This window comes from Gracilinanus agilis, chromosome 4, assembly GCF_016433145.1.
Source record: "Gracilinanus agilis isolate LMUSP501 chromosome 4, AgileGrace, whole genome shotgun sequence".
Taxonomy (NCBI): domain Eukaryota; kingdom Metazoa; phylum Chordata; class Mammalia; order Didelphimorphia; family Didelphidae; genus Gracilinanus; species Gracilinanus agilis.
The window spans coordinates 417,069,233-417,213,411 of NC_058133.1; the positions used below are offsets into that span (position 1 = coordinate 417,069,233).

The window sequence follows — 144,179 nt, forward strand, 5'->3', positions numbered from 1 at the left end:
AACCAGACTCCTAATTAAATATCAAGCTCATTCAAAAAGTTGTTTTTCTTAGGATAATTGTTTTGTCTTTTATAGCATAGAGTATATGAGCAGTGGTAGCTCAGTTTACCTAACAAAGTTAATAAATTTAAGACTTTATTCTGGCATTACAGATATCTCCCTATGTAAGGTAGAGTCTCTGTCAACTTTGATTATGTTTCCCTGATGAGATACTAATGAGTACTCATTCCTGGGTGCTGTTGACACTGAGGATGATTAATTGAATCAGGACTATTGTGAGTCTAAGTTTTACAAGTGTACTTACTAAAAAGAGGCAGAAAGAGCACAGTGGAGACCTTAGAGACTAGAGTTGACAGAGAGGCTATACACAAAGATAGAATCTGGGTCCCCGAGGGGCCAACACCTGGGTAAGCTTAGGTTCCAGAGAAAACCCTTAACCCAAAGATGAAAGTTTATTCTAGGAGAATAACCTCTTTCTCAGTTTTTATCTCTGTTTGTGCTAAATTTTACTTCTCTATGCACCAGAGTCTAAATTTCCATTTATAATATTTCTGGGGTCGATGGATTGCATAAATCAATGAGATGCTTCCTTCATTCAGCTTTCAATTTCTCATAGCTATGTTCTACCTAAACCCATTTCTCTTGGCTCTGTTTTTGGGGAGCTTTTCTTCCCTTATCTGTCTGTTTCTATTTAAAAGTCATGTTCATTGGTTTGACTTATATCTACAATTGCCCAAGATTCATTGATCATCATTACTCTGGTATCAGCGAGCAAACATCAGGGAAAGAGTATTCACTTACACCCCTCTGAGGAAAAGCAAAGTCCAAAGACTAGGTTCATTCTTCAACACAGCCAGATTGACTAACTCAGTAGTTGCCAAACTTTTTTGGTCATGTACTCCACCAGTAAAAATATTTTGAGCATGCATCCAAATAAATTTACTTATTTGTAATATATATACATATATATACTATATCAGTAACTATATGTATTTCAAAACCCACATGAAAAAGACATTTTAAAAGAATAACATAAGGATGAAATAAAATCTGATCCTAGAGAAAAGGAAGGGAATAAGTTTATGCTGCCCATTATATGGTAGGCACTGTGCTAAGCACTTTACAAGTTATTAACTCTATAGTATAGGAAACTTAGGAAAATAATGGTTAAATGACTTGTGCAGGGTTGCATAGCTAGTCTCTGAAATTGGATCTAATCTCATGTCTTTCTGGCTCCAGGGCCAGTGTTCTATCTCCTACAACTATAGCTTCCTCCTACAGTCATAAGAAGTCCCTGGAATTTATTAGTAGGGGAATGACACGGTCACACCTTTACTTCAGAAAAATTACTTGGCAGTGGTATAGAAGATGGATTTGAGATAGGAAAAAGAATAAGATGTTATCGCAATAATTCAGGCTAGAGATAGTCAAGTAGGGTATTAGTTAAATGGATAGAAAGGAGCATGTATCAGAGATTTAGAGATAGACTCAATAAGATTTGGCAAGTGATTAGATATAAGGATGCTTATATGTGGATGTGAGGGAAAGTAAAGAATGGACAGGTGAAAACCTGAGAATCTCTTGAAAAACCAGTCAGATGAGTGAGCAAGGGAAGGAGGATCGGGGTTTGAGCCCAGAATATACCCAATGGCATATCCATAGCTTCTGTGAATAGTGGTTAGTCAATAACTGCCATGTTGGGCTGACAACTCAGAAGGGAAGGGGTAAGGAGAAACTAGAAGATGGTACAGCTGAAAGAAAGGGCAAATTTAGAGTGGGAGAGTATTGGAAGAAAAGTTGAAACAAGCCCATTGTTTTGGCTACCAAAGCAAGGGTGAAATCTGGTCTGTCCTTTCACCAAGACCATTTCTGATTATTCCTTTTTATACTAGATAATGCAAAACCATCATAATTCTGTGGGGTAGTGGATTTGGAGTTTAAAAGGCCTGTGTTTTGAATTCCATCTCAAAAACTAAGAGTCTATAAAACCTTGTGCAAGTCTCTTAATCTCTCAGGCCTTAGTTTCCATAACTCTAAAATGAAGGGTTAGACTCAGTAGCTTCTTAGGTATTGTATCTATGATCCTATTATTTGAATAGAATGGGACTTATATGTCTCTTGTTCTCTTGTCACCTTTTTTCTTTATATTGCTATTTTTCACTCTTTTTCTTCAATTTTGCAACACTTTCTCCATTTCTTTGTTTCATTATTAACATGGAGGTTTTCAACAGAATATTGAAGTTTTCTGGGACTCAATACAATCTAAAAACAAAAATATTTAGATAACTTCCTGAAATCAGAAAATGGGATGTAGATGTAACATGAAATAAGAGCACAGAATTTGAGGGCAAAATATTGAGGCTTGAATTCTATCTCTTCTACTTACCCTCTCCCTAGAAATATTGAATAAATTAATTATGCTCCCCACTGCCTATTTCTCCATTGGTCAAAAAAGGAAAATTGAATAGATGAACTCTAAGGTGTCCTTTAGATCAAATTCCTCTAATCTACATGAACTTTCATTTCAATATCCTAGGTTCCCTTTCATGAGGAGAGAGACAAACAGACAGAGACAAAGAGAGAGATGAGGTCATTTACTAAGTTTATTATATGTTGGACTTGATATGGTCAAACATGACCACTTGTTGGAGATATCACAGAGGGCATTTATTCATGGCGACGGTTTAAACTAGGTAACTCTCTAAATTCTCTCTAAAATGGAAGTTTGGGGGAGTATCTTATATTTTAGAAGAACTCACTTTTTTGCTGTAATTTAAACCTCAAAGTTTAACAGTAGAAAAAATGGGAACATCTGAGAAAGGTTAAAAAAAATAAAGGAATCATTGAGAAATGTGCAATGAAGAGTTTATGGTAGAAATATGTTGTCAAACCTAAGGAATGCTAGGAACAATTTCCAAGATTCTTGCAACATTTGAAAACATGCAAAATTTGAAAAGACAGCAGAAAGTTCATTAAAGCTTTATTTGCAGAACAATATGTTAACATGCACCAACAGAATGTGAAACCCAGTGATTATGTGGGCGCCCTTCTGGTTTTTTCAGCTTAGTAGGAAGCTCACTTCATATCCACAAGAGGTCACTCTAACCTTTGTAGAAGAAAAATCCAGTAAAAGGAGGCAGCCCAGAGCTTGATATTTTTCCCCCTACACAGAGCAGCAAAGGGAAGTAGATGAACAATAAGCGTTGTTTTGAGAAATTTCTTGCCATTCCTTCTGTGTCGCTTTATTAAAAGTATTTTCTTTTGTTCAACATTTTAAAAAGACATTTGGCGATGCGATTTAAAAGCCCAAGATGATGCTTCCTATATTTTATTTCAGATCCGGCAACATGAGAGTACCAAGTATTTCTAGTAACAAGTTGGAACAATCAGAAAATAGAGTTAAGACACCCCAGCCATGTGCTTCTACATATCACATTGCCCACCTAACAAGGACTTCAAGACATGAAGTGATATCGTCTTAGCTTACATCACAGGATGCTTGAAAAATAATTCTCCATAGAGACATGTCTCTATATTTTAGGTGCAATCAGCCTGGAACAGCTTAGTTCTCCTTTTCACAACAAATGAAGTTGCAAAGTATGAGTGAAGATCACTTGCTAGGCTGTTCATGTGTGTGAAAGATACCTATTTACACTGAAGACAGGAAAGCCACTTCCTGCCTTGCAACAAGAAAGAAAACCCACAGCGTCTCACCATCTTCCATAGCTGAATCTCATTTGTAGAAACCTACAGGTTGTTGGGTTTTGTTGTTTTTTGGTTTTTTTTTTTTTTTTTACAGCGATGCCTGTGGCTGGACAATCTACTATAAGAATTATTTCACTGACTGGACCTAAAGGAGAAGTCTGGCTCTCCGGCAGAATAACATTGTTTCTCTGAGCTGTAATTCTAAATCATTGTTTTAGAGTGTTAGAACTGAGAGAGATCTCAGAGATCCCTTGCTTTTTAGAGGAAGCCAAGCCCTCGAATAGGTATATGACTTGCACCAAATGACATAATTAGGAGCAAAGCTGGGAATAGAATCTAGGTCTCTCGATTCCCAGTCTAGTGTTCCTTCCTCCTCTCTTGTATGCTACTAAAAGCACGTCACCTTTTTTTACCTTACTGAAAATCAGTTTCCTCACTTTGAAATGAGAACAGGACACTTTGGCTGTATTGATGGATGGGTAAGACATACATGGATAAGAAAGCCCAATTTGAATTAATTGAATCCAATAAGCTTTTACGAAGCACCAATTGTGTTAGTCCTGAAAAGAATACAAAGATTGAAGACACAGTCCCTGGCCTCATGGAGCTTACAGACTAGAAGTCTGTAAGAGTTCAGTCAGAGAAAGAGTACACCTAGCACTTCATTTAGCCTTCTGGCTATTTTAGTGTAGTGATAATTTGATCTTTGTTGCCTTGAATTGTAATATGGACCTATATCTTATGCAAGTATTTCTGTGAAGGGGAGTATATTTTATAGAGAAATTTACTGATATTGAGTATGGGATTTGATTATATTTAATCCCTTGAGAATATATAGCACCTATTGAAGTTCAAAGGCTTATTAAACATCTGATTGTCATACATTTTTATAACATCCCTATGAGATATATGGGAATAAGAGAACAACAGTGCTCATTTTCCTATGGAGAAACTGAGTTTAGGAGTTTGGGCCAAAGCATGTAGTTATTTCCAAATCCCTCTTCACAGAAAAAGTAGGATGCTATCAATTTTTTTAATATGTCTATTTTATTCAAAGATCTTTAAACACCTAATAAATGGTATAATTTGTCTTCACTAAATGAGGGAAACACACTAGAAAGATAAATGTTTGTCCCTGATTCATATAATTACTAGGATTGTGAAGGGAAGAGAGAAGGGAAGAAGGAATTCCCACTATACTTGAAAGATGGCTTTCTCTACCTTTACAGATAAAAGAGAATAACTCTGAGGACAGAACTGTAAGCAATGAAAAGTCACAAAGAGGCAAATTTAGAACCTATGTTAGGAAAAGCTTCTTAACAATTAGAACTGCCTTCAAAAATGGAAGGGAGTGCCCCAAGAGGTGACAGGTTTCTCATCATTTGGAGGGAAAAGTTCAACAGATTAGATGGCCACTTGTTGTTATAGTAGAAATATGTGGATATATGGGTTGGACAAGATGGACGCCAAGAATTTCTATCCTCAAATTTTTGATTCTGTGACTTGACCACTATGACTTTCAATATATTTAAAATTTATATAGATAAAAGCTCTTTTGTTCTTTAGTTTCTGCTTTTCACATCAATTTTACATCTAAATTTTGTTCCAAATATCAATACATCCTAAGGCTTCTTAGAACCTTTAGAAATGGCTCTCTAGAGCCAGGCCTAAAGACAGGATCCTAGGTTCAAATCTGAGCTCAGATAATTCCTAGTTGTGTGACCCTGGGCAAATCACTTAACTCCCATTGACTAGCGCTTGCCACTCTTCAGCCTTAGGACCAATATTATTAATTCTAAATTGGAAGGTTAAGAGTTTTAAAAAAATTAATGGCTCTGGGTATTTCAATGTTCTTTGAATCTTTCATATTCCAAGGTCTGGTTTTCTATGACACATGTAAGAAAAAGGTCTTGTGGATGACCCAGAGGGTAATTTTGAAGGGTTCGTTTCAAATGTCACCAAAAAAACACACTTTTCTGCATGTTTTAGCACTTACTCCAGTATACAATACACTGTTTGAGTTGTAGGATGTTGGGGAAAAGGAGCAAAACACCCTTAAAAGTCACCCTCCGTCTTCTAAGATAACTTCTCCTTCATTATGTCTAGATTAAGGTGTCCCCAAGAGGTTACCTCTTTTGACTTCAGCCACCAAGGAAAGTTCAATACCATGATCCTTCTGAATCACCAACTCTTAATGGAGAGGTTAGATGAAACCAGTTTTCTAGATCATCTGAGTGGCTCTGGCTAGTCATAGGGTACATAAGGAGCTAACCTCTAAAAATGAGCTTAAATTGATAGTCTTTCATTTATCCTTTAGACCCACAATGATCTACATGAAACAAAACACTCCTAAAAGAAACTGGTCCATTGATGGTACAACCTCAGCATCATAGTTTTTGAAGAACCATAAAAATATCCACCCCTACCAGATTTCTTTTACATCATAATGAGGACATTTCCATACCTTCCATAGGAAACTATTTGGTGAACCAGAAATAAGACTATTACAATGACTCTTCTATATCAGTAATGTAAAATCCCCATTAACTCGGACAGGATGAGGTCTTCAATTTAGATCTATTTCAAACTTTACATAGACTTCAAAACAGAGGGGACAATAGTACCCTGGCTTTTATCCAACTCCAATGCATCTGTAATTTTACTAATTCAGGCATTCTCTTCAATTTATGCCCAACCACCCTATAGGTATCCTTATCTATGTCCTCCCCTAAAGGCACTGCAGGAGATCCAACTTCTGTGCCGAGGATCTTCCTTTCATCCCTCCAATATCAGAAGTTATGAGTGGGAGTACCTGGGTTATCCATTAGTCATTATTTGATGACTACTTTTTAAATTATCAGATGCATAAACTAAAGTTTCCACTGGAACATATCAGTGTAAAGAGTAATGGCTATGGAACAACTCCATTTTACAACAGAAGCTTCTAAACATTAGTAAAGAACTGATGTCCATTGGTAGTACTACTAAGAATTATAACTAATGGCACTGAGTTGACTGCTTGGGTCCAGATCCACATCTTTTCCTAATCACCACCACCCCAGTCTACTTAGAGACAAGAGCAGGTTTAATATGTGGGACTTCAATTTGGAGGTGGGATACTGATATGACCATCTTGACCCCAATGGAGAATACCAAAATTCTTTATAAAACTGGGTCACAGATGACTTCTTTGAAAGGTCTGACTGAATAAACTAATGACCCTTTTCTTCTCTTCAGTTTCTATGGTGGCATAAGGTTTTACACCACAAGGTCAATGGGATAGCCTCATAGCACTTGTAAAGAGGTCACACAGAGACGTGGAAATTTATCTACATTACAGAATAAGCATTTCTCATCCTGGTATCATTTCTATTTCCATAACTTCTTTTCAGAAGTGTTTTTCTTAAGATTGCTTCATCCTTAGAGCAGATAGTATTAAACCCCTAGAACTTGGAGCTGATTTTAATTAATTGAATATCTGTGCTTAACTAATAGGTGCAGTTTAGGGGCTTCCTTACAGTTTATTGTTAAACTAAATGTTTAGGGTATGAAATAGAATATGCCATTTCAGTGTTTGCTTGATATAAGACCAAAGTGAGCTATGGTTATTCTCCTGGTGAGAAGTGCTCATGATAATTTCTAAGTGAAGTAGCTTCTTTCTTCATCTTGTTCCTCAAATAATTCAAGTTCATCTTTAAAAAGGAGTACTAGAATTCCTAACATATCTAATCAGAATGCTCTTCCAGAATGTTTTTATCTATTTGGCATTCAACTTTGTTTTTATATACTTAAAAATATATAATTGCCTATATATATAATCATATATAATTGTAAAAAAGTAGAATTATGTATGATATATATTCATAGTTTAATTATATATACAAATACATAGTCATAATCATTGCAATGAGAGAGAGCCTGACTGAAGTAAGAGGTTCCTTAAAATGAAGAAAATTTCAGGTTTCCTTTTTTTTTTTTTGAATGACAAAGTTATATGAAAATATAATGAACTCTAAGAACTCTCTGGCCAAAATTTCCCAATTTAAATAATTGTAAACTAAATTTTGATTTCTTTTACAGTACTAGACAGCTCTCTTCAAATATGTGAAGGGCTGTCAAATGGATGAGGTATTAAGAATTTTTCTATTTGGTCCCTGAAGTCAAAACCAGGAGAAATAAATGGAAATTAAAAAGAGATGGACAGCCTGGTGAAAAAGAAAATTTCCTGATGACTAGAAGAACTTATTGGCCATATTATACAAGAATACTTGTTCAGATATGGGTTTGGACTAGGGCTTCTCTGAGGTCCCTTCTAATCATAAAGTTCAATGATTCTATGAATGCCACTACAGGTATAAATGGGGAAAGATAATCAAAGAATATTGAAACTAGAAGGGACTTAAGAGATTATCTAGTCCACTAATTCCTGGCTCCATTCTATAGATGGGCTGAGGCTAAGTAAAAACAAGTAATTTGGCCAAAATCCTAAGCCTAAAAAATGTCAGAGCCATATCCTGAATCCAGATCTCGATTCCCACTACAGTGTGCTTTCCATTTTACTATGATGCTATAATGAAGGAAGGAGGAACCAAACAATATATTTAGCATGTTCCCATATATATCCTACAGATTTCCTGAAAATACCTCAGACTTCACAGTTGGTGCAATAGAATGATTGAAAACAACTCACTGTAATCCCCACTTTTTTTCTCAAATTAAAAACAAGTCTACTTAGAACATGTAAGCTATTCAATGAGGGAAAAATAGCATGATCTTATTAACACTGGTAATCTAGACTTCTATAAATAGACTTAAATAACAAACATATACATATTTCTATGTACATAGCTATATATTCACATAGGTCATAAAGTGACAGATAACCTTACAAAAATAAAAGCAACTATGAATTAGCTCAAATTTCTTTTCATTCCTTTGAATAAAGAAATTGAAAAACTTCAGGTGCCAAAAATATCCTCTCTCTGTGGGAACCCAGGGCACTTGGACACAAATACAAATCCTGTGGTTGAACCACAGTCAGTTCTACAGAGAGCAGACACAGCTTTCTCAATGCATGGGTAAGTCCTGTAGTTGATGAAAAAAGTCAGAAAACAGATGTCCCCAAGTCACACAAGCAACATCTCTCCACGTGCTGTAGGATTCCCCCAACCAGTGTGAAATTCAAAAATGTCAAGTAGTCCTTTGAGTCCACAAATGATAGAACATTTCTCCAATGGATAGCTCTCTTCTGAGTCTTTCTCTCTTTTTTTTTAAATGCCAATGTATTCTCTTTAAGTGGATGTTGAAATGAGATTGGCAATCTGCATCCCCAAAGACAAGATTCTGAATTAAACAACAGCAACAACAAAAGCATTTATATTGTATTCCTCCCATCTATAAGTGACATAGGGAAGATGGCGACCCAGCCAGATATAGATCATGTGTAATTAATTTTTTTGTTTACATTTTCTTCCTCTGTGTTACCAAGGGATTGAATCATGAAACTATGAAAATCACTTCTGAGTGAATCCCTTCTCTATTCCACACTTCTTACCTCTTATAGCACCTCATATATAACAAGTCCTCAATATGTATATACCTGAATTAAACTGTTTGACTCATCAAATGGATATACTGTCATTTGAACTAGGGATTTCATGCATTAGCTAATTTGTTTCCACTGAAGTCACCTTATCAGGCCAGATCTGAGGCTCTGGGGAGTAGTTTTTAGGTATCCTTTTAAGGAAAAAATGTAAGACTTTGTAGCAGCTTAAAGGGTTGCTTGGGATAAAATAAGGTAGGGAGAGAGTTCTGGCTTGATGTCAAATAGAACTTTCCACACGAGTAAAGGAAAGCTGTCCCTCTGGTTCCAGATAAAGCCCTTCAGTGGCAATCTTTGCACTCTGCTGCTGATAGATCTCCTGAACCAATAAGCTGTTTGTGCTCTTCCATTCTCTATACTTCTTTGCCGTCAACTTTGGATCCTCCAGCAACTGGTTAATCATCGCTAAATCATGTTCTTTACACTGGCAAAAGAGAAAACAATTAAAAATGTAATATGAATAACATAATTATATATATAATATATTAGAATACAATATTAAAAATTAAAAACAATTAAAAATGGAAATTAAAATATCTCCATGTGATCCAAAGAGTCAATATTAGTCCTTTGAAAAATAATATTACTCTTTTCAGTCAGTCAACTAGCATTGATTAAGCACTTACTTTGTGCCAAATACTGTGCTAGTGCTAAGTGCTAAGGATAAAGTGAAAAGGCAAAAATAGTCCCTGCCCTCGAAGAACTCACATTCTAATTGGGGAGGAAACATGAAGAAAACTGAATATATATAAAAAATATATACAGAGTAGGGGCAAGTAGGTGGCTCAGTGGATAGCGAACTAAGCTTCAAGATGGGAGATCCTGGGTTCAAATCTCACCTCATACACTTTCTAGCTGTGTGACCTTAGGCATCTCTCAACTCCAATTACCCAGCCCTTACCACTCTTATTCTGCCTTGGAACTGATAATATTTATTGAATCTAAGAGAAAAGGTAAGAGTTGTTTATTTGTTTGTTTGTTTTAAGATATATACATATATATATATATATATATATATATATATATATATATATATATATATATATATATATATATACAGAGTAGCTGGAAATTCATCTCAGAGTTCAAGGCATTAACATCTGGGAACCTGGGAAAGGCCTCATTCAGAAAGTAGAATTTGAACTAAGTCTTAAAGGGAGTCAGGGAAATTAAAGACAAATATGAGGAGGGATAGCCAAGGCAAACTCATGGAGAAAGGAGATAGAGTATTTACTTGTAAAGAATAGACTTGTCTAGCCCTTGACACTCTTCTGCCTTGAAACCAATACACAGTATTGATTCTAAGAAGGAAAAGTAAGGGTTTAAAAAAAAGGAAGAAAAATGTTGGGTTGGGGGGTTGTCTTGGTCATTTCCCATGTTCTAGTCTGCAGATTCTTTCATTTAATCTTTATGTCTTCTCTAGGGATCTGGGAACAATAGTAGTGGAGGATCTGTAAAGAGAAGGAATCTTAGAGATTATTATATCTACTTCCCTTATTTACAGATTAGGAAATTGGGTCCCAAAGGTGACTGCCCTCCCTATCCCCAATATTATAAACTTTGTACATGTTTTTTATTTGCCTATTTATATGTATGTTGTCTCCCACATAAGACTGGGAAATCTTTAACATCAGGGTTAGATTCCTCACTGCCTTTTTATCCACAGCTCAGAATGCAGTGCCTGATTAATTCCTTAATAATTTTATATTGGTTAACTGATTGACTAATTACATAACTAGCCTAAATTCATATGAGTAGGATGCAGTACAACTTAACTCACGGCTTAAACCTAAGATTCAGAAATGGAAAGACCATTGTACCACAATATTCCCCAATAAATGTTCACTGAATTAAACCAAATTGTGTTTCTGGGATCTAGATTTTAAACTTAAAAGAACTTTCCTTCCATTAACATTAACAGTGCATTCTAGTCTCACTATGATACCAATAAATCAATAAAATATATTAAATGCCTACTATGTGCCAGGCACTGTCAAGCACTTATACATTTCTATTGCTTAGTGAATTTAATGCTTTATTTATTCTTCAAATATCTAGCAATTGCAATGAAATTTTCAAAAAAAACATTGCTTTTATTTTTTAAAGAATTCAACTCAACCCTAAATACAACTACTGAATTGGGGAAAGGGACTGAATTCTTTTCTGTTGAGTTCAAAACTCACCCTCGTATTTCCTTAAACAAGTTCTACCACATTTGTCTCATTTCTGGGTTTCCTCTTTTATAAGCAGAAAGGGAAAGGGGTAAGAATTAAAGAAGTGACTGAAAATAGTATTTGGGGGCTCCCCTCCTTTAATGGTTGATAGTATTTATGGAATGACTGTGTGAATATATAATATTAAGCTCAAGATGGTTGAATAAATGTGTTGCAATTTTTTTTATCACTACTCTGAATGTTGTGTCTGATTTTCTTGCAAACAGGAACTTTAGTAATGTGTTCAGAGGTAAGGAGAAGAAATGTTTGATTTTTCTTTTGGAGGACATATATTCAATCTCTAACTGGACTTAAGATCTAAGTTTTTCTACTATTGAATACTGTCAAGAATCCTTTATTTCCTGATAAATATTGATTTAATCTTTAAATAAATAAATGGGTGGTCATGCTGCTAGTGAGGGTTTCAATAAGTCCTGCAATGATTCCATTGACTAATTGGTGAGTTTAAAACTAAATAAGCCTTCATCAAAATTTAGCAAACATGGAATTGATCTCTAAGAATGCCTGAGGATTTATATTTGGCATCTCACAGAAATATATTTAAGTTCTTCCAACTTCCTGGAAGAACTTACTTTAAGAGCTTATTTTCCAGTTTGTATTCAACACAGGGATTTGTTTTTATTTCTGGAATGTGCTGATAGGTAATAATGAACTATTGCTTTAAGCATTCTCTTTGTTTCTTCAAGAAACCCTTTGCTGTGTTTGCCTTGTCCACACCCAAATTGCAAATTCTGAAGACTATAACAATTATCTACTTCATAGAGTCTTTCTGCATTACTTAGTGGATTATTATGCCAAAAAATGTATTTTCGAATAATGTTATACTTCTGGTGATAAGCCCATACTTACAGTGGCAATCTGAACCTCCTCTTCCCACTGCAGAGGAAATCTGCTATGGAGAGTTCTATATTCTATCACAGAAGCCTTTCTAGCTCAGTGGAAATGTACACTATCGGCATTGCCTAAGAGAACTAAGTCACCTGCCACCACAAAGAGGTAGTAGAAGAGGAATTCCTTCTTCACTGATATAAAGCAATGAAAACTAAAGTCTATCTTGTGCTATAAGTCTTTGTAATCCATTATGCTTTTAGTTTTGTGTAGTCAGTTTCAAAACTTCCATAAGCCCTCTTGCCTAATGAATAAGAATAAGAGGGCTAGCATCTATCCAGTTGTACTCAAGCAAACCCAGCTACATACATTCTTCTTTCCTTTATTGCCTGTGGCAGCTTTGGAAATAGCCTCACATATACTCTTGTAGAATGGGGGATGGATGCACTGAGTCAAAAGAAAAGACTCATTACAGAATGGGAGGGAGTGGAAGCAGAGGCAATAATAGAGTATGGATTGCTAAATAATTTGAATGTCTTTTTCAACCTAGTCTTCTGATTACCAGGATTGGACCTTTAGAGGACTAAAGAAGATAGTAATCTACAGGAGATAATCTCAATAGAGGAGACAATGACCATATTGTCACACTCCAGAAACAGTTCTGAAGGAAGGAAAAGTTTCCATGAAGCAGAGAAGAGAGCATATTTTAGGCATGGAAGATGGATAGCATATAGATAAGGAAACAAGTGAGAGTACCATGTATAAAGAACAGAGATAAAGCTAATTTGGCTGAATCAGAAAGATTAGAAGGAGGAAAATTGAATAATGAGGCAGCAAACATAGGTTGGAGTCAGATTGTGAAGGGTTTTAAAAACCAGAAAAATACGCACTTAGACCTAATGCAATAGGAAAGCACTAGAGCTGAATGAGTAAGGAAGTGACAGGAACAGATCTGTATGTAAGGAAAATTACTTTGGCATTTATAGAATAAAGTTGAGGGAAAATTTCAGCCAGGGTAAAGTTCAAAAGCCATTACAATAATCTAGATGAGAAATAATAAGAACTTGAATTATGGCGGTGGCAAGGGTTTGCTGGAGTCTACTAATATAAGCTCATTACTGTTAAATTTTCAGTGTAAGAGGTTACATTTTACAAACTGGTAAAAACTATAAATTATGGTTTGATTTGTTATTTTACTGATTCTAATCTTAAGAAAGTGTTTGATAATCCAGATTAAATTTAAATGTATGTCATCCATATTGGTTTTAGCAGAACAGCAATAGATGGTAGATAAATGAATGAAAAAAAGAAGATATACCAAGAGAAATTGCAGAGATAAAAACACCAAAATTTGTCAACTGATTAGTCACGTGGGATGAAGGTGATTGAGGAGATCAAAATAATACTCAAGTAGTCATTTCTGGGAGATTGGGAGTTATGGCCTCAACAAAAATTGATAAGTTCAGAAGAAAGATGGGTTTTAAGAAAAGATTTAACAGTTCTGTTTTGGACATGTTGAGTTTGCTCTGGGACATCCAGTATGAAATGGCCAATAGGCCGTTAGTGATATAGGGGAGTTGTGGTGGAATATATAGATCTGAGAATCACCTGCAGAGAAATGATAACCCAACCCATGAAAGCTGATGAAGTCACCATGGCTAATATTCAAAGTGACGGAAAGGCATAACATGGATAATAAGTGAGCAAAGAAGTGATGACACAAGTAGGAGGAGGAAAAGAAAAAATGCCATGAAAGCCCATACAGAAGACAATATCCAGTAGGAAAGTGTCAAATGCAACAGACAGGTCAGAAGGAATGAGAATTGAGAAAAGGCTATTAGATTTGGCAACTAAGAAATTATTTGTTAACTTTGGACAGAACAACTTCAGTTGAGCCAAAAGTTCAGAAGCCAAATTACAAAGGAATGAGGAGAGAATAAAAGAAAAGGAAGCAGAATTAATGAATACAGACAGTTGTTTTCTTGCAGTTGCAGATAACAGAAGGAAATATATATAGAATAATAACTTGAGGAGATGGATAAGAGCTAATGATGGGTTTTTTGTTTGTTTTTTAAGGATGGGAGAGTCCCAGGAATATTTAATAGCAGTAAGGAAGGAACTAGGAGATAAGAAAATATTGAATATTGAGGAAGGATATGTTTTGGGTTGTGGAATATGCTAGTGAAGACTAAAGGAGATGAAATCTAGGACACATGTCAAAGTGTTGACCTTGGGGAAAAGTGCCACTTAATATTAATTTTATTTATTTTAATTAATAATAATTAACTTCATTGCATCCTATGCATTGTTAGCATATCATGAAAACATCTGCTTCTTCATGATCACACAAGTACACTTTCACTATCCTGCTTTACTTCAGATCCCCAGCTTTAAGCAACTTCAATTGCAAGTACTTAAGTTGTGCCACTTAATTACTGAAGATGGAATAAAGGAGAAGAAATGGGGTATGAAGTCAAATGAGTTTAGGCAACAAGAAGAGAAATGGTAAATGGCCTCAATTGTCTCAATAAAATAAGAGATGAGAGCTTTATATGAGAGAGAAAACAAGGAAAAGGGGTAGAAGTTTTGGAGATAAAAAGAAGGTTTAGAATAGCTTCTTTGGAAAGTGAGATAGGGAATCAATTAAGTAGGAATAAAAAATTCTCCTGCTTCCATGAGCACTCATTTGAGGCTGTGGGTACCCAGTTGAGGCTGGAGAACATAAATTTACAGTACACTCAGTCAGTAGTGTTGTGTCACTTCTTACATGTCAACAAGAGTAAAGAAAGCAAAAAGGTAAGAGTAACCTAGGGCATAGTTTAGCAAGGGGTGAACCATTCTCTCATTTTAGAGAAAATGAATATCAAGCCCTTAATCTTTACAATACCCCACCCCACCTCAAAGCTACCTTCTTTCCTACTCTCACTACAAAGGGAAAAGATTCCAAATAAATGTTGGGAGATGATTTAATCTTTTGTTGATTAACATGGAAAGGCTGTTTAAAATCCATTGAGCCCCTCACTCCGCTGTTTCATGTCATCCTACTGCTGTAATATTTCCTGGTAGCCCACTCATGATGCATGATGCTAAAACAGGTTGAAAAATAGAAATAAACAAGCTGATCTATCAAAGCTTTCCAGAATCGAAATGTTTTCTTTCACTCCAGGGAGTGTTTTCCAAGACTCCTGTCCATGGTATTATGCTGATGTTAGAAGCAGGATGTCATTGCTATTAAGAACCATTTTAGTTACAGAAGAGCCCAAAATAACTTCAGTACATCCTGTACATTGTTAGCATATCATGAAAACATCTGCTTCTACATGATCACACAAGTACACGACGTTTCACAACCGGCTTTCATTCAGATCCCCAGTTTTAAGCAACTTCAATTGGAAGTCACTTAGTTTGCAAATCCCTTAACAGAAAAGGCACCAATTTGGTAACTATGGCCAGAACATAGCAGATATACAGGTTCAGTCACTTTCCTTAGGTTTTTTCCCCCCCCTACTGACATGTGAAATAATCAACATGGCATCCTTTGGTTGAACAGTCAATCTCCCATAGACTCTATCCCATTCATTTTTGTTTGGTTTTGCTTTTTTTTGGATTAAACCTGTGATATCATAGGCATAAAGAACCCACAGAGGAACTTCCCGTAGCAATAGAAATCAGAATCTTCTCTACAACTTAGAATTTGAGACAGTTGCCTGGGTCCTAGGGAAGTTAAGTGATTTGCTAAGGGGGACCCAGTCAATATGTATCAGGGACATTTCTCTGTCCATTACACCATGCTGCCAGTCAATTTATTTACAAATCTAATGTTATTCTTTATATTACTAGAAAGGAGGTAGCTAGATGGCTCAATGCATATAGCACAGGGCCTGGAGTCAGGAAGTTTAAATCTGGCCTCAGACACTTACTAGTTGTATGACACCCTGAGCAAGTCACTTAACTTCTATCTTCCTTAATCCATTGGAGAAGTAAATGGCAAACTACTCCATAATCTTTGCCAAGAAAACTTTATGGACAGTATGGTCCACAAAGTCAAGAAGAATTGGATATTACTGAACCAAAAAAATGCTTATTACAACAAGTGAATGTGAGGGACTAATGAAAGAGATTAGGATTTTTCTATCAAAATGACTATATAAAGCAAGGACTATTGAAAAGGGAATACTTTTCTACCTACAATATAAATATTACATTTATATTGTATATATATATGCAATATATATGTAACATACATAATTTGTACATATATAATCTATGTATAACTTATACATATATGTTTTATATAGCATTCATATGTCTTTCATGTTTGCAAATATATTTTACATGTGACCTTTTACATGTGGCCTTTTAAACAACCCTGCAGGTGCTATTATTATCCCCATTTTATAGATAAGGAAATGGAGGTTCAAAGAGTTAAATATATTTCCGAGAATCACAGATATAGTAAGTATCTGAGGCTGGATTCAAACTCTGGTCTTTCTGATTCCAGACCCAGTTCTCTATTCACTGCATCAATTAGCTATCTCACGTACAAGAACTTACAAAACACTCAGGATTAGATAATCCTATGAGGACTTTAAGTTTCAACTCCCCATACCATTAGAAGGACTTCCCCCCAGAGCTAACCACCCTGTCAGCTTATCTTAATATCAGGAACTTTACCTTTAATGTGCTATTCAACGTCCGGATTTTGTGGAGTTTCTCATTGATGGATGGATTTTTGCTCCGCTTAACAAAAGACTTCCTCAACTCCTTTTTGGTTGAAGGTCGCCTATCCCCAATAGGAGATAAACTAGCTTGTTCTAGAGATTTGTAAAGCTTTTCCATTTCATCATCTTCAAGACCTTTTGTCTGTTCTATAAAGAAAAATAATAATCACACAGAATCACTCATTTGGAAAGTGGGAAGAGACATGTCAGAGATCATATCATTCACCACTATAACAAACCCAAAAGGTGCTTGTCTAGTCTCTCCTTGAAGACTTCCAAGGTGGAAGAACCAATCACCTCGAGAGCCCATTTCACCTAGAAGTTGTTAAGAAGCTTTTCCTGATGTTAAACCTAAATTGAACTCTGCAACTTTCACCCCTTTCTCTTGGTTCTAACCTCTAAGGCTATGCAGGGGGAAAAAAATCAATCCTTCCTCATCATGACAGCCTTTTGAATACTTGAAGATAGCTATCATATCCCTCTTAAGTCTTCTTTTCTCCAAGCTAAACACCAATTCCTTCAATGAATTACCATAATAAAGGGGAAGGAGGAGAGAGAATCATTTATAAAGCATCTTGAACATGCCAGGCACTTTGCTAAGTTCTTTACAAATAATGTCCCATTTGATCCTCACTTTTAAGGTAGGTGCTATTATTATCCTCATTTTATAGCTGGGAAAAGTGAGACAAACAGGTTAATTGATTGCCTGGAGTCATGCACGGATATTAAGTGTCTAAATCCAGATTTGAACTCAGTTCTTCCTAACTGCATGCCCAGCACTCTATCCAATTCTATCTACCTAACTGTCTAGGATTAATCAATCAGTCACACTGACAAAATAGCAAGCCTTTTAAAGTAGTGAAAAAAGAATGAACAAAATTGCTGTGCATTAAAATCTCTTAGAAATAGAGGTTGTACAATAACTTTCTTTAGGGGGGCTCATAAAAATAGGAAAAAGTGCTGGGTACACAGTAGACATACCATATATATTTTCTGACTGATTCTCATCATCTTGAGATGATCTTGTAAGGTCCCTTCCGATGGGAGCTGGCCTCACAAATCATGAAGCCACCAAACATGTTAAGATTTTCAGGGCTATCCTCAAAATATCTGCCTTGCCTAATAATGCCTTACATTTCACCACATAACTTCCTTAACTTATGATACTAATTGCCAGTAAAGTGCAAATATTTGTGAACAGTGCTACCTCTGTATAAATGTGTCATATCCTTTTATAATAGCAGGCTTCAGGGTGGGCAGAGGATGAGGACACAGTGCCCCCACAGAGAAATGGGAGGAGGCTTCATCAAGGGGAAGAAAAAGAGAAGTCTGAAGGCACTAGAGAGAGAGGTAATTTCCCTATTTATAAACTTTGTTAAGGCTAGCTCTTCTTCCAGGCCTTTAATTCTATGAATTTTTATTCCAAAACAAAAATTTTTCAAGAAAAATGCTTTCCTTAAGAAGATTAATAGCAAGTGTTCACATCATTTCCTTTTAAAAAGAGAAAATAGATACTGTTCAGCATTACAATGGCCCTTAATTCTCTAGATGAAGCTTAATTGTTAAGAGCACTGACTGGCCCTGACATTTTTGTTCTCTTTCTTAACAGTTTTTTAAGAACAATGACAATAAAACTACATTCAAAGGCACATGTGGGCACAATTAGTCTTCCTGGCTCAGCCATGCACATGCAACATGAGGGAGTTTTTCTGTGACTGTCATCACAATGGATGAGATCAGCGAGGCAGAAGTAGTAAGTCACGGCAACCACGTTGGAGTTAGGCTAAGAATTTAAGTGTTACAATCACAGCCTTTCTAAGCTGGAAAGAAAATCAGAAGCTGCATGATACAGTATGTAGCTAAACAGATATCCTCTCTGCAATTTGCATGGCAACTAGTCATCTGGCCTTTGCTTGAGGTCATTCCATTTCACTTTTGGATAGCTATATCCTAGACAGCAAGGCCTAGAACTCTGGGCCCAGCACTAGGGTTTTCAGATATTCTAGTGGGAAAGGAGATATTTTGGCAGACAAGCATTTATTAAGCATCTCATATGTGTTAGACACCTTTCTATACGCTTTACAAGTCTAACCTCAGTTGATCCTCACAAAAAACGTAAGAAGTAGGCAATATTACAGTCCTATTTTACAGTTGAGGAAACTGAGGCAGACCTGTCCGAAGTCACACAGATAGTGTCTGAGGTGGGATCTGAAGTGAGGTTTTTCTAATTCCAGGCCCAGTGTTTTATTTACAATGTTCTATCCACCTAGCTGCTCCCTAAGACATTTATCACTTGATAATCTCATCATTTCCTTTTTGGAATCATCACCATTACATTAAACTATGATGACAATCATGTCTATGTTGTCATCTCTATTTAGATGGTTCCCAGAACTCCTTATAAATCAAGGTCTGCTCTCTGTCCTGAGATTCAGGACCATATCACCAACTATTTTGAACTAGATTCCCATAGGCATCTCAAATTCAACAAGTTCAAACAACTCATTATTTTTCCTGCAAAACCACCCCCTCTTTGCAACTTTTCTTTTACTAGCAAGAGTATGATCATCCAGCCAACCAGACTCAACCTCATTGTCATCCAGTAAACTCTTATTTGCACTCATCCCATTTATCAAATTCGTTGCCAAATCTTATCCTTTTCACAATATCTCTCGTATACATATCCCTCTGACCATTCATACAAGCAATACTCCATTTCAGGTTGTACTCGCCTTTCTCTATTATAATAGACTTATAATTGGTCTCCCTGCCTCACGTTTCTTCCCACTCCAATCCTTTTTCCACTCAGTTGCCAAGTACAATGCTTTATTCTGGGCAATGTAACTACTAATAAAGTTTAAGATTATATTAGCTTTTGGAATTGACTGAGCATATTTACATTGAACATGAGATCATGAACTGCTCACAAGCACATCTTGCCAATCATTTGCAATTGATTCCTTTTACAATCCAAATATATAATTTTTATTTGTTCTTATTATATTTCCTCTTAATAGCTTCAAGTATTAATCTTCTAGTCCACCATCATCTTTGGATCCAAGATCATCATTGCATTAGCTATCCAAGCTGAACATTTAATACATTAGTTATCCCTCCTGCTCTATCTAAACCTACTGAACATACATCTATGCCTTTATTCACATCACTGCTAAAATGACCAAACAGAATGAGATGGAAGCATTTCATTTGTGTCAGTGCTCTCCCCTGATTTTTCTTATACATATCTGACCTCTCTTTGTTACTGGATCTTTTTCCAGATCATACTCACTAAGCAATGGATCTGACCTGGGTTACTCTATTTCTGACCACTTTCTTGGTTGATGCTGGTCCTCTGTTGTACAGTTTCTATACTCTTCAACAACTTCTGAATTCACTGAATTGAATTATCCAGTCCACATATATTTCACAAATTCACCCTAACGAATTTAGTCAAATGTTTTGCTGACCTCATTGCACTCCATTTCTATATATTCTATTAATCTAGAAACCCTTTTATCCAATAAGTCTCTACTACTAAGCATAGCAGAAAAAGAAACTGTTCTTGGCTCATGATAGAATTAAAGATGTCTATCCTGTATCAAGTTTTGGGAAATAACAACAGTTTTTTATTCATTTTTAATTACAAAAGCTTTATTATGAATTTATTTTTATAAATTATTGTGTCAAAATTAAATTTTTTCTCTCCCTCTCATCACCCTACTTGAAAAGTAGAAAAGAAAAACAAAATGCACAACATGAAACAACTTGATAGAGGCAAAAGTCTCATGTTACATTCCGCAGAGAAATACTGGACAAGAACTCTTAGAGTTGGTCCAAAGCAGTGAAAATAACTGTTTATAACTTTTTTGATTTCCATTTCCCAAAATAATAAATTTATATTAATAAAACCATGTGTCTTCCCTTATCACTCTCTTCACCCATTTTGAAATCATGGGGAATTCAGGGGTTTTTTTATGTTTAGATCTCCCAACTCAGTTTTGCAAAATCAGAGCTTCTAAGAATTCTGTATCAATAGAGCATATCCAATTTATTGTATATTTCCAGAAATGGGCAGGGGCCATACGGATATTAAACTATTAGAATTATAGAAAGGTTATCAAATTCCAAATGACATTATTTAGTATTTTCAAAGGAATAAGCATTCATGACTTGGAATTTTCTAAAATATTAATATAGATTTTGGAAGACCAGGACCTACTCAAATAAAATGGAAAGTAACTTTAAGAAGTAAATTTATTCAACTTTTGAAATGTTAAAATTTTAATTAATGGTTTAATCTCTTTTCTCTCCCTCTCATCACCCTACTTGAAAAGTAGAAAAGAAAAACAAAACACACAACATTCATAACCAAACAAAGCATATTCCCACATTAATTATGTTCAAAAAATATGCGTCCCAATCTTTGCCCTGAATCTATTACCTCTTTATCAGGAGGTGTCATAATTTAGTTAACATATATCAGGGAGCAGGGAAGCAACAAATGAGGCAAAGTCACCAAAAAAAGCACCTATTACTTTACCCTTGGTGATTTCCAACTTGGATTTCATCAAAAGAAACTTAAAACCAGAAAGAACAACAACCAGAGACAAGTGGCATCCATGAACAAGCAGGTGGTGCAGTACAATCAGGAAGATACATTTTCCTTTGAATCTGTCCTTAGACACTGACCCCAGGCAAGTCATTTAACCCTGTTTGTCTCAGTTTCCCCATCTGCAAAAATGATCTGGAGAATAAAATGGCAAATCACTCTAGTATCTTTGTCAAGGAAACCCAAAATGGGGGTCACAAAGAATCAAACATAACTGAAAAATGACTGAAAAACAACAGTGCCACCCGCAAACTATGAAGACAATATAATCTTATTGGAATATTTGTGTAGAAACACAACGACAAAACTCTACATTGAATAGTATAAAGAACACTAAACACAAAGCCAAAGATGATATGGATTCATATCATTGCCTTGCCACCTATTAACAATGGGATCTTGGGCAAGAAATTTCTATCCTTGAAGCCTTGTTTTTTTCATCTGATAGATGAGGGTTTTATTAGTGCCACATAGTATTAATGTGAGGATTTGGTTGGGGGTGGTTAGGAGGAGGAAGTTGACATCTGTGAATTCACTGATAATAGGAATTGTGATGAGAAATTTCCCTCCATCAATCCAGATCCATTAGTTGGAATACCTGGGGGCACTAAAAGAATCAGTTACTTAAGTAGGATCTCACAGATAATATAAAAAAGAGGTAAAACTCAAGGTCAGGTCTTGACCCAGAAGTCAGATCTCTCTCCTCTATTCCATACTGTCTCTCTCCCAATCTCCTAAGAGCTTTCTTCTATATGTCTTAACAATGTGTGTACACTAATGGAGCTCATCAAACAGTCTGTAAATTACCCTCCCTCTAGCTACATGACCCAATCATCTTCTTTCTCAGTCACATATTTCTCTAAGAATAAAATGGGAATCTCTTGGTAAACTTCAATGTGCTATGTAGCTGTCTAAAATTAAAAAAAAAACTTTTGGTTTTTCATATCATGGTGTCAAAAATATACTATAAACACAGGTGACAAACCAGTGTTATAAGTAAAGGCAGAGTCCACCTCTTACTATGTGCTAGCCACTGTGGTTTAATATAACATTTTATATTTGGAATTTTAATTGTGTATATATATATATATGTACATATATATATATATAGTTTTACTTTTTATACTTTTACACAGAATATTTCCAATGGCAGATGTTTAGGTCTCCACCAGCCAGGAAGTTAAGAGTATCATAATAAAGAAAGCTGGTAACATGGTAACATGGGACATGAAAGTCTACAGTACAAATATATAGACACACACTGCACCAAAGGGCCTTCCTTCTAGTAAACAAGCATTTATTAAGCACCTGTTATGTGTCAGCCATTGTTCTAAATATAGGGGATACATAGAAAGTTTTTTGTTTAAGTCTCCTCTTTTAAAGGGAGAGACACAATGCAAGTAACTATGTATAAACAAGATATGTTCAGGGTAAATTGAAGGCAATCTCAGAAAGAAGACACTAACATTAAGGAATACCAGGAAAGGTTTCTAGCATGAGATGCTTTAATGAGATTTGGAAGAAGCCAAGGAAAGCAGGAGATAGAGATGAAAAGGGAGAAAGTTCCAGATCCAGATGACAATCAGTAAAAATCCCCAGAATCAGGACATGGAATGTCATGTGTTAGGAACAAGAAGGCAATGTCAGGAATGCAGAGTATGATGATGGTGGGGAGAGGGTGGAAGGGAGTAATAAGAATACTGGAAAGGTAGGTATGGGCCAGCTTCATGAGGGGCTTTTTTTCATGTATAAATAAACATGAGTTTATGATAAGCCTTTTTGGTAAGTGGATATTTCAAGGGAAGTGTTTTCTAGTTGATTGAACAGTCCCAATGCAAAATGCTTAAAAAGATTATTTTACTTAACAAACTTGTTTTGAAAGATAGTAAGAGGGAAGAATTAATATATCACCCAAATTATATGAGGGGTTTTAAAAATATATTTTGTTGTTTCTTTGCTACATTAAAATTCCAAGGTAGCTCCCTCCCTCTTCTCCACTAGAGTAGGCATCATTTGCTTATTTCATTATTTCAGTTCTTTCTGTGGAGTACACAAGCACAAGACATTCTTCAAACAATATTTCTGTTGCTATATATAATGTTTTCTTAGTTCTGATCATTTTATTCTTCATAATTTCATGCAGTTCTTCCACACTTTTTAAAACTAACCTGTTCATCATTTCTTATGGCGGAGTAGTATTCCATCACAATTCATGCCACAATTTGGTTAGCCTCTCCTCAATTGATAGGCATCCCCTCAATTTCTAGTTCTTTGCTAACACAAAGAGAACTGCTCTAAGTATTTTGGAACATCTAGGTTCTTTTCCTTTTTCCCTCATTACTTTAGAAAATAAACCTAAGAGTGGTATTGCTGAGTCAAAAGGTATACACATTTTATAAGTCTTTGAGCATAATTCCAGACTGCTCAATGAAGGGTTTTAAAAAGTAAACAGCATTTTATAGTTTCCTAGAGGCAACAGGGCTCCACTGGACTTGATGGAATGTAGAATAGAGACAGGGTGGGTGTGGACATGGGGTCAAAATTATACTATAAGAAAATGAGTCTGACAGCTGAGTGAAAGATGGAATGGAGTGGGACAAGACTTGAGACAGGGAGATCAAATAGCAGGCCTTAAAAATAGACCAAGAATAAGGTGATGAGGGCCTAAAACAGGTTGGTGGCAGTGTCAGAGGAATCTCTTAATCCCTAATCCCTAAACAGGGGGCTTGTAAATCCTAGATTCTTATACGATTACAACACTTGATAAGTCCATCAATAGTTATGCCTTTATGTATTTCTTCTAGATATCTCCTTTAAAACATAGGATCATAGACTCAAATCTAGATACTATCTAGTCACAAATTCTAATTTTATTGATGGAAGAACTGAGGCCTAGAGTCAATGACTTGTCCAAGATCATATTGATAGTCATAACAGAACTAGGGTTTATACCTAGATCCCTGACTCTAAAGTTGGTATTCTTTCCACTTCTGTACCATGAACCTACCATTTTCCTGAATCATTTCAGTTTTCAATTTTTTATGTTACTTTTTTCCATTTCATAAAATTAGGAACACATATCTCATTGTATCTCATCATCTTAAAATGACTGAGAAAACAAAACTGGCAGGGAAATCACTTCCTCTCTCTCTCCCATTTGAAATAGAAGCCATGTTAATTATTTCCACCGCTCTTAGCTTTCTCAAGTCAGATAAATGGATTTTGTCTGAAATCCAAGTGTTTCAATTGCAACTGCTACCCTTACTCATCAAGCCCATATTCTTGTTCTTTGACATGACAATAATTCTGCTTTGATTTCCACGGACATAGAAGATACTTATAGTCAAATTCTCATTCATCTTCATAGGCCCTTTGTGAAGCAGGTTAAAGGACTGTCATTTTGTAGGTGGAGAAATGAAAGTATGGAAAATGATTCTATGAAAGCAAATAAGCAAAGGAAAGAAGAAAATCTCAATTGCTTCATCCTCAAAAGTCTTCTGTAATAGATTAGGGATTTCAAATACAAAATGCATGTCTGTTTTTAATACAGACCATTTACTTATTTGTACTTCTTCCATTATCTCACTAGTGGGGTTAATTTCCCTACTGATGCTTTCCTGTCCTGAGTAACTAACTCATGACACCATAAGACCATAACATTAGAGCCAAAGGAACCTTAGAGTCCAAATCCTTCATATTGTCATGTCACTGAGGTTCAAAGACGTTAAGTGAAGGTTTGGGGGCATGTCCTCCCATAAAATCTCCACTGGCAGAGCCCACAACATGCTGAGGGCATTCTATGAAACATGAAACAAATGGAATACATCTTGCTAACTTCATGTTAGGCACTATTTCGACTGCACAATAAATCTGCTTCATTTGTTCAGAAACAAAAAAATAATAAGATTTGGCAACTGATTGTATATATTAGCTGAATGAGAGTATGGAGCTGAAGTAGAGCCAGAACTTTCAAACCTGGCTGCCTGGAAGAATGAAGGTGCCCTTGATCATGATAGGAAATTTTGAAAAATATATGGGTTTGGGAGGAAAGATAATGCGTTCTGTTTAGATATGGTGAGTTTCAGATTCACTAGAGGATATCCCATTTGAGATATCTGATAAACAGAGTTCAAGAGAAAAATGAGAGCTGGATATATAGATTGAGGAATCATTAGCAGAGATTAATAATTGAATCCAAGTGTGCTAATAAAGTCTCCAAAAAAAGAATGTAGGTGAGAGAAAGAATAGAGCCCATAGAAGAGGTCTTTCTTTCCTTTTTAACTCTCTTCTATTTTTTCTCCATGTCCTCTGCTTTTTCCTCTCTTTTATTCCTTTTCTTTGTATTATGCATATTTTCACTTACATATTTACCCCTTTCTTCCTAGGCCACAATTTAAATCTTAGAGACATTCTCCAATATTCTTAGCTCTGTTTATATTACTCAGGGTTAAAGAGAATTCTGACCCCTGTTCTAAATATTGAATGCCAACTTGTGCCCAAGTGTAACAAAAGAAGTGGAATCTCCATTTTGGGGTATCTCAGACCCAGAGGATCCAAGACATTTCTGAGGGACTTATGAGAAAGAACACCATCCGCACCCAGAGAAAGAACTGTGGGAGTAGAAACACAGAAGAAAAATAACTGCTTGATCACGTGGGTTGATGAGGATATGACTGGGAATGTAGACTCTTAAACAAGCACCCTACTACAAATATCAAAAAATATGGAAATAGGTCTTGAACAATGACACATGTAAAACCCAGTGGTATTGCACATTGGTGGGAGGAGGAGAGAGAAAGAACATGAATCATGTAACCATGGAAAATTTTTCTTAATAAATTAAATAAAATTTTAAAAAAAGAATCAAAATCAGACTCAGAGGACAGAAAGGAATATGAAAATGTGATCCTAGTCCATTCTCCTAACCTCAAGTGGGACTATGATCTTAAGCTTTAGGTCCACGGAAGGGAAGATTTTAAAATCTTTCTGATTTCTACTTTTCTTTGTTTTCTATTTGGTAAAATGGTGATCAGAATACTTTTGAACTGGCAACTTCTTGTGGATCGTTTTAAGGAACAAATAATTTATGCAATGCACTAACCCTAGAGAGCTTTATAAAATTCAACTACTATCTTACTATACAATGTAATGGTAATGATAATAATAGGAAATGTCAAGGGTTGAAGGCTAAAATACACTGTTTTTTATGGTCTTTGAATGTCATCAGCAATGATGACAAAATAACAATTCTAGCATACAGTTGGCAGTCACCCTGTGCCAAGTTCATGTTAGTTTATCAACTCATGTGAAGGTGCTGCTCATTCCTCTTCCTCCTACATGCTCCAAGCTATTGTCTTCCTCTGACAAGGCAATGGAATACTAACAGGCCCTGCATTTGGCTGTGGTAAACACTGTATAGAGATGATCTCTAACTTTGCCTCCCCCACTATCTTATTTTTGGCTAAGTTTTCCCTTGTGCTCACTGGAACAGGGCTGTTTGTTTTCCACTTTGAATATAAATGTTGCCTTTGGGAGACAGGAAGGGAATTCATCTGCCATTTTTCACTTCACAATTCAAAAGAAGCCCTTTTGAGATTGTAGAAGTTTAATGATGTCCCATAGAAGATAATTATAGCCCCTAAAGAACAAAGGAAACTTGGAAAGAGTTGGCGAGAAAAAGAAAATAAGATTACTACTTGGTATGCAAAGCTGTAGCCATTGGAGGAAAAGGAAATGAGAGAAGAGGAAGGAAAGTATGGCCATGAAAAGCTATTGGGCTTCTGGTCACTTGTATCTATAAGAATTTAAAAACAAAGATTAGTACAAATGGCTTTTATGGACAGAAGTCATTTTACAGCCCATTTCTAATTAGGCCTTTGTTATTTCTAGCCAGATGCTGCTTATCTGAGGAGAGACATGAAAAGAATGCTAAAGATGGCATCAGGAAAGACCTACTTCCATATCCTGGTTCTATCCCTTAATAATATGTGTAATCTTGTGCAAGTCACTTTACTTCTCTGTGCCTCAGCTTCCTCATCAATAAAATAGGGCTATAAAAACTTTGCACACTCCCTACCTCACAGGGTTGTTATAAAGGAAATGTTTTGTATGCTTTAAGGTGCTGTTATTGAGAACTGTTGGATACTTTTTTAAAAAATTTCATTCCTGTGATTTCATCAATAGGAGAAGCTCCTGGCAATGTGCTTGTTCTCTCCTAATGCAGACCTTCTATTCTACCTTCTCTGCAATTTAGAGTTTTGAAGAGGTTACCATGGTTACAAACGCAGCCATCATGTACCAGAGATAGAACATGAACTCAGCCCTTCTAACTCTGACACTAGCTCTACTCATTAGACGACACCACCTCTCATTACCTGGCTCAAAAAGGACAGACTGATCACAGGATTGTAAAAGTTGTTCTTTTTTTTTTTTTTTTTTTTTTTGGCCAGGCCTTCATTTCATCTTCAATGTTTCCTGTGAGGCAGGAACCACTAGAATTTATTCTCTGTTAGTATCCCTACCTGCAATCCAGGGTCCCCCACACATAATAAAGAGGTTCTAGAGGAGGATTTTTGTGGAAGGTGGTGGTATTTTTGACATTATTAAGAAGGCTGCTATTTCTAGAATTTATGAATGGTTGAATCTAAAACTGTAAGGAAAGAAATCGCAATTTCTGCATTAAAATATTACTCAAAAACTTTTAAATAAGTAACCAACTCTCAGTTGGCTCTACTGCAAACCATAGAGATGTAGTTATTTTTCCTACTGATTATTCCTGTCTATCTCTTCCATTCTAGTCCTCAGCTATCAGGTAATATTCTGAATTTGTTGATTTACACCTCTATTCAATAAGTTTTAGTGGCCTACTATTAGCCTCCAGAATCAAATACAGAGAATATCTATAAAAAAAAAATCTTAAGTAAAGGCCTGAAACATCATGCCTATAACATTTTGGGCCTTAACTTTAGGATTCTACTGTGTATAATTCTTATTAGTTTCAACTATCTTTTTAGCCTGTTAATAACCCATTTTTTTAAAAACCCTTACCTTCCGTCTTGGAGTCAAAACTGTGTATTGGCAAGAAGAGTGGTAAGGGTAGGCAATGGGGGTCAAGTGACTTGCTCAGGGTCACACAGCTGGGAAGTGGCTGAGGTCAGGTTTGAACCTAGGACCTCCCATCTCTAGGCCTGGCTCTCAATCCACTGAGCTACCCAGTTGCCCCCTTAACAACCTATTTAAAAAAAAAATTTTTTTGTATCTGATACTCCCTAATTCCTTCTCCTCACCCCCAATTCTTAGGACAGTTCTTAAATCCTAATAGGTACCATAATATATACAGAAAGAGGAAAGGATGGATAGAAAAGGAGAGTTATTTTGAAAACTGAATGGAAAAACTGGTTTGTGGAAATTATGGAAAATTTTTCTTCCATCGACAGTATTCTATATTACTAATAGTAATGTCAATTCTTTAGCAAGAATAATATTTTCTAGGGAACTTTTTGCTGACAGGAATTTAATAGCCTTTGGTGTAAAGCAGTGATGGGCAAACTACAGCCCATGGGCCAGATGCAGGCCTGTGAAATGTTCTATCTGGCCATGGGACATTATTCCTAATCTGATGAATACAATGAGTAGAATACAATACAATGAAACTTCGAAAGAGTTGCCTTAGAAACAGACTGATAAATGAGCATTTCGTTTCCTTTGGCCCCCTCTTTAAAAAGTTTGCCCATCATTGGTCTAAAGAAACTAATTCAAAACCTCACATCCTTCTTTCTACACCAAACCCAAAAAAGATGCTATAAACAAAACCACACATCCACAAATAAGAATAAAAAACACCAAAAACTTCCTCTATCAATAACTTCTACCAATCATTCATAAAATATATGCTATTGAATCTAAATGCTGTTTCCTGTTAGACAAAACTGAATAAGTTATGCAACACTAGACCAAACTGTAATAATAGGTTTGAGATAGCAGATGCTTTCCCATTTTATTTAAAGATACATAACAATAAATATTAATTACCAAAAAAAAAAAACATCTTGTCCAGTCCCTTCACTTTGCAGATAAACTGAATCACAAAGAGAAACAATGACTTCATAAAGGTCACATAGGTACTAAGGAGAAGAACTTGATCTAAATCAACGTCTACCCATTCCAAATCTAGTGCTCTTCAGATTACATGTGGTTCCTTTAAATGTGGGGATTTTAGAAACTTGCCATAACCCTAGGATATTTATTCCTCAACAATAAACTACTATAATGCATTCAGTTAATAAAACACTAAGATTGCAGTCATAAGTTAAGACTCAATTGATTTGAAATATAAAAGTTTAATTAAAGCTTCTCATAAAGTACACCATCTCTCACACATATGGTGAAAAGTAAAGAATAGTCTAAGACATAATCAGGAACTGACATTTTCCAACAATCTGCCTAGTGGTAACATGAGGCAAGGTGTAAAAGAGAGGGGAATGTGTAGAACTATGGTGTCTGCATTAAAATGGAAGATGTTTCATGCAGAGTCCAAGTAGAAAAAGGATTCCTATGGATGGACAGCATCCTAGTACTCTTTATTCAAAAATTATCTTATTGGTTAATTTGATCCCAAAAACACAATAAAAATACTTTAATAAAATCCATAATGATTAAAAAAGAATTAGCCTATCCATCTACATGCAAAAAAAATCATGGATAAAACATTCATAGGGCCATACATATAATAGCCTGTTGGTATGGACAACTCATTGAGTTAGTCCATCAGTGTTATATATCTCGGATGGGTTCTCCAGATACTATATATTGTGAATCTGAAATAATGAAAAAGCAACTGGGGACAAAATGAGCCAATAAAGAGGTTTATATGAGACTTAACTGAGCCAAATTATCAACAGAATCAGAACAAAAGGTATTTGAAAAGAGTAATTGTAAAGAGCATGGTAGATATTAGTAGGTTAGAGCAGTAGCATCAAAATCAAATTGAAATGGGGAACAACCAATCCCAATATTATACAAACTATTTGACATAATAAGCAAAGAAGGAGTTCTATCAAATTCCTTTCATGTCACAAATGTGGTATTGTTTCCAAAGCCAACCAGGTCAAAAACAGAGAAAGAAAACTACAGACCAATCTCCTTAATGAACATAGATACAAAAATCTTAAACAGAATACTAGCAAAAAGACTCCAGCAAGTGATCACAAGGGTTATTCACTATGATCAGGTGGGATTTATTTCAGGCATGCAAGGATGGTTCAATATTAGGAAAACCATTCACAAAATTGACCATATCAACAAGCAAACCAACAAAAATCACATGTTTATCTCAATAGATGCAAAAAAGCCTTTGACAAAATGCAACACTAATTCCTATTGAAAACACTAGGAAGCATAGGAATAGAAGAGCCTTTCCTAAAAATAATAAACAGTATATATCTAAAGCCATCAGCAAGCATCATCTGTAACAGGGATAAATTAGAAGTTTCCCAATAAGATCAGGAGTGAAACAAGGATGCCCATTATCACCTCTATTATTTAACATGGTACTAGAAACACTAGCAGTAGCAATCAAATTGAAATGGGGACCACTAAGCCATACATTAGGATCCATGTGGGCTCCATATTGACTTAGAAAACCACATATTAACACTATCTATGTTCTCTTGTATTTTTTATGAAATAGGTCCCAGTTACATTTAAATCTGTTTCAGCTTATGCTAAGAATGTGGCAGACAGCAACATGCTTGACATCTCTGGGCTAGAACATTATACCAAAAGTGATGTACATAAGAGAAATTATAAGGGATATTTCACCATAGACTTTTATGTCCTAAAAGGGAAGCAGTTTAGTTCTAAATCCTATGATCCCAATTAATGGCAATAAGAGATTATGAGTGTACATCCTAGAACTGTGTTATAGGGAATTAGCAGATGAAGGTGATTGACAGAGAGGGAAAAATGGTTCCAGAACTTTGAGCAGGTAGGTGGCAAGGAAAGTCAGTTGCTCTTTGAAATTCCCTTTGGATGGAGAGAGCTGCATTTCCTCTCTGTGGATCCTGCTTTGACTGAAACCCATCATCTATCAAGACACCATTGGTGGGAGTTTGGTTGAGTTTAGGTGAGGCATTCAGGGGTGGACTCTGATGTCAAAATTTTACTCCCTCTCCTAGCTTGGATTATAGTAGCAGTATCATCTGGACTTCTGTGGACACAGCTTTGTGGACATACACATGATACCCTACCTTACTCAGCTGGACCTGTTCACCTTCCCAGTTTTCCTTAATTATTATATCTCAAGAGGAACTCTGGATAGGTTAGATATAGTCTGATAGTGTAGAGTTACCCTTTTGGACTTTGGGGAGGGGACCCAAGTATTTTAAGATAGATTACCCACTCCCTTCCCTTCCTGACCCAGTTGTTAAAAAACCTTTTGTTATATATCTCAGACTCTCCTAGATAAGTTCCTTTCCCAAATCTGGTGATGTGACACTTCACCAACAATAAGGACCCATTGTGTTAACCCAGCTAGATACCCTGGAGTTAACCCATTTAACAGCATTCATACCCATCTAACCCAACCCTGTTTATTTACTTTCTTCATTTGGTACAAAAAAAAAACAATTAAAAGATCCAGTGAAAGACTTTTTTCATGTTGGTTGGATCCTTTATGGAAAATGTAGAGAAAAACTTTTTTTGTTTTACTGTTTTTTATATTGGGGGAAAAAGGAGAATCTAAGAAGTGATAGGACCATCAGTCAGGATACATAGGATGGTGAGAATAGATAATAGAGACAAGGTAGAATTAGGAAGTTGTTTTGTTTTTATTTTCTCTTCTTGACTGGAGTGAACAGAAAAGTCTTGCTTTAAATAGGCAGATAATATGAGTTGTGATAAGATCAAGTTCAAGTACAAGTTAAATTATAGCGCAACGAAGCTGAAAGAATTGCTAGATGTGATGTCTGGAATGCCCTCACTTTCAGCTTCTGTTTTGGAGGATTTAGACTGCAAATTTTATATACAAGTGAATAATTTGATATCACAGCCAAAAAAAAAGCTGATGCTAATAAGTTGGAGATAATAAAGAGGATAAGCTGTATACTTGAAGACTTTGAAATCATGGTACCTGGGTATCAGTTGCAGGAACTGAGTACATTTAGTATGCTATCATTAGCGTGTTTTTCAGTTGTGTCCAACTTCATGATCCCATTTGGTGTTTTTATTGTTAAAGGCATTGAAATGATTTGCAATTTCCTTCTCCAGTTCATTTTCCAGATGAGGAAAGTGAAGCAAATAGGGTTAAGTGACTTGTCCAGGGTCACAAGCTAAGAAGTATCTGATGTGAGATTTGAACTCAGGAAGATGAGTTTTCCTGACTTCAGGTCTAGCATTCTATCCACTGTGCCACCTATCTCATGCTCAAAATAGAGAAGAGAAAATTTAGAGCACAGGTAAGACTATAGTTAATGAAGTCTCTGATGGCTTATAAGGTAAAAGATGAACTAGACTTGATCTACCTGACTCCAAGAGGAAAACTATAAGCAATGATGAAATTGCTGAGCCACACTCCCAATTAATATAAGGAAAAATCTTTAAAATGTTATCTCAAAGTAGAACAGAATACCTTGGGAGGTAGCTGATTCATTCTCAAAAGGGACCAAAAGTAGCCTGAGTAACCACTTTCATTCATTCATTCAATAAACATTCATTAAATGTCCACTTTGTGCCAGGCATTGTGCTAAGCACTGGGAATACAAAAAGAGACAAAAGACAATTTCTGCCTTCAAGGAATTTGCAACCTGATGGGGGAGACCTACAAATAAATATTTATAAAGTATGGTTTATACAGGCTAAGTAAGAAGTAATTAACAGAGGGAATGCTCTAAAATTAAGAGGGGTTAGAAAAGGCTTCCTATGGGAGATGAGATTTTAGTTGGAACCTAAAACGAAACCAGGGAAAGGTCAGTAGTCAGAGTAGAAGAGGGAGGGTATTCCAGTCATGGCGGGTAGCCAAAGAGAAAGACTGAAGCCATGAGACGAAGTGTCTTAGTCATGGAATAGGGTAGCTAGGCCCAGTGGATAGAGTGCTGGGCCTGGAATCAGAATACTCATTTTCCCCGAGTTCAAATCCAGCCTCAGACTCTTACTAGCTATGAGGCCATAGGCAAGTTATTTAATCCTGTTTGCCTCAGTTTCCTATAAAATAAGCTAGAGAAGGAAATGGTAAACCACTCCTGTATCTTTGCCAAGAAAATGCCAAATGGTATCACAAGAAGTTTTCCTCCCTGAATATTTTCTAAACCAATGGTTCCCAAACTTTTTTGGCCTACCGCCCCCTTTCCAGAAAAAAAATATTACTTAGGCCCCTGGAAATTAATTTTTTTAATTTTAACAGCAATTAATAGGAAATATAAATGCACCTGTGGCCATCACCATCCCCTGGATCGCTGCAGCACCCACCAGGGGGCAGTGGCACCCACTTTGGGAATCACTACTCTAAACCAATGAAATCACATGTCCGGACTCCCTGAAAAAATATAACAACATTTTGTTATGCTTTATGCTAATTTTAAAGTTCTAAATTCATTTATGTACATATATATTTGATTCCCAACTAGACTGGACTCTTGCTGATTTTTTTCCTTCCTTTTATTTTTTATTCTTAGATCCAAGGGATGGTAGAAGAGAAATGTTCTTGAAAATAAAGATGATATAAAAATGAAAGCTGTCAGAAGAAAATTTTTCCCATAAAAAAGGGAATATCTACTGATTGGCACTTTGTAAAATCATCCGTACAGTAGAACTAAAGGAAATTTGGGAAATTTTGTTATTTTGTTCATGTCTATCCTAGGCTAAATATGTCATTCTCTAACCAAACTTAAGAGAGAAAGTTAACAGCATTGAGCTCTGGACACCATTCTTTTGGTTCCACCATCTGGAACCAAAGTTCTGATAAGGAACACATGGGTATCTCAGTAATTGTCTTGAAAACTAAACATGAAAATTTCTTAGACATTTCTGAACTCTTCTAGATGGCAGTATAATAACAAGGTTCTCAAAAATGATAGAAATGAAATGCTTCCCTCTGGCCTGACCTACCCTTTCCCTCTTCCACAAGAAATGCAGACACAACTCTAAAAAGACTGGGAGACACAAAGTATGTAATTTGATTCCTCAATAGTAAGTGCACGTGACCAAATGATTGGGTTACAGTTTCCATAGTGATCACTTCACTTGGTTTAGCTATTTTGAGATTTTGACAAAAACCTATAGACAGCAGGGGATCATCAGCAACAGAAAAAAAAAAGAAGAAAAAGAAAAATCTACAACATATGGTAATTGTGGCAACACAACAAGGGGAGAAACACTTTTGTTTTCTCTCTTATTTTTCTCCACAGGAATGCTTTTCTCCAAGCAGTTTAAACAAGTGCATGGAGATTACAGACAACACTGTTCTTCAAAGCCCCCCATATTCCAGGATTTCCTTTTCCTCCTTTCATTAAAATATCTTGATGAAAAAGACTCCTGATACATAGCCCAACCTTGTCCTGTGAACCCTCCTGAAGTGATCTGGATGTAAGAACAGCAGGAGCCTTCCCGTGACCTTTCTGTTGTGCAGCACTTAAGAGCAGCTGTCCCCAAAAGCCCTTCCTAGGGCCACAAAGGGCTATCTTGTGAAAAACAATGCGAAAGATAGGTTGACGCATTTATCACATTTCTCTTCAGTAAAGGACTGTGACCTTGTGGATTGTTTGGGACTTTGGAAAGCCAATATTATTTCTCCAAGGGTGGGGAAATGATTAATTTTTCTTTTCCAGAAAGTAAGGTAAACTTTGTTACTGTTTTACAATGGTGTCTTACTCTTCATGACCCCATTTGAGGTTTTCTTGGCCAAAGATACTGAAGTAGTCTGCTTTTTCTCCAGCTCATTTTACAGATAAGGAACTGAAGCAAACAAGGTTAAATGACTTGCCCAGGGTCACACAACTAGGAAATGTCTGAGTCCTCATTTGAACACAAGAAGATGAATTTTCCTGACTTCAAGCCCTACACTCTCTCCACTGCACCATCAAGTTGGAAGTGGGCATTTATTAAATACTTTTTGGTTGTCACTATGAGATGCTTAAAGGTTTTCTTGGCAGAATATAACACAGCCTCCTGCCATAACATTGTGCCAACCTAGCTGCTCTACCAGATAAACTAGACTCAAATTTATTTGACACACTGCAATTTCATAATTTTGTAACCATTAATGACTATGATGATAAGGAATGTTAAAAGTTCACCTGTGAAAAAGATCCTGAGGCTAAATTTTCAATCAACTATTTAATTCACCTGTGTGACAATTCCTTATCACTTTTTCTTACTGCACCTCAGTTTATTTATCTGTAAATTGAGAGATTTAAGACTAACCTCTAAAACCCCTTTGCACTCTAGATTAATGGCCCTGTAATCTATGGTCTTTCATATTGCTAGAGAACACCATCCTTTAGGCCAAGAGACAATTAGGCATTTTCTCATCTCCTCAATTTCTCAGTTTGGAGAAAGAGATTAATAGAAACTGGAAGCTCTGTATAGCACGTTGACATTACAGTAATTTGGGCAGAGCCTTTTCATTCAAAGGAGCCCTATCAAAGGTCATAGAAATCCAAATTCAACGTATCTGTATCTTAAGTCATTGAGATTTGATTTTTTTGGATAAAACAGAAACATCAGCAAGTTTTAAAAGTGAAGTTATTCCTGCTTCAAACATGAAGACGACTAACTAGAGTGAAAGAGCAAATAGCACTAATATATGTATATGGAAAATAAACTCATTCACAAAGATATAATAAGTAATATGAGGATGCATTTACTGATTCATCATTAGCTTAGACCTTAGGTGCTGCACATGCAACAGTGTCAATGAATTTGGTAGGGGAAAAAAAGTGTTTCATTTTTTCTTTCAGTGCCCAGTCCGATGCCTACCAGACAACAGGTGCTTAATAAAAGTGTGTTGAATGATTGCTTTACAGCTAACAACTGTCATTTTCCTATGTAACAGAGAATATATTTGTGAAATGACTTTCTAAAACACATCTAGTGTGTGTAACCTCAGAACAAAGTGGAACTAAATGGTCTAGGGGACACTCAACTTACTTAGTTGATCCTGGACTAGCTACTTCTTTCTGGAGCTCTGTTTCCTTTTCTGTAAAATGAGGCAGCCGGACTAGGTAATTATATTTTCAGTTCTATATCTTCTGATTCTACAACTTTATATCATGAAGATAAGGAAGCAAAGAAAGGAGGGAGGAAAGAAGGGGGGGGGGAAGGAAAGAAACGAAGAAATTAAAAAAAAAACCACAGCAATCTGGAACTAGCCAGCCACAAATGGCAGAATATACACAGCATGACAAATCTGCTTACCTGTGTGGCTTGTAGACATCAGAATCATTCCCTTAAATTACAACTCATGTATTTAAAAAGCATTTATCAAATTAAAATAATTCATCAACAAGCTTTGTTCATCTAGGATCTTAAAAAATACTCGGTTATGCATTATACAAGTCTTAACTTCATCAAGTATACACCGGATTAAAAAAGTTAACATGGGTTTGAAGCAACTCGACAAGCTTGTTATTCAGTCATAATAATCAGAGTTTAGAAAGTTCTAAATTCACATTTCTATATCATTATAATTAAAACTATCAGGTCCACAAATATGTACTAAGCACTTACTATCATGTCTGGCACTGGGCTATTCTTCTACAAAGAAATATTGGGGTTTTTTGCTTTTTAAAAAGAAAATGTGTGTGTGCATAAATGAGACAATTTTTCAATTTAATTACCTCTATCTGGTGTCTTGAGTCCTATCGTGTCGTCAGGAACAGAGAGATGATCTAAACTGCTGTTGAGTGAGGACGTCTCCTCACTAGACAAAGAGTTCAGAAACCCACTGTCAGATTTGACAAGTCCATTTTCTGAGGCCTCTGCTTGGAGGGCAGGTGAGTGGATCTGAACCATTATGGATTGTCCCACATCTATAGAAGTAGAGGAATTGTTAACAATGTCGAGCCAAGACTGCCTTTCTGGGTAGCTTGTTTTAGATGTGGAAGAAGAAGAACTGCTGGGTGACTTGACTGAACTCTCCAGGGAAGAAAAAGAGCAGGATGGTTCACTCAATACAAGTGAAGATGAAGATGCTTCCTGTGGACCCTGTTATTCAAAAGTTAAAAAAAAATTAGCCCATCAGCCTAAAAAAAACTAAACATATGGGGTTTTTAAAAAATTTTTAAACCTCTTCTCCTGATTTAGAATCAATAACTAATTATCAGTCCCAAGGCATAAAAGTGGTAAGGGGTAAACAATTGGGGTTAAGTGACTTGCCCAGGGTCACACAGCTAGGAAATAACTTGGGCCATATTTGAACTCAGATCCTCCTCTCTCCAGTCCTGGCTTCCTATCTACTGAGCCATGTAGCTCTCCCCTAAATCTCTTTGACCATAATTAATTGTCTATACTCTTTAATAGAACATTTAGTCTGTTTGTTTTTAAAGTTCTCTTTAAAGAGAAAATTACCTCACTTTTGAAAAGCAGAAATATTTTTGCTACTTCAGTTAAAATTTATTTTTGCTTGAGTTTCCCTAGAGTTTTCTTTTTTTCTTTTAAATACTTACTTTCTGCCTTAGAATCCAGAGTAAATATCAGTTCCAAGGCAGAAGAGCAGTAAAGGTTAGACATGTCCAGGGTCACACAGCTAGGAAGTATCTTAGGTCACATTTGAACCCAGATCTTCTTGTTTTCAGGCCTGGCTTTTTTTTTTTAATTTGTTGAGCTACCTAGCTGCTTCCAAAAACTTTGTAAAAGTAAAAAGTTTTATTGCTCTTTTTTATACCACCAAGATTGCCTACTGTCACTATATCCCAATCTCTCTCAAAATGCCACCCCTTAAAAGAATGAAGGGGAAAAGATACAAAGGAAAAGCCAGTAGAGTTGACCAAAATATCAAAAAAGCCCGATGGTATGTTCAGTTTTCCACATAGATGGTCCCCCATCTGTACAAAGAAATGTTTTTTGGAGGGTTCAATATGTCTGCTTTGGTGCCAAGGATGGACAGTATAATTTCACAGCATGCAGTTTAGATTATTTTTCCAATATAACCTTATAATGGGCATTTCTCCTTGTATTCCAAAAGTCAAATGAATGAGTCACTTAACCTCTGGTCTGCCTCAGTTTCTTTATCTGTATATATACATATATAAAATGGAGATAATAGTAGCACCAACTATACTATATTGTTCTAATTATATAATAATATATTTTATTATCTTATAGAATATGTCATTTTATAATAGCTAACATTTACATAGCAGCTACTACTTGCCAAGCACTATGCTAAGCACTTTAGAAACATTGTATTATATATTCCTCCCCAAAACCCCTGTGGTGAAAACTATTATCCCTATTTTTCAGATGAGTAAACTGAGACAAACAGTTTAAATTAGTTAAATTTAAAATAGTTAAAGTTTAAATGATGTGCCCAAGGAGACATAGTTAGTAAGTATCTGAGTCTAGATCTGAACTCAATTCTTCCTGATGATAGACCCAGCAATCTATACTACTTAGCTGCCTCCAATTGGAAATCATATTTCAATGTGATTGGTTTCTTTTGTAATCCTACGTATTTTCTTTTACACATTTAACAACCTCATTCTTAAGAAAGGCTTCTAGGGGTTCATAAGTCTTCCAGAAAAGTCCAAGACACAAAAATGGTCATGAAAACCTGATCTAGAACCTTTTTTCAAGGAGTTGAAAAATGACAAATAATGGAAGCATTTAGTTAGGATCCTAAATTGTCTCATCTTCCTCAAAAAAATAAGTTTGTGTAGATAAGAAAACTTCATTCTCTGAGTACCTTAGTGAGACAGAGGGGGAAGTGTTATCAGTTGGTTTAGAATCCCTTAGTGACAAAGATAAGCAATTAATTAAAGGATTCCATAAGGATATGCAGGAGTTAATTCATGCCAAGTGGAATGTTCAAATAATACTCCAAGAATAGTTTATCACTGGCAGGATCAAGAAAGATAAATATCAGCAAATATGAAACTAAACTTCATTCTAGCTCAATCCAGTGGCATGTGGTCCTGCTGCAAGTTATTTCAGTAGCGTGCTGCGGCTACGCGTTCTACTTCCTATTCTAAATAGAGATCAGGAAAAAGCTTTTCCTGTGGCTCCTGCTGCTACTTTTCTCATGTGGTGAAAGCAAAGCTTGCTATGGTTCCAGGTTTACAAGTATTTTCGACAACACTCCTCAAAAGTACATTAATAATAGCTAGCTTTTATATAAAGTTTGCAGAGAGCTTTAGAATGGTAATCGCATTTGATTTTCACAGCAACCCTGTGGGATAGATGCTATTATTATTATCTTCATTTTATAGATGAGGTTGAATGACTAGGCCAATCAGGGTCACCTCTTCCCCAAGTATCTGAATTTACATTTGAGTTCAAGCCTTCCTGACTCCCACTGCAATGCTCTAACCAAAATTCTACCTGGCTGTCCTAGCACAGTCAGAATCAGGAAATCCTGCTTTAAAAACAAAACAAAACAAAAGAAAAGAAAAAAAACAGAGAATTTGGGTTACATGTCTATAATTTCACTATACAGTATTTATGAAAGAGGGGTAGAAATGAAAAGGTACTGGATTAGGAAATGGAATATGTGGGTTCAAATTCTGGTTCTACCCACTTCTACCTGTGTGACCTTGGAAAATTATTTAACTTCTCTTGAGCCTCAATTTCCAAGGGACTGAACTAGATGATCTCCAAGTTTCCTTCTGGCTCAGTATCTATTATGCTATAAGTACTTTCCTGTTGGTGACATTTTACAGAGGACTTAATCTCTTTGGAAATTACTTTCTTCACCTGGAAAATAGAAATAGTATTTGCATTACCCGATTCAAGGACTGCAGTAAGGATTAAACTAGATGCTTATAAACTAATTTGCAAACTTCAAGGTATTTGCTAAGTATAAACTTCAATTATTGATAGTACACGGACATGATATTAAAGGTTAGCATTCAATTTAGTTCAAGACTTGTGAGATCATTTGCACATGTTACAAAGAAGAGGAAGGAAGGAAGGAAGGAAGGAAGGAAGGAAGGAAGGAAGGAAGGAAGGAAGGAAGGAAGGAAGGAAGGAAGGAAGGAGAAGNGTTTTATAAAGTACTTTACATTATTATCTCATAAGTGCTTTATATTATTAACTGATTTGATTCTCACAGTATTTATGTGAGGCAGGTGTTATCTCTATTTAACAGAAGAAGAAACAGAGGTTCAGAGGATAAATTGCCTAGGGCTACATAGCTAGGAAGTATATGTGATAGGATTCAAATGTGAGTCTTTCTAATTCCAAATCCACCTTTGAATCCACTATGCCAATGCTATGTCCCAACTTAACTTTCTCAAAAATGAGAGAGTTTTACTCAATGCTCACTGGATTTCTTTCTATCACCAAATGCTTTCTGATTCTAAGGAGGAGCTGTCCTTACTCTGATGGTAGAAGGAAGGAAGGAAGGAAGGAAGGAAGGAAGGAAGGAAGGAAGGTAGGTAGGTAGGGAAAGAAGAAAGCAATGAAGGAACGAAGGAAGGAGGAAAGAAAGGAAGGAAGGAAGGAAAAGAAGGAGGAAAAGAAGAAAGGAAAGGAAAGAGGAGGTAACAGAGTCAGAGAGAAAGAAAGTAATAGAAGGAAAACAAGAGACCAACTTTGCCAAGAATAAGTGTCTATTCCATGTAGATCTTTTGAAAGAGCATCAGAGAAACATTTACAAAATACAAATTAAACTGGGGCTTGAAGCTTTATAGCTACCAGGTGCCCAGACAGCTTTTAGCTAAATGCCCTTTCTCCAGCAGGAATTCACTATGATTTATTCATTCTAAGTATCATAAACACTTCAGTGCAAAATTTATAAGTTATAAGAGAATCTATGACTCAGCAGAGAAGAGACTAGACATCTGGATTCCTTATAAAATACCTTTATCAAAGGTCAATGAGGCACCTTTTGGATGCCCACTCACTTACTGAATTATTATAACCTTCTCCATTGACAAGAGAAATAGACAAATCAATCTTGGACTTGCACAGGTATGATTCTCATATTGTCTTGAAAAACATTATATCCAATCCTCATTTTTTTACAGAGTGGGAAACTGAGTTGCCCAAGATGATTTCTTCTTTCTCTTAGCTCATCTACATTACAAACCACAGAAGATATGTGAATGTCCCCTGCCCACAAGAGGCTTTGCAACTTAATATGGTCTGAGTGTTTGTGGCAATTCCCACTTCTAACCCCTGTGTCTCAGGAATTTTAATTCTCACATCATTCCAAATCAGTCCCCTATAATTTCTTCCAGATGCTCAAGAAACCGAAACAAATTTTAAGTATAGACTTAGGGTCATGTATGGACAATTAAATCTAAAGTAATCCTATTTTTTCCTCATGAAAACATTAGCAAAATTAAAAAAATATGTTTTAGAAAGCATGCCATTTTTTTATTTAGCCAATGCTATTTAAAGCCAAATTAGACAAAACTTCTTTCTCCTCATATTCTCTTGTTTTCAAAACATTCTTTTTTATTCACAAGTAAATGATACTTCTGTTTATTTAAGAAATTTTGTTCAACCCCCAGCTAAAGGCAAGTTCTTTCCCTGTGAGCTATTTTGAAAACATGAAATTGATCTTGTGAAAACTAATCAAACAGAAGCACTGTGAACCTGCAATCAGGAAGGCATGAGTCAACAGACAAACTGTAGGAGAAATTAGTCAAAGCCAACATAAAGAAGAAAAACACAGTAAGAAGAGACTAAACATAACGAAATGACAAAGGGTAGGAGGCAACACATTTTCTTTCACTGATTTTTGGTCAAATCAATGAAAATAAGACTAGTTAATAACTACTTCTAACTGGACAGAATGATGCTCATTTGTTTCCTGAACAGGAAAAGAATGTTAGAAAAGGAATGAGAAGGACTTGATTCTAGTATTAGTTCTGCAACTAAATTCCCATGTGTCCTCAGGAGGGCTCCTTAATCTCACATACTCTGCAATCCAGAGGAACTAGTCTCTATGTGGTTTCTTGAAGAAGACACCTCATCTCTTGCCTCCAAGCATTTTCACTAGCTGTTGTTTCATTGTTCTCCATTCCTAGAATGTTCTCCATTCTCATCTCTTCCTCCAGCTTCCCAGCCTTGTTTCAAGTATTAGCTGAAGTCCTACCCCATGTAAGAAAGGCTTTCCCTCATTTTAGTGACTTCCCTAGGAGACAATCCCCAATTTATGTTGATTTTACATAATTGTTTGTATGTTGTCTTCTCCACTAGAACATGAGTTCATTGAAAGCATGGGCTGGTTTTTGCCCTTTTGCTTTGGCTTGGTTTTTTTAGTAACCCCAGCATAGCAATAATAGGCTGGCATACAGTCAGTGCTTAAAATGTTAGCTGACTACAATTAGATTTCTGTGTCCTTTGATATGTTGGGATCTCAGTACCCTTTCTCATAAAATGAACATCATAATTCTTGACCAACCAATAAGAAAAGCAATGTTTTAGAGGGCAAATGAGGCAATGCATATAAAGGTTCTCTGAAAAAATGTTACTACTGATTAATTAAATTAATTAAATTAATTAAATAGAGATGACTGTGTTTATATCTGCATAATGCCATAACAATTATTCATTTATCCATTCAATAAATATTTATCACAAGCATGCTTTGTTCAAGGATTAAAAGATGACTAAGCATGGAAAGCTTACCTTCCAGCTGAAAAATATAATGGATATGTAATAGGTATAGGCTTTAAAAGTAGGAAAGCAGACAGACTAGAAGGGAAAATGGGTCTCTCACAAATCATGTCTTCTTCAGCTCCTCTTGATGGCACAGGAAATGGGTCCATAGAATGGTAAATCCAGGAGATGCTAATCAAGGAGCTTGTCTCAGACTGGGATTTCCACCACCCCAGCTTGATTTTCTTGCTCACTTGATCTTCCCTGGCAGGTCTTCCTTCACAATGGCAACTCCACTCTCCTTGGGCTCCTCACTGGGCAGGTAAAGGCATCCACACCCTCTCCCTTTCCCACTTTGACCAGAGTCCTCAAGGGCAAACAGTTTTTCCCTTCATTCTATTTAGAATGTCCCTGGCTGACAGCCAAGGCTTTTTCCCTTAGTCTGTCTGCTAAGTCTGCTTTCCTACTTTTAAAGCCTATACCTATTACATATCTGATAAATTCCAAGTTCAATCAGATGATTTAGAGACCCTAAAATTAGTTTCATCATTTCCTCCAACCTAAATTTATTCAAGTGACAAACTAGTTTAGCATTATGGAAATATAATCAGGGAATATGGGCCCAGGGCTTTATTTTTATGGTTTCTATTCATTCTACATGGAATGTGAGGCAATTCTTTGTGTTGAATTCGATAAGCCTCTTGGCTAAAAGGTACCCGACATACAGAAACATTAAAGAGTAACCAAGTTCATTTTCATGTATCTGCATGTGATTCTAAAATAATAACGTAAAATTCAAGCTAACATATGAGGCCAAAAGCAACTTGGCTACAATTATACATAGGAAAGTAAACATTTTTACTAAAAGTATAATTCTAACCCAGTGAATTATATTTCATCCATCCATTAACTTATTTTTTCATTCACAAATGTACTGAGTACCAACTGTATTCAAGGCACTGTACCACAATGGCATAGAAATGTAAAATGTGTTAAAATGAAAAGAAATAAAACATAAAAATGAGTAAAGTACAATCCCTGAACACAAGGAGTCCCTAATATAGAATGAAAAAGATAAGGGATATGAATACGTACAATTTAAAGAAGAATATGTTGAGTGGTAAAAGATAACATGGGATTTGATCATGGACAAATCACAACTTCTCGGTACTTTGGGCCAACCTAGTAAGACTAGAGACTCTAAATTGTCAATCTGCATCAACAGAAAGAGTTTTCACACTGGTGGCTACCTACTGATGTAAAGTACATATCTGGTTACTGTATCATTTTACTACCCATGGTCTTTTCAACTATTTATTTGTGTTCTATCAACAGCACAGCATTAGACATGATTCTTAAATTTTTTTCAGTGATTGATCCCTTTAGGATCAACATTTCCGCAGGACCTTTTATAATATCTTCTAAAATTATTATTTTAATACTAAATATCAAATATTAAACTCATTTTTAAAAACTGGGATATTTTATGATTCTGGGAGCACCATTTGATAAGCATTCCTTTAGGGTAAAATAGCATTTTTCTTGCAAAATAATTTAGCTATTGACTGCAGGTCACAACACAAAAATCAGGATAGAATGCCCACAAAAAACAGTGCTATCAAATCAGAACCGAGTCATCTAATTTAATCCAGTGAGTACCCAGGTGTACTAGTACCAGGTGGCTAGGTGGTACAGTGGATAGAGTGCCAAGCCTGGAATCAAGAAGACAGTTCTCTTCCCAAATTCAAATCTAACCTTAGACACTTACTGGCTGTATTTCCCTGGACAAATCATTTAACCATGTCTGCCTCAGTTTACTCACTTGCAAAATGAGAAGGGAATGGTAAACCATAAAGATGGACACAACTGAACAAAAAAGACCCAAGTATTTAACTTTTCAAAAAACAAATAACAAGGGGGCAACTGGGTAGCTCAGTGGATTGAGAGCTAGGCCTAGAGACGGGAGGTCCTGGGTTCAAGTCTGGTCTCAGACACTTCTCAGCTGTGTGACCCGGGGCAAGTCACTTGACCCCCATTGCCTACCCTTACCACTCTTCTGCCTTGGAGTCAATATTGACTCAGTATTGACTCCAAGACAGAAGGTAAGGGTTTAAATAAAAAAACAAAAAACAAATAACAAATCCCATCAACTCAAGAGTAAGATGAACTATAACTTATTGTTCATAAAAGAAAACTAGACTACAAGCCAGATCGTCTTACTATTTATCACAAACCTCCATATTCACAAGGAGAACAAATCACATTTTTAGTTTTGATGGAATATGATAGCCCTAACTAGACACAAAGTCAGGATAATCTTAATAAAACCCTTTATTGTTGGCATTAGTCATTTAGCCGCAGATAAACTACTTGTTGGCTCACTGATTAAACAGTTGACTTTTTAGCATATGTGAGTATTGTGAGCCTGAATTCTTATTTTCATTGCACATGCAAATCACTTAAGACATTAGTGAATGAAGAAAAAGATATCTAATACTACAGATGATTTTACTTTAAAATTTCCAGTTAAAATGAATTTTTGTAAATGTCTGGTGGGAATGAGACCCAGTGGGAAAATATAAGCTTCTTGCTCTAAGCATTTTATTCCTAGTTTCCCCTCGAAAATAACTATGTGAAGTTTTCAGGAAAAAAATCCTTTGGGAAAATGTATCCCTTTTTTGCTTTCTTTCTCTGCTCACCTTGGCCTCTGTATCTTGCTTAAGTTAGAGCTGACCCACAAAAGATTGAGCCAAGTTCTTACTAGTTTAGCTCTCTGACTCAGAGCTAATTACATTTTATAAATTTCATTTGTTCAAACAAAAAACTTAATATTATTTCAACTCAGTGCCTTCCATGTGTGTTATTCATAAACAGGAGAAAATGAAAACAAAATCTGGCTGGGAAATATGGAAGATGGAAGATGGTGTTCTTTTGAAAAAGCAAAACAAAACTGTTTGAACATTTATCTAATTGATCCAACTATTTCTTTGGAAGCTCCATAGCCTGCAGAAGAAATCTCCACAGAGGCTCTTTCTACAAAGTAGATGCTACTGCTAATTCACGGATGTCTTGGGATTGGAATCCCTTAGGGTAATGTGACTGAAATCATCTAATAATATTGCATCACTAAAATCGCAGTGGTCATTATACACTTGGCAATATCTATCATATAGGCTTGTTGAGAGTATGAAGGAGATGTGTGTGAAAATGCTGCATGAAATATTCATTTTAATATAGTAAATGATTATTTCAAACCCCAAATCTTATTCTATATTTTTAATCTTTTGGATTAGTATTGTAATACTCCAGTAGATTTTAGATCTCAATGATATGGATAATTCTATCTTTTGTAGCTTGCTTATTTGTGTGTGTGTGTGTGTGTGTGTGTGTGTGTGTGTGTGTGTGTGTGTGTGTGTGTTTCAAGAGATTGTCTTATTACTATCTCACCTTGGCTGGAAGTGCAGTAGGCACCCAAGGTCCAATCCCCCTACTGATCACTGATCAGCATGAAAGCTTTAACCTGTTCCATTTTTCTAAACTGTACCAGTTCATACCTCTTTATAGGTAGCCTTATGGCTCTATGTTCCCAAAGGACCGCCATATTAGTACCAGACAGTGCAAACTTTCCAGCAGTCTTAGCCCTAATGCAGCTCAGAATTTCTCGACTCACTTAGCCCAGCAGACTCAGGTTCACTAATAGCATGGATTATAGGTGTGTATCCTAAATCTAATGCCATATATTCTTCCCACCTCTTATGTTGTGTGATTCTTATCCATGATATCCCGTTATATGTGCAAAAGAAAATCTTTCGATATGCTGGGAGTCTTCCAGGTTTTTCTTCTTCTTCTTTCTTTTTTTTTTTTAAACCCTTGTACTTCGGTGTATTGTCTCATAGGTGGAAGATTGGTAAGGGTGGGCAATGGGGGTCAAGTGACTTGCCCAGGGTCACACAGCTGGGAAGTGGCTGAGGCCAGGTTTGAACCTAGGACTTCCCGTCTCTAGGCCTGACTCTCACTCCACTGAGCTACCCAGCTGCCCCCTCTTCCAGGTTTTTCAAAATATATTGTGGGCACTAATGTAACACAAGCTTTCCATAAATCTGTTTCTTTCTCTCCCCCCCATCCTCCCCCGTCCCTCTTTTTTTCTCTCTCTCTTTCCCTCTCCTTCCTTTCCCCCCTTATCTTGCTCTCTCACCAGATATCTTTTTCTAATCATATATTTCATTTTCTAGGTGATATTTTTATACTGCTTCTATTACATAGATTAGAAATAGGCTATAGACCAGTGGTGTCAAACTCAAACAGAAATAGAGCCATTAAAACACACATAAAGAACCTTGAAGGCAACACATTAACTTGGAAAACCATATACTAACATAACTAATCTTATAGTGTATTATTTTGTTAAGTATTTCCCAATTATATTTTTTTTTGTTTCTTTTTTTTTTTTAATTTTAAACCCTTAACTTCTGTGTATTGACTTATAGTTGGAAGATTGGTAAGGGTAGGCAATGGGGGTCAAGTGACTTGCCCAGGGTCACACAGCTGGGAAGTGTCTGGGGCCGGATTTGAACCTAGGACCTCCTGTCTCTAGGCCTGGCTCTCAATCCACTGAGCTACCCAGCTGCCCCCTCCCAATTATATTTTAATAAATGGTTTGACTGCACTTAGGAACATCCACGAGTTTGGCACCTTTGTGGTAGACTACTTATATCCATCATGCAGCTCTCTCTCCATTGACATTTTGGTCACCCACTATTTGCATTTTGTGAAGATTGTGCTGTTCCAGCTGTATTGTCCATATGTGTTCTATGATATGTGAATTGAAGCACTTATGTCAGTATGTCATAGTCTAACAATAAATATTTTTCAATCATTTAATTTTCAATGTAGGGTTAACCAGCTTCTTCTGCATAACTAGGTATCTCATTGAATAACAAGGACAACAGATCACTTGATTTAAATCTCTACTCTTAGCCCCATGAGGACTAATTAGGAGGACAGGTACATTGCCATTATCCTCTGGATTAAAAGTCAATAAAAGGAAGCCACACCTTACACTGAAAAAAATTGTTTCTTCTCTTCTGCAGAAGGCTGCATCCACTGCAGACAGAAATGTATCTTCCTCTTGTATTTAAAAACATTACTGTACTATTTTTCTTTAAAATACAGTAATTATGTGTTCCTGTGAGTAAAACATAACCCCTGATATAGAAATATAATTTTTATGCTTTAATCAGATGGCTCTCAACATCTTGTACAATTAAAGAGTTGTTCTGGACTTCTTTTATGTGTGTTTGTGTATATATACATATATGCATATCTATACATATGTACATGTGATAAATATAGTTATATATCATGTTTCCAGAAGCCTACTAAAAAATTTAGTATCATAGAGTCAAAAAAATCTTTGTTTGAATCACTCACAAAGAAAACATATAATCTGGTTTCCTTTTCTCATTTTAGAGATAAAGAAACTGAGATCCTAAGAGGTTGCATGGCTTACCTCAATCAAATGGTAAAGAGTAGAGCCAGAATTAGAATAAAACATTACCTGCTCCACACCCACTAGTTTAGGGTTTTTAGGGGCATCATTCTGTTTCCTTTCATATTTACTTTTGCCATGAGCCAATAAGATATATTCATTAATGCAGATTGATATTCTATATAGGAATACTTCAAATCATTTTGAGCAATAGATGGCCAAACATGACATTTATCTTTTGATATCCAAATTTCTTTTTCATTTGATGTCTTCCCAGTGTCCTAGTGACCCCTTGACAAAATGGTTCTCACTTCAGTCTCCAGAACTTGATTAAAATCCTTAGGATGAATAAATTGACCCCATGCTAATACATTCATGGCTTAAAATAAAGCAATCTCTCTTCCCAACTCATGTACTACTGCCAATGGTCCAATTACATAAGTTTTAAAATCAGTCAATCATCCTCCCATTCAAAAAATACTAAATTCTTAAAATGTAAGATTTAATATCTCAGTTCCCAGAATATTATGATCATAATTGAGGGTTTGGATAAGATGGGAATAACAGAAAGCAATAAGAGAGCTCACCAAAATCTTAATGTTTTTTTCAAACCATACCTTCTACATGTTATGTTCTACTACAGTAAAATCTATATTGAATCAAATAAGTAACATATTTACTGAGCCTCTATTATATGTAAGACATTGTGAAGAATATGAAGAAATATAATGTGAAATATTATACCAGAAAAATCACTGAAGTCAAATTAAAAGCTCCTATCGTTCTTGCCTTTACATTCAGATTTGCTGGAGGTAGAATGGGAAAATATCTCTCATATCGACCCATTTATTTTCTTTCCATTCCCAATTCTACCATTTAGGTTTTTATGTTTGCACACTTGGATATTTTCAGCACTACCATAACTGTCTTCAGCTTCCTCCTCTATAAAATGAGGATAATGACACTTGTATGCTCTTCCTTACTTTCTACACAACTACTTTAAACAGCAAGACAATATAAATCTGAGTTATCATTATCATTATAATAAAATTCCTTAGTAAGTGCCATCAAATATTTTTCAGCCTATAATCCTCATGAAAGAAAGCAGCAAAATCCTAAGACAATGAGGGCCTATTCATTCAGTTCAGTCCCTTGTTTTTAAAGATTCCTGTTTAACTAGAAGTAAAGGGAGAAAGTTGAAGAGGAGCAGATATCAGCTTCATATAAGGAAAAACCTCCTACCAGAGTTATCCAAAAGTGAGCCTGGCTCCATCAAGAGATAGTGAATTTTCCTTCACTGGAAATTTTTAGAGGGGAGTACAGTACAAATGACTGGAGCAGCTAGGTGTCAAGGTGGATAGAATGCCAGAACTGGAAGCAGGAATAAAGTTCAAGCTTTAGACACTGAATAGCTGTGTTACTCTGGAAAAATCACTTCATCATGTTTGCCTCAGTTTCCTCATCTGTCAAATGAGCTGGAGAAGGAAATGGTAAGCCACTCTAGCTTTTATGCCCCCCAAAAAACCCCAAATGGGGTCACAAAGGCAGACATGACTGAAAACAGCCAAACAATATTGATGACTATTTTTCAGAGAAGTCATAAAAGGGGAGCCAAGATGGTGAAGTAGAGCAGAGAAATTCAAAGTCACCATAAGAATCTTCTCTAACTAATATTAAAATATTGCCACAAAATGAATACAGTAGTAAAAGAACCAATCAGGAAAGAGAGTGAAACAACTTTCAAAAAAAGAAGTCATAGAAGGTATTCTTGGTCAAATAAGAATTTGGATGAGCTGGCCTCAAGGATCCTGGGAAACTATAGACATCCTTATCCTTCCAAATAAATGTGATATCCTTTTTTTTTTTAAACCCTTGTACTTCTGTGTATTGTCTCATAGGTGGAAGATTGGTAAGGGTGGGCAATGGGGGTCAAGTGACTTGCCCAGGGTCACACAGCTGGGAAGTGGCTGAGGCCGGGTTTGAACCTAGGACCTCCTGTCTCTAGGCCTGACTCTCACTCCACTGAGCTACCCAGCTGCCCTGTGATATCCTTTTTTTTAAAAAAAAAACCATTAAAAATGGTATTAACCTTTACTGTCAAAACGTTCCTTAAATGCCACATCTAGAGTCAAAAAGTCCTGAATTTTAATCATGTCTCAAACCTCTAATACTTTAGTGACCCTGGACATGTCATTTAACTTCACCCTCAGTTTCCTCACATGTTAATGAGTATAATAATAGCACCCAAATCATAAAGTTGATATAAGGATTAAAGAAGGTAACATATGTAAACTTTAAAAGTATTAAATAAATATTACTTATTATTATAGTTGCTAAAAGCATAAAGTTCAGTGAAAGAAAATGCTGAATATAATATCAAAGAAAATTTTTATGAAGTGCTTAATATATTTCTCAATTTCTTTTTCCTTTGTTACAAAGGATTCTGTGATTATTTTAAAGCATCCTTTCTGTTTCTCAGGCAAATCTGTCAAAGAGCCTCCTAAAACTGTAAATGACAATCATCAGATGAAAGGAAACAGAAGGAAATAGGGAAAATTGGAAAGGGAACAAAGGGAAAAATAAAGAAAAAGAAAAATGACAAATGATTGGAATGAAAGAAAAATCTAGGTCTTATACTTCTAGAAGTAAAGAAATGCTGAGTCTTCCTTTCATGTAGCTTCTTCTAATCCCAGGTAAAGCAAAAGAACAGAAATGTGAGCAGAAGCAAGGGTGGAAGAAAGAAAGCTAAAAAAAAAATCAAAAAATGTCTTCCTAAAAAGTCATAGGATGATAATTCTAATGAGATATAAGCTAAAAGACAAACTATGAAAGAAAAAATAGGGACTGAGTTAATTAGGTAGATTCTAAGGGAGAATCCACTACAAAACTGCTACAGATTTTCAAAGTGCTAAAAGGCTCAGATTAGGCACCAGTAGGAGTCAGGTAAGAAATGATACCTATTATCAAAAAAAAATTTCCTATGTATCATAAATTATTCTAAAGAATCACATTATTTAAACATTGGTTGTTGAATAAATTTAACTGAAAAGAGAGGTGTTTGTCTATCCCTTCTTAAAACTGGTCACCTAAGCCTTTCCTTTAAGGTTAACTTCTTTCTTTGTAGCTTTCATGAATAAAAGTAGTTTCTTTGGTGAGTTTTTTTTTAGCATCCTATCTCAAATTAGAAAGTAAACGCCCTGAGAGCAGAGATTATTTTTGTTTCTTTTTTTGTATCATTAGAGTTTAGTATGGTACTTAGCATATAATTGATACTAAAAAAATGTTCACTGATTGATTAAAACAAAAAAGTGAAATTTCCTGCTCTCAGCAGTTGAAGAATACCAAATTAACCACCTAGCCATGATTTGGTCAAGTCACTTAAAACTATTTCAGCTTAAGTGTCCCAACCTTTGAAATAAGGATTTGGAAGGTCCTTTATAGTTCTACATCTATGACCTTAGACTGCCTATTGTCTCTTTGTGATAAACTATGAAAATTACAGGTATTACTGCTAAAGAAGAAAATTTCAACCCTTAAATAAGAAGCTGCAAGGCAGCTGCCCCAGAGGGAACAGGCTTATTACAGCAATATTGAAAATGACCAAGATAAGTACCCTATGTGCCCAGAGTCTAAAAAAACTTTGGGGGTCCAAGTGAACTTGGGGATTGACTCCAAATGAAATCGAACCATTTTTCCTGTCCTTATTTCTTTATACTGAGTGCACATAAAAGCTTATCTGTGATGGATTCCAAAAGTATATGGTTTTTTATATAAAACTCCATTTTCTTAGATAAGTAATATAGGTAGGAGTCTTGGAAGCAAGTAAGGAAAAAAATGATTTGACAAGAACAGAGGGGCAACTGAAAATACACTTAAGGTTGTTTTAATGTAAACCTACATCTGCTAAATACTTACAGAGCAATGTAAACAATGCAAAAGCAAAAGATCAATAAAAAGACTATTTTTAAAATACTTGTTGAGGCCCTAACTTAAGAGTCTGGCACTTTATTGTCACCCAAATAAACACTTATTACCCTCCCTTCTATATGTGTTACAAGAGTGATTCAGATAAGAAGAAAATCTTCAGCGCTGGGAGCTCTTCATTAACAATCTATATTGGTTAGGAATTGCTAACCTGGAAGCTTTTAATATTCTAATCCAAGTCCTCTCCACTCTCCTTTCAGAAATAATGACATGTCTGAGGTAATTCACTTATACACCCAGATGCCAAATTTGTCATATGAGTGTGTTGCCATGGAGAAGGCTGCAAAGGCAGCATCCAGGAGCACCAGAGGGTTATAAATTACTAAATAAATATCCGCCCATTCAGTAGACACACTAAGTTACTGCATCACTTAGAAGTTATTAGTCATCAATACACTGTACAAAAAGGGTGGAATGACGTGAATGCCACTGTAGCAATGACAAGCAGGCTAATTACTATTACACACACCAAATGCGATGGAGGCTCAGCAGAGTAGGGAGGGGGTGGCGTCTCCACAGCTATTTCAGGATCCTCATGCTCACTTTCACTGTAGCATTCTGCAATGACAATGAAAGTGCTCAATTGTTTTTTAAACCACTGTTGCTTATTCTACAGAGCATCAGCTAAGATATTTTTCTGGCAGTTTTCTTGCAGAGGTCAAAACACACACACACACACACACACACACACACACACACACACACACACACACACACACACACACACATCATTTCTCCTGCAGAAAATATGCCTAGGGTTCTGCCTACTTTGAGGAAAGAGAGACAAAAATGAGAGCGAGTGGGCTGGTTTCATTGTGTTCGGTTTCTTTATATGGTTTTAAGATCAGGTTGCAATAGGTAGCTGCAGAAAATGGATGAGTGGGAGAATCTTTCCATTTCTAAGTTAACAATTTCTATGGCCTTTTCATTAAAAAGTTTAAATTTTGTTCTGGATTCCTCCTTGTGCAGGGCTTCTTAAAAACTCTTTGAACCTTAATTCAGTCCCTTTGGGACTTTAGGAGTTAGGAGAAGCCTACAGACCCCTTTTTAGAATGTTATTTAAATTCATAAAATTAAAGAATATTACAAAAGAAATTAATTACATGAAAATACAACTACATTTTTTAATTGTTCCACAGTGCCCAGGTTAAGAACTAGAATCCAATGATTACATGGAAATGAATAGAGAATCTTAAGTCTTTTTAAGTATAAAAGTCCTAAGCAAACCCATATGATACGACCTCCTACTAGCACTATTTTAGGTCCTGGCATCTTTTTATTAGTCCATTCTTTCAGGAATTAACAGAATACCCACCTAGCACATATGCTAAGACACCAGAGAGGAAACTGTAGGATGGAATGTTGTCACGCTGAGAGCATGACTGGATCAGTAAAAGGGGTGTCTGTCTGAGTCTGAGCTGTCATAACTACAGAAGTGGGGAATAAAACATTTATACTGGCAATTGTTTGGAGTGCCAATAAAACTTACATCTATTATGTAGGGGAAGTGAGGGTAATAACATACTTATAGCCAGTACAAACTGGCATAGCACATCTATCTACTCCTCTTCTTTAGCTCTTCATCTTTATTCTTCCCTCCCTCTTTTCCTTTATTCTTTTAGTCTCTCTCTCTTTCTTTCTAATTTTTAGAGAACTTCAAGTTCAAATGTTTTACATTCATTTTATCTATATCAGTTCCATTCTATTTCTATCACCTAATCATTTCCAACTATAAATACCCAGAGGTTTAAAATAAAGCATACCTTCATCTTTTCCTGTGGTTGCAAGACGGATTACAGCTAACCCAAGCTTATTTAACCACCTAAAATTCAAAATAGAAATTAAAAATTGGATATGAAAAACTTTAAGAATCACAGAGAAGTCCAAATGCTCCCACACGAAAAGGGCACCCAAGACTCAAACCCCTCACTGATTTTTCTTCCCTAAATATCTGCAGAAAGAGTCTTCGTACTTAAGTGAATTACAATTTCTACCCAGTATCTGCATGGGAATAGAAAAAGGCAATAATTCAAGAGGATTGTTTTTCCAGAAAAGGCTAGTAGTTCATTGAGGTAGATATTCAACCTTTATATAAATGTCAGCATAAGGCTTTTTCATAACTATTGTATTTAGGCCATCCTTGGTTAAAAGCAACTGGAAAATTTGGTTCACAGAAGCAACTAAGCTGATAACTTTCTAGGGCATTCTAAGTACTAAAACCAAATATAACTTTCTTTGAAAGTGCTCATTCTAAATATTTTGTCATGATTTTAAGTTCTAAATACTTAATTTAGTTGATCATCAAAGTTACTTCTCCTTGACTACAACAGACTAGATAGTTCTGTCTGGGAAGAATTGAGGTAAACAAAATACTTTTTATAAAGGTATTTATTTCCACTTTTAATTATTAAAATATGGCTGTGACTATATAGTTACCGCTTAATTTATGAAAGATGCAGTTTTTAAATATAAATATAATGCAAACATTTGAAGATTCTGTTACCCATTTTTAAGTATTATTTTGTTCCTAGAGGAAAAATTCCTCACTTGTCTCATTTTAAGAATTTCAGCTAAGAAACAAAATTGGCACTCTCAGAAGAGATGATCTGGATTAAAACCCCAGCCCTGTTGCTTATTACCTGTATAATAAATTCACTTAATTTCACATCATCATTTTCATTTCAATAAGAAGAGATTAGACTACATGATCTTAAATTTTCCATCAAGCTCTAAAATCTATGATTCTATGATAATGCTAGAAATAGAATTATATTTATTATCATTTACATCAGTGGTTCCCAAACATTTTTGCCCTACCACCCCCTTTCCAGAAAAAATATTACTTAGCCCCCTGGAAATTATTTTTTAAAATTTTAATAGCAATTAATAGAAAAGATAAATACACCTGTGGCCATCACCACTGTCCTAGATCACTGCAGCACCCACCAGGGGGCAGTGGCGCCTACCTTGGGAATCACTGATTTACAGCAACACATTACATTGAGAAAAATCAAATCATCTTTTTAAAAAATGAAAAGAAACCAAGAGTTTCTACATCATGACAAGTAATCTCTATCTTCCACATATTATTTTTAGCAAACCCTAGATCATTCCAGCAACAGGGTAAAGGTAACCATGAAGGGGTCCCTAGACCGTAGCAATCAATCAACAAGCATTTATTAGGAACTTACCATGCACGAGACACTGTGCCTAGAGCTCTGTACATACAAATACAAAAAATGAAACAATTTCTACTTGTTCAAAGTTTATGTTCTCATAAGAGTAATCAATCTGATGGACTTTTTACAAGAAAAGCAATGCCAATACCAACAGGGTGATATGGGAGCTGGATCATTTTCTACTTGGGAGGAAAGAGCAACTAGGTAGCACAGTGGAGAGACTTCTAGGCCTGGAGTCAGGAAGATGAGTTCAAATCCGACCTCAGAAACTTATAACTGTGTGACACTGGGCAAGTCATTTGACCCTGTTTGTCTCAGCTTCCTCAGTTATAAAATGTGGTGGAGAAGGAAATGGCAAACCATTCCAGTATCTTTGCCAAGAAAACACAATAGGGCCATAAAGAATTGATCAGGAATGATAAAGTAACATGTAATTAGCCTATTTTGAAACTCCATAATGGAAAAATTTGAGCTTACTGATAATGTGAGAGATGTATTTCATTCACTACAGATCAGGCAATGAAAAATTGAAATAGTTTAAAAAAAAAACTAAAGGTTTGAGATTAGAGTTAACAGGAAGAGGTTTCCTAAGCCAGTTCATAACTTACAGAAGTATAATAATTTATCAGAGCTTCAACAGAAAAATAAAAAATACCTTATTTAGCATCCAACACCAGTTTACACAAAACTGTAACTGGTTATAAAAAAATTGGGATCTTTCGACTATCAAATTTCTAAAACTCACTAACTTAGATCATTCCATTCACCAAGGATTTTTTTTAATATTAAGGCTATGAGAAAGCATCCATTTGTGGTTAAGTGGTTATACAAAGGGACATCCAATTATGGAGTAAGAACAGATGTTTCCTGAGTGTTTGTTGTATATTCACTTGATGTAAATGTGTGTGCTAGCATAACACTCATGTTGAGCCATAAATATACAAAATCATTATTTCAGACACTGGCAGAAAAGACTGCAGCTCCCCTCAAACTGGGTTTAGAAGCGGACTCTTGCCATTGAAATTACTTCCCTTTTTAGCTTTAAAAGTGAGGGTAAGTGCAAAACACAAGAGGTTTCTATTAACCATGAGGATTTTTCACTCTAGTCTTTATGACAGATATGTAGCTGCTAAACCAAAGCTGTTTCCCATGGAGACAAAATTCTAAAAATGGAAACGACATATTAAAGTGGTCTCTCTCTCTTGTTAGGCATGTCTGCTCTGATTCTAAGAGACATAATGACATTACTTCTTCTGCATCCATATTTTAAAGAGCTGTGACTTGGACAACATGGCTCTCCACTCCACTATTACAAAGTGCAAATCCGCTGCGATCTGGTGAACCTTGAGAACAGTGGGAGCTAAAAAGATGCATCACCCCATGGCCAGTTGAGTGATGAGTTTCTCTTCAGTGCATAGCTAACACAGGGGTCAGACAGCACACCACTGTCATTGGTCAGTTATTAAAATCTTTGAACTTAGATGGTACCTTCTAGGTTTGAGCTTCATTTGCACAGCATGCAAGAAGCCAAAGTCAACTCTGCACCCTGATGCTACACATTCTGATGAGATTCTAGAGAACTTGAGTGAAGGGTTTTATCAACTGTCTGTTCATAAAAATCAGTGCAGTACAAAAGTGAGCTAGAATCTCTTCACTTTCAGAATTATCACATCAGAGACAAGAGTATGAGAAGTATAGGATTATATTGTTATTATATGGACCACGTAGGTCTGTGATCTCAGGCTGCTTTACTACTTTAAAGCCATCCTAGAATTTAAAAAATACCTTAACCAGACTTCTCAGAGTGAAAGCACACCTGCAGCCTCAGTAACCTTCAGGGTTACCTTTCTGACTTTTGTAAATAAATATAAACAGGAAAATTATTTTGCTGTGACAGTGAAAATAGATTTGCAAACTGCTTCTGATGTTTGGACAAATTTACGTGGCATGTTTTTGTTTGTTTCCCCTTGCAATCCTAACAACATTTCTAATATGGTTACAAAAGATTCAGCAAGATCACTCCCCCATTTAAAGCAAATGCCAGACAGTGTATGAACCTGATTATAAATCCAGACATTTCTCAGATGAAATGTGATTTCATTCACACATGACAATTGCTCTTTATAATATATGTTAGATATTTTTACATTAGATATTTATATTACATATATACGCAAAATTAGAGATCAATAGCTTCATGTACGTTACTCTTCTGTTCTGCTATGTACATCAAAATGCCCATTTTATTTGATGTTTCTCATGGTTAGAGTAAAAATAAGTTGGAAAAAAGAAAACCAGTGGTTGCTAAAGTTTACAGTGTTGGAGCCAAAATTAAGTCCTTAGTTCATAACAAGCAGATGTTGGGTGTTTTTTTAAATCGTTAAAATGTGCTTGCTTCTTCATATTTTTTAATTTGGCAAACATGAGGAAAAGCAATATTTTTCAAAAAAGTCATTAACTTACATTCCTCCAGTTATTTTTTAATTTGGTCAATGTGAAGGAATGTAGCATTTTTCTTTGCTTCAGATCAAATGCATTATGGAAGAAATATGATCATTTTTAATGGCACATATAATTTCTACTGGCCACTTTAGACTTTGATCTAATGTGGTCTCCTTGGGGCACTTTTGCTCTTCTAATGAATAAACATCTCATGCTTCAGATCTTGCTTAAGCATTGCTAGGGATTTGTTTATCTGATTGGCCAACCATTAGCCACTGTCACATGGAAGAGAGATTTCTTGAAGGAATAAGATAGCACAGGTCAGTTTGGAAGTGGAGAAAAGGAAGTTGAGGACGTAGATCTCAGTCCAGAAGATGAAAATAACCACTAATACATGCAGAATGTTTCATTGCTCCCAAATCCTTTACAGGCCTTATCTCAGGGAGCTCGAAACAATTCTGTGAGAGAAGGGTAGTTATTATTATTCCAATATGGACAATGTTGTCAAGTTGGAGGATCACAGAGACCTTATGGACACTGAGGACCAGAGCTAGTGGCAACACAAGGCAAATTTCATCAATTTTATCACTTTGTCTAGGGCTGGCCCTCACTATTACAGAATGTCTTCTTTCTTCAAACACACAAAATAGGTTCCTTATGGAGCAGAATCTAGCTGATAGACATAACAACTAAAATGTAAACAGCAAAAACAATTTTTTAAAAATTGAATGCTACATAACTATCATCAAGGTTGAATACAGAGAAGGTCAAGAAAATAAACTTCTCTCCTTTTACTATAGAGGTGGGAAAACTATGGAAGTGACAGAATCAATTTACTGTCAAATATAAACAATGAGTTGATCAGTTTTGCTGAATTGCTTTTATTTTATTTTTTAGTCTTTGTTACAAGTTAAGACTTTTTATAAGCAAAGAGGCATCTTTTTAAAAACAAGACCATCCATAAATTTGTTTAATTTTAAAAACTTTGTCCTGTTTTTTTTTTAAAGTACTGTGCTTTGGCTTTTGGCTAAATTAAGCACATGAATTTGTCATTTTCTTAAAGCATTATATGCTTTCTTTTGTTGTTGTTGTTCAGTTATTTTCAGTCACGTCCAACTCTTCATGACCCCATTTGGGGTTTTCTTGGCAAAGATACTAGAGTGGTTTGCCATTCCCTTCTCCAACTCCTTTCCCAGATGAGAACCTGAGGCAAACAAAGTTAAGTGTCTTGCCCAGGGTACAGAGCTAGTAAGTGTCTGGGGCCAGATTTGAATTCAGGAAGATGAATCTTCCTGACTCCAGATCTAGCACTCTATTCACTCTGCCACCTAGTTGTCCTTTAATGTTTGCTAAGCAAAGCCAAACCAAAAAAAAACAAAAAAAAAAAACACCTGGGAGCACTCTGTCCTCTACCAGACAAGATGAAAGAATTGTTGATTTGGAGGAGGAAGAAATCTTAGAGCTTATCAGTATAACCACTCCAACTCACTGTGTAGGAAAAGAAACTTGATTCTCAGAAAAGCTGTTACTTACCCAAAGTCAAAGGGAAGTAAGTAGCCAAGTTGGGATTTAATTCTAAACTTGGCTATTTATCTCTAGCTGTGTTTCTTCAAGGACAATGTTGTCCAACAACATTTTGTGCTAGAGTTACACTGTTCCTCACATGAAGACTGCTAATGCATTGATGACTAGTGAGGGATGTAGCAATCAGAAAGTATGTGACCAGGGTTCAGTGTGCTAACAAGAAAATGTTGCTGGCCATGTTTTTACTACTTCTTCTTAACATATATTTGACAGGTAATGATGCTGTTATTCTCAGTTGTGTCCTACTCTTTGTGACCCTAGTTGAGGTTTTCTTGGCAAAGATACTTGAGTAGTTTCCCATTTCCTTCTCCAGCTCGTTTGACAGATGGGGAAAGTAGGGGGAATAGGGTTAAGTAACTTATCCAGGTTTACACAGCTAGGAAATGACAGACTGAATTTGAATTCAGGAAGATGAATCTTCCTGACTGAAGGCCCAACACCATCCAATAAAACAACTATTCCCCATTGGGAGAACATTGTCATAACATTAGAGAGATTCCCTTCATTTAAGCTAAATGACTGTTTGGTGTTGATCTCCCTCTTTTTCTGTATACCTGTCAGAAGTGCAGGTTGTATTGGAACCAATAAACTTGAAGTTTTAAAAAAAAAACTGAATTCCAATTGTTTGACAGGTGGATGAGGATAGCATAAGAGACCACAGGTAAAGGTCCTAGACTTATAAATTATTGAGTTGGTAGGGTCATTAGAGGATATCTAGTTAGTTCTTGCCTGAATAAGAATCCCCTCAAAAACAAAACCAACAAAGCCCCTCTAGTAATGGGAAGTACAGCTCAAACTGGCTCTGAAAAACTGGTTGTTAAATTTTCAGCATGAGAATTTATACCTCAGAAATCTGCAAAGACTACAAATTGGGGCTTGATTTATTGTTTTCTTGATTGTCTTAAAGAGGTGGAGAAAATAATAATGCAAATTAAGCTCAAAAGGGTATCCCATGGAAATGTTTGAGTTTTTGGAGGACCAGTTATTAAACATTTATCAGAATACTCATGGGAAGAACATACTATTATAATTGTGAGGACTTTTTTTCTTTCATTAAGTTTAACTCTGCCTTTCCACAACTTCTTCCCACTCTTCCTAACAGGCTCTAATGGCAAGCAGGAAAAAAATCTAATGTTTCTTCCACATGGTAATTCATTAAATACATGAGCCAGTGTCTTGCCCTTTTCCCACTGGACCTTAAACCTCCTTTTCTCTAAACTAAACATCCTTATTTCCTTTAATCAGTCATCATATGGAATCTTCTCAAAGACCTTCACCATCCTTGTTGTCCTCTTCTAAATACAACCTAAAGTAGCTCCTTGAAAGTAGGGATTGAACAGGCAATCAGGTAGCCCAGTAGATTGAAAGCCAGCCCCAGAGAAAAGAGGTTCTGGGTTCAAATCCAGCCTTAGACTCTTCTTATTTGTATGACTGGCCAAGTCACTTACCTCCCATTACCTAGCTCTTACCACTCTTATGTATGGGAACCAATACACAGTACTGATTCCAAGATGGAAGGTAAGGGTTTTTAAAAAAAGGGGGGATTAAGTTTCATTCTTTGTATTTGTATTTCAGCATCTAGCACAATCTCTGGCACCTAATAAATGATTAATAAATGCCTACTGATGTGTTGATTAGCAATAAACAAGTAATAAAAATAAGTAATAAGAAAGCAATATTCTACTACCAGATATACTAGGAACAAGCAAGGAGGCAATCTCCTCTTGTAAATTTGCTGTACCATAAGTTCTCATTCAATTAAAATCCAGTTACACTCTGATATAAACCACAGAGACACCACTATATCAATATCTAACACATGCATTTAAAAAGACAGAAGAAAATAGATTTAAATTAAAGAAATTTATAGTATGAGTAAATTATTTCTGACAGCAACCTTGTCAAAGGGATATGGCAGGAGGTTGTGGAATATTCTGCCAAGAAAATCTTTAAACATCTCATGGTGACAACCAAAAAGTATTTAATAAATGCCCACCTCCATATGGTTCTATGGTGAACACCAGCTGAGATGGCACAGATGGCATTTGCTGAAAACAGAGAAATTTACTTGTGCTTCCATCTAGCTTCATTTTCTTATTACTCTGATTTTCACAGCTTATATAATATTAACAACAGTGGCACCTTGAAATAGCCATTATTTCCTCCTTTCTGTTTTATTTTTCCTGCTGAAGCATCCCATGGGTTAATTTTAAAGAACCTAATTTTTAGGTGTACTTTCTTTTCTAGCCCTCAGGCCTCTAAATGCTAGAGGAAATAATATGAAAGCAATAGATAGGCCCTGCAAAAGACAAGGATGGTAATATCAGAAGCATGGGAAATAAGAAATATGCTACCCAAACTGACCCATGGTAATATTAGTGTGCTATAAAAAAAAAATAGTTAGCTAGGTGACTCGATGGATAGAGAGCCAGATCTGGAGATGGAAAGTCCCGGGTTCAAATATGACACTCCCTAGCTGTGTGACCTGGGCAAGTCACTTAACCCCAGTTGCCCAATCTTACCATTCTTCTGCCTTGGAACTAATACATGGTATCAATTCTAAGATGGAAGATAAGGATTTTTAAAAAACCAATGAAGAAAATAGTTTCAGAAAAACCTGGGAAAACTTATATAAGCTGATACAAAGTGCAATAAGCAAAACCAGAACAATGTATATTACAGAGAATTAATAATGTAATATGCTACTTACTTCCTGACAGAGAAGTAATGGATTCAAACTGTAGACTGGGACATAATTTTTGAATATGACCAATGAAAGAATTTATTTTGCTTGACTAGACATATTTTGTCACAAGGATTTTTTCAACAGAAAGGGTAGATTTTCACTAATTTTAAGAAAGGAAACTTAATTTTAAGAAATAAAACAAGCCAAAAAATAGACCCTGGCTTGACAATGAAAATCCCAAAATTTGTCTATGCCCAGAAAGACTCAGAGCAGCCATTTTATTTACTTACATGTTCATTTCCTGCACATTCTCTGCTGCAAAATAAAAAGTCTTGATCTGTGGATGGCTGATCTTAAAAGCACTTGAAAGGAAAACAGCAAAAATATATGAAAAGTTAATGTAGGATGGATTCATAACTATACCAGTAAAAAGGATATTCCTCCCCCCTTTCTATCTCAAGGATTAAAAATAATCCTAACAAATTAAATGTTGTCTATTCCAATCCCTGGCTTCCAAAGAAAGGTGGAAGTCAATTCCTCCTATATCAGGAGAAAGATTTCAGTTAACGGTAAAGACATTCCTTTTAAAATAAGATTATACTATTTGCATTTGGTCAAGAGTATGCTCTTTGTCAATACCTAAGAGAATGAAAAAATACAAGAGAAGAAACTTCTTAGAATAACTGACCCCAATCTTTCAATCAAGACCCCTCAAATGTACATTTGGAATCTGGAAAGACACCTTAAGTTTCTAGGTCCTAACTACAAAGAGGTCTTTCAAGGCATTATCTTATGGGAAGGTCCTGAGTTCAAAGCCTTGTAAAGGGGGATCTATATGGCTAAATAGATAGAGCACCAGATCTGAAGTCAAGAGGGCTTGGATTCAAATCACAGATACTTCTAGCTGTGTCACCCCGGGAAAGTCACTTATCCCCAGTGGCCTAGCCCTTACCACTTTCCTGCCTTGGAACTGAAACTTGTATTGATTCTAAGTCAGAAGGCAAAGGTTTAAAAAAAAAAGCCTTGCCTAGTTACTCATACTTCAATATGTATCACATAATAATTTCTGAAGTTCCATGAATAAAAAACACATGTATTCAAATCTGCTGTAATTAAAATTAATGGTAGAAAAATGAATATAAAATTCCCATATTTTAATTACTAACAACACACAAACAAAAAAGGAATAAAATTAATAACTCTCATATTTTAAAATAAAAGCTTAAAATATTAAAAATTAATCAGCAAAAGTTTTTAGTGGCTTTTTCTACAATAGCTTTTAAGACGGAAGTCCCAGGCCATATAGCAGACCATCACCGCTAACTAACCAAAAGCCACCTAAGTCAGTACAAAACTGCACATATCCTGTTGCGACAAAGCAGCCTACACTTAAAGGGTAGTTAGTGCTTTCCACCCAGTTCATTTTCCTTATTAAAAGTTTAAAACCTCGGGTAGGAAGCTAGAGTAACTATTATCATGGATGAATGATGAACTGATTGAACTAAAGATCAGATTAAAAGTGAAAGACAGGAGCAGGCAAGCTAGGTGGCTCAGTGGATAGAGAGCCAGTGTGGAGACGGGAGGTCCTGGGTTCAAAATCTGATCTCAGAAACTTCCTAGCTGTGTTACTTAACCTCCTTTGCCTAACTAATACCACTCTTCCGCTTTAGAACCAACATTTAGTATCAATTCTAAGACAGAAGGTATTAAGAAAAAAAAGAAGAAAGAAGACAGAACAGGGAAAGGAGGGGGAAAAGTTGGAGAAGAGGGATCATTAAGGAAGCAGTTGTGATGCATTGGGATAGAAAGGGAAGGGTACTGGGAGCCAGGAGATTTGGTGCCTGTCCTAGCTCTGCATCTTGTCTGGTTGTATGAACTTCTACATTGCTGCATAACCTTTCTAAGGTCTCATCAGCAAAACAACAAGACTTGGATTAAATGGCCTCAAGTCCTTTCTCCATCTCTCAAACTCTCATGACCCCATTTTACCTCTGCATATGAGGTATCTGTACTCAAATAATTGTTTTCAGACTAGCAGACAGCTAGCCTAGGATGTGGCTAGTTAAGATCCTTTGGGTGACGAACAGTCAGCCCATGACTGATTCCCCCAATCACAACAATAACAACAGCCTAGGATGTACAACCTCGCTTAGGTGACAGATGACTGCCCATGCTGTGAATAATTTCAAGAAGAATTTAAATTTTAAAAACAGCATTGGTCTTACTTGTCGTCGTGCCTACAGTTACGTGGAGGGAGGCCTGCAGAACCTCAGTTACTAACTGGCACAGAACCTTGGCATCTAATCTCCTGACCTCTCTTGGAGAACTTATTTATGGAGTTGCCTTGCATCACAGAACATAGAGCTCTGCAATAGAATTTTATGGGGGAAATGGAGGTTGGCACTTATTAAAAGCCTGGTCAGGCTAATGTCCAACATAAATGAAGAGAAACTCTTCTGTTTCTAGTCAACTTAGAGCTCTAGGCTCCAGATCTTGTCCATTCATTAACTTCCAAACCACCACATCTTTTTCAAGTCAGAATCCCAACCCAACCAAATGGACAATGAACATGCATCAGGTGAATATTAACATGGGCCAGGCAGGAATTTGTGGTGTTTCACAACTCACTGTTTTTTCTTGCATTCAGCAGCTCTGTCCACAGCAAAATCTGGCAAGTTGATGAATCCGTCAGCTTTCTCTGCCTGAAAGAAGTACAAAATCGCGAATCTGAATTACATACGCCTATTCTCAGTGCATTTTATTATGATTAGACAAGCTGAATTTAGGAAGTAAAGATAAGGAAACATGGGGGGAATGTGACTAACTCTTAATAAAGACTAGTTGTAATGAATAAAATGTTGGACACGAAGTCAAGAAGATTTTGGTTCAAATGTCTCTCCTGAGACATTTATTAGCTGTGTGACCCTGCACAAGTCACCAAATCTCTTTCATCCTGTTTCTTCTCCTTTAACTTGGGGATATAAAACAATAGGGTTGTATAGGATCAAATCAGAAAATATATATTAAAGTGCTTTGCAAACCTTAGATTGCCACACAAATGGAAATGGAAATTAGCATATTACTAGCTACTACTATATGCTGGGACATTCTCCCATGTACAACGATTAGAGTCACCTAGTATCTGCTAGATAGAGACTTTTCAGGAACATAGAGGCTTCAAAATATGAAAGGTTCTTCCTCACCGTGTATATGTAATATTAAGAAACCAAATGCTAGATTGTCAGGAGGTAGGTGAGAGTTTTTAAAAATTAAAAACATTTTGTTAATGAAAAGTAATGTTTATCACAGATTTCACACAGGAAGGGACCTCGGAAGCCAGCTAGTCCAAATCTTATCATTTTATATATTTTTAATCTTTTATTTATTTATTGGGAAAATTTTATATTTATTTATTTATTTAGAAAAACCAACAGGGAATGATTTACCCACAGGTTCTCATACACAAAAGTGTGAGAGAGTATTTGAACCCTAATGCTCTGACTCTCAGAGTCAGTGCTTATTCTGATATAACATAACTTCATTCAATTTTACTTTCTATTCATTTTTAAGATTACAATTTAACATGGCCCACCCAATCTAATCAAAGAAGAGGAGCTTATGCAAGATTATACCTGTTTTTGTCTCCTTGCTATTTAGCTATTTGTTATTTAGTCATATTTATGACACACGCTAATTCGCTCTATTTAGGATCTCAAATCTTAAAAAATAAAAAACCTGACCCACTGGATGCAGCTATCATAAATGGCTTGTTTTCTACTTCTTGAATGATATTGGACCTAATTTTCATATTTGCATTCAGGAGTCTCTGTACACATCCCATCCCTTAGTTCCTAGAGCCTTAGATGAAATCAGATTGTTTCGGAAAGGTATAGCAATATATCGAAGAAACCCCTATGAAACATTCAGCCCCACTTGCTGTGTGACTTTGGATAAGTCATTTTACTACTTTCTCTGAGCTTCAGTTTTCTCATCTGTCAAATACTCATCATCCCTGCTCTCCCTGCTTCACAAGATTATTATAAAGAATTATTATTATAGAGAATAACTAGATGGGACTATAAATTGTAAAGTGCTACAAAGGAGTGAGTAATGCTATCCTCAGTAGTAAGCAGGCCTACAAAATACATCTTCAATTATAGCAAGTGGTTAGGATAGTCAATATTTGAGGAAGAAGAAATATCTGCCTACCCCCTCCTAAATTCCAGACCCTGTTAGATGATGGAACAATCTTTCTCGGACCCCATCAATAAGGGAATGAATCATATCTTTCTAAACTTTGTATCTCCCCCATATAGTAAATGTGGGTAATGCTTTGCACACATAAAGAACTTAATACATGTCCAATGAATATAATGGAATTAAATTAATCGGAGTAGAGTTCTCTATAGTAGATATTCCCAGTGATTCTCAGACAAGTTATCGCCCTAACCCCAGGGCAATCCAAAGATGAAAAGAAATATTTCTAGTGTTCTGAACCCCAATAGCTTTTCACTGAAACATGAGCAAAAATTGCAATACAAATTTCAGTGAACAGTGACTTGTCAAATAATAATAGAAAAACTACATGTAGAAACATGAAGACTCTAACATTTATGAAATTAAACTATTACAAGAATAAAATCAAAGAAAAGGAATTTAGGAAAATCCATCAATCATTAACTGAAATAAAAAACTAGAACAATGAAGTATCTAATTAGAATTAGAACTCAAAATAATGTTACTGTTGGGGGCAGATTCTGATTTACTAAAAGAATCAATCCTATGTATTGCAAGGTGAGTGGAAATCTGGTAGAGTGGATACAGAACCAGTCTCAGAGTCAGTAAGATCTGAGTTCAAGTCCTTCCTCTAACACATACTATTTGTATGACCATAGATAGTTCTTGTTTGACCTCTTTGCATAGTAGGCAATGGGAAGTTAGATGGTGCCGTGGACACAGCATCAGGCCTAGAGTAAGGAAGTCTCATTTTCCTGAGTTCAACTCAAACATCTATTAGCTGTGTGACTCTAGGCAAGTCACTTAACCCTATTTGTCTCAGTTTCTCCATCTATAAAAATGAGCTAGAGAAGGGAATGGTAATAAACCACTCCAGTATCTTAGTCAAGAAAATCCCAAAATTGGATCAGAGTCAGACGCAACTAAAAAAACTGAACAAAATACGAGGGAACTCTCTTAAGACTTTTTGAGCAAAGGTGTAGATTTTCATTGGCAGAGAGAGTTCTCTCACTGGAGGTTTCCTGAACCAATAAAATCAAAGGTCTGTGAACACATGAGGAAGTAGTCTAGATCTCTTATGATTGGAGAGATGTGAATCAGGACAGTTCTGGGATACCACCTTGCACCCAGTAGATTGGCGAATGTGACAGCAGAGAAGGGTAGTGGATGTTGGAGGGGATGTGGAAAATTGGGACACTGGTGAATTGCTGGTGGAGTTGTGAATTGATCCAGCCATTTTGGAGGGAAATTTGGAATTATGCCCAAAGGGCTTTGAAAGACTGCCTGCTCTCTGATCCAGTCATACCACTGCTAGGTTTGTACCCCAAGGAAATAATGGGGAAAATATATGTACAAAAATATTTATAGCCATGCTCTTTGTGGTGGCAAAAAAAATGGAAAATAAGGGGATGCCCTTTGGTTGGGGAATGGCTGAACAAATTGTGGTATTTTTTGGCAATGGAATACTGTTTTGCTGGAAGGGGTGGTATACTAGAGAAATTCCATGTGAACTGGAAAGACATCCAGGAATTGATGCAGAATGAGGTGAGCAGAGCCAGGAGAGTATTGTACACAGAGACAGATACACTGTGGCACAATCAATGATCCAGGACAATTCTGGGAGACTTATGCAAGAGAGCTCTGTCCACATTCAGAGAGGGAACTGTGGGAGCAGAAACACAGAGGAAAAATATTTGCTGGATCACATGGTTCTATAGGGATATGATTGGGGATATAGACTCTAAATGATCGCTCTATTGCAAATATTAATAACATGGATATAGGTTTTGATCAATGACTCATGTAAAACTTAGTGGAATTGCTCATTGGCTATGGGAAGGGGTAGGGAGGAGGAGAAGGAAAGAACATGAATCATGTAACCATGGAAGAATATTCTTAATTAATTAATCAATTAGATTTTTAAAAAATAAAGTCAAATGAAAAAAATCGAAGGTCTGATCCCAATATAAATACATATCTGAAACCACATATACAATCATATAAAGTAGGTACAAGTATTTATACATTATGTCTACATAATATATATTACAATACACATAATATTGTAGTAGGTAAAATACGATTTGAGGAAACAAAGGTTCAATCTCTAAAGCATATCAGTTTATTAAGCAATGCACAGCAATTTGTCTAATTAATTGGGACCAGGAAGCTTCCTCAGCTTAGGGCTAAACCCCAAATATAAGGGAAGGCATTAAATTAGTTAATTTAAATTATATTAAATTTAATTTAAAAAATTAATCAAAAAAGGCCAATTAATTAAAAGGAAACAATACAATATTAGGTAATTTGATTTCTAACTGGAGGAAAGATTAGGGACTTTCCAAGTTCAGAGGAGACCAAACAAGTGCAATTCCCTGAATTCAGACATGGAGATGTTCCACTCCTTCCCAAGTGTCCATAAACAATCAAAGGAACTAAGAAACAATAACTCTTTGGTCAATATGGAACAAGTTTTCATATAAGATGTGTAAAATTGTGAAAAAAACTCCTTGCATCAATCTTTGGATCTAAATGTGTTTCTGGTCAGCATAACCCTAGAGACCTTAGTTAAATGTCTCTAAGTAGCAGAGAGAAGTGTTCCACTATCCCAGCCACAAAGAACTAGGCTCAAACATTACAATAAAGTTTTCTCCTAATTTCCACAATTGAATAAGGCTTTTTCACAAGAAAGAAGTTGGACTAGACCAGTAATTCCCAAAGTGGGCGCCAACACCCCCTGGTGGGTGCTACAGCAATCTAGGGAGGCAGTGATGGCCACAGGTGCATTTATCTTTCCTATTAATTGCTATTAAAATTAAAAAAAAAATCATTTCCAGCGGTTCTAAGTAATTTTTTTCTGGAAAGGGGGCGGTAGGCCAAAAAGTTTGGGAACCACTGGACTAGACCCATAATTAAATAGAAACTAAGCTAGCTCCAGAACTAAGCACAAGATAGAGTCAGTATGGATCATTCAATTGCTTCAATTCCCACTACCACTTACTGTCCTAATCCCAACTCCCTAAATATGAATTCTATAGAATAGAACTAATATAATAATTAATATATAACATTATAACATAACATAATATAATATAACTTAATGTAATATAATGTAATATACTGTAATGTGTTGCAAGTTTCCAACAAATGTGTTGTTTTATATGTATATAAAACTCAGGGTCACCTACATAACATGCTGACCCATTCATGATAAATAAAATCTGTATTACGTGAACAATATATCATATATAATACAGGTATGTAATATATGTTATGACTTTTATTGCAAGTCTCCATTATATGGATTATATTATTGTATGTATACCTCAGGATTACCTTCATGCCACAATGAAACATGTCACCACTATCTCCATGTCGATTCTTCACTATGTGTTTTAAGGTTCTATTCTGAGATTTCATCATGGAATGGAGGCAGCCTGGTTCCTGAGAGCTTGGTCAGTGAAACACAAGCTCTGAAAGCCTCTTATCAAGCTGAAAAGCCTTCTACTGACTCAGCAGCAAGCTTTGTTATTGTATTACCTGGCTAGATGAAAAATTCATACAGGTCCATCATCAGAAGGCTTCCAAGTGACTGTTGTTGCTGTTGTTGTTTAAATCACAACAGCACATGAAGATTCTCTCCAAAGGTACATAGAAAGGTCATAAACTGCATTAGTAGAGAGAGCATTCCCAATAAAAATATGTATAGATCTGAATATTGAATTACATTGGCAAGAATCTCAGAAAATGGAAAGGTGGATAGAACTATGTATACTAAAAGCACTAAGGAGCTTTAACTGCTGATGATAGACTTATACTGTAAGGAAATCAAGAAGTGGGAATCCTTTATATACCAAGATACTTATAGCAGCACTGTTAGCTCCACATAAACAAAATTAACAACTAAAAATAAACTAGGTGCCTAAAAATTAGGCAATACCTTAAAAGGTTAAGTGATAGAACACAAGATTTAAAATCAAGAAAACCCGAGTTCAAATTCTACTTCAGACATTCCCTAATTGTGTTATGCTGGACAAGTCCCTTCATCACCATCTGCCTCAGTTTCCTCATCTATAAATGGAGATGATAATAATATCTATGTCCCAAGAGTGATGTGAAAATAAAATGAGGTGATATTTTAAAAATACTTTGCAAAGTGCAAACATCTTTCAGTTGTTTCAGTCATGTCCTACTCTCTGTGACTCTATTTCGATAATTCCTTGCCATTTCCTTCTTTTGTTCATTTTACACATGAAAAATTGAGGCAAAAAAAAGTAAGTGACGTGCCCAGGATGACACAGTGAGTTAAGTATCTCAGGCTAGATTTAAACTCATAAAGATGTGTCTTCCTAATTCCAAACCCAATTTTTTTCCATTATACCACCTAGCTATAACTGTAAAGTACTAGATAAATGCTAGCCATTATTATTATTTTATTTTGTGGTTATGAGAGATGGTTCAATAAAGTGAGTAGGAACTAAGGAGAATAACCATGGTATAAAACCATGCAACATTTTTTTAATGAATTAATTTTTAAGTGCACTGTGAGATGCAAAGGAAATGGAAGAAATTGTAGAAATGAGAGTGAAACCAGCTTTATTGGCTGTTTATGCGAGAGTTTGAGAAACCTGAGAGAATATTTATGTATCCAGGGGCTCTTATGATTAAAAGATAAAAGCTATATTCTTCCTTTAGTTATAGTAGAAAGGGACAAGATATTGACTACAGATCACTCAAGAAAAATTTGCATGTGCTTATAATGGGTATTTTACTTAAATTTAATTTACATCCTATCTAAAGATCTAAAAATTTGCTTCAAACAAAATAATGGTGCATCAGCCACCTATATCAGAAAGTGAGAGACTGTCCAGTTCTCTATATCATTTTAGAAAATTTCCCAATTTTCCCCTTAATCCCATAGTATTTTAAGTAGCGAAAGCTTAGAGTCGAGACCTGAGTTTAAATACTTAAATAAATACTTAAGAACTGTGTGTTCAGACCTGAGCAAGGCCCCTAACCTCTTTCAGTCTCAGATGTCTACAAAAGCTTTGGATATAACAAGCCTCTAAGCTGCTTTCCAGCTTTAAGGCTAGATATCTATATATTATTTTCATAATTGAAAAGTCCTTTTCTCACATAAATCCTGTGAGTAGGTTATTCCCATTGTATAGATGATAGAACTGAGGTTATAAAAGGCTGAATAACTTGGCCATAGTATTACAGTCTAATCCCAGATTTGGTTGATTTAATAAAAAGGAAGAAAATATTAATTAGAATAACATCCATCCAGTGCTTAGTCAAAGTGGAATCTTGTTGGCCTGACTCCCCCTTTTGCCCCTCTTGCCCTAGACCACATCCCCTTTCCAACACTAGCATAAACAGCCTAACATTTTCTCCTGCCTTCCTAGAACATAAATGCTGGGGTCTCCTTACTAGGATGGCATGCAAAAATATTTGAAAATATTTAAGATCTCAACAAAACTAACAATTATGCAAAGGAGTTACTCGTAATTAACTTATTGGCAAGATAAACAGAAATTCCAATAACCTAGTCTTGCTCATCAAAAAGTGATTTTACAGGCAAAGGCTCATCAAAGCAGTCAAAATCAAAATTGCTAAGACTTTCTAAGAAAACTTTGACTTCAGTTTAAAGTTTATCATAAAAATGAAAAATAAAATTTTAAAACCACTTATTACTCAGACTTCCCCATAAATTTTCTAAAAGGCTTTTTCTTCCTCCTGATGTAGCTAATTTCCTGTGTGCTTTATCTAGAAAAATAGTTTCTAAGGAATAGATATAATTAATCATTAGATGAGTACTGAATGGGAATTTTTTTTTAAAAATAGACATTTGTGGTTTCACACTTTTCAGTTAAATGTGTATGTGCAAATATTCTTTTTTTCATTTTAGCATTTATTAAATTTAAAACTTAGAAAATTAATAAAGGAATGTTTTATCACAAAGCAGTGTGATGTGGAGGAAAGCAAGCTGTCCTTGGAGTCCAAAGGCCTGAACTGGTCCTTCTCTCTATTATTTACTAACTATACATAAATCACCAAGCTTCTTACAGCCTCAGTTTCCTCATTTGTAAAAGTAGGGGTAATATAATAAAAATGTTGCTTCTATCTTGTTTAGTTGATGTGAAGATGATAGATTTAAAACTTTAGAGATCATCTGGTCCAACTCCCTGATTTTAAAGATGTCGACACTGTAGTTAAAAGACATTTGTTCAAAGATATACAGGAAATGAAAGGTGGTCACAACTGGAAATCTGATCTTCTGATTCTAATTTTAATTTTCTTTCCTTTGCAGTCAACTGATATCAATGGCTACAATAACAGAAAAGCTCTATAACCAAAATGGTCTAATAATATTGGTTTCACTGGGCTAAACATTTTAAACATGGAATTTTAAAAAAGCAGAACACTGTTTGGTCTTTGCAACTGTGACATCACAAGAATTGCCTTTCTCATTTATCTACCACACTGCCCACTAAAATGATGGCCTCCTAATAGGAATTCAATGAAAGTGTGGATCATTTGCTGACTGAAAGTTCAAAGTTATAATTTTGAAAGATAGAAAAAATAATTTTACTAGAGAGAAAACAGAGGAACACAAAAATAATAGAAAAGAAAATAACTAGGAACAGAGCTTTCAGTGTATAAAAAGGGTTTTCTTTATGTAGCAATTACTGGTTCTGAAATAAGATGGCTTAGAGTCTACACCACCTAAATATAATATTCATGCCACTACATTTAATTGATATCTATAGAAATGTGGCATATCATAATTTGATGTTAATTAATCATTAAAGAATTAATGATGTTACTATGCTAGATTTGCTTATCTTCACCTAAATTCCAGATGGTTTCAGGATCATTTTTTTCCTCTAAACAATATTAATTGTAGGGAAAGTGGAATCTAAAAAAAAAACTGCTACTTTTTTCTGTCTCTTTCTCATTTAATATTATATATGCATTCACATATATGTATAGTTATATTTTATATGTATATACATTGTATATTATATATGTAAATGTGTATATACATACATACGATAAAGAGGTATTAAGAATTTGATGGATAGATAGATATATAGATGGATGGATGGACGGACAAACAGACACAGATCAATGGATGGACAGATGAATAGATAAGATAGATGAATGGATGGATGGATGGACAGACAGATTGATGCATAGATAGATGATAGATAGATAGATAGATAGATAGATAGATAGATAGATAGATAGAAAGATAGACAGACAGACAGACAGACAGACAGACACAGACAGTTAGATACACAAAATACTCTAGGGAGGGTATATATTATTATCTCTGCTTTTATTCTAGAAGTTGAATACAACTGCAATTGCTGCTGCTACTACCATTAGTCTTTTAGTAGGCAGAGAGAGAGGGAGAGGGAGAGGTAGTCAGACAGAAAAAGAGAGAGATGGATGGATAGATAGAATAAATTTTTGTGTGAATAAGGATAAAGCCCTACATTTGGATTTTAATAATCAACTTTATAACTACTAGGGGGAGAAAAGAAAGAAAAAAGAAAATGGTTCTTTGATAATGATGATGATTTTTCCCTTTCCCACACAATGGCTGGCCATTCAACATATTTGTTATAGCAATTTACTTATATTCAATACTGCCCCCCAACCCTCCTCCCTCCTTTTTTTTTGAAGATGGATTTCTTCATCTCTTTCTGGCTGTAAGTGTAAATGAAAGGACTTCTCATAGTAAGCCCTGATCTGATTGACACACAAGCTTTGACTGGCTTCATTTCAGACCTGAGTTAATTCACCCCTCCTTAGCCTTGGCAACAGCTTGGAAATGAGGAGTGAGGGATAATAAGGATTCCAGGATGATTTCTAGGTTGCATGTCTGAATAATTGAAAGTATGGTGTTGTCCACTATCGTATTAAGGAAGGTAGGAGAAGCATCATGGTACCCAGGGATGTATACTTTTTCTACTCTTAGAGTTAAGATCCTGGTCTCTTCAGCCAGAATAGATAAATGCTACTTTTCTTTGTATCTTCAGGGGAGAAGGGGAGGAGGTGATAGGGAAGAGAGAGAGAGAGAGAGAGACAGACAGACAGACAGACAGACAGGAATGAGAGACAGAGAGATGAGAGATAGAGACAGAGAGAGATAGAGAGGAGTGTATTGGAGTGTGGATAATACAATAGTAGCATGAAGACAGGACTAGGAATCCAGGTACCTGGAAATTAGGAGTGTGACAAAGCCAACTCATACCATTAAATTGAGAGTCAGCTGTTAAATATTGAAAATAAGAATTTTTACCTTAGAAAATGGCAAATGCTACAACTCAAGATTTGACTATTTGTGTTGATTGTCTAGACTTTAAATGATCAGAAACATGGTAATAACATAGATGAATCTTAAAAGCATGGCATTTATATTTTCTTGGAGATAGTTATTAAACATTTACTAACATAGCCCTGTCTGAATTCATATATGATACTGAATAAATATAAATTTCATGTATAGGTTCTGCCACCTATGGCTTTGTGCCCAGGAGGAAGTTATCTCCATAAGCCTCAGTTTCCTTGACTATAAAGTGGTGTATAATTAGAATCTGAACCCCAGAACTATAATTCCCAGCACCCCACTCTCCTCACCTTATGTGCTGATGTAGGCAGGATATAATTTTGTGTAGCCTCACCTCTCCCTCTCTCTTCCTGTGATCTCATTTGGTGGAGGTGTTGTGAAGTGAGTAGCAAGAGAAACTACTCATGTGATCTTTTGTTTTATTAGATTTTATTATTAATAAACTTTATAAGTATAATACTTGGAGTATTGGACATTAATTTAAATCCTACAATGGGAATCACATTTATACTACTGACTTTTTGGGGGGCTTTTCTTTTTATTTTTTAGAAAAATTTTCCATGGTTACATGATTCATGTTCTTACTTTCCCCTTCACCCCCACAGGCCCCTCTCCCCCCCCCATAGCTGACACACATTTCCACTGGTTTTAACATGTATCATCTATCAAGACTTATTTCCATAATATTGATACTTGCATTGGTGTGGTCGTTTCGGGTCGACATCTCCAATCATGTCTGCATCAACCCATGTGTTCAATCAGTTGTTTTTCTTCTGTGTTTCCACTCCTGTAGTTCTTCCTCTGAATGTGGAGAGTGTTCTTTTCCATAAGTCCCTCAGAATTTTCCTGGGTCATTGCACTGCTGCTAGTAGAGAAGTCCATTACCTTTGATTGTACCACAGTGTATCTGTCTCTGTGTGCAATGTTCTCCTGGTTCTGCTTCTTTCACTCTGTATCAATTCCTGGAAGTCATTCCAGTTCACATGGAATTCCTCTAGTTTATTATTCCTTTGAGCATAATAGTATTCCATCACCAGAATATACTACAATTTGTTCAGCCATTCCGCAATTGAAGGGCATACCCTCATTTTCCAATTTTTTGCTTCCACCATTCTACCCAAATTAATTTATTTATTTAGGGCCATACCTATCAAACTACCCAAAAACTTTTTTACTGAATTAGAAAAAACTATAAGAAAGTTCATTTGCAAGAACAAAAGATCAAGAATATTAAGGGAAATAATGAAAAAAAAAAACATGAAGGAAGGGGGCCTAGCAGTACCAGATATTAAACTATACTATGAAGCAGTAGTTATCAAAACAATATGGTACTGGCTATGAGACAGAAAGGAAGATTGGTGGAATAGACTTGGGGTAGGTGACATCAGCAAGACAGTGTATGATAAACCCAAAGAGCCCAACTTTTGGGACAAAAATCCACTATTTGACAAAAACTGCTGGGAAAATTGGAAAACAATATGGGAGAGATTAGGTTTAGATCAACATCTCACACCCTATACCAAGATAAATTCAGAAGGGGTGAATGACTTGAATATAAAGAAGGCAACCCTAAGGAAATTAAGTGAATACAGAATAGTATACTTGTCAGATCTCTGGGAAAGGAAAGATTTTAAAAGCAAGCTAGAGTTAGAAAAAATTACAAAATGTAAAATAAATAATTTTGATTATACTACTGACTTATAGAGTTATTATGAGAAAAGTGCTTCAGAATCCTTAAAGAACTATATACACATGGCAGAGTATGTCATCCTTTAATCTCTATTTATTTTTCAAAAATAAAAGTATTAGAGTGAGAGTCAGGCCTAGAGACAGGAGGTCCTAGGTTCAAACCCGGCCTCAGCCACTTCCCAGCTGTGTGACCCTGGGCAAGTCACTTGACCCCCATTGCCCACCCTTACCAATCTTCCACCTATGAGACAATACACTGAAGTATAAGGGTTTAAAAAAAAAAAAGAAAGAAAGAAAGAATTAGTGCGACAAAGTGGTCTAGTGATTAAAGTCCCAGGCCTAGAGTCAGTAAGACATGAATCCAAATCTGACTCCCATTACTTATTGGCTATATGACCCTGTGCAAGTCCCTTAACTGTACCTCAATTTCCTCATCTGTAAAATGAACTAGAGAAGGAAATGGCAAACTACTCTGAATATCTTTGCCAGGAAAACTCTCCAAATGGGGTCACAAAGAGGCAGACGTGACTAAAACAGTTAAACAACAATAAATGGTTAAATTCCTCAGGCTCTGTACATTCACTAAATCATACTGGATAAAGTGATATGAGCATCTTTGAATTAGTGTAGAGACAGTCACCAGGTTGGTCATGTAGGAAAGATATGAAGAAAGTGCTGCCAAATAAAAGACTAAATAGGAAGGACATATCTTGAATGCGTGGGAGCAAATGTGATTAAACTCCACAGTTGCTGTATAAATTACATCCTGTGCTTCAGAATAAATCACAAGTAACCACCACTGGCAGCTACAGAGGACTGAAGAAAGGAAAACCTACTGAGAAAACAAATGATCTGCTGGAGCCTTCTCAAGAAGATACTTGTGAGAAGAAAATAGGAAGTCTAAAAGTGTTCAGGGCAGGCATCTTCACACATTTGCCTTTGCACTTTAATCACAATTTCCAAATCTGTCAAAGACAGCTGTTTTCACAGGTTCTAATGTGACATGAGAACTCTGATGGCTTCAAATCTATGTAGCACTGGGGGTTACAAGAAAGGACAAAAAAGCCCATCTGTCAGGGGTATGGGTAATGGGAAGGAGGAACAGGGAAGGAGAATAGGAAGGGTTATGAACAGATGTTCAAGTACTCCAGTGATTAACCTTGCTATTAAGGAAGGGCAAACACATCCTCCTTGCCTCAGGAAATGAGGTCAATGCCCTTCTTTGCTATTACTTAAGAAGTTTGTGAAATTTTAAGGCTTGAAGTCATCTTAGAGATCCTCTGGTCTCTAACCCATTCATTTGGTGGGGGAGGAAGCAGGACCCCAGAGAGGTTGCAACTTGCCTGTGGTCTCACAGCTAATAGGGGACATAATGACATTGGAATCATATTTTCTAGCTTCCAATTCAGTTTCCATTTGAACTCAACAAGCTGCTTCTCTAGCACACATATGTTACATATATTGTCCCAATCTTTAGGCTTGCAGCCTAAGAGTCACCCTAGACTCCTCATTATCTCTCACCTCTCCCCAACCCCCCATATCCAATCTGCTGCCTGTGGATTTCATCTTGGCAACAACTAAACTGCCAGCATTCTGGTATAAGCCTTCATCGCCTTGCCAGGACTATTGCAATAGTGTGTTCATGGATCTAACTGCCTCAAGTCTCTTTCCACTCCAATCCATCCTCCATTTAGCCAACAAAGTGGTTTTCCTCAAGTGCAAGTCTGACCAAGTCACTCAACTACTCAATAAATTCCAGTGACTATCTATTGCCTCCAAGAGCAAAATTAAAATCCTCTGTTTGGCATTCAAAGCCCTTTTATAACTTGACCCCATCCTACCTTTCCAAATTCTTACACGTTCCTCCCTGCCATTAACTGTTTGATCCAGTGACAATGACCTCCTTGCCGTCTCCCACAAACAAGACACTCTATCTCTCCTCTGGGCATTGTCTATAGATCTCCCCCATGCTTGGAATGTTCTCCCCACTCATACCTGGCTACTGGCTTCCTTTAAGTCCCAACTAAAATCCCATCTTCAACAGAAAGGCTGTCCTAATCCCTTTTAATTCTAATTCCCTTTCTTCCTATTTATCTTATATATGATTTGTTTGTACACATCTATTTGCTTCTTGTCTCCTCCATTAGATGGTAAGCTCCTTGAAGACAGAGATTATCTTTTGACTTTTTTTGTATCCACAACACTTAGCACCATGCCTGGCACACAGTAGGCATTTAGTAAATGTTTACTGACTGACTGAATGATTAGAAGAAAAATGGTTTTATCCATTTGCCTCAATTCCAAATTATCAGTTACAAGAGGGTAGGCAGAAGTGTTTTGTGTCCTCTTCGGGGCATAACATTAAACTTTTGCACACAGTAGTGCTTTATAAACAGTGAATGGATATATACTGAATTGAGTTGAAACTAAGTTCCTCTTTAAAATACCACCTTTTAAACATTATTCATTCTTTTACATATCGGCTGCTACCCTTATTTTCTTTAGACACCTCTTTACAACATGCTGAGGAATAGAGAAGGGATCAGGTGGGTGGTTAAAAACAAGCCAAATGTACCAAACCATCACAGACAGATTTATCAGTGAGCTCAGCTGGAAAAGCAGCTGTGTCCCTCATATGTGATACAGCTTGATCCAAAGGTACAGCAAATCATCTCCAAATGATTACTTCTCAATAAAGCCATCAGAGCTCAGTAAAAGTTCAGTCTATACCCCACTGGGCACTTTTCTTCTCTGGTTCTAGAGAAAGGTGGGCTTAAGTCTTGCCAGTGAAAAATGTAAGAGATGTAACTTTCTTCTGAGTAAATATCCCAGACCTGGGGTGAATGCCGGGAGGCAGTTAACCCGTGCTCTTGTTAGGTGAACTAAAACATTGCCTACAGATGAACATGGGTATTGCTTTTAAAATAGTGAGAACAGAAGATGCCACAACTGCCTTACTGGAATTCATTCTGATCCATGACCCAGGACAATCTAGAGGAACTTATGGGAAAGAACGCTATCCACATCCAGAGAAAGAACTGTGGGAGCAGAAATGCAGATGAAAAACATATGATCGATAACAGAGTTCAAAAGGGATATGATCAGGGGTTTGATGTTAAAAGATCACTCTATTAAAAAAATGAATAACACGGAAATAGGTTTTGGACAACAATACATGTATAACCCAGTGGAACTGCTTGTCAGCTTCAGGAGGGGGGAGTTATGAATCATGTGACCATGTAAAAATATTCTAAATTTTAAAAATGGAAAAAAAATGTAGTGGCTAAGAGGGCTCCATCTCAAGACCCATGTTGTGCAGTCAAACCTTGAGGCTCTTTCCACTTCTACCAGCATTCTCAACAGCGGCCAGTCCTTCAGCAGCACAGCTATTTCCAGGTGTCCTGAGGCATGTTGCCTCCTCCCAACAGTTCCATTTTAATTAATTCCCTCCTTACCCCACATGCAAAAATTCCAAATTATGGCTCTACCTAATTTGCCTTTCTCAATTCCCTAAGCCAGTTCAAACCTAACATATATCATCTCAAAAAATATTGATAGTTCTAAAACATTTCACAGGAACTTTGGATACCTTCTCTAGGTTGCTCTCTTAATTTTAAAGTTACGAGTCAAAGGGCCTAAGTACAAGTTCTAGACCTGCCACTTGGGCCACAGATACCTCATTTGTTTAATGAAGTGGTTGAAGAAGTTGTCTAAGTTTCCCCAGTGCAAGCATTCTAAAGTTAGGGGATTCAATGAAAGAATGGCATTCCTACAGGTAGAAGACCAAACCCATCTTGAATCAACAGGGTGATAAGGAAGTCAAAACAATTAATGCAATTAGGAAGGGAATAGCTTCCAGAAATAGATGGGTTTTGACCTTTGACAGTCTTCATCTGCAGTACCAGGTACCAAATTTTAAAAAGATATTGATAGGCTAGAGACAATGCAGAAGAAGAACTACAAGGCTAATGATTAGTTCATGACATATGAGGATTAGGAACTGGGAATGTTGATTGAGGCAAAGAGAAGAATGGGAAAGAGGCAGGAGTGAAAACTATTAATATATATGAAAGGATATCATGTAGAAGATAAGTTTGACTTGTTCTGTTTGCCCCCCAGAAGAGAAAACCAAGAGAAAAAGGGTGAAAGTTGCCAAGAAGTCCTGAAAAACTTACTAAAATTAGACTATCCAGAAATGGAAATGGCTGCATAGTAGCATGGTGGAACTTCAATCCTTCCTTGAAGGTCTTCTGAAAGGGGCTACATGATGATTTGTTGAATGTTTGAATGGGAATTCCTTTTTTTGTGTGCATTCAGTTGGATGTCACTTTGGTACCTTCTAACTTTTAAAATCTGTAATTCTGTGGTTATGTGATACAGTGGAACCAGCAAGACAAGAAGAAAAGTTCTTAAAAATGAAGTAATATACAGGCTATTGGAAATAGCTGAAGAAGAATTCTGCTAGAATCAGCACAATATACTAGAGAATTAACTTCAAAGTATTCATAGAATGGCCTGATGTGTTATACAGCTCTAATATTAGGAAAAATAATAAAGAATTCCAATGTTACTCTGATCCAATGTAAATTGGGCCTACTATGGCCCTAAACTAGCAAATCGAGAGGGCTTTATCAAATCAACAAGTACCTAAGAGTATTTCTGTTAATTCTAAAATAAGAATTTTTCTATGTAAAATGCTTTCTTTATACCATCACCATGAGAGAAAAAGTGTGAATTAAATCATGAGAACATAGAGATAGAAGGGACATTAGATGTCAGTCCAAGCCTTTCATTTTATAGAGGGGGAAGATTTAGTACTTTGCATAATGTAACATATTAAGTTCCAAAATACTAGGTATATACCCTATGAAAGTGAATGATAAAAAGAAATGTCCCATGTACACAAAAACATTTATAACAGTACTTTCTGTATAGCAAAGAACTAGAAACAAAGGATATGCCCATCAACCTGGGAATGTCTTCAAAAGCTATGATACCTAAATATAATGTAATATTGCCATGTTGTGAGAAACAACAAATATGATGAAATACAATTACATTGGAAGACAAAACAAATTGAAGCAGATTGAAGAAAGCAGAACCAAGAAAACAATATAAATACTGACTACAAAAATGCAAATGAAATAACAACTCAACAACTACAATGGAATTCCATGAAATTAAAATGCTCAAGTTTGTCCCAAAGAAATATGTAAGAAGGAACTTTCTCACTTCTTTGAAGAAGTGGAGGAACACAGGTGTAGAATGCTCTATCTATCAGACTTTATAGATGTAGTCTATAGTTTTGCTGGTCTTTTTAGTTTTTATATGAGATGACTTTATGAGAGAAGTAGAAAGGACAGCTACTTTAAGAAATGTAGATAATGTAAAGAAAAAGATATTAATAAAATGATTTTTTTAAGTTTACCACATCTTGAATCCATTCTTTGCTACCACCAGATCCAATAGTTTTCTATCATGCCATTTTCTTTTCTCAATCTCTCTCCATCCCTCCTCCCCAGGACAAAGAAACCAGTCGTTTAGAAACATTAATTTTCAAGAAAGCTTAGAGGGAAAATTCACTGGAAAATTTAGGGTGAAACAATAGTTATTTAGCTAAAAAGAGACAAATACAAAAGCTGAAAATAAGCAACTTGTTATCACATTATTCAGAGTTTAGATAAAGAATGGTCTGTATCAAACTCCGCCTCTTTTTAAAGACTGTCCAGACACAGCAAACTGTAATGCATAATAAGTCATTAGTAAAGGGAGACAGTCAATGATCCATTAAGTAGAAGAAAAATTAGCACACAGTAGCAGATTCATGTTCCCTGCAGAAACTAAACAATCAGCTGGTATTTTAAAATCTCATTCTCATTTGCTTGCATTTTAAAATGACAGCAGCGATAAAGAACATAGCCAGTTTTTCATATCATCAAATATCATCCCTCCACTCATTTAACCTAATAAGCATCTAACTGTTCACTTCTGTCATGGATTCATCAGGTTTTCCCTATATAAATTGGATCCTCCACTTCTTTATCCCTTCCCATGTCCAATTAGTTTCTCCCTTCTGTTTGGCTCTACAATTTTAGAGTGTCCTCTCAAATTCCCTACACACTACTCCAATTCAGGACATTGACAGGATGTCTCATATATAGTACATCTCCTTCTCTCCACTCGTAATCACCACTCTGGATCAGGTATTCATCACCTCTTCCCTGGACTACTATAATGGTCTTCTATTTTGTTTCACTTTCTCAAGAGTCTCCTGTCTCTGATAATCATCCACTGATTACCACAGCAATAGATCTGATCATGTTACCCAGATTACTCAATAAACTACAGTGGCTCTTGATTACCTCCAAGATCAAAAGGTGCTTTAATAAAGACAAATAATTAATCCCCTGTAGTATATGAATTCACACTACTCAAATTATAATTATGCAAAATATGGTCTTTAGTTCCCGCCCAAGTGAAATATGTGCTGTGTCTTTGAATGATGTGATCACCTTTTTTCTGGAAGCTATTTTAGCTTTTTTCAAATCTATTTTGTTGAAGAAGACCAGTGGTTAAATATTTAGTAGCATACCACTAAATATATGTGCAGCCACATTGCCCTCACATCTGTCCCACAATGAATCCTTCCTCACTGAATTCCTCCAGCACTTATATATAGTCCATCACATATATATTGATTTTCTTGAATTATTCTCTGTTTCATTTTTGTCTAGCTTATCTCCAATTTACTGTTAAGCTTATTCTAAGGTAAGGGCCATATTTGTTTCAGTTCAATTAGATTCAACACACATTAATCAATTAAGTGCCTACTAAGTACTATTCTTGGCATTTCTGGAATCTTAACGGTGCCTGGCAAAGAGTAAATACTTTTTTAAAAAAAGAATCAATACTGTGTGGTTCCAAGGCAGATGAGTGCTAAGGATTAGGCAAGGGGGGTTAAGTGACTTGCCCGGGGTCACACAGCTAGGAAGTGTCTAAGACCAGATTTGAACCCATGAACCTCCATGCTCTCTAGGTCTTGCTCTCAATCCACTGAGCAACCTAGCTGCCACCCACATAGTAAATACTTAATAAATACTTGTTACTTGTTGATTAATGCACCAGAAATTGTGCCCAGAGCTGAGGTCCAAAGACAAAAATAAAACTGTGCCTAAGCTCAGGGAGCTTGCATTCCACTATTTCTTTTGTGTCCTTTAACATAGAATTTAGTGCTGGACACTTAAACAAATAGCAATATGGAATCAGTGCTATATGGAATATAGAAAATATAGTACCAGTTCTAGACACAGATTCCTTCTTTTTTTTTTAAATGAGGGACACCCTTGTTCCAGAATTTGAATCATTAAAAAGGAAATTTTGGTCTCCTCTCTGTTCTTTGCAGTCACACAGACTCTGCAAGGCAAAGACTTATTTGTTACAAGGAATGTTCAGAAGCATATCCATGTATATACTCTGATGACACCCTGTGACAGGCTACATATGTTCCTCAGAGATATAAAGGAGTAAAATGCCAGTTGGAAGAATGAGCATAATCTGTAACATTTTCTGAATATAACCATATGACAGGCATCTTATATAATATACTGCATGAATGTAAATATACTTTATGATCTGTATTAGACATATATTAGGGGCAACGAGGTAGCACAGTGGATTGAGCACTAGGTCTGGAGTCGGGAGGACCTTGATTCAAATCTGACCTGATACTCCCTAGCTCTGTGACCCTGAGCAAGTCACTTAACCCCAAATGCCTAACCCTTGTCATGATTCTTACTTAGAATTGATCCCAAGACAGAAGGTAAGGGTTTAAAAAAAGACATATTAAAACATTATTGATAAATGTGGCCATCATGAAAATTTGTTACACTGTACTTAGAAGTTTAGAAAACAGATTCACATAAGAGATCAACTCATTTGACTCTTACAACAACCCTGTGAAATAGGGACGGTGGATGTTTTACGCCTCTTTTATAGATGACAAAACCAAAGGTGGGAGGTTAAGAAAGCACCTTAAGATCATCTAGTCCCCTGCTCTCATTTAACACAGGAGAAAATTGAAGCTGTGTAAAGCGATTTGCTTAAGATTAGTGGACATGGTGGACAGAGACAATCTCAGAGCTAGAGGGACCTCATTTCAAGTCTTCCTTCTGACCCATATCAGTTTCCTGACTTTAGCCAAATCACTGAACCCTCAAATAAGGTGCCAGTTCACACTAGTAGAGGAAGTTTCCTTTACCAGTGAAATCATAGGTCCAGTTCCTATCTATGGTGATAGTCAATATCAGAGTAAAGATTTGAACCTAGTTCTTCTGACTCCAAATGTTATTTTCCATAACTGAGTCCAATGTTCTTTCCACTTCACCAAGCTGCTTTCCTAGAAACCACTTTCTTTACTGTCCAACCTTCTTAGGGTGGGCAGGAAATCACAGACATAAAAATGTATCCTAACAATATGAAAGATTACTGCAGGCAATATTGTTATAATGCACTTTCACGTTGGTCCAAACAAAATTTATTTCAGTCGATTGCTATTTATTTCTATCATATACCACCTTGGCTCACTGCTGAAATTCTCTGAATTTATCTTAGCTTTTCTCGGACTTCTGTACCCCTCTCTGTTTACGTGTTCCTTCGGAATTCTTTCCCTCCTTTTCTACCTATTCCATCTATTCTTCAAGAACCAATCCAAATTATCTCTCAGCCTTTATGCTTCCCCTTAGCCTTTCAATAAAGAGTTGAAAACCAGCTCATCCTTGAACCTCTTAATGTTATATCATTTACTCACCTGTATTTCAAATTATACTTATTTGCATCTATATCTTTTTCCTTCCAAATATATTGTGAACAGAGAGGATATTATTAATCTTTGTATACTTTGTATGGAACTGCTGTGTGGCACAAGAAGATAGAGTGTTGAATCTGAAATCAGGAAACTCATCTTGCTGAGTTCAAATCTGACCTCTAGCTCTATGACCCTGAACAATTCATTTAATCCTGTTTGCCTCAGTTTCCTCCTCTATAAAATGAGCTGGAGATGGAAATGACAAACAATTTCCATTATCTCTGTTTAGAAACCCCAAATAGGGCCACAAAGTATCAGACCCCACTGAAAAATGCCTGAACAAAAAAAATACTTTATATACTTCATAGTATGAAATGTACCACTCTAGTTCAAGTAGATACTTAATAATGATTCTTAGACTGAATGAATGGCAGAACCACAAGTGTGGGAGAAAAAAATAACACGTTTTTTCCCAACTGGGAATATTAAGGTGTATATTGGAGGTGGTGGAGGTGGCAAGAGTCTTCTCTACATTTTACTTTCCCAAATAGCCTTAAAAGACTTCAGTATTTACAGGAGATATAACAAACTTTATTACTAACACTTCTTAACTATGTTTCTATAGGGAAAATTTAGGATTTCTGGCTAGTCTAATAGCCACTACATCCTATACCTGTAACTTGCTCTAGCTATGTCCCAGAGAAACAACCTGGTTCTCCAAACAAGTTCTGGATTACTTCCCAGGATGCAGTGAAGTAGAAATGCATATTTGTAGGCTTTGGTACATTTACTCTTACTGAGTGATCCTAAGGATTGGTTTTTTAATTTGGACTATTCTCAATGCGTCCAGTGAGATTTCTCACCTATCGGGAAAGAACCAGAATAGATTGGCTTTCTGTTTTCAATGGACACTACAAATGGACTCAGTGTAATTAAGAATTTAGAAGTCATTCTGAATAAAGTGATTTTAAAGACTAGCTTGCTTAAATGTACTCTATAGGTGCCCACAAAGGCCCGGAGCAGCCAACAGCAGAGTAGGATTCTTTTTCATTCTCTTTTAAAACATGTAAAATAGATTCACATAGCCAATCATCTCATTTGACCCTTATAATAACCCCCTGAAATAAGTAGGGCAAGTATTTATACATTATGTCTGTGCATACACTTGTAACACATGCATACAAAACAAGTCAATCAGGGAATTCTTTAGTCACCAAGCTTTCCCACTAATTATGTGCCATGTACTGAAGATATAAAGACCAAACAAACACAGCTAATAATAGCTAACATTTATATGGCATCTACTGTGTGCTGAAGTTTGTGAAGCTAGATGTTTTTTTAAGAATTATCTCATTTGATTCTTACAACATTTGAACGCAGGTCTTCTTGACTCCAGGCTAGTGCTCTATCCACTGCACTAACTAGCTGTCTGCTCTTAAGGAACTTATATGCTATCTGGAGAGAAGTTTAAATACTTTTTAAACAAAGAAACGAAGAGCTGCGGTCTAGGAAAAACGTCATGTATTAAGTAATGCTTGATCCAAATCTTGGGGGAAATTAGGTATCTGATGAGGCAGACAGCAAGACAGATTACAAACTTAAGCATGAGGGATAACTGGTACAAAGCTAAGGAAAGGTGAGAATACCGTATGTGAAGAAAAGGAAGATAGCTAGCTTACCACAGCTAGAATGTCCAGGAAGAAGAGGAATATACAAAGAGGTTGGAAAAGTAGATTAGTACTAAATTGTAAAGGGTTTAGAAAGCTAAACAGAGGAGTTAGGAAGTAAAAACTTAATGATGGGGTAGGTCTGACATGTTCATACATACATTTATGCAAAATCATTTTGGCCATTATGTAGAGGATGGATTGAAGAAAAGAGAAAATTAATGTGTAACAAAATTATCATAATAGTCCAAATGATTAGAACTTTAATTAAGACTATACCTATAAGTCTTAAGAAGGGGTTAGATGAGAACTTGTTGTGGAGATCAAAATGACAATATTTGACAACTTATTAGATATAGAGAGTGGAGAAGGAGGAATCAAGGAGAAAAAGAGATTGAAAACTTAGAAGCATGGAAAGGTGGAGGTGTCCTTCACAAAAATGGAGAAATTGAAAAGTGGAAATGAGGTAGCTTTTGGAGGAAAGATGACAAGTTCTGTCTTAGGCATGTTGAGTTTTAGATGTATATAGGACATCCAGTTTGAAATACCTAAAAGGAATTTGGTGATGTAAAACTGGAATTCAGGAAAAGGAAAAGAAATACAGAGAGACAAATGGACAGACAAACAGAAAGACAAACAAGCAGACAGATGATGGATAGATAGATAGGGAGAGAGGGGGGGAGAGAGAGAGAGAGAGAGAGAGAGAGAGAGAGAGAGAGAGAGAGAGTCAGACATAGATCTGGCAAGAGTTTATAAAATAGCATCTGAAAAGATAAGGTAATTAGGGACACATGACAATTCCCAGGGGTAGTATAAAGATAGAAGAGGGTCAAGCATAAAATTTGAATGAGGGGTAGGGGAACAAATGGTATTCACTATGAGAAGATTTTTAGGTATTGTGCCCTATTCTGGGTTCCTCTATTGTCTGAAATAGAGCATGACTTGTTAATCTTTTCTTAATGTCATGGACCTCTTTTCTCAGTTTGGTGATATCTAAAAACTCCTCAAAATGATCTTTTTAAATAAATGAAGTAAATGCTGAATTTCAGTTAAAAGTTAATGAAAATAACTTTTGTCTTTTTTTTCCCATCCAAGTTCCTGGAGGCCATCAAATTTATCCACTAACCCCTCAAGCAATCCCAGGTTAAGAAGTCTTGCTATAGGGGAGCAAATCCTATCTAGGAGATGCAAATAAAAATTCTTACATCCTATCCAATTCTCAGTTTCTTTTAATCTTGTTTCTATATCTATCACTAAAGTGAAATTGTGCTAAGGTCACTGATGATGTCTTAGCTCAGGGGTCAGCAATGTATGGCTCTCAAGCCATATCTGGCTCTTTTGAGGGCCAGATATGGCTCTTTTTGCAGGAGCCATGAAGTCAATTTTTTTTCAGGCGCTGTTACAGGAGCTTGCACTGTGAGCACTGTACGGCTCTCACAAAATTACATTTTAAAAAATGTGGCATTTATGGCTCTCATAGCCAAAAAGGTTGCCAACCCTTGTCTTAGCTGCTAATTGAATTAACTGTTCCAAGTCCACATCCTTCCTGTCCTCTGCAAGAAATGTTGCTATTGATCACCCACACTCAGGATACTCTTTCCTGGGGGGTGTAGGGGTTACGTGGCACTGTTCTGCCATGGTTTTCTCCCTGCCTCTGACTAATTTTTCTCAATCTCCTTTGTAGGGTTCTATCCATATTCCACATCATATTGTGGATATCCCAAAAGGTACCATTATAGACCTCTTCTTATCTCTTAAAACTCTAGTAATCTTATTAGTGGGTAGCTAGGTGGTTCAGTGGATAGAATGCTGGGTATGAAGTCAAGAGGACTCATCTTCCTGAGTTTCAGATCTAGCCTCAGACACTAATTGTGTGATCCTGGGCAAGTCACTTAACCCTATTTTATATATATATTTTTTTCTTTCCCCCAGCTCATCTGTAATATGAGCTGGAGAAGGAAATGGCAACCCACTCCAGTATCTTTGCCAAGAAACCCTAAATGTGATCCAAAAGAGCTTGAAACAATATAACAACTATCTCATTATTTCCAGTAGATATAATCATCATCTTTAGGCTAATGCCAAGTTACTTAACATCCCTCTTCTTTCTGCAAAGCTTTAGCTCTAACATCTCCAGCCACCTAGTGAACATCTCTATCTGAATGACACACAAGCATCTAAACTCATGTCCAAACTCCCTAAACTTCCTTCCCTCCTTATTTATACTGATGACATCAGCATTCTTCTAGTCATCCAGGTTCACAACATATATATGTCCAATTCCAATCAAATAAGAAAATGCATACATTTTTCTTCCACAACATCCCTCTCATAGCTTGTCTTCTCTCCATTCAAATCACAATTACCCCAGTCCATATTCTCATCACTTCTCATTATGATACTGCAGGAGCCAATAATTTGTCTCCAATCTTCCAGTGTCTTCCCTCTTCAATCCATTCTCTACTCAAAAATTGATATTCCTACCAAGTTTGCATTCCTGAAATACAAATATGATTGGGACACTGCCCTATTCAAGAAACTTCAGGGGCTCCCCTTTGTTTCTAGAATAAAATACAAGTTCCTTTGGCACTAAAATCCCTCATAATCTGGTTCTCATCTATTTTTCCAGGTTGATTATACACTACTCTTCCCTCTACCACCACCCATTCTGTAGACCAACCATACTGATACACTTGCTATTCTCCCTATAAAATATTTTACTTTCTGACTCTGCAGATACCCAGGTTGTCCATATGCCTAGTATGATGTCATCCTCACATTTGCCTCTTCTGACCCAAAACTCACTTCAATGCCCGGCTCAAATGCCAGCTCCCAGTAAGTGCCTGGAGTTTAGTCAGCACTTAATAAATGTTTGTTGACTGACTGACCTACTTAAAGAGTCACCCCCTGATTCTCACAGCTGGAAAAGTCTTTCCTCCCTTCCCAAATCACTTAAAATTTATTTTGAGTATATATTACATTTACTTAATGTTTCCCACAACAGAATGGAAACTACTTGAGAGCAAGGCCCCCAGTACTTAGTACCAGACCTGACATGCAGCAGATGATTAATAAATTCAGATTAAATGATTAATTGATAATTTTCACAATTCAACAGCTCAATTCAATTAAAGATTTATTATGCACATACCAATTGCCAGGCTCTGAGTTAGGAGATTAAAAAAAAAATTTAAAAAAAGTCTCTAACCTCAAGTAGAGTCTTGCCCTCAAAGCTGTTCTTCCTGGAGGTGTCAAGAGCATAAAATACACACAAATAAGTGTGAGATAAAGAAAACTGAGCAAAGAGGAAGCACTAATAGCTGGGAGTTGAGAGAAACCTCCTTGCTAGAAGTGGCATCCTAGCTATGCCTTAAAGAAAGATAAGGATTCTGAGAGTTGACTAAGAGGAGGGAATATATTTTAGATCTTGAGAAAGGTGTGGAATAGATTGGCTAGAATTTAAAATTTGTTAAGAGCAGTAGTATGAATTTCTGGAAGAAAGATAAACAAGTCAGGTTGTAAAAATCCTTAAAATACAACTTAAAAGGATTTCTATTATATGAAACATTGGAGAGATTCAGCAAATTTTTGAGAAAGGGAATGATATATACCTATTTAGGCATTTTCATTTTTTTCTTCTCTTCAAAGCCTTGTCCTTGTGTTCCCAAACTCATCTCTACAGTCTAGTTCCACTGGATAGGATGATAAAACTTTCTGCGGCTGCTATTTTTTTTTATTTTGGATAGTCCAAAGTAACACTGAGGTCAGAAATTGTCTTGATTAGCAGTTCTCTACTGTATAAATGGAGATTTTGAACCTTGGACTTCATCCCGCAGAATTCCCTTAGTATTTCCCAAAATTCCCTTTAATCTCTTCTGTGCCTCCATGTTAGCATGGTCACATTATTATTTTATAAGTTCTGTAGCTCCTCCCTCTTTCTCTCTTTTGCTTTAGTGAGCAGGCTGGATTAGTACCTTTTTAGTTAGCTTTTTATGTTAGTTTATTATTAATAAAAATTTATAAAATATAATGCTTAGGTTTTGTATATTAATTTTAATCTCCACATTACCCATGACTCCTTAGTCTCTGAGACTCTTTCAAAGGGTCAAGGTTAAAACTATTTTCACAATAATACTAAGACATTTTCATTTATGATATTAAATATCAACAATTAAGGCTCCTGTAAACGAAAGCTTTGGGGGGAATCTTCAATAATTTTAAAGAGTTTAAAGAGGTCCTGGAACCAGAAAGTTTTAGAATCACTGGTCTAAGTGATAGTACAAAACCCATCTTAGTCTCCTGCATATATATGTACCAGGTGTCAGGAAGAGTTTTACAAAAGCAACATTCTTATCTGATCCATGTCAATTCCTATTTCTAGGACCTTCAAAAGGTATTATTTTTTTAAAAATAAAGAAGTGCCCTGCCAAAGGTAACTTGGCTAAGTTTTTCTCTTATATTAAAAAATATAGTTTTATAAACTTTAGAGCTGGAGGAAACCTTAGAGTTCATTTAGTCTACAACCTCCCCAAACCCTTAATTTTACTGATGGATTGAAATATCAAATGAGGAAATGAAAGTCAAAATGTATAAAATCAATTACCCAAATTCACACAGTAAGTAGTAAAAGCAATATTTGAACTTGACTCCTTTGATTCCAAATCTTGTTTTCTTTCTATTATACCATGAACAAAACCTTTTTGAAGACACTGTTTCCCACACAAAATATATTTGAACTTCCCCAACCAATTACATAATGAAAACAGAAAAGGAAAAAAAATCTTAGTTCTGGAGCACTGAGAATACTGTCCCACTTTATGCCATGGCCATCTGAACTTTGCTAGATTTTGGCATTTTAAGAGAATGAAATACAGTGTGTTTTTAAGAGCCCTTGATGGAGAAGCTATGTGTACCACTATCTGTCAGGGCTATTACTGGGAAAATCCAGCTTTGGTGGAAGACTTTAGTTCTTCTTCTCTGACTTTTAAACATAAAATTGCAGATAGAAGAGGAAAATCATGGTGACCTTAATCCTTTTCAAGTTAAACTTGAACTGAAAGGAGAAAGCATCTCTCCCAACCAACCCAGAAATGAACCAGTTACTGACAGGGCTTGTCACTAGGCAAAACTAAAGAATTTGAAAGGAAACAGGAAGACAGAGGCTCAGGACCTTGTCTGATGACTTGATCCAAGGCACTGAAGGAGCAACTACCAATAGTATGACTAAAACTGAATTCTGTTAGTGGAAGATCATAAATGCGATCTTAAACTAAGCATGTATTTTAAGTTCTTATTTTGTATTTTACGTTAATACTTGATAGCCAGATTATGAATGTCAACTAATGATTCACTGGTGACACTTGTCCTCTGTGAGAAAAAATATCTTTAATGTATGGTAAGAGTAGGAGGTGCCTTTTCCATGAATGACCAATTGAATATGATAAACTCCCACACAATACTAGCAACATCTCTTTCTTTAAAATGGGCCATCATATCTATTCAAACTAATGTTCTATAACTTGAATGTTATTCATTCAGGTGGAAAGGAATTGAGTTAACACTGGAGACAGGAAAGGAGTATGTATATGAACAACAATGAGCTTATTTTCTTCCTCAAACTGAGGCCCTTTCAAAGTCATGGCCCAGGTAACAAACTCCAAAAGATACCTTGTACACACATAAAACAGTCAATGGCTACCCAATAAAGCATCCCTTTGCAAAAGGAGATTTTAAAAAAAAAGCAAAGTGAAAGCAGACTATGGTAGACCAGTCAGAGTACATCTCTTAGCCCTGTGGCTCAAAAGATTTATAGCAATAATCAAAAGGTTCTTCATGAGATTACTGATTTAGAACAAGAAAGGATCTTGGAAACTATAGTTTAACTTTCATTTTACATAAGGAAACTGAGCCACGCATAAATAAAATTATTTTTCCAGGGTCACACTTCTAGCAAGTATTTGAGGTAGCATTTGAAAATCTGCCTAAGTACCGTTATCCACTAAGTCACTCTGACTTTGGCTTATTATATTCCTTAGAAGATAGTTTCCCACTGACCTCCCAGGCTCTTCTGAAAAACAATATTTTTTTTACATACATAGAAAATCTAGGTCAATGATTAAATTGGTATAATATAATAGAAAAACCATTAGCTTTGGGATCAGATGATCTAGATTCTAGTCTTGGATCTACTACTTACTAGCTGGGTGAATGTAGGCAAATTACTTCACCTCTATCAGTCTCAGTTTCTTCATCTGTAAAATATATGATTTTCCTTACAGGACTGTGCTAAGGAAAACATTCTCTAAGTCTTAATTTATCTATAAACCAGAATTATGATGATCATCTGTGACTTACAAACACAGTTAAATATAATATTCTAAAATTACATTCTTTATAGGTATGAGATGAATACATTTTCTCAACTTAAATAGCATGTTAGAAATCCAATCAACTCATGTACAAAGTTCCATGCTCTAAAATTATGAAACTTAAAGCATTCATGTAATTGTAGACAATAATCACTGGGGAGTATTACTTTTTTTAAAAATCCCTAACATTTTATAGAGAAGAGGGCTTTTCTTGTTAATAGGTGCTACCTTCCAAAGCACAGGGACTCATAGATAATAATAATAATAATAACAACAACAACAGCATACAGGGAGGGTGTTCAGGATTTCATGGAGATAGATGCCTTCCCTCTGAGAGAGCATGATATAATGGAAAGAACCCTGGATCTTAAATCATAAGATCATGCACCTAAAAAGGATGTGAGAGCCCCTGTAATATAACCTTCCTACTTTCACAAAAGAGGAAACTAAGGCCAGAGGAAGTTAAGGGACTTGCTCAAAGTCACAAAAGTAGTAATTCCCAGAGGTGGAATTTGAACCCAGATCTTCTGAAGTCAAAGCCAGTGGTCTCTTCATTGTACCATTTGAAGTCAGAAGATCAAGTTTAAACTCTTAAGTTCTAATACTACCTATATAACTATAGGTATGCCAGCTAACCTTTGAACCATAAATTCCTCATCCATAAGAGAGAAATAATAATATATTATCAACCTGGCAAGATAGCTGTGAAGAAAGCACTTAGAATACTACACAAATATAAATTCTTATTAACATTGCCTCCTTCTAAAATTTACTTATTTCTCGTCCTATACAGCTGAGTCCTGGTTTTTGAAACAGGCCATAACATTTTAATTAAGCTGTTAAAGGCTGAGTTCCCAAGCATCTCATCAAGAACAGGCAAACCAGTAAGTTACAAGAAGGGGACAGTGTGATTTAATGCCCTCCATTCTATCCATGACAAAACCTTAAACATCAATGCTAAACACAAAGCTGAAATAACTATTAACATTCCCAATTGCAAGTTTCCCATACAGAAGAGGAGGAGGAGGAGGAAGAAATCAAAAACAATACACAAGTAGCAGTAGTTTCTCAACTAAATCAACAATCTGCAGAATGCAGAACATGTGTACATTAGGCAGAGAGCCTCCCAGGGGCCCTTGTTTTTCATTATCTTTCTTTTTTTAATGTATTCGTCATTCTTCAATATCAATAACCTGAAATGAGGAAAATCACTTCCAGAATGAAAAGTGAGGAAATCTAAAAGCCCCATCCGCAAATGGCTGAGAATTTTAAGGCAAGACGACAGTGGAGAGAGAGGTCTTGCCTTGATAAAAACAAGATTGGCTTTCGCACAAATCTACTGATGCTGAAAGGCTTTCTACAAGGTGGCAGTCAATCCACTGAGGAATCATTTCCTTTGCTCAAAGTACAGCCTGCCCTTGGACTCCATGGAGCCATGCCCTCTCGCTGCCCCAAGAGCAGCTTTGGGAGAGTAAGACTCAGGGACTTGGGGGGGGAAAGTGCACTCACCATCTGATTGCCGTACCAATACAGGGATGCCCCCTTGAGCACAACCCAGAACTTTCTCCATTTGTTGCTGAGGAAGGTCCCTTTTTCCTTTTTCTTGTACAACCACCCCTGGAAGTCAGCGTGTCCCAGATCCTTGCAGGATATCCTCCTCCGGCTCATGGTGAAGAAACCTGCACAGCATTCCAACCAAGAATGAAATGATTATTCTGAGCTCAGGAATGCCCGTGAAAGATCTTGCTAAAATAATCAATTACTTAAAGCTAATGCCTTCAAGTTGCTATATCACGCACCCCTGAGTTCTCTGGAGAACAAATGTGAGCTATACAAACTGCCACCTCCTGGGGAGTCTTAGCTTTCAAAATGCATCGCTTCTATAGAAAAGGTATAATAAATGAAACAAGGAGGAAGGAACAGTGTTCAGCATGAGTGGAATTAGGAAAAAAAAAAAAAAGAAAGAAAAAGGCATGGCACTGGACAGGGGAAATAAAAAAATAAAGTGTATTAGACCACCCGGCATATGACTGCACAGCGTAGCCGCATGCAGCCAGCCACAGGAGCTGCAGTTATGCAATAGAAGAAGCATGCGGGCTAATGCCCATTTACGCGTAAAGCTACTTCCCAAGCTCGCAATTCCTCTATCTCCAAGCCCTACTGACATACCACAAGGGATTAATCCAAAGGAGCAGCATGTCGTCATTTCTCAGAAGCGATAGAAAAATAACCATGAGCCAAGCTGCCTGCCAACTATCCCAGGCTCACGATACTCGGACAGGAAAAAAAAAAGAATAAAGAATCGGATCCCCCAAAACAATAATCATAAATAATAACAGCAATAAAATAAAGGAACAAATGAGAGCTCTTATTACAATACCTTGAGTTTTCTTCCTGGGCTTCTGACGCAAGGGAACCTGCAGGAAGTGCAGGAAGGAAAGAAAAGAGGAAATTTCTGATTATGTTGTAACATTTGTAAAGGAGAAAAAGGAGGGAGGAGGTGGTGGGTTTTATGTCCAGGACAGGCTCTTAAAACAAAAACAAAATCCAACAACAACCCTCCATTTGGAGAAAAAGGAAAGCTACTAGCTGAAGCATAAAATGGGCTAATTAGAATTGATGTACATATAGTTGAACTGTGAAAAAGAAAAAGGTAACATTGTTTTTATCACTAGTGTTTCCTGTTTCCACCCACAAGCAGTTTTCCCGCTAGTACTTCTGAGTCTAGAGAATATACCCGTTACATATTATAATAATAAAAACAAAGACACTTCATTTTTTCCTGAGCTGGGAAAAGGAAAATCTTAGCCTCTGCAATACTAAAAATGTCTAAGTTCTGATTGTAATTTAAATAAACATACAAGACAATGCAATTCTAGGGGTTGTCACTGAAACCACATCTTAGCAGGGTTACACTAAAATCATATTAGATAAAATTACTTCCAGAAAGGGAAATTCCAGTCTACCTTGGTAACACATCTGTATTCATCCAGCTTTTCCATTCAAAAAGTCTTTATATATAAACTTGATCTCTTCTGTTGTAAGTGAAACCTATTTTTTTTACATCCTTTTTATATGAGATTGATTGCTGTCACCATATTCTACAAAAGACAAATTCACAATCTACTTCTACTTTCTTATATTATTTCAAGTATATACATATATATATGCACATATATATGTATATGTGAAAATGGACGAGGTTTTAGGATTTCAGATTTATTATCAGATTTCAGATACTTCAGACATCAGATTTTTTATTATATACACACAGAATTGAATTTTTTACAATTCCCAGCTAAAATAAATATAAGACACACAAAAGCTGTTTTAGTGAATAATCTTTTGTCTTCCTCTAACTTCTTTTTTATTTTTATTTTCTTTTTAACCCTTGTACTTCGGTGTATTGTCTCATAGGTGGAAGATTGGTAAGGGTGGGCAATGGGGGTCAAGTGACTTGCCCAGGGTCACACAGCTGGGAAGTGGCTGAGGCCGGGTTTGAACCTAGGACCTCCTGTCTCTAGGCCTGACTCTCACTCCACTGAGCTACCCAGCTGCCCCTTCTAACTTCTTTTTAAAGTTTAAATCCTTCATTTGCCCTTCAAGGGGAAATTCCCATTTTACTTAAATTTGTATTTGTTACATTACTTATGCAGAGTCGATATGTGTAATGACTTGCCCTTTAACATAACAAGTGTGGAATATGCATATCCCAAAGAAAAATCTGAGTAACTGCAAATCAATGAGAGAAGCTCATAAATAATTTTCTTATAGTGTTTACTGTGCTGTGTATTCTTATCTTGTTCAAGTGTCAGGTGTATGATACAAAATGCTTGTAGGTGTAATAGACATGAATGCTCTGAACTTTTTTAAAAATATTTTAAGGCACAGTCCCTTTCTGAAATTCAAAGTTTACGAGGGCCTCACATTTCCTTCAGCAATGACGATGAAAATAAATGGCTTGGTTTCCTTTTCCCAGATCTCTTTTTAATATTCATATACTGCATTTCTATTCTAAGGCTATTAAAGGAAAGTACAAACACAAAGGAACAAATCAGCTATAATATCTAACACATTAAGGTTTGTAGAGTACTTTACAAATATCCCATTTTACCCTCATGACAATCCAGAGAGGTTGCTTCTTTATCATTGACATTTTACAGATGAGGAAACTGAGGCAGGCAGGGGTGAGGTGACTTGCCCAGTATCATAAGGCTATAAGTTTCTGGGGTCAAATTTGAACTTAAGTCTTTATGACTCCAAGTACTATGTTCTATCCAGTTCTAAATCCTAAGAATGATCATTTTCAAGCAAGCAGCAACAAAGGAATTTTACTTGTTTTTTATGAGTTCTCTGAGGTATATTATGTAAATGCAGCTGGTAGCATGATCAGGTTAGGACCCTCTCTAAGCAATCATGTGATCTGGGACTTATTCAAAGCCACCACCATCACCATCCCTGTTAACCCTTAAAATATTATCTCCACTGGTCAATCAACTTGGTGTTAAACTCATGCCAATAAGAACATCCTTTTAGATTGGTGATTCTCCAAGTGTAGTCCTAGGACCCTTCGGGGTCCTGTAGACCCTTTTGGGGAACCACAAAGTCGAAACAATTTTCATAATAAAATTAAGAAATGTCAGAAACCACATTGCAATTAAACTTTAAGAAACTACTGTTCATTGAGTTCTGGTCCGGTATCAAAGAAAAATAATTATATGCAAAGGCTATTAAAATAATTCTTCCTTTTCCAACTATATATCTATGTGAGATCAGATTTTCTTCGTATACTCCAACCAAAATAACACATTGCAGCAGATTGAATATAGAAACAGATATAAGAATCCAGCTGTCTTCTATTAGGCTAGACATAAAAGAGATTTGCAAAAATATGTAAGTCAAAGCCACTCTTTTCACTAATTTTTTTGTTTTGTAAAATATAGCAATTTTGTTTTAAATTCTTATCTATGTAAGCATATAGTAAGGAGTATTATTATTGTTTACACATGAATTAAAATTAATTTTAAAATTTTAACAGTTTTAAAATCTAATACAGTAAATATCTGGGCAGCTAGGTAGCACAGTGGATAGAGGATGAGGCCTAGAGTCAGTAGTACCTGAACTCAAATCTGACCTCAGATACTTACTGACTGTGTGACCCTGGACAAGTCACTTACTCCTGTTTGTGTTAGTTTCCTCATCTATAAAATGAACTGGAGAAGGAAATGGCAAACTATTCCAGTATCTTTTTTGAGAAAACCCCAAGTGGGGTCATGAAAAGTTGGATAAGACTGAAACCACTGAATAGCAACAACAGTAAATATCAATAGATATAGCATAAACAAACAAAAGGTCTTTGGGGTCCCCAAATTTAAGAGTTTTAATTTAATTTAAGAGTTAATTGTCCCCAGGAGGCCTCAATTAAGATGCAAATAAGTTACAGAAGAGCAGTAACACAGGAAATGATTATTGGTGTTGTAGTTGTCAGTGGGGATTTCAGGAAATGATTAGCATTTATTAAAACTTTGGTCCAGTTATATTCATCAGATTGGCAAATAATAACAGAATTTTAAAGGTTTATAGGGTGTTTTCTTCAGAAGGTTTTTTACCTGTAAGGCAGGTAAATTAAACCTAGCTAAGAACATGATCCTGGGCAAATAGAATTCAGAAAAGAGACAAGGAAGAAAGATTTTGGCTTTCTGGGGAAGAGAATAAGAGTACTGACAATACAGGGCAAAAGAGAATATCAAAAAAAGGTAAGCGAGAGTGTAGGAGGGAATTATTCAGTTGTTTATTTAACAGACATTAAAAACCTCCTATGCACAAAATACCTTCTAATATACATTGGGGGGGGAAATCACCATTGAGGCTTGAACTTCCCAAAACTATCCCATCATCATTTTGATGTTGAAGTAAATTATTTAGAGACAATTAAAGACTCTGTGGCCAATAAGCACAGCAGAATCTTATGTTCTCTATAACAATCAATTGCATAACTAAGAAAATGTGGTCTGTGGTAGAATATCATCCATGAAAGTCGACACTGGTTTCTTCATATAGGTTTATCATAAATACTCTAAGTATGTGCATAGACTATTCAATTAGAAAATTTTTAATTAGAAAATAGACATATGAGTTATTAGTTGTTAAATGTCTCTTGGGTTTCCATATTCTTAGTAACAATGCCATCTCTACTCCTTTGCATTTTTAATACTTCTTAGGGTATCTAAAAAAAGATTTATTGCATTCTTCTAAACCAGTGATGGGCAAACTTTTTAAATAGGAAGCCAAAGGAAAGGAAATTAAATGCTCATCTGTCAGTCTGTATCTAAGGCAATTCTTTTGAAGTTTCATTGTATTGTATCCTACTCATTGTATTCGTCAGATTAGGAATAATGTCCAGTGGCCAGATAGAACATTTCAGGGGGTGGCACTGGCCCAAGGGCCATAGTTTGTCCATTACTGTTCTAAACCATTAACTCCAGCATGCTTGTCTTCTGTATATATTTCACTGATTTGAAAACTCCCCCTAAATTCATTTTCTTTACACTATTTCTTGTTCTCAGCACAAGGAGTATTGAGATGCAAAGTACAAATATGGTGGTTCTACAGTCATCAATAATGACAATAAATCATATAAACCACAACCAAATCTATTCTATTTAATGCATATTTGCTGTCCTTCCACTTTCATCTCCATATATCCTTGGGGATAATTTGGAATATCTGGGTCTCACCCCAAGTTTTCTACAGATTTATATTCCCTTCCATTTCCTTTAACTGGTGATACCATTATAATACTGCTCATAATCTTCCATCATTTTCTGTGATATATTGCAAATTAGCTTATGATCCAAAGCAGGACAGTTCTTGATTTTAATGTCTCCTCATGTGGCAAGTTTTATCTAAGTCCTTTTGCTCTCCTTGTTGAAGTGGTACCTCCATATTGTTTAATTGTTTTAAGGAATGGAGATAATCAGAATCCATATCCATTTTCCTTTTATTAGGGTCAGAGATTATTTAAATAAGTCAAATTGGAACTATTGCAATTTCATGGAGTGTCTTTCAGATTTATGCTTTCTTTTAATTCGATTTTGCTTTTGACCTTTGCTCTAGGTAGTCAAGAATCTCACTGTAGGAAGAGAGCTGACAAATCCCACTTTGGAAACCAGCCATTTTCTGAAATTAAACTGCAGCAAATTTCATTCTTTGTGATGCATAGTATTTTCCATGTTCAGTGGCTAACAACTTTCTTCTTGAAGAAGTGTTGGTTTTTTAAAGATAGACAGATATAAAGCTTTTGAGTAATTGATAAATCTTTCTTCTACTTTTTTTAATATCAAAATATATTACCAACTTTTTTTACTAATTTCCTGAATATTCATCTTTGATCAGTTAAACAACCAGTTGTCTAATCAACAAGTTTTTTATTGCCTGCCATATTCTATGAACCAAAACCAGAGGATATAAAGAATTACACTGTGTATAATGTATTACATATATAATATATAACAGATATACTTACTTATATAGTTACATAATTTGTTATACTTACACTGCATATAACCTGAAAGTATAATTTGTATATGTTGTCACCTCTTATTAGAATATGAGTTCCTTGAGTTTAAGGACCTATTTGCACCTTTTCAGCAATCAGTTGTCTGGTACACAATCCAAAGGAAAGAGTGATTTATAGTTAACATCGTGATGACAATAAATCCTTTGGCGGCAAGTGTTGTGTTGTTTTTATCTTTATAACCCTGTTCCAGTGCCTGACATTTAACTTCTTTGACAAGCAAAGAAATATGGCAACCAAGAAAGATATCAGTTTAGACTAAATCTCTTACAAAGATGGATGGTGGAAGATTACAAAGCAGTATTACCTCATAAAACATAAAGAAACGATGGAGGGGAAAATTTTTAAGGAAGTTCAGCAATAGCCCAAATTAAGTCAGGCATTTGAAGATAAAGGAATCTCATGAACCAAAGAAAGATGCAAAATATCAGTAAAGATTTTTGTAACAAACTCTTTTCACCCTTGGACAACAGAACTAGTAAGCCCCAGATGTGTTTAGGTAGGAAGTAGAAATAGTACTGGAGAAAAAAAAACAGAAATGCATCTAAACTAGGTCAAGAATACACAGAGGAGAGCTGTGATGGAAATGACACAATTTTAAGGACGGCAAGACATTAATGGGCAAGGTACAAAAAGTATGGGGAAAAAATTGCCTACCTAACTGCCAAAAGAAAGGGGCCAGAGAAAATATTAAGAACTACTAATAAACACATGCCAACTTTCCCATCCACATGAAAAATTTTGAGAATAATTTATTAATCTATCATCAATTATGTATTGTGTCTACTATATACTCGGCAATACTCTAGTCAGGGGTCGGCAGCCTTTTTGGCCGTGAGAGCCATAAACGCCACATTTTTTAAAATGTAATTTCGTGAGGGGGCAGCTGGGTAGCTCAGTGGATTGAGAGCCAGGCCTAGAGACAGGAGGTCCTAGGTTCAAACCTGGCCTCAGACACTTCCCAGCTGTGTGACCCTGGGCAAGTCACTTGACCCCTATTGCCTACCCTTACCAATCTTCCACCTATAAGTCAATACACAGAAATTAAGGGTTTAAAAAATTTAAAAAAAATGTAATTTCGTGAGACCTGTACAGTGCTCACAGTGCGTGCTCCTGTAACAGCGCCTAAAAAAAATTGACTTTATGGCTCCTGCAGAAAGAGCCATATCTGGCCCTCAAAAGAGGCCATACGTTGCCGACCCCTGCTCTAGGTGCTAGGAATACAAAAGTGAAACAGTACTTGCCTTCAAGGATCTCACGTTTTAGTGTGGGGATAGATCATATCTACAGAGAAGTAAAGGAAATGGATAGATATAGATATAAATATAAGAGTGGGGCTCAATTGATTATCTTCCTCTCTTACATGTGATTAACTTTATTAGTAAAGAACACTCTGAAATAAAGCAGTTGATGTGAACAAGACCTATCCATCTGTTTGAATCAATCAAATTTATTTTTAATAGACTTGGTCATCTCCTCAGGAATTGAATAAATTTTTATAAAAGAAAGAGGCTATTTCAGAACCAGATGGGCATTCTAAGGGCTGAAAGAAGAGAGCCACTGAAAGGAGAAAAAGATAAGATTTAACTGTGGCAGAAAAGGATGATATCAAAGAATATCAACTCTCTAGGCATCTCAGAACAAAAGACCCAAGCTCATGCCACACATACAAGAACGGGAATTGAAGTCATTCTCAAGAAAAAAAAAATCTACTCTTTCTCCAACTTTCCATCCCAGTGACTTTCTATCTACAAATATGATGATATGATCTGCTAGTTTATGTCCAGTAATCTAAATGTTGCCTCAACCACAAATCAGTCAAAGGTTAACTTAAATAGAAAGAAATGTAAATTTAGGCAGAGAGCTTAAACTCTGCCTAAATGTTAAGAATTTTATTAACTAGTATCTCCTAGCGATTGTGATGAAACTAAAATAAATTCTCTAAAATAATATGGACCTTAAGGACCATTATATTGCCCCAGGCTTAGCAGCAAGTTAATTATTGTTACAGGGTGTTAAATATACAAAATAAATACAGATGAATGGGAATGAGAGACCATTATCAATTAGAAAAATTAGGAAAGGTCTCTTGAAGTTGGTGGTACTTGGAGTAAACTTTAAAAAGCACTAGGGACTCCAAGAGTCAGAGGTAAAGAGGGGAGAGGGGCATGGCAGTATAAATGCATACAAGCAGGAAATAAAAAACTATTTATGGAGAAAACCAAATAGTTAATATAGGGAAAGTAATATGCAATCAGCTTGGAAAGATAGGCTAAATTCAGATTGTAAAGTTTCAATAGATAAGTTTATCTTTGATCATAGGGGAAATGGGAAGCCCCTGAAGCTTCTTAAATTAGGAAAGGACAAAGTCAAATTGATTTTAAAAATATCAATTTAAAGTGGGGTGAGAATCGAAGAACAGAAACTAATAGACTATTTCAATAGCCCTTGGGAGAGTTTATGAGGGCCTGAACCACAGTGTTAAGTATGGGAGTGGAGAGAAGGTAACAGATACAGGAAATGTGGCATAGATAGCATCAAGTCTTGGCAATAAAGGAGTATGAATAAGAGTGAAAAGTTGAGGATTATGCCTAGTTTAAAAACTGGATGATTGGCAACACAAACAACAGAAAGTTAAGAAAAGGCATAAATGTAAAGAAAAGATAAATTCTGTTTTGAACATGATGTATTTAGGATGCTTGTGGAACATTCAAGAAGAGATGACCAACAGATAGAGAAGGTCCAGAGACTATGAAAAAGATAAGATGTATACATGTACATAGATATGTATATATACATATATATTGGGATGTCATCTTCACAGAGAAGATAATTGAAATCATGGGCACCAAAGAAATTCCAAAGAGATGGAGGGAAAGAAGAGGAAAGACCCTGGGGAGAGCATGCGATAAAACTACCTGAGATACAGCTCAGAAGGATGGGAGGGTTAGGGACATTAATGATAATCATGCAAAGAAAACTTTGAAGAATTAATGATAGAGGTAAGAAGAGAAAAAATGATAGATTCGTATTATGGAAACTGAGAAAGAAGAGTGTATCCAGAAGGAGAGGGTATTCAGTAGAGTCAGAAGTCTTAGGGAACTCTGTCCAAAAATGATCAAAGAATGAGGGAAATTCATGACAATAAAAGGCTATCACCACCACAGAATGAATAGACAGAGTCCAAATTCAAATTGTAATGTGTTAGAAACCACTGAGAGAAATAGAATCTATAATAGATATTTTAATCTGGACCCCATTACAAGATCAATGACAGTAAAACTGTGTGTTTGATCTTTCTGCCCTGCAAGTCAGGATGTAGACAGGATGGGTTATCTAAGATAAAAATCTGAACTCCTCTCTTTGATTCCTTTTATGACCAACACCTATTCTTATTGGAAAGCATTATAATCTAATTTTCTAGGAAAGCTTTAAGTTCCTAATAAACCAGCAGTTAAGGAGTTAACAGTTGTTCTCCAAGACTTTAAGCAAAAAAGCTGCCTGGCTTTAAAACTGTTTCCCAGACTACTCAAGGTCAAAAGCAGGCAAAGTCAATCCCTCATCCAGCCAGGTGCATTCCTCCTAATAAAGTAAAAAACCCATTCATTAAGGATATCTTTAAAATATAGAAACTTTTCCCAGAAATAGCTTTCAGATAATAATTAGACTCATTCCTAACCTTGAATTTTTTTCTCATCCAGCTTAATCTTTATGGGAGAAATTTTTTTAAATCATATGTCAATCATGATCCAACCCCTTTTACCTTGAGTAACTATACTCTATTGTGCTTTGTAAAACCATATACCAATCATGACGTAATTCTGTAACTTTGGCATGTCTGTGCAGCTGTAAAACCCCATTATGCTTTGTGAGAAATGATTCTTTGGAAAATGATATAAATAAAGAATGCTCAGAGATGGTTTTTTGGAGCAGCCATGGGCTAACGGCAGCCCCCAGAATCAGCTTCATTCTTTCTCACCTAAACCATCACCTCCCAGACCCCTGGAGCTGGTGGATAGCTTGCAACAGTAATGCACTGTGCTTTTTTTTAAATTTTCTCTATGAATTCTCATCTAGTGTAAGCAATATGCCTCCTTTCAAAATGACAAACATGGAAATATATATTACGTTACAATATATTTATGACATATCATCTGCCTTCTTGGGGAGAAAAGGGTGAGAATATAAAGAATGGCATTTTACATAATCTGGAAAAATAAAATTTATATTTAAAATTATTTTGACATAATATGGAAAAGTAAAAATGTATTATAATAAAAAAGAACATGTATGGTGCTATAAAAATTATACATTACAAATGTATTTATTACTGTGGTTTATACCTTCATTCAATCCATTAATAAGGGTTTATTAGTGCCTGACGTATGCTGGGATCTACATATAAAAAAAAAGAGAGAATGAGGCAAAAGACACAACTATATAAAACATTTATATCTGACTCTTTTTGTAGCAGCCATGAACTGTAATCTAAAAGGGGTACTTATCAACTAGGAAAAGGACGAATTAATTATAGTATATTAATGTAACAAAGTATTGTTACCCCTTAAGAAATTACAAAAAGTGACAGTTTCAGAGAAACTTGGAATGATATATTTGAACTGATGCAGGGAAAAGTGAGGAAAACCAAAAGAATAATATGTACAATAACCGTAAAAGTGAAAACAACTTTGAAACACCTAAGAACTCTGACTAATGATGTGACCAACCATGAGTCCTGAGGATTAATGAAAAAACAATCTTTTGGGCAGAGCCAATGTCAGAATCCATTTTGCTTAACTATGCATATCTATTATAATAGTTTGATGATTTTTTTTCAATTTGGGGGGTAAGTTGGGGAACGAAATTGCAACAGAGTATCTCCTAAATATTCATTCCACAAAAGGAGGAAAACTAGAAGTAATCATAATAATGACAGTTTTTGAAGTTTATATGAAATTTATTATATAATTTAAAAGAAAAGCAAGCTTTGCTATTCTATAATATATATAGAAATGCTTCTTTTTGGCATTTAAAATTTTCAGACTAAAAATTAAATTAAATTAAAAAAGAATGCAAGAAGGATGAGGTCTGAGAGGATATCAAAAAATAGATAAGCTTTGCAGTCATCAGTGTATCCTTTAGAAAAGTAGGAGAAGGCCAACAGAAAGACTGTTATGAGGTAAATTATACAGATCAACCAATTTATGAACACTTTGAGTGCTCCAGTGCTATTCTTTCTATGTCAGAAAAAAACCCTAGGAAGGCTAGAATACTAGGTTACCCAACTCCAGTTCCTGGTAGCAAATTTATATAATAATATGGACAAGGGAAATACTGGATGTATCAAGTATTTGAGAGTAGAACTGTTTCACAGGTTTATTATTATTAATAATAATAATTGTAGAATCTATAAATTTTATGAAGTTGCAGAATACTAAAGAATTTCTTATTCTATATCCATGGATATTTGAAACTGATTGACCAAATGGATGAAGAATGTATATTAACCGTATTATGATGAGCAATTGAATGGTCATCCCATTGAATTAGTCCTTAGTAATAATAGTTTCAAGAATAGCTAGCATTTATATAGCACTTTAGGATTTACAGATATATATACATATGTTACATGTAATAATTTTTCTATTTAATTCTCACAACTCTGTGAGATAGATACTATTATTAATACACATTTTACAGATGAGGAAACTGAGCTTAAGTAAAATTATTTGTCCAAGCCTGCACAGTTAAAAAGTGTGAAATAGAATATGAATACCGGATGGTGCAATGGATAGAATGCCAGGCCTGGAATCAGGAAGAATCATCTCTGGGAGTTCAAATCTAGCCTCAGACTCTTACTAGCTGTTTGATCCTAGTAAATCACTTAACCCCGTTTACCTCAGTTTTCTCAACTGTAAAATGATCTAGAGAAGGAAATGGCAAATCACTCTAGTATCCTCACCAAGAAAACCCCAAATGGGGTCATAAAGAGTCAGATATGACTAAAAAAATGAACTGAACTTCCTGACTTCAAGTTTAGTGCTCTCACCCACAAAAAAATATTTCTTGAACAGGCACTGGAGACAATGAGCTGGACCTTGAAATCAATGGAGAAAAGAGAGCAGCCTCAACTGAAGTAGAGAAATTGTACTTTTTTCATATTTAATATTTCATTGGAATAAGGAACTCCCAATGAAGAAACTCTATCAATATAGATTAGCACATTCTCTGCATTTTACAGTTTAGTATCTTAAATAACATATGCCATTCTAGTTATTCTTTGATCTGCACTGGTAGTAACATCCAATAAAAGCTGCTATACAATCCAAAGAATTTCTCAAAGAGTACATTCCCTAAAAGTTGACGATCATAGGATTTTTCATTTCTTTCAGTTTTATATTATATTTCTAGGTGATCAGGTGGTACAGAAATTTAAGCATTGTACTTAAAGACAGGATGACCTAAGTTTAAATCCTGCTTCAGACATTAGTTGAATAGTTCACTACAAGTCACCAAACCTCACTTAGGGTCAGGTTCTTTGTCTGTAAAATGGGAATAGTATTAGCATCTACCTCAGAATTATTTTGATATAAATATAAGGTAACATGTAAAGTGCTTTAAAAGTTTAGAATGCTATTTAAATGTTAGCTATTATACCCTGAGAAACTTAAACATGAAATTATTCAGATAGAAAACAAAATACTGTCTTAAGAACGTCAGTTAATATAAACTACATTTTACTTCTCAAAACAGGAAGTGGAACCAATGTACCCAGGTTAAGTCTGAAGAAAGTCTCAGTTATGGGTTTGTATTTGGGGAATGACAGATTTTGTTACACAATAATGGTTTCCAAAAAGAGACCGCAGTTCATTGCTGAAATATTTCCAGATTCAAGGTTTATCCTTTTAAATGGAAACATTATAAAGGATTTACCCAACTACCTGATTTGTACTTGCTTAGAATTAAACTTTCCAGGGTAATATTGATTAATTAATTTTTGTAAACTAGCATTTGCTGAGAATATGTTGAGGGAAAGACACTGTGGCAAATGCTAGACTTTTTATCACATTGAAATCATTGTGAAAGTAATCTGTTTCCTATTAGTTTATGTTATTCGCTGTTGTTGATGGTTGGTATTGTTATTTGAACAGCTTAATAGATGACCACTGACCCCTTGAGAATTTTAGAAGGGTTCCTTCTTCAGACAACAGATGGGACTTAACTCCCTTCCAACTCTCTCTGTGATTCTGTGAAGTATCCAATTTTAGTAATTGCTCCGAAGCAGGTGTTTAACAATACAGTGGTACCCCCTGTATATACGTTATGTCCAAGTACAAAGAGAACACCCACTTAAATAATTTCAGCACAAAAATAATCAGTTGTGGTGTGTATTTTTGTCTTACATCACCCAATTTAGCAGACTCCTTAGTCAAGTTGTGACTGTGAATTACTAAGACCAGTTTTAATATACAGACTATATAATCGTTCATTAACTCGTAACAAAACTTTAAAATTAGAAATTTCCAAGGCCCTCACTCAGTGCCAGGTAGACATATTACAAGTCGAAATATAATAAGCATTCAACAGAGGAAAAAAGATTTAAGTCCACAATCTATACTCCAATGAAAATTAAATATAAATATTCATAAATACTCTTCATCACATCTAAGGATCTACTTTTAAAATAAAAGATTCTGACATAGAAACGTATATCCAATTAAAGGCATTGGCAATCAAGGACAGTAATAGTAAATTCATTTATATCTCTCTTCAAAGTTTACAAGTGCTTTACAATATATTATTTCATTTGACCCACATAACAAATCTGGTAGGTTATGGCCATTATCCTCATTTTACAAAAGAGGATACTGAAACAGATAGCAATTAAGTGACTTGCTTCGGGACAAAAGAATACTAAGTGTAAAGGCAGGATTTAAAGCCAAATCTTCCAGAGGTCCAGCTCAGCAACTCATCTACTGTAAATGAATAAAGATGCTTCTTACAGGAGCATTTACTTTTCCTCGTTTCATAAACACTTTATTAAGAAATGGCCCCTTGCATCTACTCAAAAAAAATGAGATGTGACATGTAGGTTACATTATGGGTCTCTAAGTATTTTACTTTCTACATTTCCTGTCTTCCGAGATTTGGTTTCCTGACAATTTGCCCTAAACACTTTAGGGGAATGTGGAATCACTGCACTAACTGTTTATTTTTATATATTTCCTTTCTGGTTTTGTCACGTATCATTAAGTACTCTCCATTTTAAGTTCGGGTTTTTTTGCTAACTTAGCAGTAAAGCTAAGAAAAATTGTGATCACATACTTTAACTTGTCATAAAATTGTAAACATCTCCCAAAGGAAGAAGTCAGATGGAAAGCATAAGTAGCTTACCACAGCCCACACCTTTACCCACTTCCACTTAGGTAACAGCTCCTTCTGAAACAGCATTTAAGAGTTGCATCACTACCACCTGTCAGTTAGTCAATCAGTCAACTCTTATTTAGGTACTTACTATATACCATGCACTGAGCTAAGCATTGAAGATACAAGGGGGGGTGGGGGACACAATAGCAGCAATTTAAAAAATATATGTTGCCCCTGCCCTTAAGGAGCTCACATTCTATGAGGATATAACATCTTTCTAATGACCCTTTCTCTGATTAGCACTTAATTCTATATCACCCTGAACTGTCTAATATTTTTCTATGTGTCTTTTGTTCCTTACTTAAATAATCAGATGGTAACCTACTGGAGAACAAACAGGTATTCTGTCTCACGCTTTTCTTGTTTCCCTCTAAATACCTACCACCTAGCAAGTGAGGCACCAGCAGCAGTCTGAGAATTTAGTAATGTCTGCTGATACTTTGTCATTTCAGGACTTTACATCCCCATTCTGCTTCCAGTAGGCTTCTTCCTGTATCTAACAAGCAAAGGGGAAAAGGAAGAGGGGGAAGAAGATATGTTTAGCAAGCATCCTGCAACATTTCTTCATTCCATGTCAGTGGTTGGCTGAGCTGTCAGAAAGCATCAGGCTCACTAGTTGGATATAATAACCAATTTAAACTGTCTCTGGCTAGCCTGATGGCAATTGACAATTCAGCCAGCCAGGGACATTGCTGGAAAGAAAGGGTATGATATCATCTCCCTACAAATTCATGTGCCTCTTTAAAATGTAGAGGACCATATTAGTGAAACATCCCTACATACACAAGCTTTCTCTGACTCCAGGGCATCAAATAGAGGGGAAAGAAAGAAATTTACCTACCAAAGAGATAAAAATTTTCAAAGTGAATCACTTAAATGATGCTTCCCTTTCTGCTTTTCAAAAATATGCATTTGCTTTTTTTTGCTTCTTGGGGATACGTTCTAGATTCACCACTGCCTTTGTATGTCCAATCTCTAGCACTATGCTTGGAACAGTAGGAGATTTTGTTGACTGACACATTGATTCATAACCATTTCTTGTTGCCATAATATTGGTTATTAAATGTAAAAACCACCCTGTTTCATGTAAACTCAGTACATGAAATTCCAGACTTACAGAGAAGTTCATTTGGAATGTAATTTTTAAGTTTGAAAAAAGGATGAAAAACATAACATCTTTTTTTTTAATGACTCCCCTCGTTCATTAAAAATAGTAATTTAGAACCTTTGGATTCACATTAAGCTTTTCAGAAATGCAAGATGCAACTGAATTTAATAATATATTGTTATTTTTATTACTCTGCTACTTAAATTACAACATAAGAACAGGTACTGTAAGCCTACAGTACTGAAACTGTGTGGAAAAATCTTTGGCAGCAAACAGAAAAGAAAAAACAACTTTCTGAGATTCTGAACAAGCCTTGTGCTTTCCCATTTCTGTGTTTTTGCACATGCTGTCACCCTCTCACCAAAGAATTTGCCTCTCTCTCCTCTATAAACACTAAACACAATCTTCATGATTTAATTCAAGGCTCCATGAAGTTTACCCACGGTGATCTCACCCTCATCAAGATTCATTGCCTTCTCCATACAACTCTAGCAATTAGTCACTTATTGCTCTATTATGTCTTGTGTTCTTGTATTATACTTATTGTATATTTGCTTTATTTCTCATTTAATCATGTCTTATCTTCTCAATTAAATTCTAAGAATCCTGAGGGGAAGAACAAATTCCTTTGGATCCACATAGCATCTAGGACAGAGTATAATATACTAAAAAAAATTGCTCATTGATGACTTAGAAATTTGAAATATAAGCTTCTAGGAATGGAAAGGACTTGATCTGTCATCTAGTCCATTTCCCTCTAATATTGGAATGTTTTTGTTTAAATCAAATTAATTATTTATTTTATTCATTTATAATCTATTTTATTTATTTTATTTAAGATGTTTTATTTTAAATAAATTTGTTTATGTATTAATTAATTAAAATTAATTAATTTAATTAAATATGAAATAGACATCTGCAAGATGAGCTGAATATTTAATTATTTGCCCCCCTAAGAAAACACACTTCAAATTCTTTAGAATTTAAGTTCATTTGAGTTCAAATCCAGTCTTAGACTTTTATTAGCTGTGTGTCAATGCAATCAGTGTCAATATCCTAATCTGTAAAATGGGGATAGCAATAGCACCTATCTCTTAGGATTATTGTGAGGATAAAATGAGATCATATTTATAAAGTATTTTGCAAATCTTAATGTGCCATATAATTACTATTACTATGAAGGAGTGGAGTTGCATATTCATTTTTGGAACTCAATTATTTTACATGTTAATACCCAAGGGTTATAAATCTGTTTTTGGAATTGGAAAGTATTTCAATGGTCATCTAATCCAACCTAATCTTTCCCTAAAAAACATTCCTGAGAAGTAATCATCCACCATTTGCCTGAAGACTTTTGGTTAGGGAAACTTATACTGCCTCCTGAAGTCACTCATTCTTTGAGATAGCTCTCATTATTAGGACACTTTTCTTTCTTACATCAAGCCTAAACCTGCCTTCTTTACAATGTCTGCCCTGTCTTCTTGCCCTGCCCTGTAGGACCAAGCAGAAAATAAAAAGAAAAATTCAACCTGGGCTAACCAGGGTTGAATGATGACCACAAGGCAAATTCAGCCAATCAATATGAAGCTATTCAACTGTGTCCAGAAATAGCTAATCTGCTGCCTGATTCTCAAGAGTCCTAAAAATGGTACCCTATGGAAGAGAAAGAGAAGTTCAGTCATAGTTTGAACCTGGATCGAGTCTATTATGGAGAGTTGATTCTTGGGATACCATAGAGTGTAAGGATTCTTCACTGAGTGGAACTGCATTTCCACTATAGATCTCAAAGATCTTGGTGCTTTCATTATTTCACATGACTCTGCCAACAATCAACACTCAACTCCAAGAAAAGGTAGAGTGCATAGTAGATAGAGAGTTGGCCCTGAAGCAAAAAAGACCTTGGTTCAAATATGACTGACAGATACTCATTGTGTACCCTTTCAGTTCTCTAGGAAATTTTCCAAGATTGCAAGTTGCAGAGAAGTCATTGACCTGCACTGGCAGAAGTTTCTTTGTCTGCAAAGTTTCCCATACCAAAGAAACCACAAATTCATTCCCTAGCCTCCTCCAAAAATCTATTCTCAGGGATCTGTCAACATCTTCATAATTTTCAATTTTGTATCAGCAGCACAACATTCCTCAAGATATATAAAGACACACTTCTCTTTTTGGTGACCTCCAATCTTGCCATTTTTAATAAGCCAGCTCCTCTAGGCAAAAATAGCAAGTACTAATTTGTTCTCAAATAGGACCTAAGAGGATAGGACAGCCAACATTAATAATAATAACAACTACTCTAGAAGTAATGCTCACTGCTAGATGGTGAATAAACTTGTCCATGGTAATATGAGACACCCAACAAATGATAATAATAATTCCTTGTTGTAAACTTTATGAATATATTTTTATTCTGGGGAATAAAATTCACCCCTTAGGTATGTATTGTATTTTGAGATCATAGTTCACTAATTTAATTAAAACAAAGGAGGAACTGAATTTCTTTTCTCAAAAACACGATTTTATTTCATTAATTACTGTTGAACTCCAACCTAAGCTGCCAAGATTCTCCATCTTTCAGTTATTTAGCCTAGTAATATGGCATTTTTTCATAGTAAGGCTACATCTGGGAGGTATTGAACCTAGGGTAAGAAAATGACAGCAATGAGATGGAATAGATAATTTCTCAAATTCCTCTTGATTCTATGGTTTTTGAAGTGAATACATGTTTTCCTTTCATAATTAAAGTATCCCTTCACTAATGTATATCTTAGTTTGGGGGAATTAATCATAGTTTTGGGGAATAAAGGGTTATAGGAAGTTGTTAATCTTTTTTTCCAGTGATTTAGTAATCACAAAATCAGTATTGTTATGTTGATAGAATAAATGGAATTGAAGAATGTCATGAATACCTTAAAATCCTTTCTGAGCAAAGTCAAAATAATAACAAAGTTTTTTGTTTTTTTCTTTTGCCAAGAAACAGATTCTACGGGTAAATAAATTCACTCTGAGGCAGTATGGTATTACAATGGAGATATCAAAAGACATGCTATTAACTCACAGTATGATCTAGGACAAGTCATTTTTACTTCTCTAAATGACAGCTTTCACATATCCAAATTTAAAGCATTTGACTATATGGATTGTACCAGGGGAATGTCTGATTTTGATAATCCATTAGGCTATGATTTTAGTTATCAGTGTTATGAATATGTTGACTCTTTTATGTCATGATGAGATAAATAAGATCCTAAGTGTACTAAATGATAACATTTGTTCTTAAAAAGATCAGAGAATCATGGAAATTAAAAAGACAACATGTACCTGATCAAGATTTGCCTGTACAAATTTCTAGTTGGCTATGGAAACAGGGTGGGAGGAGGGGAGGAAAAGAACATGAATCATGTAACCATGGAAAATTTTTTTAATTAATCAATTAAATAAAATTTTAAAATTTTAAAAAAATTTTAAAATTAAAAAAAGAATTGCCTGTACAATGTTATTGACAAGTAATCATCCAAGCCTATTGCTGAAGGTCTTCAGTGAGGAGAAATCCACAACTTCAGGAAGTAGTCTGTTCTACTTTGAGATGTCAGTAATTAGAGTTCTCATCTTGAGTTCAATTCTGACTTCAGATTCTTACTAGCTTGTGATTCTGGGCAAGTCACTTAACCCTGTTTATCTCAGTAGCCCCATCTGTAAGATGAGCTAGAGAAGGAAATGACAAATCATGCCAGGATCTTTGCCAAGAAGCCCCAAATGAGGTCATAAAGAATTAAACATGACTGAAATAACTGAACACAACCACAAAAATTATTAGTAGCTTTGTTTAAATCTACATCTCTATAACCAAAGCATGTATTCCAAAAGGGGAGAGAATACATATAGGGAAGGGGTGCTGGAGACCCATTTCATGAAAGGAGTCACTGAGATGTTAAATTCATCCACAGATTAGTCAGTGGGTATTCTCTTTCCTGAAACAATGAGAGAACTAGTCTAATTATCATGCGCTAGTCAAAAATTGGGGGGTGGGAGTCAGGGGGAACAGAATATGTGTGTAGCAACATAGTCTAGGGAATTGGCCAAGCAGGATGTGAAGTATGGTGTGGTGGTCACCCAGATATAGTGAGCTAAGTAAGCTTGTAGTCACTCCCAAAGCAAGGTGATAGTTCGAGTTCCATAGATTAAGCTCCACAGGACTAGAATATGTCTAAAGGTCTATTAGTAGGTCCTTTTGTGCAAAATACAGAGAGTGTTGGTCCATATAGGGAGAGTTGGGACCGTGGCAACAGAGCAACCAAGATGACCCAGGTAGATGACTGGATGAAATGTCCTTCCTAAAATGTACAATCCAGATTTGAACACAATATTCAGATAGTGGTCTGATCAGGGAAGAATACAATGGAAGTATCAGCCCTCTTCTTCTAGGCACTATTATGTTTCTTGCAATTCAAGCTATTGCATTAATATTTTTTGTCTACTAAATCATACTGTTGACTCATAATGAACTTAATGACCAATACCCCCAAGACCTTTAAAAGCAGGTTCCACATATAGTTTTGGTCTTTAAAAGATGGTGCAGGCTCCTTTAATTTAAAAATATGTATAGCAGATAACAAGGTGGAATTTGGGTTCATACGAAAAATGATATGGCTTCAGGATCCCAGCTGCAGTTTTAAATGTATAAGATCAGGATTCCTGAGTAGTTTCATTAACATTGTATTGCCAAATTCACTAAACAAGACAGGATCATAAGAAATAAAATTCTAGGTATGATCAGTCTACTAGAATCAAAACTCTAGAGTTAAAAGTGACCTGAACACAGATCTGATGCCAGAATTGTATGAAGGACAGAAGACCGCAGGAAATTCTGAAAACTTTGTTAATTGTTTAAAAAGTTATTGTTCAGTCATTTTGAATCATGTCCTTACCCTTTGTGACTCCATTTGAGGTTTTCTTGGCAAAAATACTTGTATAGTTTGCCATTTCCTTCTCTAGCTCATTTTACAGAGGAGGAAACTGAGGCAAACAGGATTAAGTGCCTTGCCCAGAGTTACACAGCTAATAATCTAGAATAGATTAACTGTTGGAATTCAGAGAAAAAAATTCAAGAGAAACTAAAATAGTATAGCAAAAACAACAGCTGCCAAGAGGAAAATAGCAATGGATCCCTCAACTTAACACAGAGTTAGGGTGACTTGTTCTGATCCATAACAATTGGCTGCCAACTCATACCATGAGAAGTGATAAATAGCTATCTGACATACCAAGAATGTGCAAATAGTGAATAGATAATATATGTACTCAGTGAGAAACGAAAACAGGTAATTTGTCACAAGGGTAATATTCCCTCCACTAGGAGTCAAAAAACTCAGTTTCAAGTCCCACTCAAATCTTCTGTGATGTTATTGATGATGATAGGCAATGGCTAATATTTTATAATGCTTTAAAGTTTGCATAGTGCTTCACAAATCTTATCTCATTTTAACCTTGCCACAACCCTGGGAAACAGATATAAGTGACTTTCCCAGGATCACATAGCTAGTAAATTGCACTCAGGTCTTCCTGACTCCAGGTCCCAAACTCTATCTACCTAGCTTCTTCTAATTATTTTCAATAATTTGTATCTACTAATTCTCTATGTGATTTCAGTTATAGAATAATGGAATTGGAAGCATAGTGCATTGGAAAGAGTGTTAGATTTTGAGTCCCAGGACTAGAATAGAAACACTGATGTGTTTTGGGGTAGTAAGTCACTTAAATTCTCTGGCCTTTATCTATATTGTGAGGTGGTTAGATTAGATGGTCTCTAAGATTCCTTCCATGTCTTCATCTATGGCCTTATGACCTTAAGTCATGTAATCTAATGTCCCTCCCAAAGCACTTTCCATTGGTTATGTCTTGCCCTCATCAAATGACCAACCCACTTTCATTTTTGGCCATATACCTCTCTTATCTTATCTTCAGGTTGCATCTTTTGAACATTTCTTAGGTGATAGTGTGTCAGGCAAATATATAACCCTACCCTGAACTTTTCCACTACTCCTGATGACTCATCTGTAATTCTTTAGAAAATGATATTCCATGACTCATACCCTTACAATATCACCCTCATTTTTGACTATTGAGATAATTTTGAATACTGGTGCAATCATTCATTAATATAACTACATCATTTTTGTTTTGGGTTCTTCATTAGCTCAAATTTTTTCATCAGAAAATTTAATAAGCACACCTTCTAGGTACTTATTCAAGTTGTTGAAAAAATTTTAAGCATTTGTGTACAAATGGCAAAGCCTGCCAAAGGAGATTTCCTCCAGTTTTGACATTAGTCCATTCACTGATAAATCATCTTTGTGCATGGATATTCTACCAGCTTAGAGGTAACTCACTGTAACTATCATCTAGGCCTTCATTGGTAACTATTGTACCACCTAGATGTCTATGATACAGTAGTTAATAAATAATAAAATTTTCTGTAACCGGCTTTCAAAATTACAAACTCTAAGATGATTGGATCATTCCCTCCCACCAAGTTTTCCACTTTTCTTCACTAATCAGTTTCTCCTTGTTGATCAGAATTAAATCCAAGAAAATAGTTTGCTTTATCAAATCTATTCCCTCTAAGCAAAGCTTTCAGGTATCCTGTTCTAAATATATGTTTTGTACCAATTTTCTTAACACGTTTTAAAAAATTAATTTGTTTGTTGGTTAAATTAAATTTCTAGGTATTTCCCATTATTCTTCTCCCTACACTTAGAAGGCATCATTTGACCCAAAAAATGTACATATAAACTATGTTTTGCATGTTTTTATTTATCCATTCTCTAGAGATAGACATTAACAAGTTATCTTTCAAACATTCATTTTATAATTATATATATAGTGTTCTCTTGGTTCTACTCATTCTGCTTTTCATAATTTCATGTAGGTCTTCAATGTTTTTTTAATTAGCCTGCTCATCATTTCTTATGGCACAATAGTATTCCATCATATACCATAACTTGTTCAGTCATCCTGCAATTGATGGGCATCCCCTCAATTTCCAGTTCTTTGACACTACAATGAGAGCTGCTATAAATATTTTAGAACAAATAGGCTCTTTACCTTTTTACCTGGTCATCCGGGGAAACACACCCAACAATAGCATTGCTGTGCCTACACGTATACAGCTTTATAACTCTTTGGGCATAATTCCAGTTTGTTCCCTAAAATGGTTGGCTCAGTTCACAGTTCCACCAACAGTGTATTAGCATCCCCTGCAACATTTGTCATTTTACCCTTTTATCATTTTAGCCAATCTGATAGGTATGAGATAATATATCAGAATTGGTTTGATTTGCATTTCTCTAATTAATAATGATTGAGAGCATTTTTCCATCTGACTATATATGGCTTTGGTTTCTTCATCCAAAAACTGTTCATATCTTTTGACCACTTACCAGTTAGGGAATTAACTTCTTTATGCCTACATTTCCTCATTTGTAAAGGAGAAATATTATCAACTGCACTATTTATTATATGTGGTTGATGTGAGTAACAAGTGAGATGATGGACATGGAAAGACTTTGGGAAATGTAGCTCATTAGAAATAAAGGTACTAATACTTATTGAATTTTGCATTCACCCATGATAAGGTCATCAGTAGTATCAACTTTAAATATACAGGACAATACAATATGGATATATACACTATTTCCAAATGATAATTAAATTACCAAAGATGAGAGCCTCATGAAACTCTTGGTGAATATAAAACCTCTGCATAATTTAGCTCCATTGTAGTTAATGAATTAAGAATTTAAAAACAGCCATTCAAATTCATAATCAATCCAGCTATTATTTTTTAAGAGTTCTCTTACATCCATCTGACCACTAATATCTCTCAAGCTAAAGACTTTCTAAAAATATACTTACAATATTGCCATCAGCAGCCATGGGTGAGGTCAAATTGGTAGAAACAAAAGCTACAAGAGAAAAAGATATTTAGTTAATATGAAGTAAAATATTAATAATAGCATACAAATATGGGAGGAGCATCTCTTATTCCAAACTGATTACTTATGCAAAAACAAAAATTGTACTTTGACTTTTGTGACCAGGGAAATTTGTGGATCATTCCAAAAATAAAAAAATGAGTTGATAAAAGTGAAAGCATTCCCTTTGCATGTCTGAACAGTATTCTTTTAAGTCCAGAGCCAAGGAACATGATCTTAGATACAATGTTTTATTATATTTTCAGTGTTAAAAAATGAAAATTCCAAGAATTTTTTCTGATATTTGTGTTCTTCCTTCTCTCTATGAGTACTTGTTAGTGTGGAGGCTGGCTGCTTTTGATAGAGCTAAATTAATAGAAGAAGGGAAAATTACCCTGGGGGTAAAGAAGCTTTCAGAAGCTTTCAGAAAGGTCACAATTTGTTCTGCCTCAATTCTCCCAGCCTTTAAAATGGAGAGAAAAGACCTTTTGATCTACCTCCATTCATTCACTGTGTGGGTTATCAAAAAAATTAAATGTGCATAATATGACTTTTTCATAGCAAGTGTAAAAGGGAAAAAGAAACCTCCCATTTTCAAACTGAAGAGCACTAGAAAATAATGGAACATCAAGAAAGTCCTGAAACTCTACTTAAAGTATTAGCACAATGTGACCTTTTGTTTTTGTAAGAAAATCAAAGTTTTCCAAATGACAAGAAGAATCAATATGCTGGCATTAATGTGTTCTTTTCACTTCATTTCCACATGAGATTTATGCATTAAAATTCTATTTATTTCTAATTTTATTTTATTTCTCAATAAATTTTATTCCTTCCTCTCTCTTACTTACTTTCCAGAGCATGCACAAAGAGCCAAAGATAGTTTTTCTCTATTATAAAGCATAGTGAGTAGAGAACTAAACTTGGAGTTGGAAAGACCTAAATTCAATCCTATCTCATAACTGTGAATCTGGGCAAGGAACTTAATCTCTTAATTTTGGGAATACAATACAGATTAATTATTCAGACTAATCAGTTAATAGGTATTAGATATAATCAGTTCCCTAATTTATGGATTTTAATAGCATCTAACTTAAAGGGTTTTTTGAGGATCAAATGAAGCATATATATATATAATATATACATATATGTACATATAGGTATAACATTCATATGTGTATATGAAGCACTTTGCAAACAGAAGAGGAGGAAGAGGAGGAGAAGGAGGAGGAGAAGGAGAAGGAGGAGGAGGAGGAGAAGAGAAGGAGAAGGAGGAGGAGGAGGAGAAGGGAAGGAGAAGGAGAAGGAGGAGGAGGAGGAGAAGGGAAGGAGAAGGAGAAGGAGGAGGAGGAGGAGAAGAGAAGGAGAAGGAGGAGGAGGAGGAGAAGGGAAGGAGAAGGAGAAGGNGGAGGAGGAGGAGGAGGAGAAGGAGAAGGAGGAGGAGGAGGAGAAGGCATTAATAGTAGTGGTAGTGTTGGTTTGGCACTGTATATAGAAATACATGATATCTCAAAGTCTTAATTTTATAGCTTTATTTTATTTATTTAAATTTAGTTTAAGCTTTATTACCTTAACACTTTTAGGTAGATAGATGTTATATCTAAATTTCAAAAGTCACCTAATGTCTATCATTGTTGCCTGGATAACATACAACATCAAATAAAGGATATCTTCTATTTAAAGTAAATTATTCAAAAAATGAAAAATATTTTCTTAAAATTTAAACTCCAGCCTCTTTTCTTAATTTTCGTAATTCTTAATCAATTTTCTTAATTGAATCTTTCCCCATTGACTTTGTAAATTCAACTGCCAACATCTCAAGCAGAGGTTGAAGTTGGGCATTAGTTTATGGTTATGCATTAAATGTTATTATATGTGAAGGCATTCTGCTAATCACACATTTCCCAAACATATCTACTCTTTAATTTCTCCCTAAAAACTTAATTCATTTGACAAAACATTTATTGAATGCCAAGTTCATGTATGTATTGCAAAACTTCTTTCTTATTGACCATCCCTACCTTAGAGAACCTCACTTCTGATTTTTTTGCAATGACCTGGGTAGGGAAGGTAGGAGGGAAAACGACAGAACACAGACAAATGGTAGTGGTAAGAGTGACTGTCTAATTAGAGATTTGAAGGGAGAATAGGACAAAAGTCTATCCCAAATCATTTCCTTCTAGTTAATTCAATTATAATTGCAATTCTAGTGACTTACTAAGGTTTTTTTTCTCAAAATGGGTTTGTAAAAATTGTATTTGTTACACTACTCACAAATCTTTTATACAAAATAAACAAACATCAATACTACATAAAAGGTTCTTTCTTTCCCCCTAGAATTTCTTGTCATCTCCTTCTACTATATACATTATTCCTTAATGGAAAAATTAAACAGTAAAACAAATTTTAAAAGGCTTATTTTCTGCTCCATTCTTTCCTTATTTTTTTTACTTTTGTCAAACCAGTACCCCTCCAAATCCTCTTTCAATCATGAGGTCTGTAAGTACATTTCATATCCCTAAGATTTCCTCAAGGAAAAACGTTCTTTCTCACCTCACTGCCACTTGACCCAAACTTAGGAATATGCTTCCTCTGAACATTTTGCTTCACAAATTAGATATATGTTTCTCACCCAAACTTCAGGTAAGATATTTCCTTTCAAATTATATAACTCCATAGAACTTATACTTTTTTGTTATCTTAATATTCTGTCATGAGAACCACTGAGTCAAAAATCACCTGCCCAATCCATAGAATGGAGAGAAACAAACCTGATTCTCACTCCCTTTGTTGTGAATCAGAAAGTGAAAACAAACATTTTGAACTCAATATGAAGAGGACGGAGGTATTACTTATAACCTCACCTACTCACTGTTCCCACAGTGTTGCTTTTTCTAGCCATCAGATCATTCTTTGTTATTATTTTGTTTGGGTGAGCAGTTTGAGAGTTTCCACCCTATTTTTATGCCTCAGTGGCAGTTTCACCCTGGAAACTCACTGGATACCTATAGCCTGCTCACCCTAGAACACTCATCTTCCAATACCAAATGCTTTTTCCTATTGATGGGTTCATCCCTCCCAATGCCTCCAAGTGAGAGAAGGGGTCAGGTTAACCCATTTTTAACCCAGTCTTCAACACCATGTCCCAACAGGGTGCTTCCAATCCTCTTCCTCCCCCACATTTTCTCCACCATACTTTTCAGCTCCCTTTTTATAATATATTTATAAAAATAATAAATTATAATAGTCACTCTTACCATTACCATTTGTCTGTGTTCTGTCATTCCCCCTCCTGTTATAAATTATAATTATAATAAAAATAATGTATGTTCTTTGAGGTCAAGGACCATCTTTCTTTTTGCTTGTATTTGTATCCTCAGAGTTTCAGCACATATACAAATTTACTAAATGCTTGTTGCCTTGTCTAATTGAATCTCACATCATCTCTTACCAGGACTAAAGAAAACCCTCCTACCTGTTTTGCTGTCTCAAGTTTCTTCCCTCTCCAATCCATCCTAACCATCAAGCTGATATTCATTAAGCACAGACCTGAATTTGCCACTTCCCTGATCAAAGGTCTCTTTCCTGCTGTTTTAATTGTTCAGATGTTTCTCAGTCATGTCTGACTCTTCACAACCCCATTTGAGTTTTTCTTGTCAAAAATATTAGAGTGGTTATGAGATGGAGAAGGACATTTGACAGATAAGGAACTGAGGCAAACAGGATTGAGTTGCTTAGGGTCACAGAGCAGGTAAGTATCTGAGACCAGATTTGAACTCACGAAGATGAGTCTTCCCTGACTCCAGGTTCAGCATTGTAGATACTGAGCCTCCTACTTGTCTCCTTCCTGCTACTAAGATAAAATTCAAAGTCCTCAGTTATGCATCCATCTAAAGCCCTTCACAATCTTGCTCCTGATCACCTTTCCATATCATTTATTTGCAAACATGTACAGACACACATATTCTTTCTCTGTCTTTCCTCTCTCATAAATTGGTAACTTACTTTTTCTCTTACATGACATCTCATCTCCCATCTCCATGCCTTTACACAGTCCAGTTCCTTGTACACTATACTCATACAGCATATTCTCTCTTCTACTAAGTTTCTTAGAATCTCCAGTTTCCTTCAAGGTCAATTCATGAGGCTACACGAGCTCCATACATTAGACAAAGCTTATCCAAATGCTAATGTTATACCACCACAATTCCTGTGTGTATGTTTTACATTGACTTTTATGCATACATGTTGTTCTATTCCCCACTCCCCGGTAGAATATAAATTCTTTGAAGGCAGGAGTGGTATCTCATCCTCAGCACTTAACTCATCTGGAACATAGTAGACACTTATAAATGCTTGTTGAATGAATAAATGAGTTAATAAAAAGTCTTTCCAAATTTCCCAGCAGTTTTTGTCAAATAGTGGATTTCTGTCCCAAAAGCTGGGCTCTTTGGGTTTATCATACACTGTCTTGCTGAGGTCACTTTCCCCAAGTTTATTCCATTGATCCTCCCTTCTGTCTCTTAGCCAGCACCATATTGTTTTGATGAACACTGCTTTATAAAAGAGTTTAAGATGTGGTACTGCTAGGCCACCTTCTTTCACATTTTTTCATTATTCCCCTTGATATTCTTGATCTTTGGGGGTAGAATACTATAGTAGTATATACTACTTGATACTATGGGAGTAGAAACAGAAGAAAAACAAATGCTTGAACACATGGGTTGATGGGGATATGATCTGGGATGCAGACTCTAAATGACCACCTCAGCACAACTATCTATAAAATGGAAATAGGTCTTGATCAATGACACATGTAAAACCCAGTGGAAATGCACATTGGCTATGGGGGGGAGGAGGTTGGAGGGGAGGGAAAGAACATGAATCATGTAACCATGGAAAATTTTTCTAAATAAATAAATACTAAAAAAAAAAAAAAAAAAAGACCATCAGGGCAGCTGGATAGCTCAGTGGATTGATAGCCAGGTCTAGAGACAAGAGGTCCTAGGTTCAAATCTGGCCTCAGATACTTCCCAGCTGCGTGACCCTGGGCAAGTCACTTGACCCCCATTGCCTAGCCCTTACCACTCTTCTGCCTTGGAACCAATAAACAGTATGGATTCTAAGACGGAAGGTAAAAGTTTAAAAAAATAGAAATAAAAAACAGTCTTTGTTTTAGAAAGATACTTAAAAAGAAAGGATTTAGGCACGAGGAATCTAAGAGAAACGTGGTGGTAAAACAAAAAAAACCTCTTTTTTAAAATCACCTTTCCTCTTTCCTTTCTAAATATAGTGCAAATAAGTATATAATTAGGCACTTTCTTCATTGAAACTGACTTGGATAAGGAAAAGGACCTCAAGAAAGTTTGTATTTCAGAATTATTTATGCAGAATTCTCCTAACCACATCAATAAAACATTGTTACTATGGGCTGTGGTTAATGAAAATAGTTTAGTTATACAAAACCATGTATATGAGGTTTTCTTAAATAGTACTTTGTCTTGAAATCATTTTAAAAAGAAACAAACTCAATTTTAACCATTTTTTTCAGCATAAATGCCTATTGGATTATTGAATGGCATTCTCTGAAGTGGGATTTAATATCTACTTTCCCTTTTAATACACAGATTATATTCCAAAATTATTTTCCAACACTGGTAGAATTCCAAAAAAAAGCATGTTTCCTAGAGCTGATGATGTCAAATTAAATATTAGTTTTCAAAATTTTGTTTCTCTAAATACCATTATTACCAAAAATCTCATTATAACAAAAAATGTTCAATCTTAACTCATAACTTACTTCCCTTGATATCTTATAGTTTAAAAAATTAATACAATGAAAGAAAATCCTGAGGCATTTGCTTTACTGAGATTTTTGGTCTGTAGGTAATCAGGATCCAAACTTTGAGTGATGGTACTCCTAAAGGAAATGGTCCCTCTTCACAAGAAGACGTCTCTGAGTTATTCTTGAGAAACAAGTTGAAAAATAGTTTTGTATACAACAAATATGTTCTTATATACTTCCTCCATGGTTTTGTGGTCCCAGTTTACCCTACTTATATGCTCTATACAACATGTATTAAACTAGACACATGAAGAAATCAGAGAAACAACAGGATGGATCTAAAGCAACTTTCCAGTAGCAAATTTTCAGGAAAAGAGAAATTTTAGAGATTGATAATTACAAAAAAATCCTTACAAACATTCCTTGTGATGTAACATCTGGATGATGTTTCTCAGTTTCCACTATAACATGGAGCTCTGGAGATTTATCATGATGAAACAAAGAAGCACAATAAGAGGGTTCAATATTAGACTTCAATTATAGAAAAATGCCAACTATTATTGAAGTTTATTTCCTTTATTCTTTATAACATATTTTCTTAGGAATGGCTATTTTAGTGAAATTTTAGAGCATTGGAGTCAAGGTATCCTGGTAATATCATAGACAGTGATCTTCTTTAGGGGATCATATTGAGCCTGGAATTTCAGTAATTATTTCTCCCACTGAAAATCTTTGTGGGTTAGAATCTATTAGTATATCTAGCTTAAAAACATTCCAACACATTCTTTCTAAAATATGTTGAAAGTAAATACTGCTAGAATAAGCCAGAGCCAAAGACTTGGCTCTAAAACTGACAGAAATAGGTTTCAAAATGGGAGATCTCAATGATTTCAAAGTATTTTAGGATGGGCCACACTAGTCACTGAAGAAATGGGAATAAATTTTCATTTTTAAAATAAAAATACAATGAATTTAGAGAAAGATGCCTTACACACACATAACAAAACTCTTTGCAGAAACATTCCTATTATCATAGCCATAATTTGTAGCAAATAGGAGACTATATATGCAATCCAAAGATCTAGTTTTAAATCCTGCCTTTGCTGCTATCGATAATAAATCTACATGACCTTGGGACAGATCACTTCACCTTTTTGGCTTACTTCTTCATCTGCAAAATGGGTAGTTTGATCTAGATAACAGAAAGTCCCATATCTTGCTCTTTATCTATGATCCTATGAAAATCCACAATCTTTTAGTAATGCTATTTGATAATTTATATTAGACAATAGAGGGTGAAAAACAGTGGAGTGATATATATATATATAGGCAGAAAGAATGAAGGACATTTTGAGCAGAACAAATGTAGTTTCTAAAAGAAATAAATTCAAAATGAAGACAGCACCAATAACAGGTAGCTCAGATGGCTTAGAAATACTTTCTCATTTAAATAAAATACTGAAGATTTCATTTTTGCACACTATGACACAGCACCAAAAAAGAAACAAAGAAAACCCATCATCAATGTATTCTTTAAACTTACAGCACTGACATCTGACAAGACTTCACTCAGATACCCAAATTAGCCAAAACTCATGAGAACCTTTTGCCTATAGTGGGTTACTCTGCATCTAGAGAACGCAAAGAAAGAGGAAATAGAAAACTCTAGTCATTCTTAAAGCAGAACCTCCTTAGGTCAAGAAGCCCATAACACATATGCAATAAGTGGAGGTACAGACAGCATCCAAATTGTGTTGGTCATGTAAGCAAAAGTAGTAAAAAAGCAGCAATTCAGGGAAAGCAAGGAAAAGAGGAAGGAAGGACAAAAGGAAGGAAGGAAGGAAGGACGGAAGGATAGATACCTCACTTCTCTGAAAGGGGAAAGAAAAAGACATGAAATCAATGAGCAAGTCTGCTTCTTTGCAAGTGCCTTCCTCCATGGTAGGAGGAGGGGAAGACTGAAAACTACAATATATGAGAATCTTTCTGGAATTCATTCACTAGCACAATGCCTAGATGATCCCTTCATTAACATGAATATAACCTGTTCAGTGGACACAGGTTATAGTTTGGGTACATGCACCTTTAAATCTGGCATCTTCTCATATCAACCAACCAATTAATAAGCATCTATTAAGTGCCTACTATTTGCCAGGCCTTGTGTCAATCACTAAGGCTACAAAGATAAAAATTAAATGGTCCTTGCCTTCAAAGGCAGATGTTCCTAACTAGGGAGCCCAGTGGATAGAGCACTAAATTTGGAGTTAAGAAGACTCAAGATCAAATCTGGCACCTTACTAGCTATGTAATCCAGGAAAAGTCACTTAGCCTCTGTCTGCCTCAATTTCCTCAACTGTAAAATAAGGGTAATAATAACACCTACCTCCCAGGATTGTTGTATCAAATGAGATAGTTGTAGAGAAGTTAACACAGTGCCTGGCATATAGTATACTCTTAAATGCTCCTCTCCTCTCCTCTCTTTTCCTTTCTCTTTTTCCCTTCCTCAAGAAGCAGTTTGGGTCAGTTTTCCCACAGTATGAATTTCAATAGATTCAAGCACATTCTGTCTTGTTTAATAAATAGAAATGGAATGAGAAAACAATGTTTAGGACCTTGGGACGTGACATCATCCATGTTTCTCTGACTCTTCATTTGATTCAAGCCCAATGCAAAATTATGACTCTATTTTCTTTTACTTGCTTTAGAAGCTACTCTCTCCTTTTCACTACTTTTTTCTCTTTGGATATCATCCTCTCTTGTCATTTTACTGTTTCTCTTTTCATCTGACTTCATGCTCCAACAATGAATTGGCAGATGGCATGAAGGGTTTATTTTTTTAAAAACTTATGATGATTAAAAATACTTCCTTTTCCACACAATAAATATACTGTAATCTATCACATTGGGACTAGCAGGGCTCTCACACACTTGTCCTTCATAATTCACACATCAGCTGTCATCTCTTGACAATTCAGAAATGTTTAAAAAAAACCTATGAATCTAAAAAATCTGGTTTTAGCCAAAAAATTTCAATCCCCTGTCACCATCAAACTTCTACCACTAGACTGAAGCACAAGGCATCTCTACTAGCTGCCTGACAAAATCTGTCAGGTTTTTCCTCCCTATGGAAGATAAAAGAAAAGTAATGACCTATGTGTTAGATATTGTCATGGGTACAATCCCTATCACACCCTTGAAGTGGGTATAGATAGGGCTACCAGGGGAGAGGAATCTTTGATCCTGTTTACCATTTTCTAGATACATGTATCTACATAAGTAGTATGGCAAGACCTGTAGTCACCCTAGGAATGGCCTTTCTACAAAGACTAGCTCTTTATCCAAAGAAAGTCTTTGGTTGTTGCTAGAGGCAATTCTAGCCTAGGATGAAGATTTAAAGTGCTTTGTTCTGCCTAACACTTCCTTCTTCCTTGAAGAATTTCTAAGAATTGGTTATTTTTCCCAAAAGAACCTTGAACTCATTGCTCTTCTCCCATCATTTTCTTAGACCTCAGAAGACAATCTGTGCTGTAAGCAAATCTCCTATAGCCTGGAATAGGTCTTTGAGGACTGTGTCTGTCATAGTCCTGCATTCAAGGAAGTCCCAAGGCTTTCCCAAAACTCCTCATCTTAGAAGATCAGTTGGCCTTGGCCATAGTTCAGTCTCATTAGGAGTTATATGCAGTTAAGCTACAGTTGTGGGACATTTTCCCAAAGTTAATGACAAACAACTCATTTGTCTGACTTAAATTTTATCCCTTTTCTCTTCTAATTCCCTGCCTGACATGTCAATAAGCAATGGCATGTTTCAATTAGAGCATCAGAAAAGGAGATTAGCAAACTGGCTTACCTTGCCCTGAATAACATTCAGTAGATTTTGCTCTACTATCACTGATATATTCATATCAAATATAACTAATATTTGTCACTGCTTTTTCTGTCTATGATCTATTTTTATTTGAAAGAAACTTAAACTTGATTTAGTTTGCTATCAGCATAATTGCTGGGTTGTTAAGACCTTTTATATGTAATAGCCAGTTGAATAATTATAGTATTTTCTCTAATTAGTATCCTTGCTAAGGTCCCAGTGAGGGTTTCTTTCTGAAGTTGATCAGGGAGCAGTGAGGAGACCTGAAACGATGCTATATATTCTGCTATTACCTTCCATCCACAGCAACCTGAAGCCCAAACCTGGTACCTGCATCTACAGTTAGATACATTTAATAGGGATTATTGCGGTTGTCTCTTGTCCTTCACTGAAGAGAATTTGGGGGAAATATCTAATAAAATAACCAAGAAACATATTCTTAATGAACTCATAGTGGTGCCTTCACTAAAAGGTTAGCCTTCCCTGTAACCCTAAAGTGTATGCAAAGAGCCACCTAGTGGATTAAAAAAAAAAAAGTTAAGTACTGTATGTAGTTTGATACTACATTTAACTATTGTTCATGATTCAAAATCAATAAATTATTCATTAGAAATCTATTACATGTTTGTTAATATTTCCACCCAACAGAAAGTGATCTCTTGTTTGTTGTTCACTCATCTCAGATTCTTCATGGCTTCATTTGCAGTTCTTTTGGCAAAGGTACTGGAGTGGTTTGCCATTCCCTTCTCTAGCTCATTTCACAGATGAAGAAACTGAGGCCAACAGGGATAAGTGACTTGCCCCAGCTAGTTAGGATCTGAATCTGGATTTGAACTCAGGTCTTTCTGACTCAGGTCTAATGCTCTATTCGCTATACTACCAACTGCTAAATTTCTGCTTAAACTTTCCTAAAATACTATAATATTGTATCTTGTTTCAATTATTTCTGCACAAATCACTTATTTCTGCACAAATCCTTTCTTACCTTTTCCTCTTTCTCTTTCCTCAACCCCACTGAATTGTAACCTCCTTGTCATTTTGCTATCTGGGACACCAGCACTTCTAGTACCAGGCACATAGCAGGTACTTTAAGATGTGTGTTGAAATGAATCAAATTTCTTCCAAAAACCTAATGTGGAATTGAATGCACTGTTTCATGTAGTGGAAAGTAAGCTGGATTACTTTCAGGTGAGAGAACCTGAATTCAAATCCTGAACTTTGCTCTCTTTGTGATTTTGAGCAAGTCTCTTCAACTTTCTAGGCTTTCAGTTCCACTTGTAAAATTAAGAGGTTGAACTAAAGACCCTTCTGGATTGAACTAATTTCTGGTGTCATTGAAGCATTTTCTAAAGAATGAAGTTACTACATTTAAGTTGTACACACACACTAAAAAAATTTTTGTTTCTGTGTCTTTGAGCCAGTAACAGAACTTCTATAAGAATCAGAATAAAATCAGAGGGTTAGACAAGATGTTTTCTAGGGTGCCTTCCAGCTTGAAATCTATAGTCCAATGTAAATTATCATTTATCAAGTTATTTAATTCATACTACCTCAACCGATAATTGAGAACTTTTAACTGATTTAACTTAGCCTCAATACATGATTTTTCTTTTTTTCCTCTCCTTTGATTACATGTTTTATGATTTCCTAGCTGCTTTTTATTTATATTTTACCAATTACATATAGTAACAAATTTCTACATAAGTTTTCCCAAACTATATGATTGAACATATCTCCTTCTGTCTCTTCCCTTCCCACCTCACCATCCCCATGACGGCAAGCACTTCTATCTCAGTTATAAATGCATTGTCTTGCAAAACATAATTCCATATTGTTCATTTTTGTAAGTGAGTAATCTTATAAAACCAGAACCCCAAAACACAAACCCAAATACACAAGTGAAAAATTGTACACTTTCATCTGCTTTCCTACTCCAATAGTTCTTTCTCTGGAGGTAGATAGCACTCTGCTGTAAGTTCCTCAAAATTGTCCTGAATCATTGTATTGCTGAGAGTAACAAAATTTATCACAGTTAATCATTCCCCAATAGTGCTATGACTGTGTACAATGTTCTCCTGGTTCTGCTTATTTCACTCTGTATCAGTTCACGTAGGTCTTTCCAGATCTTTCCGAAATCATTCTGTTCATCATTCCTTATGGTATAATAGTATTCCATCACCATCATAGGTCACAATTTGTCCAGACATCCCTCATTTGATGGACATCCCTTTAGTTTCTAATTGTTTGCCAGCACAGAAAGAGTAGCTATAAATATTTTTATACGAACAAGTCCTTTCCCATTTTTTTTATCTTTCTGGCACACAGACCTAGTAGTGTATTGCTAGATCAAAATTATGCATTATTTTATAGCCATTTAGGCATAGTTCCAAAGTGTTCTCCAGAATGGTTGGATCAGTTCACAACTCCACCAGCAATGCATTAGTGCCCCGATTTTGCCACATTCCCTCCAACATTTAACATTTTACATTACAGTCATCCCAGTAGCTTTTTAAATGAAGCCAAAGATTAGCATTTACATACTACAGTTTGCAAAGCATTTTACATATGCTATTCCTTTGGTCCTCACATACATCCCTATTGTGGTAGGCACTATTGTTATCTTCATTTTACAGATCAGGAAACTGAAAGAGAAAGAGGTCAAGCTTAATGTGAAAATGTTTTGCAAGACTGCACACATATAACCTATATTAAGTTGTTTGCCTTCTCAATGATGAGGGATAAGAAGAAACTAGAGAGAATTTGGAACTCAAATTTTTAGAAAAATGTTAAAAATTGTTTTTACACATAATTGAAAAAAAAGAGAAAAAAGTCAAGTGACTTGCGAAGGATCACATAACTAAAGAGTGGCTAGGGCTGAATTTGAACTCAGGCCTTTCTAAATTCAACTCCTATACTCTTGTTTCTAATTGGCTTCCCATCTCTACAACTCCCTCTGCTATTAATCTACTTATTATTCTTTCCAACTTCTCTTTTCTTCTACTCAAGATAACTTCATCCATCTAAACACATTGATCAAATTATTTTCATAATAATATGTTCATAAGCATGACTCATATTTCTTTTCATGATTCTAAAATTTTGTTGTGACAAATATTGCTGGATATGAGGGCCATCTGTGAAAGCTTACAAATCTTTTTGTTTTATAAGGATTGTTTTTCTTGTAATGGATTTGACCTTGTAGACTTGTAGAGCTGGAAACAATCATTTAGACTACTCCTTTCAATTTACAGATGAAAAAAGAATCTCTCTAACAGAAAAGATGGAGCAATGTGGGCTGAATGAATAAGTGGAATGGAAAGATGCAAATAGCAGCCAAATTAGCAAGGATTTATTAAGTACTTACTATGTGTCGTGCATTGTGTTAAGCACTGGAAGGAAAGGAAAGGAAAGAAAAAGAAAAAATAGTCCCTTCCTCAAGGAACTCAGAGGACATATAACCCAAACTGTCCAAATCAAAAATCCCTTCCACAACTGCAGGAAACCATCAAAGTTCATGATGTTCGCACAGCCCCGCATGAGTTCTGACAAACCAGCAAAGCAGGTGTCAGAAGGATGGATATCTCTTACTCAATTTCCCCTTTGTGACTCTTTTCTCATTAGCATTTACTTGTATTGAAATTATTGCAATTGGTATCCTTATTCAGCCCCAGGGAAACGCAGAAAAACAATGTATGTTCATGGCAAGAACAACCACAGTCACAGACTATACACTATCCCAAAATAAACCCCTAAATAAATCCCCATAATAAAGAAACTTCCCCTAGAAGTCACTTCACAACAAACCAGCATATAGTGAGTTAATGTTAAAGATTTTAAATCTCTAACTCAGATTCCCATACACAGGTGCCTGCAAGAACAGGCCAGAACAGTCTCCAAGTTTCCCCCCTTCCAGATCCAATTTGGTACAGTAATTTAATATAAAAGAACAATGAATGAAATATGAAGAAATTGTCTCCCATGAAAAGGCCTGTATGTTCTCACCACTGTAGCCCAAGAGATACACCAAACACACCTAACACATTGTCTCCAAAGATAAGATGTATGGCGGGAATGGAATTCATGCCAACATTGATGTAATCTTGAGAAAAATGATATGAAAATTAAAATCAGCAGATGGCACTTCAGATCAGCCACTACAAACCTACTGGGTCTCTGGCTCTTCTCACTCCTTTTTTGCTCGATTGTCCCACCCCCAAGGAGAACTGGACTGCTGGTAATCCCCCTTCACACAACATTCCCAACAAGCAGCTATTCAAACCCTGCTTAAAGACCTCCATGACAATTTATTCACCAAAAATTACACTGAGAGTGCTAATTACAGGTTTTAGAGTTGGAAAGAGATTAGATTATCTAGTCTAACCTTGTTTTGCAAATCAAAAACTGAGTTATTTGTCCAATGTCATAATACTTTTATTATAACAATAGCTAACATTTACATAGTGTTTACTGAACATACAGAAACTAATATAATTACACACACACACACACACACACAAACTTTTTTTTTAACCCTGACCTTCCATCTTGGGGTCAATACTGTGTATTGTCTCCAAGGCAGAAGAGTGGTAAGGGTGGGCAATGGGGTCAAGTGACTTGTCCAGGGTCACACAGCTGGGAAGTGGCTGAGGCCAGATTTGAACCTAGGACCTCCCATCTCTAGGCCTGACTCTCAATCCACTGAGCTACCCAGCTGCCCCCTCAAACTTTTTTTTTATCTTGCACTGTGCCAAATGTTTTACAATTATCATTTCATTTGATACACATAACAACTCTGCAAGGTACATGCTTTTATTATTTCTTTTAACAGATGAAGAAACTGAAGTAAGCAGAAGTAAAGTGATTTGTGCAAGATTACACAAGTAGTATATATTTGAGGTAGAATTTGAATTTGTGTCTTCTTGACTCCACGTCTGGCATCCTATCCAATGTTCTACCTGGCTTCTATTTAATACAACATAACAAACCCAAAACATAATAGTACAATGCCTTCTCTATAATAGGCACTTAATAAATGTGTATCAAATTGAAATAAAATTAAATGAATTCATAGTACAGTAAGCAAAGGTAGTAAAGTATGTTTAGCATTCAGACTGTAGCCTTTGTTGGTTTGAAACACAAAAGGATGTCTTCTCATCTAACTTTTAGATAAGGCTGGAAAGTAAGGGTGGTGACAAATTGTGAAGGTCTTTGAATACTAGACCAAAAGGTGTAAATTTTATTCAGAAGGCAAGAAAGAGTAAGGGGCTAAAGATTCTTTTTTTATTCACTTAAACTCCAGGATGACCAAGAGTAATTAATAAAATAGAACAAGAGAAGACTTTATAACCACCTCAGTTTGTTCATCTTTGAGGGGCAGGATTTTGTAAAAAGAAAGGAGATCTATTAAATGTGGACCTTAAAAATAAAGAAGTAAATTTATTTGGATTAGCACCAACAATGTTATTTCAGGATCATAATTTTCTTTGATGGCTTCAAAATTTTTTTAATATACCCAATAAAGGTTTAGGAGAAGTAGAAAGTTTTTGTAATCAGTGGAGTAAAGAACAACCTATCTAGAGGGCCATATTACTATATATAATAAAATGTCATGAATATGAGACTATTTTGTTGAAACAAAAAGCTATAGGATTCTTTTAAAGGCTGATTTTAAAGATGATAATGATAACAACAACAAATTCTGAGGAACATTAAACATGGCAAGAAGAAAGAAAAATCTGAATGATCATTTGCACAGAATTAGTCTAACAATTTGTTATCAAACAGTGCACTAAAATGCAATTATCAATATTTTTGTTTTAATAAACTATGATGTATATATAATGTAAGTTCCCCACAATATGTTTTACCAGTGTTAATATTTGGTTTATGGCTGCTAAGATTCTGCAGCAGTATGGCCACATCTATACATAAGGAAGATTTTTCTGGCAAGAATATGAAGAATGGATTGGAAAAGGAAAATGCAGAAGAAGGAAGAACTGCCAAGAAGTTATTGCAATAGACCAGGTGTGGTAAAGATCTGAACTAGCAGCAGCAGTGAGATTAGAGAAGAAAGACTAGGTAAGAAAAATAAAGTAGAGAGAGAATTAATTCATAGGGTTAGGTAACTGAATGGAGATAGCTAGTTGGGACAGTTTTTAAATCCTGGAATCAGGTAGGACGAAGTTCAAATTTGAACTCATACTGGTTGTGTGACACTAAATAAGTCACATAACTTCTGGTTACCTTAATCCACTGGAGAAAGGAATGATAAACAATTCTAATATCTTTGCCAAGAAAATTTCATGGTCAGTATTGGCATGCTGCAGTCCATGAGTTGGATATGACTAAATGACTGAACAACAACAAAATATAACTGACAAGCTAAGAGGAAAAGTCAAAGAGAATATCAAGGGTTCAAATATGAGAGAATGAGTAAATAGTTGTACCATTGAGAGAAATAATAGTCAAAAGGAAGAACAGGTCTACGTAGAAAAGATCTCCAATGAATACTAACCCACCATCTACAGAGGAAGTTCAGAAAATATTCTTGATTTTAAGTATAATATGTCCTTTTGTAATTGCCAATCACTACTACCTTTTTGAGATTAAACAGAACAAGTCTAATACACCTTCTACATTACAGCCCATTGTATACTTAAGGACTGCCCATTTTCTTATCTGCAGACCAAACATCCTCAGTTTCTCCAACTGATTCTCATATGACATGGACCCAAGATCCTTTGCTGTCCTAGTAGCCCTCCTCTGGAAGCTCTCTAGCTTAACAATATCACTTCTAAAATGCAGTGCTGAGAACTGAATGTAACATTTCTGTGTTCTACAGATGATGTGATATAGGCAGAGAACAGTGGGATGATCACCTCATCACTTCTGGAAGCTATGCCCCTTTTAATGCAGCCCAAGACTGCATTAGCTTGATTTTGGATGACAAATTCCCTACTAAGCATTTTTGTTCTACCTTTTTAAGTTTGAAGATCATTCTTCTTGGCACAAAAAAGGAAAAGAAAAAGGAATAAAAAAGGAATTAAGAAGTCATTGATGATGTTGAGAAGTTTTCTCTTTGTTGACCATTCCTATCCCCTCTATGGCAAGAGATCTTTCTTCCTTTGTCTTTTGTACTAACATCATTTTAAAAGTCCTTTGTCAATGATATTTTCTCACAGAGTCTTTAGAATTTTCTGATTCTATTCTTTTTTAAAAAAAACCCTACCTTATCCTGATCAATTACACATGTAAAACCCAGTGGAATTACACATTGGCTACAGAAGGGGTTTGAGGGAAGAGGAGGGAAAGAACATGAATCTTGTAACCATGGAAAAATATTCTAAATTAAATCAATTAATTAATTAAAGATTTCAATGAAAAACAAAAACAAAAAAAGAACAACGAAAAACCCCTATCTTCTGTTTTAGAATCAATACTAAGTATTGGTTCCAAGGTGGAAGAGTGGTAAGGAATAGACAATTAAGGTTAGTGACTTGTCTAGGGTCATACAACTTGGAAGTGTCTGAGGCTAGAATTGAATCCAGGTTCTCTTGTCTCCAGACCTAGCACTCTATCCCCTGAGCCATCTATTGACCCCTTTGATGTTAATCTCATCTAATTTCACCACCTTTAAATATTTGACCATCTATGTGGTCTCTTTCTGTTGGAATCTATTCAACAGCTTCTTAGGTCTGAGAGGCACACAGTTTAGGTGAGAAAGAATGAAGCAGATACTGGAGGCTGTCCATTAGCTTATGGCTGCTCCGACCATGTATTGAGTCTGGGCTTTATTTGTACAATATTCAGAAGCAGTTTACAAAGCACGAAAGAGTTACAGCTGTACAGTCACTCAAGGTTAAAGGGTTACAGTCATGATTGACATGGCTTACAAAATTTTCTCCCATAAAGATTAAGCCAGATGAGACAAAATTCAAGGTTAGGAATGAGCCTCACTTTATCTAAAAGTTATTTCAGGGAAAAGCTTCTATACTTTAAGAGATATCTTTAATGAATGAGAACTTTTAACATATTATAGGGTAGAAAGCACCTGACTAGATTTGAAACTGTCTAGTTGCTTGCTTTCGACCTTGGCCATCTAGGAATAGATTACAGGGCTAGACCAGCTTCTACTGATCTCTGCTCTTTTTTCTGAGGAAAAATTGTTAATTCCTCAACTGCTGGTTTACTAAAAACTTAAAGCTATCCTAGAAAATTAGATTATAGTGTTTTCCAATAAGAAAAGGTGTGGATCATAAAAGGAATCATAAAGAGGAGTGCAGATTTTTATCTTAGATATGTCATCCATTCTGTGACCTGATTTTCAGGTCACAAAAACCAGCATAGAGCCTTGCTAAACTACATTGGTCTTGATGGGGTCCAGATAAAAATATCTATTAAGGACCCTGTTTCTCTCAATCCTCCCACCATCTTTCTCTCCATTCCTTTCTCTTTTCAAACTGTCCTTCACACAACTCCTGAAAATTACTTCTAATGCACAGATCAGATTACTTTGCCTTCCAATTCAAAGACTTTCAGAGACTGCTTAATTATCTTTGTTAATAATACACACATATATATACAAATATACACACAAATATGTGCACATATAACATGTGTCATATAATGAATGTATGTGCACACACATATATAATATATGATTCTATATAGGGAATATATATTGTTTACCACTTAATTGCTTTCATTTCACATTATCCTCAATAGTTATCTAAAGGTGCACAATGAGGTTTTTTTAAGAAATGAAAGAAAGCATGTTAGAATTAAAAAATATATAATCATCATCAAGAAATCCATTTTAAAGAGGAATTGCAAAGGACCTTTGGCTTGCAAAAGAATGACTTTTTTTAAAATGAGCTGTCAACATAAGCCAATTCCTTTGCTGCATGAAAACACACTTTTCAGACTCTTAAATTAGCAAAACAAGTGTTTTGCTTTGGATTCTTACCTTGCTCAAAAGTCAAAAGCATGGCTTGGTTTTTAGGATGAGTAAATTACATATCTCAAAACCAATTACTATTGTGACCTATTTTAATCTGGTACTACTATCCCAGTCTAGTCAAAAAAGAGTATGGGTAGCTCAGTGGATTGAGAGCCAGGCCTAGAGACAGGAGGTCCTAGGTTCAAACCCGGCCTCAGCCACTTCCCAGCTGTGTGACCCTGGGCAAGTCACTTGACCCCCATTGCCTACCCTTACCAATCTTCCACCTATAAGTCAATACACAGAAGTTAAGGGTTTAAAATTAAAAAAAAAAAGAGTATATAAGTTCTTCCTCAGATTATCAGCCTGGATAGTAGTTGCCCAAAGTGGAATCTAAATTTCCTCTTACAGTATCAGAAGGAGTCAGCATTAGGTCATAAACTTAGTGACAAAAGGTATCTTAGAGCCCAACTAGTTCAATCCTTTCATTTTAGAGTTGAATAAACTGAGTCCCAGAAAGGTTAAATGACTTACCCAACGTAGAATTTGAAGTCAGGACCTTGCAGTCCAAAACTAGGGCTTTTCCCACTGTGCCATAATTCTTTTTTACTACACAGAAGTAAGCTGATCATCAAAACCTTTCAAGATCTTACCTGGAGGATGAGCTTGAAAACTGTAGCTATGGAAATGGAATCTCAAAGAAAGCCTGGACAACTATGTATACATCTCAGACACTTAAGTTTGATCCTTCTTCAGAGTTGAAGGTTTTCTAAAAAAAAATAGAATGGAATAAACATTTTAATCCTTTTGAACTATATTTCTAATCTCATTTGAACTATACAGCTATTTTCACAAAGTGTCTAACGTTTATGAAAAGAAATGAATTAATTCAGATCTTCCTTTCTTTCCATCTATTGAAGTACCATTATTATGTACATAGGAGAAATGTTTTGCAGAGGCTTTTCACACTAAAAAAAAAGGTTTAAAATTGTAATAAGTCCACTTTGTATTCAAAAAGGCTATTTCTTAGACAAAGGCTGAAGAATACGATATTATAATGGTGCACTCTTTTCAAAAAACGAATTTAAATCTAGTGGGAAGGGGAAGAGATAGTCAAGTACTCTTCATTAAGCTCCTACTATATGCCAAGAATTGGAGATAAAAATAAAGGTTAAAAAATAATCCCTGCTCTTAAAGAGCAGAGAGGCTAATGAGAGAGATAGCATGCAAACAACATACAAACAAGATATTTACAATATAAATTGTTGTGAAATCAGAGAGAAAAGTGCTAAGAATTCCCCTGAGACCAACTCCTTGGAGCAGGTGGAATGGAATTTTAGGTGAGATTTTCAAAAAATGAATGAAGCTAGATGGAAGAGATGGGAAAAAAAAGAAATGCAGGCATGAGGGACAGACTGAAAATTCTCAGAGTAGGAAAATGGAGCATCATTTGTGAGGAACAGCAAAGAGTCACTGGGATATAGTGTCACTGGGATATAAAGTATGTGAAGGGAACTAAAATACAAGAAAGTTAAAGCAGACTAGAAAAATAGGGGAGGTTCAGGGCATGAAGGGCTTTGAAAGCCAAACTGAAGACAAAGAGAAGAAGAATTCTTTTGTTTTTAACTGATAATTAGATGAGGAAAGGGAATAAGTATTAATATAGTGCCTACTATATTTGAGCGAAGCTATTTTTGTTTGTTATTATTTTATTTATTCATTATTATTTATTGCAAAGCACTTTCTATTTATTTTTTTCTCATTTGAAACTTATAACCCAGAGGGTTAGGGGATACATTTTACAGGTGAGGAACTGTAGTGTATAAAGGTTAAGTGACTTGCCCAGGGACACACAGATAGTAAACGTCTAAGGCCATGTTTGAACTCATGTCTTCCTAACTCCAAGTCCAACAATCTAGCTAAGTATTCAGTAATAGTAAATCTACAAATGCTTTCTGAGTATAATACCTCATGCAGTATAATGTGGCAGATGCCAATAAATTTTTTACCCCTTTTCCAATGAACAAAATATTTTTCGCCTGAGTAGACCAAGAATGTGAGAATTCCTACAGAGTAAATCAATGCATTTGTTTTACCCTTTATAGCCTGTTCTCATGCCACCACTAGTTTAGTAACCTCATTCCAACCCCACTCCTATTATCCTTTTTCTGGACTAGGTTCCCTTCATCTTTACTCTACAGAAGTAAATTATATAATTTATATAAATTGTACATTATAAAAGAAAATGCTTTTGTAGTTACAAAAACAAAAAACAAAAAGGAAACTATAGGTATTGACAAGTTGGAAAATGGCTTGAACCAATGTGATATCTGAATGCCTTGTAAGAAATTATGAGAGAGCATGGCAGCATGGATAAAGAACCAGTCTTAGAGTCAAGATGACTTGTATTCAAACTCTTCCTTTGACATACTGGGATATGTGACCTTAGCAAATCATTTATCTTTTTGGTGATACACAGAATATTCTAAGAATTATTTTTACATAAAATAAAATACATTTTAGAATAATTATTGATATGTATTGATAAAGTAAGCACCCTCACTGAGAGTCTCCCTACATCAGTGAAATTCCATGTCTAGAAAAATAATGAAAAGAAATAAGTAATATGAAAAAGTTTTAGAAATACTGGACTTGTATTAACCTATAAAGAATAAAGTAAACAGAATCAGGAGGAAAATATATTCAATCACAATGAAAATACAAATGGTAACAACAGTAAAAAGCCATTGAATCCTGAGTCAGAAATAGGACCAAGAATGGAAATGCCATCCCCAAGCTTTCACATGCTTGATTTTGTGGCTTAATAAATGCACTCTTCAGATATCAGAACATTCTTCAGCAAGAAATAAAGATCACCAAAACTGAATTATACTTACTTAAAGTGAGAGTAGTAATATCAATAAATTATTGGAAAATATCAGAGAGTGATTTTAAATGTGATAGATTTTATAGCATCCCTATGTATTGTCTTTCCCATTAGAATGCAAATTCCTTAAGGGTAGAGATTCTTTTGCTTGTTTATATTGTCATCTCCAGTGCTTAGCACAATACCTGACACATAATTAATGCTTGAAAATACTCTGTCTCATGAAGAACAAAATCATTATAAAGCCACAAATGCTACAGAACCGAGTTTACCTTCCCAGTACACATATCTTTAAGAGTGGAAATGGTGCCAACTACCAAAGCCACAATACTATAACATTAACATCTAACCTATCTTTATGGCCTCCAAAAATGTTCCAGGTACAGGAGGGATGGGGAAGGTTTTTAAGAAAACAATATCCCCCAGTATGTTCCCTCAGCTAAACCCAGAGACATTTTTGAACAGGGAAAAAGATAGTTGGTAAGAAGACCAGGTGTAAAACAAATGCCACTCCCATTCAAAGGCAAAACTACAAAAAGATACTCTAAAGTCATACCAAGAGCTCATCACAACCTATTTTACCTTGTGCCTGATTTCCTAGAGAGAATCACCTAGGCAATAAGAGACATGAGAATAAGAAACTAAGAATTTGTATGACAATTATTATTGCTATGAGTGAAATTCATTGTTTAAAACAAATAACTAACTACTAACTGTTTAGTCCATTGCAGACATTAAATCATAAATGTTTGTTGATATACAGAAGGGAGACATTAAAAAATAATTGGAAATCAATAATGGAATGTCATTTGAGTCTTGATACACCCTCTAACAACCAGTACTAAACTAGATTACAGCCTTCTCAGAAACACAAATAATATCCCAAAGATTTTTTAATTGAATGAGCAATGAGATTAATGGTATTAAGAAAGTGGAAATATAAGAATACTGAGATTTTTAAAAAGCAAGCATCACAGAAAGGAATGAGATAGGAAATATGGCATAATTAGAAGCAAACAAAAATGGTGAACTAAAATAGAGCCTGGAGTTGGAGTCAATGGATCTAATACTTAGTTTTTATGAGACCTAAAACAAGACATTTTAGTTCAGTTCAACTATTTGGCCATTTATAAGTCAATCAGCATGCATTTATTAAATATATGCTCACTTGCTGTACATTAGTCAATTTATAGGCTCTAGGAATAAAAATGCACAAAAGAGTCTGATCTCAAGGAGATTGCATTTTACTAAAGGAATCAAACTATGCTCATAGATAATTAAATAAATGACATATGCTAAAATTAATACAGCATAATCATGAACACAAAAAACTGAAGGAATAAGAAGAGGAAAACGTTTTAAAGGAGATGACACTCGAGCTGAGTCATAAAGGAAGTTGATGGTTCTAAAAAGCAAGATGAAGAAAGAGTGTGTCCCAGGCACCAGAGATTGCTTGTGAGGCAGAAAGTGAAATGTCTTGTATAGAGAACAGCAAGTAATCTAGTTTGGCTGATATACAGAGTACATAATTTGGAGTGAGAGCAATGAACTTGGAAAGGTAAATGGAAGATAGATTGTGAAGGGCTTTAAATGCCAAATAGAGGAATTTGTGTGTTCTCCTAGAGGCAATGGGAAGCCACTGAAACTTGTACATTTGGAATATAAATTTGACAGTTGCACAGAGGATTAATTTGGGGGTGGATAGGAAACAGGATACAGGGAGAACAATTAGGAAGCTACTGCAGTTGTGCAGGCAAGAGGTGATGAAGGCCTGAACAAAAGTGGTTAGTTACAGTGTGAATAAAGAAAAGGTGATAGATATAAAAAATTACTGAAGAGGCAGAATCAAGAAGATTTGATTACTGATAGATCAAGATACTACTGAACTGTAAAATTGCTTGTTGGCTCTGGGAGGGGGGAAGAGAGGAAGGAAAGAAAATGAATCATGTAAACATGGAAAAAATATTTTTAAGTAAAATTTTAAATTTAAATTAATTTTTAAAAAGATGAACTACTCAGGATTGAAGGAGAGATAAGGGTAAAGATGACTACTAGGTTTATAACCTGAGTGACTAGAAGAATAATAGTATCTTTGACAGAAATCGGATAATTAAGAGAAGAAATTTAGAGGAAAAGATAATAAATTGTGCTTTGCATGTGTTGATTTTGAGGTATCTATGGGATAAAGAAGAAAGAAGAAAAAAAGAAAAAAAATGGAACCAATCCTGCTCTCAATAACTTTACTGGAACTCAGATTCCTCATCTATAAAATAAAGACTAAATGATTTCCGATGTTCCTTCCAGATCTACTTCCTATGACCAATGAGACAAATATCTATAATTTGGAGTCCTAGGGAAATTGCATTTAGATTCAGTCATACTCTCTAAATTGCTTGGGTTTACAAAGTTGATATGTGAAAATCTAACCTCAAAGGAACTATGCAAGCAGGTTTCTGTTAAAAAAGGAATTCATTGGCAAACCTTGAAAACAGCAAGGCTCTTTCCAAGAAAGCAACCTGTGAGGTGTCAAACGTAGGTGTGAAAATGTAGGTGGTTAGAATGAATTTTTGTCAGGCCAGGAGCCATTTATCCTTTTATCTTAGTACAATTTCTCTAACACTTCCTGATATGTGAATGTTTTTTAAACCAATACATAGATCCCAGTTCATGGAATTATGCAATTGTGCAATGATAGAGACATTTCTCACTAGCCCTGGGTACTGAGCTTCTTAAAGATTTATAATGTGCACAATCATGAAAATACCAGCCAGAAAAACAAATGTAGCAACTTTTAGCTTTCACATAGAATTTTACATGTTGATACTACCTTCAAAAAGTCACCTAATTCAGTAAGAATTTACTGTTTTCATCCTTCCTCTAAATTAGTTTTACAGGTTAAATACAGCAACATAAATGGAATTTGAATGCCAAGTTTTACATGCATACATCTTGGCAAGCAATAGAGAGCAATAGGGTATGTTTGAGTTCTGAAGTCTTTAATAGCACATATTTTATTAATTTTTTCTTGCTAATTCTCAGCAGACTTCTATTACATTCAAGGAACAATGGGGGAGGCTAACTCCTGCTAATTTAACAGCTGTAATTTCCCATGGAATGAAACTAAAGACTGCACAGTCTGTTGTATGAAATTTCTATTATGCCCTGTGAATGTGAATTCAAAATTGTTTTTAAAATTATTTCTAACAATACATTAACTTCTCTCTCTGGGTGATTAGTGATTAATTCTTACAACCTTCCTAAAATATGAAAGTACAGCAAAGCTCAGTTTTTTACTTGTTAAAAATAAATTAGTGAATAAAAGGATAGATTCAGGTTTAAGAAAATTATAACTATGGTGTTAGGGTTTTTTAAAGTTGATCAAGTAACATACAACTCAGTGAAGGTTTAATTTCTGCACTTCTTTCACAAGCCCACACATTGGGTGCCTTCACTTGGAAAGAGCCACCAAATTACCTTCACTATGTCACATAATGTTAAATTGCCAAACCACTAGAAACATTTATAATACCACATCTATATTTAATACATGCATAGCTGTGCCTAAAGGCTACAAGGTATGTCTCTCTAATGGTGTCTGTTGTTCTTAATGTTTTAAATATTTATTATGATGATCTGCCATTCTTTTATAACTTGGCATGGGTAGTGAGTTAACAAGC

General features: G+C 35.6%; 1 protein-coding gene across 1 annotated transcript; it reads right to left on the reverse strand.

Annotated features, from left to right (window-relative positions):
* Positions 1-9,472: 9,472 nt before the first annotated feature.
* IPCEF1 (interaction protein for cytohesin exchange factors 1) lies at positions 9,473-95,625 on the reverse strand. The gene is made up of 8 exons (XM_044671735.1): positions 95,456-95,625; positions 65,450-65,523; positions 63,112-63,183; positions 54,694-54,752; positions 53,400-53,488; positions 37,530-37,896; positions 17,044-17,237; positions 9,473-9,731 (listed from the first exon to the last, which is right to left on the reverse strand). Exons 1-8 carry the CDS (start codon positions 95,612-95,614, stop codon positions 9,528-9,530), a joined length of 1,218 nt encoding a protein of 405 aa, XP_044527670.1. The 5' UTR covers positions 95,615-95,625; the 3' UTR covers positions 9,473-9,527.
* Positions 95,626-144,179: the final 48,554 nt, after the last annotated feature.

Excerpts from the sequence above, each read along its gene's own strand:
- IPCEF1 (XM_044671735.1), bottom strand. The coding sequence starts at position 95,614 with ATGAGCCGGAGGAGGATATCCTGCAAGGATCTGGGACACGCTGACTTC. Across the intron at positions 63,184-65,449 it reads GCTGAATGCAAGAAAAAACA|TGCTTTTAAGATCAGCCATC; the intron begins GTGAGTTGTGAA and ends TTTCCTTTCAAG. Across the intron at positions 53,489-54,693 it reads AACCACAGGAAAAGATGAAG|AATGCTACAGTGAAAGTGAG; the intron begins GTATGCTTTATT and ends TTGTCATTGCAG.